We start from the raw sequence: 144,179 nt of genomic DNA, 5'->3' as shown, positions 1-144,179 counted from the left end.
AATAGTTATAATAATGTAAACACTAAATATTAATTAAACTAAAATTTGTGATATTACCATAGGTTAACAATGAAGAAGGGAATGTCTTTATAATCACTGGAAGAGAGATAAGTGGTCATCTTCTATAGTACAGAGTTTACAGATAATACCCACTATTTAGAAACTCAAGAGCCAGCCCTGATGGCCTAGCTGTTTAAGTTCAGCGAGCTCTGCTTCAGCGGGCAGGGTTCGGTCCCCAGGCACAAAACCACACCACTTGTCTGTTAGTAGCTATGCTGAGGTGGCAGCTCAAATAGGAGAACTTACAACTATACAGAACCATGTACTGGGGCTTTGGTGCAGGGAAAGGAAGAAAAAGGGAGGAAGATTGGTGACAGATGTTATCTTAGGGTGAATCTTCCCCTGCAAAAAAAAAAAACACAAACTCAAGAAACAGCTATATAAACATATATATGAACTGACTCAACTGTGCTTGACACAGAATTCTCTGTTTTCAAGGTCAAGCTAATTTTAAATCTAAACAGACCTTGACCATGTTTATCCCTGATATGAGTCTCCACTGTCTAGATTATTCTACATTGACACAAAAAATGTAATTTTCTCCTAATTATAAAAATCATAATTATAATTTATTTCGTATTTACTAAGTGCCATTTCCTGTACTATGTGTCTAAGCTCATCATCTCAGGTCATCCTTAGAACTAGTGACAAAGCCATTATTGCTACCTTATTTTACAGATGACAAGAATGAGTCTCAGAAAGCGTGCATAACTTCCTTTAATTGGTATTGAGGTGATGCTAGCTAGAAATATGGAAGCAGTTTCCAGAATAAATAGCAAAACAACATTAAAATAGCTGCTCCTAAGAGCAGGAATTAGGAATGGAGAGGGGAGTGTGTCAGTAATCATTTGCTGGGTAATACACAACCCCATAACTTAGAGCCTTAAAAAACAAACATTTTTGTCTCGAATCTTGAGTCTGGGCAGGGCTTGGTGGGAACAGGTCACCTCTGCTCCTTGCAGCATCAGCTGGAGTGGCTTAAATGGAGTTTAGAGGATCCACTGTTGTGGCAAATTTTGGAAAATGTTGGAAAGTGGAAATATCAGAAAATGCGGAAAATTTTGGAAAGTGTGTTTGTGTGTGCTATTTATTTGTATGTTTCTTTGCATTTAAACAGCAATATTTGCTTTTCATCCAATGCCTGATTATTCCAAGTGGGACTGCATGACAAGAATTGACCACCACATTCCAGGGCTAATGTCAGCCTGTCCTAGACAATCCCAGCCTTGAATTCCTGCGATGTTAGAATTCGCAACTATAAAATGTTTGCAACTGTTGTAGATAAATAAAGAACACATGTGAAATTGAATATCAGAGCCAAGTGCAGCGGAGTTACATGTTCACCTTTCAATGATACATCCAAACAGGTGCTAGCGGAGCTGAGACTGAACATCAATCAGCGGGACTCATAGCTGAGCCCCCAGGATCCCTGACACCAGCATAATTTACAGACGAGATTCTGCAGCTGTCAGAATATCTGGTGCTTGAAGCTGCATTCTATGACTTCTCGCTGATTGGCAGATCTCCTTGAGGTGCCTTGGGATTTTCTTACCATCTGACGTTGTTCCATATCCCTTATTTTCTGAGTGTTTTATGATGATTAACTGGTTAAACTTCAGAAAAGCTGCATAGAGTAGACAGGAGCAAGTGGCAATCACTTCATTTCAAGCTCAAGATGGAGAACTACTCAAGCACTGGGAAGTTAGATGCTCACACAAGAGCATAATGTTGCAGATTCTGATACCAGATCATAGGTTCATTTATAAGTTCATATTCTTGAACAATTTTATATGCTGGGAACCAAGCTAAATACTGAGCTTAGAAGAATAAGACAAAAGACTGCTCTTGTGGCGCTCCCAGACTTATAGAGGAGAAACATATACACTCAAAATGCTGGAGGAGAGAGGCATGTAAAAAGCACAGTAAAAACACCTGACAGCTTGCAAGACAGGATTCAAAGAGGCAACATCTGTCTTCAGTTTTCCAACATGAATGTCAATTTGCCATAATGGTGACCATGTTTGTTTGTATGGGATACGAAGGGGAGGAGGAGAAGCAGCTTCTAGTGTCTAGAATGTTTAGGAAGCATTATGCACAAAAGCACAGGGACATAGCACAGCACTTGCTCATGTCTGTACATTCCTTGGACCAAAAAGTGGGCTTTGCAGGTGGGGCTACCAATTATGATTTCATTTTCTGAACCACATGGGCTAGACCAGAATCATCTTAAAGCATTTAGGGAATGAGGTATGTCAATAAATAAATATAACTATTTACTAAGAATTGTTACATCACCTTTAAAAGACATGTTAAACTTTTTGCTGAAAAATTTAACTTGAACAAGAAGAGAAAAATGAATTGAGAAAACTCAATGCTAAGGGGCACGGAACCAGAGCGTCTAGTGGTGGACCACATTAGGCTTCTGCTGTTTAAGCAAAACTGTGGGGAAAGTCCTTTGAACAGCTTAAAGTTAAAAGTAAAATTGGAGATGACCAAGTACTCCTCAATCACTGGCTCCTTTCTGTAAGCACACTCAACTTGCTCTGGCCTAGAAACTATCAAACCTATAAATCAAATCTAGTCCTTGTTCTTAGCAAAGTAACTTCTGTTCTTTCGCTGCTAAATTCCTAATCTCAATGTTCTTTGCCTTCTTCCTCCACTCATTTTGGCCTTAATGCACTGTAATCTAGCCAGCTTCCCACCTCGGTATTTCTGCTCCCTGTCCCCAACACTCATACACATTGTATCAGTTATCCATTGTCCTGTAATAGACAGCCCCAATCTTGCTAAAACAGAATAAAAATATTTATTATTTATCACAATTATGTAGGTCATGCATTGGGACAGGGCTCAGTTAGGTAGTACTTTTGTTCTTTGTGATTCTGACTGGGGTCACTCCAGTGGTTACAATTGGCTAAGAGCTCAGATGGGACTGGCACATCCAAGATGGACTCTCCTCGTTCTGGGTCTCCCTGCAGGTGTTCTCCAATCATTTGGTAGTTTAGTTTGGACTTCCTTAGAGCTGGGCACCAAAAGAGAAGAAGCAGAAGCTGCCTGTCCTGTTAGGGCCTGGGTTTGGAAATCCCAGAATGTCACTTCCGTTGCATTCTATTGGTCAAAGAAAGGCAGAAAATGTAGCCTCTCCCACTTGATATGAGGAGTGGCATTTGCTTACGAGGATGGGAGGAACTGTCTGGAACCTGTGTACCAAACACATGCACTCCAATATAACTACTCTCAGGGATCACAAGTGGCATGCTTCCAAATAAATTATAAACCTCTTTTCTCAAACTGTATCCAAGGTTAATTTTTTCACATTGTATTAGTTTCTTAGGGATACCGTAACAAAGGACCACAAACTGGGTGGCTTAAAACAACATAAATTTGTTCTTTCACAGATCTGAAAGTTAGAAGTCCAAAATCAAGGTGCTGGTAGGATTGGTTCCTTCCAAGAATTCTGAGGGAGAATGTGTTCCATGTCTTTCTCCTAGATTCTGGTAGTTGCCAGCAATCCTTGGCATTGCTTGGCTGGTAGATGCATCACTCCAGTCTCTGCTTCTATCTTCACATGGCATATTTCCTGTGTCTCTGTGTCTAAATTTCTCTCTTCTTATGAAGACATCAGTCATATTGGATTAGGGGGATCCCCCTAATGACCTCATCTTGACTTGATTACATTTGCAAAGACCCTATTTCCAAATAAGCTCGCATTCTGAAGTATTGAGAGTTAGGACCTCAACATATCTTTTGGGGAACATAATTCAACCCATCACATGCATCACCATGAGATGTGGCGCCAGGATGCTACCATCAGCAGCAACGGAAACTGTCTAACACTGCCTGTTGCTACCATGTCCAACATTCTCAAACCTTTTCTTTTTAACTTACTTTTGAGAATCTTGACAGTGGTGTCTCATTTTATGTTTCATAGCTCCTAGCTTGGTGTCAAACAAATTACAAACACTCATTGACTGTAGTTGGTTTTGATTAAATGACCTCTTGATTTCATGTGAAACAAGAAGAATGGGATCATCCCACCACAGCTGCATAAATAAACACATAAATTCCTACACAGTTGAAATTGTCTGACAAAGAGCAGTCACAGAGCTCTAAGTTCAAAAGTGCACTATGGATTCTAAAATTACAGCTATAGTCTTGATGTCCCACATTATTCAAACAGTATCAGTCTTGTCAATATTTTACAGCGATATTTTAATCTCAGGTTAGAGTCTCCTTACTGTTCCGAGGGCTCAAATAACGCATAAGCATTTCCAAATGTTCTTTCTTCCCCTTCATTTTGAAGGTAGTATAAACTCATTTGAGAAATGTTGTAAAATACAAAAATGTATACAAAATAAAACAGTTACACATACTTCACCTACCCACATGCCACCTAATTTAACCTTTGAGACTTTTCCATCTAGTCTTTGATTGTATGCACAGTGTTTTCCTTTTTATTTTCTATCTAGCTGTAATAGATTGGGCCAGGGGCCAGCCTGCAGGCCAAATCTGGCCCATCACCTGCTTTTGTAAATAAAGTTTTATTGGATCACAGCAGCACCCATTTGTTTATGTATTTCCTATATCTGTTTTCATGCTAAAATGGCAGAGTTGAGTAGTTGTGACAAAAATTGTGTATCCCACAGGGCTTAAAATATTTGCTAACTAGTCCTTCTGGGAAAATTTTGCTGACTCTTGAACTAAAATGTAAGTTCCATCAGAAAAGAGTCCAAGTTTGTTTCATTAATCACTGGTTCCTAAAGTCTTTACATAGTAGATGTAAACATATATTTACCAGCTGCTTAATACTGTACCTGTAATACTGACCCTATTTTTCACTTAACCTTGTGTTGCATAAATCTGTGGATTTTAGTCACTAGTTGATATGCATCATTTTATTGTCTGTATAATGTATTGATGAGTGTAGGGGAAGAGAAAGCATGAATGTTAACATTTAAAAGATACTGAGTAAATATTTTGCAGACATTTATATTATAATCTGAACAGCCCTATTAGACAAGAATTATCTTATTGTTAAATTTGGGGAAACTGAGTTTCATTGTGGTTAAATAATTTGCATAAATTTACATTCTCCTATATTTAGACATTTTGTTTTTTTTACGTTACCACTATTTCAAGAAGAAGATAGGAAGCATGACCACAACACACATGGGTTTATCCCATCTGTAAATTCATTTCTGTAAGCTAAATCTCCAAAGAAAAGTTATAATGTCAAATTTCTTAATTCATACTGCCAAATTTTTTTGCAAATGTGCACATAAAGTCATTTTATTCTTAATCTAATATTGTTTTGAGAATTACCTTCATAAGAATCACCTGGTTACTTTGTAAACCACGCACATAATCACACAGAATGCCTGAATTATTAATCTGAATTTCTTGAGCAGAATCTGGGCATCAGCAGTTTAACATATTTTCCAGTTGATGGTGATGACCAATGAACATTAGTGTTTAAGGAATCCTGTTTTTGTCTGAGCAAATTTGACATTTCAATAGCCTGCTATTTAGAAATTCAAACCATTAATCTGGCAGTAACATAGATAAGAAAGAGTCTGCATTTTAAAATATGTGCAGCTTAAAATAAAGTGGCTGTTTCCCAGTGGTCTCCATAAAACCATTTCCCTCCAGCACAACATATTGAAATAAGCCCAAAGCCAGCCTCCTACCTTGGAGAAACAGCTATATTCAGAGCAGACATTTATACCTCAAAAAGCCTCAATAAATTAATAACCGAACACTGTTAATCCCAATGACTTTAGCAAACGTTCCCTTTTATTTCTCATTCTGAAAAAAAAAAACAAAACTATTTTCTACTATCTTTTATCTTGATTTGCATGTAAAATTGGGTATGCTTGTTAAGAGTAGGAAGGGAAAATGACAGCTTCATAATTTCAGGTTTTTAGGATCCAGAGCTAATGTAGTGGTGTTAGACAGACTTCACTGGGGAGGTCAGGGAAAACCATGGTCCAGAGAAACAGTATAGAGTCAGGATGATGTTCTTGGCTCGCTGAAGATGGCTTTCCAAAAGTAACTGAGGTTATTTGTGCAGCAGTCTTTGACTCAATACATGGTGTAGGCTGCCCTCCGTGAAAGGTGGGAAAGTGAGGTGGATGGAAAAAACATGGGTTTTGGTCTGAGTCTTCCTACTAACTTGCATTACTTATCCTCTCTGGATTGAGGCTATTTCCATGTTTTGCACGGTAGTACGTGAGGTAAGTTACAATTTCTCAAACACAGTAAGGTATCAAAAAAATGGAACTTATTCTTTTGAGCAGAAGTGACGTACAAATCAAGATTCCAGTACTGCTTAGCAAAAGTTCCACTCACTACCTTGTGGTAGAGATGATATTTTCAAGATCTTAAGCAGTTACACACCCTTATACCTGGCTCACAGGTACAGTTTTGCCATTGAACCAGAGTGAACCTTCTTTTAACTCCCAATGCCCCAGGCCTATAGAAAGGGGATACTTTACCTGGCACATTTTCTCCAGCCTGGCTTACATGAAATCCACCTGTCTCTTCCATCCTGCTATCTCATCCAGATGTCTTGTCTAGATCTTTCTATGTCTCCCACTGCTGACTGAAACTGTATTTCATGATTAGTAATTAGAACTATAATCAACCCCTGGGATCCCAAAAGTTATCAACAACACCAGTACTGGAACACTAGTATTTGAGGCAGTAAACATAAGTATTGCCTTTATTTTGACTCTCTTTCTGACACTGTCATTTCCTCTACCCACTCAGCCATCCCCTCTGTATTCACTTCTTTATGCCTCAAAGGCTGCTTATTGTTACTACCTGAGATTCTTTACCTGAGGACTATTTCCTGGCTAGCAGAGTACACTCAATTTCTGGGGAGTTAATGCTGGCAAAAGCAACCCTCAACCAATAATGGATGGGGACTATGTGGGAAAATACCCTAGATTCCTTGACTTTAGGTGAAACGCTGAGGCATGTTCTGTGATGTGTCTCAGAGTGCCCCAGCAGGACTGAGATCTAGTTTCCCATAGTAGTCCCCCACTTAGTGACATATCCACTATCGGTTTCCTTCTCTTCCCCACCTTACTTCCCCACTCTCTTACCTGTATTTCCTGGGATCACATCCAACTTTAAATATTTGCCCTTGAATTACTGTCTCAGGGTCTGATTTGCGAGAGGAGTGAAATGAAGACAGAAGCTACTAGCGAAGTCGGACGAGAGAACTGCACTCTCTCAGAAGGCCCACTACCCTCGATTCTAGTCAGCCTTGGTTCTGTTGTCTTTATTCTCTCTTGAGGCCGTGGTTTCCTAGCACTGGACTGGCACCAACTGATATTTATTGAATTAATACCAATGTCATCAACAGAAATAATTTCAGTAGTAGATATCATTTATTGAGAAATTTTCCTGTGCCAGATGATGTGCTCAGTACTTTTTTCATGTTAATTCACTAATAATCCCACAAGCTTTGAATAAAATTCTACTATTATCCTTATTTTGGAGAATGAGAAAACTGTGGTTTGGTTGAGGTAAGCAATGGAATGAGGTGGGTCTGGCTTCAGCAACACTCTTAACCACTGCACTCGACTAGCATTTCAGCCTGCTCAGCACAACTCGGTAATTGGCACTTATTGACTGAGAGGAAGAGACATGTCAAGAACAAGTGCCTCAACTGAATTTTCCTCTCCTACCAGTCAGGGGGTATTTGGGAGTCTTTATAGCCAACAGAGTACGACGTAGTTTGGGAGCACTTTCTCATACGTTGGCATCTGATCATCTTGTCTTCTGAGAGTTGCCCTAAGAGACAGTGAAAAAGGCCCATTGCTCACCACCACCCTGCTTGGAAGGCCACCGGGCTGTGTGATAACTGCTCTGTGGGCAGATACTCAAAGAAGCACCTTGCCATAAGGAACACAGGAACAGTAGCCTAGACACTTGGGGTCTAGGTATGACATCACTAGCAAGCAGCTCTTTGATCTTGAGTAAATTACATGATTTTTGGGGGGTTTTCTATCATTGAATATTGAGAGAGTTGAAGGAATTAGTCCATAGTTTCTTATGACACTGACTCTACAACCATTCCTCACATGAGTCATGAAGAGAATCATTTCTTCCATGCCTATTTCTCAGGTGATTGGAGACTGATGGGGTTCAAGGCAGGCTGCCCCAAGATACGCCACTCTGGTATGCAGATTATTTTGAGCTGAAGACAATAAAAGCTCAGAAGACTCAGGAAGAACATTTGTTCTTCCCCCAAATTACCTAAAAGAATTTTAGAAGGCCTGTTCCAGGAGGGAGCTAATACCATGAGATAACTATAGTATACTGTAAAATAGCTGTGATAAGAAAGGTACCAACAAGCCCATTTTATCAAAGTTCTGTCTCTGGGGCCACATTCTCTATAGGTGGCCCAGCAAACAGGCGTCTAACAAACATTTGCATTTCTCTCTTTGTGTAAACTGCCTTCCTCCGCTTTGAAGTCCCAAGCCACTACCCCCAACATCCTCCTTCTGATAATGAACCTCTTAATCTCAAGTTCCTGCACCTGATGTGCAGCAAGCCAAACACCGAGACATTGGTGCTTGGAGATGGAGAAAGATTTATTTGAATTGGCCAAAATGTGTAGGTGGGAGCCCGGGTTTGCTCAAATCCACCTCCACCAGAGCAAAAAGCAGGGGGGTTTATAGAGCTAAGGGGATCGGCGGGAGGAGCTTTGGAGAAGCAAAGGGGTCACTCCTGATGAGCCCCTGGGCTGCTGGGAGCCAGCCATCTTGTGGTCGCAACCTCCCTGAAGGCATTCTCTTTCTTCTACAAAACAAACTCACAAATCCTTGAGACCCAAGTCACACCTCAAGTTAAACAAGAAAACAGCAAATTGACAAGATTCATCTATGTCTGTGTTGGGAACAAGGTCAAAAGACAATCATGTTCTTATTGAACATCTGCAGTAACCCTCAGGTACCCGGCTTCACTTTGTCTTTAGCTGAAGATGGTGTTTAAGTTGGTGACTTCGGCCATTGTGGCGAGTTGTTCAGTTTTCCTGGGTTTCTTCCATGTATACATGTTATTAAACTTTGTTTTATTTTTCTCCCCCTAACCTGCCTTGTGTCATTTTAATTATTTGACCAGCCGTAAGAACCACAAGGAAAGAGGGGGGGATTTCTCTCTCTTCCTCTCCAAGACACAGGTATGATTTTTCTTCCCTCTGGACCTTGCTATAATCCTTAACATGGTTTCATATAATTGTCAATCTACAACTTTCTGGAACATTACTGTTCAAAATGCAATGTCCCAACTATTGCAAATGGTCTGTAGTTCCCCGATCACCCTATTCACTTTTATGTATCTTTGTTACAGCATTTTTAAACAATCTGACCTTAATTGCTATTTGTATAAGCCTCTTTTCCTAACCCTGCTTGAAGTCAAAGATTGGGTCCAATTTGTCACACTTTGTTTAGTGTTTATCCATACCTTGCATTTAGTAGAAATCAAAATATGCTCATTGAATTCCGTTTAGCAACTTTGTGTCCTTTCCTTATCATATTACAAATCTTCATGTTCCTTTATTCAGTGCAGAAAATGCCATTGCTCTGGTCAACTTCTAAAGCAAGCCCCATTTCCACTATCATATTGCCTGCAAAAAATTATTAATATATTCTAGTCTTAGAGGTAAGAGCTTCTCCTTTTAAAAGTCCTGAGTGGCAATGTGGTAGAGTGATTAAGATGACAATTTCAATAGACCTGGGATTGAATCCAGGCTCTAATACTTATAAGTTGCTTGCCCTATATATTCTCTGAGCCTTAACTCCCTCATTGCCAAAATGGGGACAATGATTGCTATTGCAGAGGATGACTAGAAGGATTAAGTTATAGACTATATAGCGAGTGTTTAGCACCATGGCTGGCACATAATAATTGCCCAATAAATGATACATATTATTATTACTACTACCACTACTACTACTATGAACTACTGGATGCAATTCTAAAGAGAAAATCTCAATCTGCAATTGCTGTCTCAGTAACCTAAAGGAGGTTAAAGGATGGTCTGGCTCGGAAATTAGGGCTGTATGCCCATAGAAACAATAATGACAATGCACATTTCAGATTAGCTCTGACTGAGGCACAGGGGAATAAGAAATCATATTTTTACAATCATAAAGATATAAAGTTAGTTGACTTGCATTCCCAAAGAGCCCTATTGTTATCTTGTTTGGTTCAGGAAATGCAATTAGCAAGGCAGATTTCATGATCACTGTTCATTTTGATTTAGATTGAGAAAGAGGGGAGAAAGGGGAAGGAAAGTGAGTGAGACAGAGAGAGAGAGAACTGCACTGTCCTGTAGCCTGAGCTCTGCAGACACAGAGTTACAAATGCAGCAACAGCTCTATCGCCATGCGTCTTGCTCTGTACCAAATACAGCAGGATCGTTGTAGGCATTTGGTAAACACACACACAAACACACACACACACACACACACACACACACACACGGTACAACTTATTTGACACAAGGGAAAAAGAAAGAAGAATTCTTCAGAGCTTCATAGACATGGACAGCTTCATCTAAGAACTCAGGGATAAAATGGAAATTTCAATTTTTGGTGAGCGACTTGTTTGTTCAGCCTCGCAGAGCCCATTTTTCTCCCTGACTGATCCCATTTTCAGATAGAATCATCACATGTCCAAATGCAATTGCTTAAATTGAATACGTGTGACCCACAGCCGTGTTTACATAGTATTCTTTCAACTCTGGAGACCAAGCTAGTGATTTTGTCATCATCACAGGGACTCAGCCAGCCTCCATCAAGCATCCAGGACTCATTTGTTCTCATTAAGAAATAAAATTACTGACCACCTGTGCCACTGACACATATGACTAGAGAAAAAGTGCAAAACTGCAGCGAGTTGGGGAAAATGGCTCACAGGCTTTCAAAAATAATGGTTTCTGAGTCTCACCAACCTGAACTATTCCACTTTACTTCTTTATCTTGCAGCTACTCTGCACATTGATGTCAGAGTAATTTCCCCCAAAGCACAGCTCAGATCCAGTACCACCCAGGCCAAAAGTCATCTCTAACGCTTTGACTCTCAAGAAGTGATTTGTAGAGAAGATAGCATTTCAACTGGTTCCTATAGAATTGGTAGCATTTCTACAGGGTGGAGTCCTTGTGAGATAATCCAGGGGAGGGGAAACAGCATGAACAAACAGAGACGCGAGAATGAGTTTGGGGAATAGCAATGATTCTAGATTGTTGAAGCAGAAAGTCTCTCTAGGCAACCTAACGTTGCAAAACTAACAGATTTACCTTTGTAGGTCCTTGAATTAGATCAGATTAGATAGATAGATAGATAGATAGATAGATAGATAGATAGATAGATAGATAGATAGAGATAGATAGATAGATAGATATAGATAGATAGATTGATAGATAGATAGGTAGATAGATAGGTAGATCCATAGATCCATGTAGATTTAAAGGGGGATGGGAAGAAGAGACAGAGGACAGAGGGAGAAAGGACAGAGGGAGGAAGAGAGAAAGAGACATATTGTAGGGGAGAGATCTAAAGAATAGTAAGAAATTAAGAAAGAAGACTGTACACACGTAAGTCAAAGATCATGAAGAATGGACAGGTTACATGGACATGCACTGCATTTTAATCTGTCTTCTACAGGTGAGGCAGGTATTCGTGGTTATTAAAACTTTGGTTCATATTGGAAAGTACAAAATTCTCTGAATTATTTCCTTTCATGTTTTCTAGCCTACCTTTATAACTGCTACAAAGCTAAAAAAGAGCAGGAAAATGGGGACCAGCCCGGCAGTGTAGTGGTTAAGTTCACATGCTCTGCTTTGGCGGCCAGGGGTTCGCGGGTTCGGATCCCAGGTATGGACCTACACACCACTCATCAAGCCACACTGTGGTGGTGTCCCACATACAAAATAAAGGAAGATTGGCACAGCTGTTAGCTCAGGGCAAAACTTCCTCACCAAAAAAAAAAAAAAAAAGGGAAAAAATTTAAACACAATGTAAAAAATTATCCGTTGTATGTGAATTTCAATCAAGTATTAGAGTGCCTACCCAGGTTCTGTCAAACACTTGTCCAGGGTTGCTCTGACCCCACTCCTCTCTAAAACTCTGTCTAAAATCATCCACCAGCACCTACATGTTCTAATCCCTACCTAGTGCTCCAACTGCATTCAACTTCATGTCTTACAGCTCTTCCCTGCTTGCTTCGCAGCAACCACACTGGCCTTCTTGGAGTTGCTAAAAGCAAAGCGAACTGAACCTTACTCAGAGCCCTTCACTCCTCAGTCTCTTCGTTGGAGATCTACTTTCTAGAATTTGATAGGACTTTGTCTTTTCATTCATTTGTCTCAAATGATATCTCCTAAGGAGATCTTCCTTAATCACAAAAATTAGCCCCCCAGTCTCTCTTTACCCCATATCACTATCAATTATCTCCACTATTTTAAATTATCTTATTTATTCTTTTGTCTGCATGTTTATTATCTATTTTGTAGATAATGATAACTAACTGTAAAGTTTAATGGAAAGGCAAAAGACCTTGACTAAGCATTAAAACACTGAAGAAGAGCAAAGATGGAAGACTCTCCACTGATATCAACACTTACTATAGGTCTATAGTAGGCAGGACAGCATGGTACTGTTGATAGAATAGATACAGAGATCAATGGGACACAATACTATGCCTGGAAATGGACTCACACAAGTATGGTCAACTGTAGATACTCTGCTGTCAAGGAGGTAGAACATAGCCCCTCACTCCTGAAGTGTGAGCTGAGCAGAGTAACTTCCTTCAAAGAGTGTGGAAACAGGAAAAAGAAAAGAGTAACTTTACTGTGGAGAAACCTGACAAACACCACCTCAGCCAGGTGATCAAGGTTAACATCAACAGTAATAAGTCATCCTGCTAGGATATACGCTTGATATGGTGTGAGGAAAATGGCATTTTACCTTGTGATCTCCTCCCCAAACCCATAACCCCAGTCTAATTATGAGGAAAATATCAGACAAATCTCGTTTGAGGGACACTCTACAAAATGCCTGAGCATCAATCTTCAAAACTGTTAAGGTCGTCAAACGCAGGGAAAATCTGAGAGACTGTCACAACCAAGAGGAGCCTCAGGAGACAGGACTACTAAAGTTAATGCGGTGTCCTTGAGGGGATCCTGGGACAGAAAATGGACAGGTAAAAACTAAGGAAATATGAATAAAGTATGGACTTTAGTTAATAAGAATATACCAATACTACTTCAGTAATTGTGACAAATGTACCATACTAATGTAAGATATTAGCAATGGGGGAAACTGGGTGTGGTATATACAAGAACTCTCTGTATTATTTTTGCAATGATTCTACAAATCTAAAATGGGTCTGAAATCAAATTTTATTAAAAAAATAGAAAACTCCATGGTGTCTTCCTTTTGGGAATCAATGTGAACATAAGAACATTAAGAGTTTCAAAAAGTCCTTCAAAAATAAACAAGCCAACAAATGAAAACACTAGCACCAGCCAAGGGATTAGGACTTTCTCTCTCACTTTTGCAGTCCCTCACTCCACGATGTGTTTCAGAACCACATTTTCCAGCACAACAGTTTTCTAATTTTTCCTAAAAGTTTTCATATATGCCCACTCTTCACTGCCGCCATGTCTTTATGCAAGTAGCTTCTTGTATCTAGAATGACCTTCCCTATTAACAGTAAAAAGTCAAATGTTACCAACATCTTAAGACCCAACAAGAATGCTGCATCCTCTTCCATCAACTTGTCCCTTTTCTCCAATCCAATCTCCCAAGTAGGAATCAAGTCCTTGGAATCATAATAACTATAAGCATTTTTCACAGTATCTTTCACATGGCATGACTTTTTACCTCATTCTTGTCCATGTCTTATCTGTTTCTGAAAAGTACAATCTTGATTGCAGGACCCGAGGCTGATTCATCTTTAAATTCTCTTACGGCCCGCTGCTATGGTGGGTATTCAATAGATTACCTGCTCATTTATAAAGACAAAAGCATGGTTCGATTCTATTAGATTATACAGACATTCTCAATTGTGTCTTAATTTCAAACCATACAGGATAGATGGACCCTGTGAGATTAATTTTACATGAACAAGGCAATTGATGTCAAAGGAGAAAAAAGAATCGACATAGGCTTCACTTCTGATTTTGACACATATATTTTCTTGGGCCTCTGGGCATCAAAGTCTCCCCTGCAAGCTTTGATGCATCACTTCATCACTAATGAAGATCTTCTTCAAACTCTTCTTGTTCACACTTCTAGCTTCCCTTGAAAGATCTGAACAAATGTCAATTGCTTTCTGTCCCAGTTCATCACTCAGGATGCCTGACAGCATCTGATTTTAGTGAACGCCACCAGAGCACTGTCCCAGTAGCTCTCTCCGCTTCTGACTCAGGGCCCACACTAACACCGTTTTGATGATGTGGGTACCACAGAGTCTGTTGAACAGATGTAATCACAAGCTACCCTCCATTTAACAGTCAATCAATTTACTGACATGATGTCCTTTTGGCGAGGTGTTTATGTACTTATAACTGTTTGTGACTGCCTATAAAATTCTTGATCAGATTGATCTGTTTTTCTAAACATGTGCAGTGGTTATGTTCCTTGCTCTATCATCCAGGGTTTAAAAATGCTTCATTATTTATCTAAATCAAATTAAGTTTAATTCAGAGCCTGCACTCCCCTGGGTGACCAGAAATTCAAGCTCAGTCATGTTTGAGGACTCTCCTTCTCTGGGGCGGCAAAAAAATTGTTGAATATTATGTAGCACTCAAATGAGATGGGAGTATGGTGTAGATGGGCTTAGAGATAAGTTCATTATGATTGTCTCTTAATGCTCCTTCTCTGAACTCAGGAGTTAGCTCAAAGATGGGTGGCCTCCCCCTGTTTCTTGCCAAGTGGGCACCTTTTGAGGTAATTCTCACTGCTGTCAGGAACAGCTACATAATTTATGGGGCTCAGTGCAAAATGGAAATTCAGACCTCTTGTCCTAATTTATTAAGACTTTCAAGATGGTGAGAGCAGAGCTTAAAACAAGTGCAGGCTCTTGTAAGCGTGGGGCTGAGACTGCAAAAATCGCATGTCCATAAGCCTGCCCTGCTAGCACTGTTCTCTGTGTCAGAACCCCAGGTCCTTCTGGTCACCTCATCAGAGTCCCTGCGAGACTGTCTCCCTAAGGAATCAGATCCGGGTTAGTTACAGGATTCACAAAACCCAGCAATCTTTTCTAGGCCCAGGAATTTTCCCTTCATTAGGGACAATCCTCCCACCTGACCCCACTCACCAAACAGCTATCCGCCCTCCTCCTGGACAAAGCCTCCTAAACCTCACCCTTTAGGAGGTTGCCATTCTCTAGCATATTGCTGCTCAGTGTGAGGTTTAGCAGCAAAGGCATCACTTGGGAACCTGTTTGGAATGCAGCATCTCAGGCCCCAACCGGATCTACTGAATCATAATCAGTGTTTTTACAAGATCCCCAACTCTAGGACTAATTCTTAGAATTAGCATTGCTAATGCTTCTTGAGATGGGGTGTGGTGGGGGAGATAACCAGTTCTCCTGTTTCATTCTTCTACACTAAGAAAAATATACAAATTAATTATCCTACCAAATACTGGTAGCTAAAATGCCAATTAACAACAGAATTGAGCCCCTGGTATAGAGCAGGAACTTACAAACCCAAATGCTTCTAAAGGTTAGAAAGGTAACTTAAATGAGGGAAGCTGGTTGTGGGTGAGGTGGTGGGGAATGCTGAGGCTGGGGCAGAATGGGGAAAACATTCTCTCATACAGTTGCTGCAGTGAAGCAGCCTGGGCTCAGTGCTGTGGATCCGCTAATGCCCAAGAGAAGCCGGAATTTGGGCTTTGCTTGAAATTGTCAGCAAGCAGTGCAAAACTTTGAAAACACTTTCTTTTTTTTTTTAATGTGAGGAAGACCAGCCCTGAGCTAACATCCAATGCCAATCCTCCTCTTTTTGCTGAGGAAGATTGGCCCTGGGCTAACATCTGTGCCCATCTTCCTCTACTTGATATGGGACGCCGCCACAGCATGGCTTGACAAGCGGTGCGCCTGTGTGTGCCTGGAATCTGGGCCCGCGAATCCCGGGCCAGCGAAGCAGAGTGCGCACACTTAACTGCTGCGCCACCAGACCGGCCCCTGAAAACACTTTTTAATGGCTGGGTAAAGCACACTTTAAGACATGTTTAGCTGGCATGTGATCACTCATGTAGAGCTTTGTAATAGATGGTTTGGGGCAGGCATTTGAAAAGCAACGTATTATAAAAAGGTAAAGTCTCTGCCACTCATTGTAGTCTTAAACAGATTAAATGACATCCATTTTCTTTGGTATTCTCATTCAGAACACTGAACCCAAACTATGATTATGAATTAGAAGAAATGGTATGTGTATGCAAGGCACTCTGGGTTTCCCTGATAAGTGTCGGTAGATTGTTACAAAACTATCTTCAATTACTCCCCTCCCACATCCACACTCCATACAGTGCGATGTTGCTGGTCCCATCAAGAAGTGAAGACTATTTTTCTACCCCTTGAACCTGATCTGGCTTCGTATTTTGCTTTGGCTTATAGAATGTGGTAGAAGTGGCATGAGTCAATTCTGAGCCTTATTTCTTCCTTTCTTGGAACCCTGTCTGGCTGCTGTGAGAATAAGCAGGATAGCCTACTAGAGGATGAGGCCACTGGGAGCAAATATAACCCATCCTAGCTAAGTCCATCCTGAACCACAGCCCCCAGTCGACCCAGTAGCTGATCATGCAGATCCATGAGTTCAGCCCAATTAGCCCAAAATATTGTGAAATTTTCTTTGTATTAATCTTGTTTAGGTTTTGCTAAGCTTCTTGAATCTGTAGGCTGATAATTTTCAGCATGTTAGGAAACATCTTGACCGTTTACTCTTTAATTGTTGCATCTCTCTGTTCGCTTCTTCTAGGATTACATTTCCTATGCTGTTCTGCCCTTTCCATCATTTTTGTGCCTTTATGATTTGGTTTTAACATGTTTTCTTGTTCATCTTTGAGTTCACTAATTCTGCTTCTGCTAAATGTCTCTTTCCACCCAGCCAATAGTTCTCAGTTATAGGTATTCCTTTTTTTTCTGTTCTAGAATGTCCATTTGATTCTTTTTTGTAGATTCCAATTATCAGTTGAAATTCTTCCTCTTTTCAGCCATTAAAAAAATCTATTTTCTCTAACTTATTAATGATGGTCACTTAAAACTTCTCCAATTCCTCGTTTATCTTATTTATCTTGGAGTTTGCTACTATTCTCTGATTATTTTTTTTTTTGGATTCTCCTTGGACGTCTTTTAATTTTTTTTAATTTAAGTTGGGCATTGTGAATAAGAAAAATGTAGAGACTGATGATGATGTGACTTTTTTCCCACAGAGAGAAAAATAATGAAGTAAACTCATTTTACAATGAATAAATACTAAGATGAAAATTGAAACATCTGGATTCTAGTCCTGACACTCTCACTATGAGCTTTCAAAATTCACCCTAAGGGGCCTCGCTAACATCAAATGCTCTCTATGGTCTTGTTAGGTGCAAGAGTTTACAATTCAATGATTTCCTACTGCTAGAGTGATGTACAAAATCTTGTGGGAAGGAGAAGAGTAAACAGTGTTTAAGCTTAATAATACCTTTCTGAGATGAAGAAACTTGAGCCCAAAACAATTATTAACTTGCCTGGAGTTGTAGAAATTACTCAGAGCTTTCAAGTCAGCTTCACTCGTGGACATTTGTCTGTATTAAGAAAAGTCATCAGAACTCTGAAGAAGCATATTTATTTTAAGAATATTATAAATATAGTTAATTCAATTTTTCAGTTAGCCTGTAGTGCTGGTATTCAATGAGTGTCCAGTAAACACTATTTACAGCAGCAATAAAAATAGAGATGAAATGTTATTTGAATTCAACTGAACACGAAAGTACCAATAGTACCCAAATACCCAAAAAGTTCTAAGAGATCCAATTTTACTCACCTTAGCAAGTGATCTATAACCTGAGGTCACACACACAAACACACACACATACTTCTTTTTTTCCATTACCATAGTTTTAGTTCTCCTTTCTTTCCGAAGAAAGTCATATCCTACCCAAATAGACAGCCAGTATCCAGATGACTATGTGAAGCAACATTTCTCCTAAGACAGAAAAAACAATAAAATGCTGGTAGTACTCATAAATGAGCTGACTATCAAACCTCCAAAATCAATCCTTTTATACACTATAATGTTTGTAAGAAGAAATGTAGGATATTTCTCAGTTATGAAGACTCACCAAAGTCAGAGGTAAAGCAATAAAAATAAAAAAACAATAAAAACAAAACACCTTTTCTTAGGTGTCTTAAGATAATCTCTACTTTGAAATGTCAAGCTTTCAGGAAAATATAGAAAATAAATTTTGCAATCAGATATTTAACCATTTATTTTTTGTGAAATCATTTTATATTTATTTCATATTTTGTATTACAGATCTATTTGAAGCTTCTTATGTAAATATACCCTTTCCACTCTTTACCCTCTTCTCCCCAAAATTAGTCACCAGCATGAATTTTCTATTGTTTACATGCATATTTTATGATGTTTTAAATTATATTTTATCCATATTCATTAGCCATACATAGTATTATTTTGAATGTTGTAAAATTTATTTAAGAATCATATTTTAAATATTTCTCTACTATTTGTATGTTTATCAGAAATTTATGTTTTTGAGATTTTTCCATGCTGATATGTGCAGCTCTCTAGTTTATTTGTTATTACCATTGTGTTATATTTCATTGTATGAATGTATTAATTTATCCATTCTCCTACCCGTAGGAATTTAGGTTGATTCTGATTTTTCTCTTTTAAAAACACCGCCGTTAATCATTCTTGTAAGCATGTTCCTGTTTACCTGTGCAAGGGGTACAGTAGGGTATTTTCCTACCAGTGGAATTCTTGGACACTGGATATGCTTATTTTCAACTTTACTAGATAATGTTACTTTCTTTTCCAAAGTGATTGTACCAATTTATAGCCCCTCAATTGTGGATAAGAGCTCCCATTGCTTCACATTCCCGCCTAATGCTTATTATTGCTAGATTTGTTAATTTCTGCTCATTGATTGAGAGTAAAATGATATCTGGAATTTTAAATTATCATTTTCCTGATCACTAGTGATATGGAACCTTTATTTAAATATGTTTCATTCACTTTTACGTTTCTGTGAATTGATTGTTCAATTCTGTTCTCTATTTTTCTATTGGGTTGTATGTCTTTTTCTTATTGATTTATGTATTCTTTATATATGTTGAATATATTTAATATCTTCTAGTCAATAGCTTCTCTTTTCATCTTGCCATGGTGACATATTTTTAGAGGAATTTTAAATTTTATGGTAATCAAAAGTTATTAATAATTTTGCTTTATTGCGATTTTTGCGTTTTCTCTAAAAAAAATCAATACATAACCTGAAGACATGAAGATATTCTTCTATAGTTTCTCCTAATACTTTATGGCTTTGCTTCTCATAGTTAGAATTTTTTTCAGCTTTATGGAGATATAACTGACAAATAAAATTATCAGATATTTGAAGTGTACAATGTGATGATTTGATATATGTATATGTTGTGAAAGGATTCCCCATCTAGTTAATTAAAACATCCATCACCTCACATATTTAGGATTTTAATCCACTTCACTGTTATTTCTGTGTGCTTTGTGAGATAAACAACCTAATTTTATTTTTTCACAAAGTTTATGTATTGTCTCATTCTCATTATTGGATAAAGTATCATTTTCCTACGGTCTGAATTGTTTTATTTTCATATATGGATATGTCTGTTTCTGGGTCCTTTATTTTATTCCTACAGATATATTAATTTATTGGTGTGTAAACACTACGCAACTTTAATTGTGTGCCTTTATAAATGGTATACGTTTATATTTGATAGGGCAATGCCCTTATGTTGTTCCTCAGTATTCATTTGATGTTCTTAGCTGTTTGCTATTCCATATGAATTTTAGAATACACTTTTGAAGTTCCTTAATAATATGCTGAAACTGTGTTTAGAATTGGTTTCAATTTATAGTTTAACACGTAGAGAACTGATGTATTAGTTTACTAGGGCTGCCATAACAAAATACTACATACTGAGTGGCTTAAACAACAGAAATTTATTTTGTCACAGTTCTGGAGACCAGAAGTCTAAGATCAAGATGTCAGTGGGTTTGGTTTCTGAACCAAATGCATAGGCATTGTTGGGTTGTATTTGTTAATATTTTATTTTGAATTTTTGCATCTATTTTCATGAGTGAGTTTGACCTATAATTTGACTGTCTTATTCTTTCCTTGTTTTGATTTCATGGTTTTAGCAGACTCATACACTGTTCTGGGGATGGCCTTTAAAAAAAAATCTCTGAAAGAACGTATATAAGGTTACTTAGTGGGACTCACCTGTAAACATTTCTGGGACTGGTGTATGGGGATTGGAATATCTTTAACTATAAATTATTTTTAAACTGTTATCATATTATTAAGGTTTTACATTTATTTTTCAACATTTTTGGTAAGCAATATTTTATCAATTTTTCAAATTTATTGGCATATAGATCAGAGTATTGACATTTATTTTTGATTTATACTGTATTTGTAGTTATACCCCATTTTTCCTTTCTAATATTGTTTATTTTTTCTTTCCCTTCTTTTATCATCAATCCCATCAGAATAATTACATTTTTATTAGTCTTTCACTCACTTTTATTTATTCTAAGTGGCAGGAAGGACCCACTATCCATCAAAGGCTTGTGTTTCTTTCTCCGTATTATATCTTCTTGCTGCTAAGTGGTCCCCTAACCAGGAACACATTTCTCAGACTCTTCTTACAATGAAGTTCATCTGTGTGATTGATTCTCACCAACGTGGGCAGAGGGATGTCACTTCTCGCCCTTCTCATCCACTGATTGAATGCAGAGAACTTTCAGACCATACAGAAGATTGAATCCTCAAGATGAAGTGGCAGCAACGGGAATGTGTCTCTCAGATCTCTGACTATGGGGAGTGAGGTTGACTGAGCACCCCAGCTGCTGGGCTCTGAAAACCATCACTGTCTTCACACCAAGGCCAACTATCAAACAAGCTGTCTAAATACAGTGACTGAGTTCAGCAAAGATGCTAAGGTAGGCTTGTTCCTAAGGGATGTGGGTCTCCTCTGCTAATGACTTTGACTTGAAGATTCCCTATAGATCTTGATGAAACTTTCTTGAATTGCACCTGAATTCTAAGACTTTTTCTACTCAGCTTTTTTCTCCTTCCCCCTCTCCTGTATGGAGGTCAGAACTGCATCTTGGTCAAATGACTCTGAGGGCTTCCTCCAGCTCCCTACACTTTTTTCTTTACCGAATTTTCCTCCTAAATCTCTAAAAAGTCGAATCCCATCTCGGCATCTGCTTTTCAGAGGACCTGAATTAACACAAATGGTGCCAAGAATGGTATAAGATAATGTGCAGTAAGATGGGGTTCAGGGACTGGCAAAGGAGATATCATCCTGAGTCCCTGGCACATAGCTCAGTTGCTCAATATTGCACTGGTGGTGATGGGGAAAAGCATCTTTGTGGAAGAAAATGCCCTGTAGGTATGATGATTCAAATATACGAAAGGTATGAGGAGAACAATGCCCCCAAAGGCAGTGGAGTGATGGTTAGGGTTATTGCTAAGTCATACTGACACTCCGCAGAGGGCTAATAAAGAACTGAAGACCATTAACAAACAGGTGATGTCTTAAGGGTGAGAGCCAGAGGGTCTCTTTGGGAGCTTACAAAGAGGCTTCTAACTTCTGCAATGGAAGAGGGAACACAGCTGAGCAGCAAGCAGTAAACATAAGATCTAATAGAATTTCACAGCTCCAGAGACTTTAAATGGTCAGCTGGAAAGGTCTGCAATGCTAAAGTCAGGGCCCTGGTTGAGAAAACTAGAGACCCTGAAACATGGAATGGGGGCATCTTCATAGATGTCTTAGGGGATGTTGGTTCTCCAGGTCCCTCTGAATCCTCAGAGTTCATGGAGGTGGCACTGCCCCACTGTTGTGTTGGAAGACACTGTGGAAGCCCTTCTCCCCCTCAGCAGACGCGCTCTCTTCCTCTCCTGGCTGGTAGGCTAGTAACTAGTGTTAAATCCCTGCATAAAATGACTGGAATATTGCTAGGCCTGATAAGGGAGGAAAGAGATTAATCAAGGAAGGAACAGCAATAATTAGAGAACGTGTACCAGCAGGAGTTGGAGGAATATTCCAGAGGTTAGATTTTGAGGGTGCTTGATCATGGGAGCTCGAATATAACACTTTCTTAGGACATGGGATTTAACATTATGGCAAGGACCCCAGGGGTATGGGGCAAGCTCTGTTAGAGTGGCCGTCAGAGTCCTGAGGAAAGCGATGGCCAGCACTGAGAGAAGTAGAAAAGCCCAAGCTTGTCCAATGTCATCCACGTATCACATACAAGGACTTGAAATTTGATCATCTTTATCCAAAGCCTGATTGTGTTTTACAAACACAACCAACCGTTGCAGGAATGGTGACAGACTTCAGCAGACAGCATAGCCTGAGGTTTGGCTATAGTTTCAGATCTGTAGGCTTTGAGTGTGTTATGGGTTGAATTGTATCCTCTCAAAATGATATGCTGAAGTCCTAATCCCCAGTACCTGTGAATGTCACCTTATTTGGAAATAGGATCTTTGTAGATGTAATCAAGTTGAAATGAGGTTATTAGAGTGAACCCTAACCCGCTATGACAGATGTCCTTATAAGAGGAAGAGAAAAGACGCAAACACAGAGACAGAGACATATATAACAGACGGCCATGTGAAGACAGAGGCAGAGATTGGAGTTACGCTGCCACAAGTCAAGGGGCACCTGGGGCTACCAGAAGCTGAAAGAAGTGAGGAAGGATTCCCTCCAAGAAGTTCTGGAGGGAACATGATCCTACCAACACCTTGATTTTGGACTTCTAGGCTCCAAAACCGTGAAAGAATATATTTTTGTTGTTTTAGGCTGCCCACTTTGTGGTATTTTGTTATGGCAGCCATAGGAAACTAGAACAGAATTTCAGGACAAAGAACAACAAAAAAAGAGAAATGTGAATGTTCTGAATGCCTGGAGGCACTTCTGGGTCCTCGGCCTTTATGACTTGATCATTCTGTATGAAGGGGAACCCACACTCAGGCAGCTGGAGCCACAGTGTGTGTCCATGCCTACTGTTAGTGCAGGGCTTGCACATACATGTTAAATAAGGCTGGATACAAACACTGTATTTTCGAATCATCCCAAGGTGGAACACCCGATATAAACAAGGACTAGGCATTGTGTAGGTGTAGTGAAGGCTGATGGAGGCTAAGTGAGGGTGTGACATGTCCCTTTTCCGGAATGAGTTAGGGGACATTAAGGTGGGAAAAGAAGAGTCCAATGATGGATTCCTCCAGGAAAGCACTCTTAGATAGCATAAGAGAAAATTTAAAATATCCACTAAAATGCATAGGTTTCCAGAAAGTACCTTAATAGTGAGAATTTCAGGGAATTTTTCAGGGCAATGTGGCAGGCTTTTGTTCATTTAGAATCGTATATAAGGGTGCACTAAAAAATTGACTTCACCTCTATAAGTGAACATTGTTCAGCCAACGTGGCATTTTACATTTCAATTTACGAATGAAAATGTTACACTGTGACAGGTTAAGGGACTGGCACAAATCCTTGTGTGTGTGTGTGTGTGTGTAGGGGGCAGTTGGTGGGATTCACACTCAAGACTTCTGACATCAGGTAAAGGATTCTTTTTATATCGCACACTGCAGGTATAGCAATATGTTGGTGTAATGGAATAATCATGTCATGTGTCCTCATGCCCAGTAATACCAACTGATTAACAGCCACCAATTGGAACAAATCAAGCAATTAGTTGCTTGTAGGTTTAAATAAGATTAGACGGATGTATAGACAGACATATGGATAGTTAGATATAGATAGATAATAGATATGATATGTATGTGTAAACACACATATCATGTGTGACACATGTGACATACATGTGTATGTCAAAAAATATCCTAGGACACTGACTGACACAGAGTAGGTTTCGAACCAGAGCCACCTGTGTTTTCCTTGCCTCGTTCACCAGTATTCCATTTAGAGCTTTGCATTTTTGCATAAATAAAAATAGAATACAGGCAACCCAGTCCTCTGGAACCATGCGGATTCTCCTCTGATGTAAAGTAAGCTAACTGAGCATGGTAAATCTTCAGTGAGGATGACACACAGGCATAGCAAAGCAATAAATCATAAAATGATCTTCCAGCAGATTCGGCTGCAAGTGTTTTTATCCACTCTCTTTTAAGCAACACTTTTAATGGCATCTCACTCTTTCTCCCTTAGGAAATTATTTCATTGTATAATTGCTTTTGCTTCGAGTGAAATTTTCTTAATGTCCAATTTAAATTGCTTCTTTTTTCAGTCTCAGGCCATTGCTCTCTATTACATTACTATTAAGCACCTTAAGTAACTCCTCTCTCTTTTGAAAAGGATGAAATTGGCTGGCGCATTTCATTTGAAAATGCGGCCTCATTCTTGCAGACCAAAAATTTAAAACACTTGAAAAAGACAGGTAATCATCTGTTTCTTGAAAAAACAGGTGATTTTCCGGCTTCTAAGTTTTTCATCAGCTTAGAAACAATTTGTGGGACTGATACAAATGACCCAGACTGAACTACGTATGTGGCATTTTTTCCAATGTCCCTGTAATGGAAAGGTAAGCATACTCATATTTCTTCAAGGAAATGTGAACCCTGTATTAGCTGAGGTATTTTACACAAAAGGGGAGAACATATTTGCACAGACAGAGGTGCCTACTGACTGACTTGCTCAAGAACCCAGGAGAATCAGCTGCAAACTCCAAATGCAAAAGAAATAGAACTGTAAGAAGATGGGGAGTCTTATGATAGACATGATGGCCACGCAAACATTGATGGTTTCAAAGCCATTAACACTGTAAAAACTTTTGGGGTACACAGGAAGAAATATAGCTCTAAGTTGCCCCCACATTTAACCAGATCTATGTTCTTGGGCCATTCTTATGGGGGTGCTGGATCTTTTAGCAAGAAACATGATTCAAAACTTCACAGTAAGCTGCCCTATTTTGAATTCCAGGACCTCTATATTTCTATGCCTCACTTTCTCCCTCCCCACCCCTGCACGTCCCCCACGTTCCCTGTATATACCAAACACTGAAGGAGTAAGGCCTTGAGCATTCACAAAATGACTCTTCCAATGGGATGCCACCCAGCCGAATCCCTCTGGGCCTCTGCATCATCTGCAGATGCATCATCATGAATGCCTGTTGGGTTTGTTTCTTGACGGTCCATCAAATCCAGTTTGAGGATTCACCACTATTCAAATTTATGGCTTCTCTTGTTCGCTCAATATCTGACCTCTTCCTTCTCTGTCTTATGCCCACACTGAGAGTAAAATGGAATAAAGCAGTAAAACGAAACAAATCAAATAACGAACACCAACATCAAAGCATTCCCTGAGCTTCTGTAGTCAGGGAGTTGGTTAATATTGTCTTAGAGAATGCAGCCCCATGCCCAGTAGAAAAATCAGATCTCTGTTAGGACATCAATCAGGAAATGATTTTCCTCTACAAAAGAAGAGTATTGGATGCCTCTCACTCCCGCTGTGCACACAGTGCTGGGAGCAGCAGAAAACCCAGCTCAGAGAGTGAGAAGCTCTTGCCACTGATGACACATAATCGCGGCAAATCTTTTTGGAGAGAAGCTTGGAGGTTGCAAAACCCCACAGAAAGCAGGTGATAAAGATTTGAACTTGAAACAAACACAGCCCTAAAGAGAACAACTTTCTTCGTAAAGAGAGTTTTGGGCAAAATAACATGGGAAGAAGCAAAGATTTCTGGTCTTGTGTAGAAGTGGCATCCATAAAGGTACAGAAAATAAAAATCTTTTTCTGAGCCATAGTGGATAAGTGTTCTCACCATGTTTTAAACAAGGGGGAATAGGAAGTTGATAATCAGGTTTCGCTGCATATTGTGTATCAATACTGAATATGTCATGATGGAGACTTGGCAGCTCTCCCATGCTGTCTCCAATTTCAGCTCAGTCTCCATTTGCTTTACTCTGACAGGTTATAGTAACTGTGCCTTCTGATGCAGCTTAAGACAGGGCACTTTCATGCAGAAGTTTCTGTCCAGGAGCGAAAAATAAGATATATACCACTAAAGCTTTGCTGTGCATGCAATGGAATTGCTCAGTGTTAAGAGTGAAGAGCTAGAACTCATTTCTATCTTATCCCAACAATGCTAGTGGTAGCCGTAGCTCAGTGCCAAAGCTTAACTATTGTGTTCATCTCCAGTTTCTCAATGAAGAGCCTTTTCAAGTCTAATCCATCCTTACTTTTTGAGGCCCACGCTTCTTTATGAACCATGGCTGAGATCATATTACCTTTCATTCAAAAATTGTCAAAAGCCCCTGGTTACCTATTAACTCTTTGCCTGGCTTTCAAAGTCATGCCATGAATTTCTAAATACTCCTCCTATCCCTTTCTTCTATCTAATTACCTCCTACTCCAACCAACTTGAATTATAATGTTCCTGTTTGCTTGTGTTTCTTTCTTTTTCTTTCAGGCATGTCTCTTGGCTGGAGTTGTGAGTCACCCACCCTCATGTCTGCATGCCCAAATTCCATCTATCCAACATGGCCCAGGTCAAAAGCCACAGCCAGAAGCCATCTGCTCCTTCTCTAAAATTCTATTTTTACATGTATTTTTCACATGACTAATTTCCTATATTGTTAACTATTTATATACTGGTATAATTTATTCTGAAAACTCATAAGCTTCCTAAAGGCAGGGGATCCGCAGACTACGGCACAAAGTCTTGAAATTAGTACATATGCAATAAAAGCTTGTTGAATAAACGAATGAATAAATTACTCATGTTCTTTTACACTCATATAGAGGTGTAAAGGATCTATATGACTGTTACTATATTTACATATATCTATATGACTGTTACTATAATTTCAGATATAAATATCACATCCTTCATGATTAAGAATTCAAAAAAAACAATTGGTCCAGATATATTGGCACTATGGCATTACCTTCCAGGCTCATACATTCATGGAGGAAATACTAGGGCAGTTACCAGATGTCATGGTTAGCAGTAGTATTGTGATGTTACATTTTGATATACAACGTGGTTTCTATAGAAATAGAACTATATTTGTATTCTTGATTTAGTATTTTCTAATATAATTTTTTAAAAATTACGTTCCTCATGATATTAGTCTTTTTGATATAGCATTCTGTGACAAAAGGATATTGTGTTCAAATAAGTTTGAGAAGCTATGCAAATATTGCCTCCCTCTTGGAAATTCGTAATATAAAGTGATATATTAAAGCTTTCCAGAAATCAGATAGCTTTTAAAAAGATTGCTTAACCTTCATTAACTTTGTCTCCCAATTATAGTTGTCCTTGGAATGGTCTTTTTGATACAACAGCTATAAGTATCCCAAGGAAAGAGTCTTCCATGGAAAATATTTTAGAAACTACTACTCTAATAAATTACTTGGATATAAAATCCAAACGATTTGTTTTAACTCTGCCCTTAGGGGGAGGTATTTACAATACTTTTGATCTGTAAGTGATTAAGTTGCCTGTGACGGCAAGTGCCAGGGCACAGGTGAGGGGTGGGCCTGCGTCTCTGTTCACAGTATGTACCTGTCCCTACAGAATACGGGTAACAGGAGGACAGGAGTATGAAAGCATCCCATCATACTCTAGCTGTTGGCAAAAGTGGAAGCAGAGGCTAAATATGTATTTATTATATCTCAAAAGCCATTTCTGCTGCAGCATTCTTTCTTCCTGATTGTATTTGCTTTGTCCTTCAAATCTCTCTTGTAAAGCTGCTCTGGCTCATATGTACCCGCTTATTTTGTTATGATGATTTGTAACTTTATTCTAAATCCTCCAACCATACTTGTAATTAATTACATAATTCAATTTCCATAATGTTATATAACACACCAATCCCACCCCACATCCTGTGGAACTAAATTAAAACAATAAAATAATTGTGGCTGAAATTCATTGGTACCTAGTTATCACATTTAGTTCCAACTATCACAGAACAACCAAATGTATGATAAAACTTATAAGAATAAACCTAAGTGGTTTAAATTTATTTGTACTCATTTTGAATAGTGCCACATAATTAGGAAATAATCAAGGATGCAATAAAAGTTTGCTGAATAAATGAATGCATAAGTCACTCTTGTTCTCTTTTACACTCACATAGAGGTATAGAGGATTATTAGGGATGACTATATCTATATATCTCTATATTTACATATATATGTATCCATATATTTCTCTATAAACTTATAAATTGAATAATACATAACTACAAAATGTGATTGTGATAAAATTATTAACCAATGTGAAAAAATGGAATGTTCGGACAATGAATTAATTCTGGAAATGCTTCACTACTATAACTATCTCTCTATACCACTATCTCAAATATTCTAATGTAAAACACGGTAAGCATATCGTAAGATTTGGAATAACGTAATGCTGGATATCATTATTTAATGAAAGTAGAGAAGAAGGCTCAGCCTGAAACAGTACCCAAAGGGATTTATGCAATAAAAGTCAAATGTCTAAATATGAAAGAGTGTGACACATTTGGAGAAGTGGCCAAAGAGAAAGAAGTTCTGTCTTTACAATTAGCATGATGTATGTTTCAAATCCATGGGAAAGAAGACTCAGTAATTCTAGGAATCATTAAAGAAAAGATCAAAATTTCCCAGAATTCCATGAAAAGAAGATTTGGACTCATATTTGGATCCTTGAGTTTGGGATCACTGCCAAGATCGGAAGGCTAAATGGAGAATATATTTCAAAAATGAATCTATGTTGGTCAGCCCACTCCTTTCATTAGGGGAAGGTATTAATTAGGCAAACACATTGCTCCTTCTCAGAGCAGCTATTGGTCTAATAGCTACTCAGCCTATTGGTTTAATGGCTCAATAAAAAAAATGCAACTCCTCTTTTTATAATATTTTTCATGGTTAGGGCTTATTTACAATAAAGAAATCTGTAGACTGAGATTTGTGGAAATGGGACAGACTTCCCAAGGAAGGAAGCTAATGAGAGTGTCAAAGTTCCTTTTTAAAGGAAAAAGAAAACAATGGTATAAAATTAAGAAACGGTGCTCTGTTAGGTAGAGTTTTTAACTAGTTGCTTAATTCTTTCTCCAGCTAAAGAATGTGAAAATGGAAAAATCTAACACAGATAATGTGATAATATGAAAAACAATGGGAATTATCCACATATACTTTTCATATTCCTCTCATTTGGGATATGAAAAAAAATAGAAAAAATAATAAAAATAATAGTTTTTAGGGAGAGATAAAATACAAAACTATTAGTCATTGTACTGTGGTAACAGTGAAAGCTGTGGGGTTTTATTCTCCCTTTGAATAGCTCCCAGAAGGGCTAAATCTATTATTCAAAGTTCTGTTATTATTTTTCAAAGGTTGTCATAAATCAATCTTACCTTCAGAATCCGCAAGAGATTAAATACTTTGGGATTAGACAGGAACAGTCTTCTTCTGAATGTTTTTGCCCATGTTCTAAATCCTTGTGTCTACATTATTGCCATATTTTACCTTCTTTTAAGTTACTAGGACAAACAGCATCTTTGAGTTATTGACTCACTGTCAATACCAGTGGCACTTTTCATTGTATGACCCAATATAATCTGTGGAATTGGATCATGGCTCTTCTAATTTCTCTCTAAACAAAGAAATCTTGTTTCCAGGTAGATGGTGGAACTTGAATGACGGTGGAACAGGGTTTGGTATAGGGCTGCTTTTACCAAGACACTCAAGTTTTCCTAATTGGGTAAGTATAGCTACATGCATTCAGTAGCCCTAAAACTAGAACCAAAGTGTGCATTTCAAAAAATGTGATGCCAATGAATGGGTGAAATGGATGCCATCTTATTTCCAGGACACCTATAGTATTAGGACAAGAAACTATAGTTGGTTAAGTGTTTGACTACCACATCTCCCAGTGTGATGCCAGTTTACTTGCAAATACCTGGAACATCTTTTCCACACATTATTCATGAAATAGGCTCCAAGAGGATAACAGTGACACATAAGCAAACACATATTGAAGAGAGAGCGAACCAAACTGGTAGTAAAAACATGACCTTCCTCCGTAAGGTCAAATAGTTTTATTTTGATTAAACACTACAATACAGTATATATCCATTAAAAAAAGAAAACTCTATAGTGTATATAAATTATTCCTTCCATTCATCAATTCTTTTCTTTTCCATTACAGCTTTGGTACAATGTGATTTCAGTATATAATTTTTAAATACTTTAGCATCACAAACTCAACACAAAGTACAAAACTAATAATCCAAATTAGGGATATTATAATCTACACAGTGGTATTCAGTGGTAGGAGAAAATCTTACCTTGATGAATTCATGTCACTAGCTAAGCTATAAAGGCATACCTAGCAGACATGACAGAAATATGCACCATTAACCAGCTAATGTGTGTATTAGTCTTTGTTTTTTTTACAGAATACCAGCAGCAATCATTTGAGTGTTGAGTGAATACTTAAGTCCTCAGCCAGTTTTCCCACCTTGCTCCTCTTCCCTTAAAGGCCGTGAGTAACATCTGAAGAAATGTACCACAGCCAGAGTGCTCAGAATTTGACCTGCCACCCGACGTTGCTCATACTCGCACAGTTTGTCCTGCAGCTAGCTGACATCACGGGGACAGTGCTGGAGGGGCAGTGTGGGCCAATCAGCCTAAGGTTGTTCTGAGGGGTCGGCGGTGTGACATTACAGTAAACAGGCATTCCGGTGGCTGGGAGTGACCCTTGACCTGCCTGGTTAGGTAGCATGATTGGCTGTTGGTATGACTGCTGGGGCAGCCCTTGAGAACCCTGGGTCATTGGCACCTGTAGGAAGACACAAGAGAGAACCCTGCATGAAAAGATTATTTTGGGGTGTCCAATGAGCTACTGTGGTGTCATGAAAAATAGTCAAGCTTTCGGGAGAGACCTAACAGGCCACCAAGCCCGGCTCTACCTTTTATCAGCAGTTTCACATTGGGCAAGTCGCTTAACCTCTCTGATTCCCTAGACCATTTGCATAACGATACCTACTTCAAAGTGCCACTGAAAGGATTGCAGGGATGACGTGCAGTGCTTGGTATATGTCTGGGCTGCAGTAAATGCTCTGAAGGTGTTAGTTCTGAGCTTCCTTCCTTCCTCTCTCATGTTACCCTCCAGGAACTGCAGTCTAGATCTCCCACTCTGGATTTCACTCAGTTTGCAAACCCATGCTCGTATTCTGGTTTTATGCAAAGTGGCCTGGAGCCATCTGTAGCAAAAGGGGCGTTGGTCCCAGGCACCCACTTCACTCTCAACCTGCAGCTTTAGAAAACATCTGATATGGAGCTGGGGGTAGAAACTGATGCAATGTGAATAAGGATTGTCAGGGTAGGAGGGCTGAGGATGGGTTCTTTAGGGCCAGAAGTACCTGGTACAGCTAAACTGAATGATTAAAGCATTTCACCAACCCTTTGCTTCCACTTCCACTTCTAGCGTATTTCAGGATATAAATCACAAAAGAGTGTATAACACTTCTTAAATATCCAATACGTGTTTAGTCTAAAAATGCAATTGTTAGGCCCATAAATCCCCTTTGAATGAATCAGAGATGCCATTCTAGAATCTCTTATAACTTAAAATTATGGTAAAATAAAGTTTTTTTGGGTGTGTACAAAAATAAATGGGAATTTATCAAGAAAGCTTTCTCCCAATAAGCAAAATTTCAATAGAATGCCCAAAGGTCATCATGAATAGAACTTGAAGGAATTTTCTTCCATGAACAGAAAGTTTATACAGGACCACACTTAGCAGGACATTCAAAAGCCATAGTAGTTATAGAAGCATACATTTCCTATTTTCTGCTTGTCTATTATAATCTTGATTCAAAGTCAAGCATCAACAGCGGCTGTGCCTAGCACCCACCACCCAGCCAATCACCAAACACGGGGACCTAGTCATAGCCTCTACTTTGGCAAGTGCTACTTTATGACCCGTAATTTTTCAAGCTGCTGATGTGCACCTGATAAGAAGACATTGTTGGGTAGGAGACCATCACGCTTTGCACCGGAGTTCCTGGTTGGTTGTTCAACACGCTCTGACTCTGAGGCGGCTGCTGCACTCCCAGTAGGCCTTGGAACCCCTGTTGACCAGACAAGACTGGCTGGTAACCTGCAAAGAAAAGCCACTTTTTGAACTGGTTGTGCCAGGAAGAACACAAGTGATATTTCATGGAGTCAGAGCACTTGTTCACAAGGCAACGTTCAGACATTTCAATCTCCATATCACGAATGTTATCCAGATGCTTATTTCCTAAGTATGCATTTTTTGCTTCTAAGGGTGGACACGAGTATGGCTCCAAAAAATTCACTGATATTTCCATCCTTGTGCAGAATGATCTAATGAACAGGTTTTGACAATAGTAAATTCATGACACAAAAATAGGAACCTCTATTGACAAAGGTTGATAGCTATAAATTATACCTTTCATATTTGTCTTTTGCTTTGGTTTTGATGATATTTGGAAAATTCACAGATCATCAAGTTTATTTTTTAATTAAATTGACTCATTCTCTTACTATCTCACCTTTCTGCACAACCTCATTTCACCCAGAGACCACCAAACAGTCCATTAACTTTGGATGTATTCTATCTTCCATGTCCTAGTGAACAAAACGATTCACTACCCTGACTAAACTCAACGTCCATTGCCTTAGACGAAAGGCAACAGCAAGTGAAGAATATGGCATGCTTTTATTCTAATTCATCACTAGCTCCCAAGAGAATGTTCTGGCAAAACACTCCCATAAGTGATCATGTACATATAACAGATAATACAGAATACAATATTTAAAACATTTATCTGCTTGTGTCCTTCTGGGTGGGTCAGTTGGTTGGGTTTCTTTTCCTTCTTTTTTAAGGGGACCAGAATTTATTGGTTCTAATTATTTTAATTCCCATCACAACAAGTGGTTTAAAATGCATTCTTAAAGGAAGGCTGTGAATTGTTCTTATAAATGTTGGGAAGAAAGTTATGATTTAGGTGAAATGCCACGGTGGTAGAGAAATGAAAGATTCACTTCACGCTGTAAAACAAGGTCCTTTCAGAGCTCCTGTTACTCACCATAGTGAGTGCCTGAGAATAAGTGGAACTGCTGTCTTGATACAATTCTCTGAGAGAAAATCTTTAAAATCCCAGATTTTCTTAACCCAAACACCAAACTATGTTTTACAATCAGATTTTAAAAATTGAAACAAAGGGTCAAATTTCCTAATCAATATGCATTGTTAATAATCTATATTTTGAGTGCATGTGAGAGTTTTAACTTTATATTGAGGAAGAGTAAAATTATAGTCTTGACAGAGGACAATACTTTGCTCTCCTCTGCCATACAAAAAAGTATCTTCACTCATCTTAGAAATATTGGGGAAACGGCTTGCAAATAGTCCCTGAGTTAGGAGATCAGCTCAATTTATCAAACGATATGGAAACAAGGTGTAGTCAGCCTGGACCACATGAAAGAGCAAACTGGGGGAAAAGCCAAGTTGGGAGGCCTGACCTGTGTCTGCGATTGGTGGGTGGATCAAGGGTATAATTTAGAAAGTCACCCTTTGACCTTTACGTGTCCCGTTGTTATACATTCACATTACTCACCCTACTTCATTTTCGTAGTGGTTTCAACTTATTGAGTTATTTTAAATTCTTGTAGAGACACCACATGTTAAGAATATAATTAAGAGTACTGACCACCATCCTTCTAGCTACATTGTGCCCACTAATCACAGTCACAGCCTTCCTTTAATATGTTCTACAGGTCTATCTAAAACTAATAACATCAGCTCGGAGGGCTGCATACCTAAAGTGTTTACAGTTTATACAATATGGAAAAACCATCAGACTCGGGACTTGGGGTGATTTCTACAAGTGTGACTAAGGCCATGTCACCATCCTCACTACCTCCCCAATGCCTCATATGCAGAGGCACTTGGGAAAAATTTCTTTTAACATTAATTGCAAAAAGTTATTTTCTATTATGTCCCATTGTCTAGACCTTCCACTCTAATTCACACACACATTTGCCCTGAAAAATTCTGTTGCTATTTTACTATTTTATGACGACATTATTCCTAGCCACATCAAATGCATTGTAGCAAGAATTATTATATATGTGAGAAAATAACTTGGTATGATTGTAGAAAACTTATGAGCAAGTCTTCCTTACCATTTAGTTCTATAGCAAAGAGCAGGCAATGTGAACACATTCTCAAGTCCAGGTAATGGTGAATATAATAGAGTCTTATTTCTGGCTGAAGATTCAAAGCACAGGTTGAAAATAAGAGGAATGTCTTTTAAAATTTTGACTTATATTTGGTCCTATGGTGAAAGCCCAGTTGGCCCCAATGGACCTTTTGCAGATTACACACAGCTACTATGTAAACAAAAAGAAGAGACGAAAGGAGGGGAGAGAGGAGGGCAGGAGAGGTGCAGTAGCCTTGTGTCTGAAGATTATTTATGTATTTGCTTATTGAATCCTTCCATCATTTCACAGAGTCATCTTCAAAATGACTCTGTTTCAGAGTCTGTTAAAAAATAAATTGAGGTCGCCTACGAGAGGTTTATTTATTACACCAGCTCTAAACCAAGATTGAGGTGAAGGGAATATAAGTCTTATGATAACAGAGATGTTAAGACATACAGAAAACAAAATATCTTGGAAGGAAGAGGAAGCACACATTAAATAATATTCAAGGAGAGAAAGAGTGAAGAAGTTGGGTGTTCTCATCCCAATAAAGGCGCAGAGCCTGTGAGAGCACAATTCATCTCTGCTGAGAGCACAGAGGCAGTCACACTGCAGCATCTCCCTCCCCAGGCCTCCTCTGCGGGATGATTTGTGAACTTTAATATTCAGTTATGCATAGCAATGGGCTCCCAGCTCTGCACTGGGGTTCCCACGGTAAACACACTTAAGGCAAATAAAGATTTATGTGGGGAGCGAATAATGGTCTACAATTTCAAAATGAAAACTTAAATACAAGGAAAGCCCAATTTATATTCATGAATCCCATTCATTTCTCAATTCGCTCTCCAGGCAAGAAATTTACACCTGGAATGGTTTAATTGGAGGTACCCATTTCTTTAAATTATGACACTGAAGTTGGGAAGCAGAATGGTCCTTAAGACTGGAGGCTGTTTGGAATGTGAATCTGAGCTCTGGTCTAGGAATAGACAAATAGAAATGTGATAGCAGTGACCTAGGAATGAACTAACAGTGTCTGCCTGGGATACAACACACCCAGAGGCAGAGATGGCAGCGCTGGTGGCAACCTGCTTATCTCGTCTATTCAAATGCGAAATGTGTTCCGGTTTGTCAATTCTCAGCTGTGAAATGATCAATTTTTCATATTTATGAGGATTAGCAAGATATAATGCATCTTACAAAACAGAAACAGCAACAGTATCTGCCCTGTAGGCTTGCCATAGAGATCATAAAGACATTAGCTATTTTTATTATTCCTTTTTCAGTCAAGATTAATTTGATTTTCAAGTCACGTGTCATTTATTTTCTGAAGATAAAAAGGTTAGGAATGGACAAATGCCTCCTAGCAAATAAAAAAATGCACTCTGCTAAGATTGAGGAGTTGTAAGATTTAAAATGTCTGGATCTTATAAATCTATGAGAAAATTTAATAGTGTTTCTACCAAAATACAACAGTTTTGAACACTGTTTGCAGTCTGAGGATAATTCATTAATATTCTGTCAAGGAAACATTTCTCTTGATGTAGCACAATTATGAAAAATCAGAATGTAAATTGATTACAGATTATAAATTGGTGTGATTGTGGCTGACATTATTTAAATCTTATTTGAACACTTTGTTACAGATCCAATATTTTGGAAATGAATGAAATGACAAAGTAGAAACCTGTATTTGCAGGTTTTTGTTGCCCTAGATCTTCTTGTTGGTTATGGAAGTTGAAGATGAGGAAGTGAGTAGTTGAGAGGGCAAACATCTATAGAGAAAATTAATCAACAAGCTAACTGATTCTCATTGCCTCCCCCAACCCACACAAGCAGTGTAATTTTCATGTTGTGTTTATTAAGTGAAGTATTCTTAAGACAGTAGAATGTCTTTTCAAATGATGAAAGTTAATAATCTGCTTAATGTAAGAATCACCTATCTTGGATGAACCAAGATAAAATATTTCTCCAAGTTCCTAAAGAACCAGCTAGCTGTTTGATTATGAATCCAAACTCTGCTCTCTGTACAAAGTTTTGAGATGGGAATTGCAGCAGCTCAGCTGTGCCTGGTGAAGAATATGAAGAAGAAAAATGCTTATCCAGGACTGGCCTCTCCGTTTGCTGAATTTTTACAGTTCATGCATTGTGCCACTTTCCAACGTCTTCTTGTTTCTATTTCTTGGCTTCCTATCAATTCTTCTACACTTTCATCTTCTTTGAAGATTTTCAATTATAAACTAGCTAACTAGCTATATACTAGCTAACTAGTTATATTTGTCGATCACTTAACTCTAATCCAAATAGTGAATTAAGTGATTTTATCTTATTGTCAAAACAATCCTGGGAGGCAGTTACTGTTATTAAACTCTTTTTACAAAAAAGACAACTCTGACTTCGAGAGATGTAGGAAATTGTCAAGGCCACACAGCTGGTAGGAAGGAAAGTTGGAATTTAAGTTGTGGGTTTCTGACTTTGGCATCCTTGCTTCTACTCACTAGATTGTAGTACTATTTATCATACATTCTTCCAACTCTCATACCTTAACACAATCCCTTTAGTGTGGTGGGTAGTTAATGTCCATTTATTACATTAATTGTTTCCTCAATAGTTAAAGCAATTGAGTAAAGAGGACAAGAGTTTTGATCCAGTTTGTTGAACAAGACCTTGCTAGTGTCAAAGAAAGAAAGAAAATCAAGAGCAAAGCATAATTGCCCTGTCAAAATCAACTCATACCACTCAAAAACTGTTTTAAAGGTTTATTACTCAGATAATTGAACACCAGACAGTCAGGTTAGAGTGGGGCGGGGGTTAGTCAAATGGATTCTAGTCCCTTCATTTATGTCATTAGTTTCTAATCAGCTGATACTATAGTTTTCAATTACTAGGACCATTTCAAATAATGGCTCTACTCACAAACTTTGAAGACTCTGTATATCTACTTTGGATTGTTTTCTCAAAATGATCTTAAAAAATAAGGTAAAAATAACTTATTTCTACATTAAATGTAACATCAGTTCAGTTATTTGACTTCTGGGCAACTGGTTACCCCTAGGAAAATCACTTGGCCTTTGGAAACAAAAATAGTATTCATAGTATTTGGAAGACAAAAATAGGCAGGAGAAAGAAGATACACAGGGATTCTGCAAAATGACCTGGGACATCAGACGAAGGCCTGGAGAACAAGCTCCTCAGGCCACTTGGAGAGGGTTGTACTTCCGGAGTTTATAGATAGCTATCATTACGCTTTCTAATTCTGTAAACAGTATGGATTGGTTCCCAAGCTTTACTTTGTTACTAGAGCACTGTCTCTAAGACACGGGGTCCTTTCTAGCTTCATCTACCTACAGCACGTTGGTGCTCAAGGTAGCCTTGGATGGGGAGAACAGATATGCAGCATGATATCATAATATCTCTATGGTTTCCTGAAAGAGTAACCGCCACCTTATGCTTCAGAGAGGTGGATTTGGGTAACAGATGCCCTTTACCTACCACCCTACCCTCATGTAAAGTGGAAGATGGCACCAATCTTCCAGAACCAGGAGTTCTTGGGCACTAAGGAAGGCATCTGGTTTCACTGACCTTTACAGACGGTGTTCTACTCATATATCTTCCAGGTGCTAAGTCCCAAGTGGACAATGTAGGCCAAGTGGAGTCAACCTTGAAAGCAAGGTGTGAATCTTTTGGAGCATTCTGCCTCTACGCCAACCTCTCAATTTATGTGAGCTAAAACCTTAAGTAAGACTTTTAAAATGAGAAAGTAGTATAGATTGAATTGGAAGACATTTTTTTTTAATCTTCAAACATGTCAAAAAATTAAGATATAGGATAAAAATACCTAACCTGGAAATCATAATCAGATACTGTCCTCTTCTTGTATATGAAGTAAAATAGCATAAAATGATCCTAAAAATTCAAAAAGGGGAGTACAAGAAATTGCTTTTCTTTTTTTCTTTTTTTGCTGTTGAAGCCAATTATGACTTTTTTCATCTTTGTGTAAATGTCTGCCTTCACCTTCTTTATTGGCAGTCTTTGCATCTATCCTCTTTCTTTTCTTTACCATTTATTATTCAGTGGTTTTAATTCCTTAGGAACCTGATTCAGAATGAGCCGCGGGGAGTCTGCACGGGAATGGAGGTAACGCAGTACATGTCCCCGTGAAGACCAGTCCATCCTAATGAATTTGAGGAAAGGTATGTCAGGCCCTAAGTGGAACCATGCTTCCTGAAGCAGTAGTTTTTCTTCGTACTTGCTCTTTTGCTCATTAGCTTTCATACCGCACAAGAGTGTAATTCTTAAAAGCCTCTTTACTGTCCCCTGAGAACATCCACGCATGGGTCATTTTCTAATGGCAGTACACATCAGATGAACCATCCTATTACTGCAAGCTCGGGGGCCTCTTCAGTGCAATTATACCATCCTGATCCATGTTATCGCAACTACAAAGCTGGTTTTCTTTCTCTCTTTCTTTTTTTTCTAAATCAGGGCAAACATAAGATACATTGTTAAATGACTAGAGGAATGGATCATGCACGGAATTTCAATGAATGCCTCTGAGGGAAGCCGGCATTGAATTCCATTTTAAATGGAAGAGGCTGTCATATTATTGAAGTAATTCTCTGAACTTTCCTGGCTCAGAGTGCTGTGCTGACAGCCAGAGAGCTTCAACAACCCAGAGGGAGAAAAGCTGCGTGAAAGACTCACAAATGTTTTACTTTCTTAATGAGGCTGTGTGGCTTAGAAGAAAATGTGGCATTCTTGCATTCTTGCACCTCTACCAGTGTTAATTATGAACATACTTAAAACCAGGCTTGGTGGCAGCAAACTGCTGCTGAAGCAACATCAGGAGCTCTTGCCCCAGACTAAGCTTGGGGCAAAGTCAAGACGGAGACGGTTCTAATAACTGTCTCCACAATAACATTCCCCCGATGCATGTTTTCATTGATGAATTGCTGTTGATCAGCTGGCAAGCACAGGATAATCATGAGGTCAAAAGTCACGAGGTCAACACTATTGTGATCAAATTACTGTCACTGTCACATAGCTACAGGGCGTAACCCGGACCTGACCAACTATTTTGAAAATAAGTGCCACGGTCGCAGATTCGAACTGTAGAAATCTACCTATCACAAGAAGAACAGGTACTTCATAGGCAACTGATGGTGAGTCAAAAGTGCTCTACGTAAGAAAGCATTATATGTTATTTTTCCAAGTAGTCAAAGATAACTATCTTCTTTTCTTCAATTCCAGACTGGCAGGGTTCTTATCCAAACAATATTGTAGTGGTAGATTTAACAATAATACTGCTTGATTGGTAGAGTATACTGGGAGGCAATGGCACTAATTTAGGGCAGAGACAATGAAGACATGAACTAAGGCAGGGGTAGTAGGACTGGAGAGAAAGCCACACTGGAGAGATATTCAGGATGTGAACTGTCAGAAACTGGCTTCTAGGAGTTTTAGTGGTATCATGTGTTTGGTGGACATGAGTATGGATTAATTGACCATACCACAATCATGAATATCAGTCATCCACTGGAAAACTGACTCTCTGAAAAACAAAAGCCCTAATTTGTAGTTCTTGCTGATTTCCCTGGTGTAAATATTCCCACCATGGCCAATTTCAAGCTACAAACAGCTGAACAACTAGCTGGCAAAATTCCTGATTTTTTTAACTGTTGTTCTTGAGAGCCCAGAATGAGACAGCTCACCACAGTGGCACACCACTGACCTAAATTCAATGTCAAGCAAACAAATTTTCAGTTCACTTAAATTTTGTTCCTTTTATCCCTCCTTTTCAAACTTATTTACTATTTGTACTTCGACATTTGGTGTAAGAATGACTCTAAGAGCCATTCACAGGGATTATGCAAGTGGTAGAGACAGGCCACAACAGAAACTTGTAGTACACTGAGATGGCACTAGGATAGAAGCATGTCTCAGACTCTAGGATCACTGAGGAGAGAGATTTACTTCTGATGTGAGTGGAAAAATGAGAAGCATGTAATAGAGGGCTTCCAGGAGATCATTTCAAACCTAGTATTTGAAGATGAGCAGGTGTTTGCTAATGGGGTGAGGTGAAGTGGGAATAATCAAGATAAAGGAGGTACAAACATAAGCACCAGTATGTGAAAAGTCCAGAGAATATGTTCAAGGATTCTAAGTATTTAGAGGTGGCAACAGGTTAGAAATGGAGAGAGGCAGTAGAGGAGGATAGTAAGGGAGCTGGGCACAAATCCTAGGGCCTTAAAAGCCATTTATGAAATTGGATCTTAATGTTGAAAGATTTAGAGTGCCATGCAAGGTTTATAAGCAGAACAATAAAATGGTGGACCCCCATTTCATTGAGATTCTTCAGAAGTCTCTTGGGGGTTGCATAACTGAAGGTGAGGAATCTACTGGGAGGCCATGGCAATAATCTAGGGCACAGACAATAAAGACATGAACTAAGGTAGAAGTAGTAAGGATGGAGAGAAGTGACACATCAGAGAGATACTTAGGATGTGAACTGTCAGAAACTGGCATCTATAAGCTGCAGGGAGGGGACGACAGAAAAGAAAAACCCAGGAATAAATCCCAAGTTCTGGTTAGGGTAAGGGAGTTGGCTGTAGTGCTTTAGCTATAATACAAGAAGAACAAGTACAGTCATGCATTGCTTAAAGATGGGGATACATTCTGAGAAATGTGTTCTTAGATATTTTTGTCATTGTGCGAACATCATAGAGTGTACTTATACAAACCTAGATGGTATAACCTACTACCCCTACTGCTAGGGTATATGGCACTAATCTTATGGGACCACCATCATATATGTGGTCCGTTGTTGGCCGAAACGTCGTTATGCGGTGCATGAGTGTAAAGGGAGATGATTAGTAAACACACGAGCAAAAGAGTTCTGGAGCTAGGCAACCTGTCTAAGCAAACAGCCTATCTTGGAAGTACAGATTTAGAAGTCATCAGGACATAGTGCTCTTGGGGAAAATATATTTATGAGTGGGTACAGATTGAGAAGACAATTAAGATGGAGCCCTAAGGCACACCATTATTCAAATATTGGTCTGAGAAAATGAAACTTAAATAGGAGAAGGAGGAATGGTAGGAAAATTAAGAGAAGAATCAGAAGAGAATGGTTTAAGGAAGAAAAGGGAGAGGAGTGTTTCAAGAAAGAAACATGACAATGACTAGAGCTGCACAACTACTCAAAAAGAGGAGAAAGTAGACCCTAAGTTCAAAAATATACTGTTGATCTTGACAAAAGCAAGACAGGGATGAGTAAAGCAGCCAGGTAGGAAGGAAAAGGAAAGGGATTCCTTTGAGAAGCCTGATAGTGAAACCACGTGCTGGGCAGAGAACTGAGCAGAGAGCTAGAGTGGGCTGGAGGGTAGAGGGGATTTTGTGCTTTTGTTTTTGTTGCTGTTTTAATATGAGATAAATGTAAAGGTTTTTATATTTTGGAAAAGGAAATGAAGAGGAAAAGATTAAAAATCTGGGAAAGGGTAAGAAAATCTATGAACCTGTCATGATTCACAGCACATTAAACATTAAGGGATGCCGACAACCAAGAAGGTTGGCACCGGAGTGACAGAGTCTGCATTTTCTCTCTGGACCATTTGATAGCTTTCAATGTCACCACCTCACTATTATATACCTCATTCCATCCAGCAGTAAAGTGTCCTGGGTCCTTCCTCTCTGCCAACTTGGTTGAAGACACAAGACAGCTCAGAGAGCTTATGAGGAGACACAACAAAAAGCTATAACATAATTTTGGGGAGGCAACAGAAGCTACCCAATATAATTTCTGACAAGAATCTGAAAGAAAAAGGCTCTTATTTATTTTATAAATATGAGTGGTGTTTTTCAATCCACATGGAATTGCAATCACTGAAGGAAGTCTTGATTAGAGATGAGTGAGAAGCTCATGGTCCCACAAACTCTCCATTCAAAATTAATTGACAGGATCCAATGATACGACGGCATGCTCTATATTACCTACTGAAGTAGACAATCAAATAAAATTTCCACGAAGAAACTGAAATAAGCATCAGTAAGATGTTTTCTATTACATCGTGGACATATATTCTTTGAACATATACATGCAACATACCAAGTGTTAATGTTTTCAGGTTTTAATTTATTCTGATTTTTCCTTAAAGTGCAGGTAGATATAATCAGTTTTGAATTTCAGGATGCCAAAAAAGTTAAAAGGTCAACTTGTTTACATTTCATTACAACTCAGGAGTGATTGAGTGATTCTAGATTGTATAATGTATAGCTCAAAAAAAACCAAAACCAAAACCAAAAAAACAAAAAACCCACAACTGAGCTTGGCATAAATTTATGTATTCTACCTATAACCAATGGTTTTCAAGGAGAACATGGGAATAAACATTTGTAAAGTTCTCCTTATAGTTAGAGTTTGGGAAACATGATTTCTAATTCTCTGTTATTCTGTCTCTTCCTCAATATTCCAACAGATGACCCCAAAGTAAAGCCTCTGGGCAACAGATGATGTCACAACTCCAAGCAGCAATAAAGAGATACTTTCTGTTCATCTACATAATCAACTTATTGATTATCCTTGGTAACAGCAATAAGAAATATCTTTAATCTCACTGTGTGGGGAATTGGTATTTAAAAGTGTTGTTTTCACCTGGATTGAGACTCCAATCAAAAGTCTTGGGGCTTATCTACACAAATATACATGAGCCTATCTTTTCAGCTGGCTGGTATTGGAGGCTATGGTCAACACTCAAATCTGATTTCACAATAATTAAAGTGAAAATGAAATTGAAGGAAATATTGTCTGTCCTGAAGACTCTTTCAATCATCCCTCTACGGCAGGCTGTCTCCACCAAGATAGAGCAGTTTTATTTTTTTAATGGTTTGCTCCAGGGTAGGAAAAGAAACGATTCAGATCATTCACTTGTTAACTCTTCCCTTCAACCCAAGGCTTTCAAGGGTAATACTCACATTTTACCATGGTTAACTCTTTATAAGCACCCAAACGGAGCATGAGCATTTTAAGATAGTCACAACCTTTGTTGCCTGAGGTTTCCTTCAAGGCCTCAGAGGAGCTCCCCCACACGGCACTGCCAGCTCTCTAAACCTTTAGGCAGAGGGGGCCCTCTGGGCCAACTGTCTTCAGTGTAACGAGAGGATGCAAACACACTGGGTCTAAGAGAGCCCTGAAGAGGCCTCAAGTTCTAGCCTTGGCAGGACATCAGGCTACTCTTAGAAGGACCTCTGAGAGAGTGCTTTACTGGGCCATCCTTACCCAGGGAGGTTTGCATGCTGGCATTTCAGAGCTTTGGATTATCACTATTTGCCACTCAATCCTGCCTCATCATCTTGTCTCCAGCTCTCCATCTTGTCTTCCCTACACAGCTGGAACTCTTTTCCCTGGGTCAATGGTTCTCAGCCTTAGCCTGTTTCTGAACAACTAGGAAGGCTAGTTAAAACACAAATTTCTGGGCTCTGGAGGTTCTGATTTAGTAGGTTTGGGTTGGGACCTAAGAATCTGAATTTCCAACAAGTTTCCAAGTGATGCTGATGCTGCTGGTCTGGGGACTACACTTTGAGAATCACTGCTGGGCTTTGGCTCTCAAATAAATACTTTTATCTTGAATTTCTATTGTTTCACCCACTCATTATTTTTCCCCTCATAGAATGGGTGATGAGATCTGGCAAATCATACTCTGTATGAGGCCCTCTCTCTTCTTTGACTTCATTTACCTTATCTGTAAAATGGGGACAATCTTTTTCTCGAGTAGTGTTGGGATGGGCTAAGATCCCTCTTGTAAGATACATCCCAGTGATTGAGCACCTGGCAATGGCCAATATGTGGACTGCCCTTACTTTGTTTTTCGCACTTTCCAGCTTGTATGGACTTGAATTATATTTTATTACTTATTTAGATCCTGCTTTCCAGGTAGATTACAATCCTCTGGAAAAGGAAGTCTATCTTATATATCTCTGCCTAGCCCCTTCTTCTACATTCAGCACCTCAAGAACATTTATTGACGATGTTGATAAAGAAACTGCCTTTATTGCACTCACCCTACAAGAATCCTGCAATATTACGTAACAGAAAATAAGCCAACAAACAAAGACCTGAAGGAAAAGAATGAAGAAGCAATGTACTAAGAACAGAGAGCCCAAAGCCTTGCCAATGCATGAGGGGTGGCAGAAGGGAAAGCATTTATTACCATCATAGCAGAACAAAGAAAACTCTGACCAGATGTCAACTGCTTTCTCTTATCCCCTTTGCCTCTGGAAAAAAGAAGCTCTTGCTAAGAGCCAATCAAGAAAGCACAGCACAGTTTTCTAATTCCACCTCTTGCCGTTGGCATGGGGGCAGGGATAGGTCCAAAGAAGGAAAGGAGGAGGAAATAGAGGAAAGAGATGAAAAAAGGGAATGGGAAAGGGAAGGAAAAATGATCCACTCAAATGATTCATCTGAAGAGATATTAATAAAGAGAGCATTGCCCAAATGAGTAGGCAAGTTAATGGACCCACAAGTGAGGGAGGCACCCAGAGCCTAATAACAGTGGGGAACTGTTTTCTTCCTTCACCTGAAGGTCTTAAGAGAGGAGCCAGTGTTACCAGAAGCCACTAAGAGCTGAAGAGGCCATCTGGAGAACCAACTGTGTCCCAAGGCAGGAAGGAAGGGCTGAAGAGATTCTGATCTCTCTGTCTCTGCCTTCTGATCTCTAGCTGCTGATGCCTTCCACTACCACCTTCCAAAACCCACCTGGAAGCCACAGGGCAAAGGAACCTGAGAAATACAGTCTGCAGGGTCAGAAGAGGAGGACAGAGAATGGCTATGTGATGGGAAGAGAGGCCAGCAGAACACCCAGCACACTCCTTCCCTTCAAAGATTACAAGGAATGCATTCCTGTCAGGCAGCATTTCCCAAGCTACTGAGTCAACCTGCTCAAATGAAGATTTTAAAAGAGTTGGATAATGATTTTAGCAGAGTATTGTCTCTTGGTTTCATAGATCTTTTTTTCCCCTCAGAAATTATCCTTTTTAACACCTGATAATGTGTCAGACTACGCACTTAGCATGACTGCTTTGGCAATTAAGTAAATGTTAACTCTCAAATTTATATGTCATTAGATATTAGGGTAGAATATTTGACTCTTTGCCCTAATGCTTGCCTTTCCATTTTGAGGAAATGGCAACGTTTGTAGGGAATTGATAATAACTTAGGAAGTACTATTAAGTAATGTTACTGTTTAAATATCCTGTAGGGCAAAGAAAAAGAAGTTAAATTATGATTCAACTCAAGCACTACTACTCATTCTGTTGAATTTGACATTTTCCTTCACTGGCTGCAGAACCAGATGGCTGAGATCAAATGGATAACAATGGGCGAAGAATATTTCCGGGGAAATGAAAATGAAAAAAGCAATATCTAGTTTGTTTCTACAATGACCCTAACTGATCCTTGCAATCCTCAAGCATATTTGGTTTAGATGATGCTCTGCTGTAAATTAGTCTGAAGTTTAGTATATTTAGCCATAATGTTTTCAAATATTTAAAACAACTATCAGCAAAATGAAATAGTATGAAGGAATACTTAAAAGAGACTTTAAGTAAGTGTTCTGGTGTTAAATCTAAGGAGTTTCTGCTTCTTAATGGAAAAATCATGGGTTCTGTAATCAGACAGACCAAGGACAAAATACTAGCTATTCCACGCAGTGGCTCTGTGTGTAGGGAAAGTTATCTAAAGTCTTTGAGCTTTGTTTTGCTTGCCTATTAACTGGAGGCTAATAATTCCCAACTTCCCAGGGCTTTTGTGAAGGTCAAGTAGATATTGGGTAACGTGACTAACACGTTCTTCAGCATGTGGCATTTACTGCATGGTAGTCAGCATTTGTTTCCACTAAATGGTGCTCTGTAAATGGGAGTGTTTTCACTCTCTCCAGAATTGTACCTTAAATGAAAAACAAACTGGGTGTTGATAACAGTACCAGGATGGACTCCACCTGCCAAAAAAAAAAAAAACAAAAACATCCTGGAACTGCTCCTTCTAGCTGAGAATGTTCAGGCTTCAGCACCCCAAATTTCCTATGAGCTAAGGCACAGACATTAAGTGCAATCCACATGGATGCAACCACGGGTTATGCAATGATTGTGCTCTTCTGTCCTTGGATTACGTGGAAAGTATAATCTCTAGCAGCAAAAAGCAGCTCAGAACATGAAGCACAAGTATAGCAGGGAGTGGAAAAGGCAAGCTGCTCATAACTGGGGAGCAGATGTCCAGGGAGGAATCATTTGGAAAGGTACGTGAGCCCAGACTCCAAGCACTGGCGGAACACTGATTTCTAGGTTGTAATTTTACGACAGCCAGGGAGCTGTGTTCTTTAGTTAGAGGCTCTACCCCATGTTTTTCACGAAAGACTCAGAGAAATGTGAGGCCTCCGTTTGTTCCCATATAAGACACAAACCCAGTTCCCCCCTGTTTCCTGTCTCCTAATCTATGCTTGTACATAGACTCCTCCTGATCAGAGTACACAGGAAAAGAAGAGCTCCCCTTCGTCTAAAGCTGTCTCAGAGCAAAAGAGTGCTGAGTGCACCCTGGGTTCAAGCAGGCGCCTTTCAATCTTTTTTGGGTGACTTATTCAACAGAGCCCCCTGTCATCACATCAAAGATAAGACAAAGCAGTGGTCCCCTCCTCTGTTTCCCCTGGCTGGCTGCTCTCACTAAGGGCCTGTCTCCTAACTTGTTAAACTATACAACAGTTCCCAGCACTTAGAACCCCTGAGATCCTTGCAGAGAGACAGAGAATCTTCCACTTTATGAATATTTCTGACCTAACCATTTGGTACTATTTTTTGTGCTAGATGATTAAGCAAGTGATTTTTAAGAAAAAAGTATATTTTCTATTAATAGATTGTTGATTATAATATAGTATTTTTTCAAATGTAATATTTAATAATATTCATGACCAATTTGGGCCAATATGGACCAATTTTACCTTTTCCCATTTAACAAGTGACACATGATGTTTCATTTGCTTTCTATTTTAACTGAGAAAAAAAAAATCATGATTTGTCAACAAATATCTTTTGAAATGTTGGGCTTGGGGACCAAATGAATAAGAAAATGGACATTGAAGTTCAAGACATGTTAAAGTACCAAAATAGATTAAAAAAATGCTTTTTAACTTATTTGGACATGTTGCACTTTATGCATTAAAAATCAACTGGCTGGTTTTGATAATTTTTGTGTTTTGTTTCTAGGTGATGAGATAAGACAAAAGGATTCATGCTGTTCACTGCAAGCACTTATCCACAGAAAACACATTGTAGATCATAGATAGCCTTTATTCTTTCTAAACAAAAAGCCAAATTAGATACAATGTCACTATTTTCCCTTTTAAACTTTGTAATGTATTTATTTATTTTTAATCACTAGTTTTTATTTACTATACATTGTCCAAAGAGGCACAAAATGAAGATTAAAATCTACTTCCCTCACTTCCAACTTTTAAAAAAAAAAAATGGAGGCAAATTTTACAGTTATATATAGGGTGACCAATGCATCTATTAATGTCTGTTGCTCTAGTGTAATTATTAACAGCCTTCCTTTTCATTCTCAAATGTGTATGGGTTCAGATGATAAACTGTACAGTTACCATATATATGTACGTACATGGTAACTGGGCACTATACATATATACACACACACACAGATACATACACATACATACACACATTTACACATACAGATATACACACACGTGTGCTTTTGCATGTGTATGCATATGTGTGTATATATATATATACGTAAATATACTTTTTTATGAATATAGTGAAGATCTTATTGGAATTAATTTTGAGAAATGTTACTCTTTTTGTGCTCCTCATAAATTGCATTGCAACATTTGTTGTCCTTTCTCTTCCTATCTTTAACCAATGGTGCATTAGACATATAAGTTAAACAACGTATGCCTTAGAATTTAAACTATTTAAAGCAGGTTGGCAGATAATTGGGTTCAAAACAGTGCCAAAGGAATGAGTGACTAAGTCATGGCATGCTCTCTCTTCCAATCTCTACTAACGGCCTCCCACTTGCATCTTTAGAATTCTTTTTTTTGGGGGGGGGGGAGAGATAGAGCGGTTATGTTAATTTGATGTATTAATCTTCTTTAAATTGACACATTTACTGTTTTTAACAGCAGGAACTCCCAGACCCTCTTAAGTCCATGGTTTGGGAATTGCTGCTTAATTTTCTCACTAATCTTTGAAATGAGGAGAACCGGGCAATAAAACAACAGGAACCACTGAGAAAGTTTATTGGTCAAGGGCACCGACCATTTAACAATTATACTGGAGTATGGATCACACTGAAAATTTGTTGACAGTCTTGAACTCTTTTTCTAGTCAGTTGTACCTGGGCACATACAAAAAACATTTTGCCTAAAATTTCCCTGGTTTCAGGAACTCAAGAAACCCAGTCACAAAATTCAGAATTTAAAATTCCTGATCTAGCAGGAGAGATGGGCAATTCTCATTCTTGATCATTCAAATAGAACTCAATTTCAACGGAGTCCACTTCTCAATATACTCCTCCAGCAAATTATAAGTATTAAAAAGGAGTGGAAGGGAGGGAGAGAGGCTTGAGGAATTCACAAGGAATAAATTTGCATTGATGAAGAGCAATTTAACGTCACTTAGACAAGTTCAGGCATCTCTGACTGATCCAAGAGAGACTACCAACAGAAGTAAGACGCTCCTCTGAGAGGTCTTTGTGAATTGAATATGGAAAGGAAGTTGTCCTGATATGGACATCCCAAAGTATAAAGTATGTCATTTAAAATGCTTCTCATTTAGTAATATTTCCAGCCATGTTCTTTTTAAATTGCTTTTCTTAGGGGGAATCCTTTTTATTCTGTTATTAAATCGGTAAGCATGTGTTTGGGGGACATTCTCATCTCACTTCAGCTACATTCACAAGGTTAGGCTTTTGCACCTCGCCATCACTGTGACTAATGGCAAAGCCAGGATGCAGACACTATCTCACGAAAACGTTTGATTAAAATGGAGTCAGCAGAACCTCTGGATAAAAACATCAATTTAGCTGACGCTGTGCCTTCCTAATGCTGCCGGGGAACACAAAGCTACAAATGCCCATATGTAAATCAATGTAGCCAAAGATGCAGCAGAGCACAATAATTAGTTTCATTATTAACTTACTAAAAAACACATAGAGCTGTTTCCTTTGAGAATAAAATTTTAATGAAGGAAAGTTGGTATTTCAGCAGGTGAGGGCCGTTGGAAAGTTTATATGATGAAACTTCATGACTGGTAACTCCTAAGCGGCCTGGCATTATTAACAAGATCATGATGAAGGACATAGTTGAGCAGTTTAAAAATAGATGATTACAACTGCTTTATCTAGGTATGAAAGAGCTGCTATTTGATATCTAATACCCATGACTGTACTTCTAATGATGTCTCAGTGGATGCAAATATCTCATAAAACACTTCTTTGGGAGGAAGCAAAGATGATTACTGTTTTATTCTGTAGGCACAAATTGTCAAGTCATGAGAGGCAGTATATTATAGTAAAGACTCAGCTTTGGGAGACACACTCCTTGTGCATCCTAGGGCAGTTACTTTCCCTTGCCAAACCTCTGTTTCCATCATCCATAGAATGGGGAAGGTGGTACAATTTTTTTTTCTTTGTGAGGAAGATCAGCCCTGAGCTAACATCTGTCGCCAATCCTCCTCTTTTTGCTGAGGAAGACTGGCCCCGGGCTAACATCCATGCCCATCTTCCTCCACTTTATATGGGACCCCACCACAGCATGGCTTGACAAGCAGTGCATCCATGCGTGCCTGGGATCCGAACCCTGGGACGCCGCAGCGGAGTGCGAGCACTTAACCACTACGCCACTGGGCCGGCCCAAGAAGGTGGTACAATTGATGATAGCAATCGTATTGGATTGGGGTGAGGATTAAGTGGTATAACACCTGTAAGCACAGTGTTTGGCATGCAGCAAGCACTCAAGTTGCTCTTATTTATAACTTTAAAAAATGACTTGAAGTTAGAAATTCACTTGCTAGGAGTACACCACCCCCAGGATTTGCCCCAAAGGCATCACACCCTGATAATATGCTTTATCCTTGAGATGATGTACTTTTTACTCACTTTTCAAGACCCAGTTTTGAGTCCTATGAATAATAGGAAACTCAATGCTTAGGCTGAAGATATGGCTAAGAAAGCCATTTTTTAAAGTACAAAATCCTTTTTATCTCACTTCAGTAAAAAGTAAAATATCTATGAGGAACAGCCCACTGTAGGCAAAAATAATTGCAATCTAATAATGCCAGGCTCTGTTACAGAAGTGCAATTCCAGAAGAGCAGCTGATCCGGGCTCCGGCTTGCACCCTGCACTGGGAGGCTGACATCAATACATCGACCCAGGCAAAGCTGGTGCAGTTGTTCTCAGGCATCCAAGGCCCTTTAATTTATCTGCAGCTAACAAATCTGTGATCACCACACAGATGATTGCCCAAAATAAAGTGGAATAAAAAGAGAGGAGGATTATATCTTGTAGAGGGAAATTCACTGGACCGGAAAGAAAACAGGTTGGCTTTGAAAAAGGCATAATGGAAATGTGATAGAGAATCTGAGACTGTGGGGACCACCCAGGAGGATGCTGCCTCACCTCTGAATGCAGAACACATACCCCATCTCTGACACAAGGATTGCTGTACCGATCCCTGACCAACTGTTTGGCAAGCTGAACTTCAGCTCACAACTTTTACTCAGCTGTATGGCTCTGAGAGACTTAACCATCCTTAGCCTTAGTTTCTTCACCATCAATATGACTGCAAAGCCAGAATCCTGAGTTAAATTGAATCTAAGATCTCTTCGAACACTCTAAAATTTAAACAAGATTGCTTTATTAATTAATTTACAATTAATTTACTTAATGCACAATTAAGTAAATAATTATTCTGACACAAACTTTTTAAGGTCTGGAAGATGTTTCCCATTTAAATATCCTTTTTGCCCCACTCCCAAGAATAGCTGATACTGATACTGGGCACTTCGACAGATGCCCCCAAATACTTCAAATTAAACTTGTCAAATTCATCAAAGGTTACAGTTCTGACTGGGTGCAATAACCAGCTGCAACCAAAATTAGAACTTCAATAGCTTCAAAGAACAGCTACATTTGCTACTTAAAAAGGTTCTATTGAGCCTGAACCAAATCTGATATTAAGTTTGTTAAAAAAAAAAAGAAGATGAATCCTGCCTGATATGAATTGAACTTGAATGGAGTCTGTTCAAGTCAGTCTGTATCAATATCTTTTGGGAGAAAACAAACAAACCAAAAATACCCTCTTGGTCTGAACAGAGTATAGTCCAAAAGGCCTTTAAAAATATTTTGTTAACTTATATGACTATGCAATACTTTTAAAAGTCACTTTTCTTCTTCTTAACTACAATCCCCTTAAGAGAATGCTGTGTTATCTTTCTCCTTGTTCCCACTTTGCTTACTTCATACCCTACACACAGTTACAATGCCTGCACACAGTAGATGCTTAATAAATGTATCATTATTATTGAGTGAATGTTGATAGATAAAACAGCATTACTGCCTGATGTTAGGTAACATTTCATCTAGACATCTTGTTTCTAAACAGTAGAACCCAGAGGCCAACAAGTAAAACAGGCAACAGACACCAGTGTGCACATGGACCAGGGAAACCTATCGAAAGTCCAGCTGGGAAGAACTGTGATCCCCAACTCTTCTGACTTGCTATCTGGCCAACTGTGACTAGCTCCAAGCAAGAGGCAGTTTCCAACAAAAGTAAGAGAAAGGAAATTCTCTCCCAATGGAGCCTCGAGTCACACAGAGATAAACACTGTGGATTTGGGCAAAGTGCATGACTCACTATACCTCAGTTTCTTAGGTGAAAAACGAGAGTACTTGATGATTACTCCAGCTCCAACAATTCATCACCTTAATGTGCCAATATCGACAGGCATTCTCCTGCTTTACTTTAAAAATCCTGGTTCTTTATTAATGATTAATTAGTTCTGTTTGTCACACCAAACAGCCTTTCACTGACCAAAATAATGTACAGTCAGCCCTCCGTATCCATGGTTTTCGCATCTGCTGATTCAACAACCGAGGATCATGTATGTACTATGTTTATGGTCTGCAGTTGGTTGAATCCGAGGATGCGGAACCTGAGGATATGGAGGGCCAAGACTAAGGGATTTGAGCATCTGAGGGGTATCCTCGGGGGTCCTGGAACCAATTCCCCACCCCCTCCACCAACTCCCCACCCCCCATACCAAGGGATGACTGTGTTGGTCATATCCTCCCCGTTGTTACAGAAAACACATCAAGGACACAAACTCTCTATTAGAGCATAAAGAATTGTGGCATGGGAATCCAGTCAGCTGGCTACTGTTCATGATTTTATTATTTTATGTTTCATTCTTCTGCAGGGTATCTACCATGCTCAAAAATGATGCCCAATAACTGTGGCACCAACGAAAGCCGGCGAAATCACTGCCCACCAGTGAAAACTCATAATCAAGTATGTTTAACTTTTGAAGGCTGGGTGTTGTCCAGGCCATTCTTCAAGAGTCTTCTAAAAATGTGGCAGCAATTCCACCACAAACAGTAAATGCTCTTAGTGGTAAAAAGAACCACATGCTATTTCAGAATGCTCTGTCCCTAAATCATCGAGATAAAAGGCTACAATTCCAAGAGTAGAGGCAGCTTGAGTTATAAAAGAATCAAATTGTTCCCTAGGCTAAGACTGCCGAACCATTTTACTAATCTTACTAACATACAACCTTAAAGAAACTACCGTTGGTAGAACCAAGCTCTTTGCTCTTTCCTAGGCCAAGCTGGTAAAAAGAAATGAGTGAAAGGAATAATTTTAGACATCCCAAAGACTAAAGATGCTCCTTCTTTAAGAGATTTTAGAAGCCCAATCTGGGGCTATGCTGGGAAGAAGAACATCATAAAAAACAAGTTTGTTTTGAATCCCAGAGACAACAAAAAAGAAGCATATTTCAGATGAGTATTTTGCAGTCCATAAATGGTTAAGATGCTTTCTAGTTGCCTTTAGATGTTCACTGATGTAACGGGTTCCATTAACTATGACAACATAGCACGTTTAAGTAGTGAGTCGCTACTTAAGAGATTTCACTGTCTCTTCTTAATGGGCTCACACTCCACACTCCCACAGTTGTACACCTTTTATTTTTGTAGTCAGGGGTAAGCTTTTGTCAATTTCCAAGCCAAACCACCATATGCCCTTCTAAGCAACACCTCTACTCCCACACTACTTTTCCATCAAATCGCCTTTTTTGTTTCTTGTCCAGGTAGTATGGCTTTGGCTACAGAAATATATACTTTTCTAGGCAGGTAACAAAGAACGTTTGCCCCAAATTATCATCAAAGGGGCCTGGATGGATGGATGGATGGATGGATGGATGGATGGATGGAGATCGTCCTAGCACAATCAGCCTAAGACTACCAAGAATAAAACTGGAATCTGACAAATTACAACTTGTTGCAATGAGGGAGGCCACACAACAGAGGAACTATGGGATGTCTCACCAACAAAGGACAGAGGAAAATACAGAGTTTTCATAGGGAGGTTTAGATGGCATTTAAATGACACAGAGTTTTAATAGCTTTAAAGCAAAGCAGTGCTGAGTCAAGGAGTCAATATCCCATCTGAACTCTGTAGTGGACTCAGAGGCCTATCTCCTTTGGAACCTAACTCCTTTGGAAACTCGAGATGTCTAGAAACACCAATCTGAAATGCTACACATGAGATGTAAACTGAGACTGCTTCTCTACCTCACAGTGACTTAGGTCTTCCAGGTAGGAGTGAGAAATTTTATTCTTAACTGATATAACTTCAAACAGCAAAGTCTGATAGTCCATAATTGAAGAAGACAAGACTTCTTAGTGAATAGAGAGCAGTAGTCACTCAAATCAGGGGGTACTGTGACACTGCACAGCTCCAATGTGTGCTTAGGAGACGTGTTTCTTCTTAATATTGCTCCTGCTGTTACCTGTCTCTGTTATTCCAGCCCGACGCATGGCTGCACAGATTTTTACTTTCTCAGTCTGAGTTAATTTTTATTTTCTCAAGATATAGATATATAATCATATAGAAATAAAGATTAGTAAGATAGAGAGAAAGACAGAGTGTGTAATTTCTTCAAGGATTATCGATAATCATTTCCCTTTACCTTCCACCTAGGCTTAACATGGGTTGATACCCCAAAGGAGAAATTCCTTTATTCTAGCCCTTTCTCATTTCCAAAACATTCCTAATTCTTTAGGAAACTATGCCTTTAAAATGAACTTAGGATATTGAAAAATATCACGTCAATATTTAAAAAACACAGTGACAATAAATTGCCAGCATTTAATGATAAAATAATTATGGTAATAATACTGTAATAATTTAGAAAAGAATGCAAGTGGTCTTTCAGTGAAAAAACAAATAAATGAGAGTGAGTCATGCTCAATTAAGCAATCTAAAAAATGTAAAACTCAGCATGCAGAAATGGAATTTTTAGTAAAAAGCAAATTTGTGAATGGAATTTCATATAGAAACATTGACAATTGAGTTTCCAAACAGTCATCCATGAAGCCATGCTATTTTTTATTGTATAGCTCTTTTCTTCAAAGATATACTGCTATTAAAATGAATATTACTATAAACCAACTATCAGTTGTTTTTCTTTTTTAAATGGCTATTTATAAAATAGTGGTAGTCCCATATTTAGTTTTCTAGAAAAGGAATCACTACTATCTCAGCATTTGGCAATGTCCCATATTTTTGAAAATGAGTAAATCTTTCAAAAATGATAGTTCTCCTTCCACTTAAACTGTTTGGAGCAGAATTTGCCAACTGAATCCATTCTGGGGAACAGGACACCAGTTCCCTTTGATGGACTCAAAAAGAGAAGGGAAGGAATGAGGGCTTGGGGAAAAGAGAAAATAGGAAGGAAAGAGGCAAAAATTTTCCTACTTAAAACAGTCGAGAATTTGAGTCCCATCTACCCTCGTCCTCTTCATCCTTTACCACACACACACAGAGGAATGCTTGGGGTATGAGCTTGGAGCTAGGGAGGGTTTGCCCAGGTTAGACATCAGAGAGGCAAGGAGATGGTTGGTGGCACCAGAAATTGTATAAGAGTAATGAGGAGATGAAAATCATGCAGTGCATCCTGATTAAACTGAGGATGATGGGAGAGTTATGATGCTGACTTGAACACTAATGTGTAAGGATTGTTTAAGGGGTAGGATGGGACCACTACTTAGAGATTGGGAAACACTGGTTTAGAGATCCTGTAATCAGGCACAAAGAAGGGGTTTACAAAGTTCTTAATAATAGCCAGGGGATAGTTTGATATAAAAATAAACAGCATTGCAAACTTCAAGAAACGGGTGGACAAATCTAAAATTCCATGACAGGACATATAAGTTCCCTCTTGATAAGACAGGCAGAAAGAATTAAAGCTAATTCAAATATTGTAATGTACATGAGAAAACACTTGGCTTTGGAACAAATAAGTTAGTTTCTAACTATAAAACCTGGCTTCTTTATAGACGTTGTTTTCTCTGCTTGGAGTGAACTATTGAGGCAATTACCAACAAAAGTGTTTTCTTATCGTGTAAGAACTGTTGGCAAATTAGTTTATAAATATTTAGCAGTTTTTCAGTCAAGCCAATTAAAAAAGAACACACTTTATTGTCCATCATACTGAATAGAGTCCTGAAAGAGTATTAAAATTAGATTATGCTTTCCTCATTGGGAAGGTCAGATATAATATTGTTATGTAATACATTTTCTCTCCCAGGAGTTTAAAGAGTTCAGATCAGGTTTGAATTCGGGTTTGGATGCTGTGAAATAAAGGAGAAATTGGAAGTTAGTCCCAGAGATCACACTGGGCAAAAATTTAATTCTGCAGCCTGATTTATTGGAATAGCTGTCTACATAGTCGTCAATAGAGATGGATATTTGTTCAACATCAGGTTTCTCCATCTCGTGCACGGCGGACCCAACAGGAACCTTTTGTGCTTAGGTCTGTTTCTTTGCGGACTGGTTTCACTGAGACACTGGGCCAGTAAAGAGCTAAATAAAGTTTAACCCCAGGTGCAAGCATTTAATGCCCACATCATTGTAGTAATAATGAATAAATAAATTGTTACTATAAAATAAGTAGGATAAAAAGTGCCCCATTTCTTGGTGAGCTTGCACAATTTCCTGGGAATACTTCCTTGTATCTTAAAAAAATATATATGTATATGTGTGTGTGTATATAGAGATATATATATCTATATACACACATAAAATAAGCTTCCTAATTTTATTTTAGGAAATGGGTTGTGATGCATTACAATTTACACAAATAAGAGTCTTGGAGAGCATTGCGTCTATAAAGCATGAAGATAACTTATTCTGCTAATGATAAAACTGCTTACAGTGGCAGCTGTGATTTATTGAAGCAATTCAAATACATTTGGAAAGTATATTAGCTTTGCCTCTGCCCACAAAGGGCGCATTTGAGCAGGGCAGGACACTCCAGTGATAAATTACAGACCAGATTCAAGTGAAGGCAATTGGCACATCAACTGCCTAAAGGCTCCAAATTATAGCAAGGATGTGCTTTCCATGCTAATCCCTCACATGCACTGGCATCTAGGATAGGCGAAGAAACAAATTAGCGCCTGATTGTTTTTTTGTGTGATAGTGCTTAAAAAAAAACAACAGTGCTTCTCTTGTTTTCATCAATAAAGAAACTGGCACCACCATACTGCATTCAACATTACCTTAAGCATGTGTGCCATTAAAATTACAGCTGGTGGAGATTTACAAATTGGTTCCAGAATGGCACTTGGCAGAGCCATGTGCCTACGTTTTACCAAAGAATCCAAAATGTCCAGTTTCTTCTTTAAAGAATAAAAACATGACTCTAGCTGTGTGACAGGTATTTACATCCCAGAAAGTTAAATTTCTAATGGCAGATCACTGAACGGAACATTTAACTGCACTGGCTGTTAGATACTCCCCGTAAGTAGAAAAGAGGTACCTTAGAATAGAAAGTCTTCAGAATCAGTGCACATTGCTTCTGCAGGCTCTGGGAGGTACCCAGAGCTACATTACTCACCAGTCATTGCTGTCTATGTATCAAACCCTTACTAAGTGCCAACAATTTAACTAAGCAAGTTCCTCTCATTACTGCATTTAATCCTTGATGAACAAGTCCTAGGATTATTTTCATTTTACAGATGAGAACACTGAGGCAGAGTGGTTAATTTGTCCAAGGTCACACAGCTAAAAAGGGCAGAGATTTGAAGCCAGGTAGTCTAACTCCTTAGTTCTTATTGGTAACCATTCCATTATATAGGATAAATTATTTATATGTAATAATTATTGAGGCCGATCTATTTAAAAGGATTAATTTTTATCTTTTCCTTCTTTCTCATTTTTGATCTCAGGAGGAGGAAACTACTTACGTTCCATTAATTTAATAAGCTTCTGAAAGCATTCTACTTTCATGTACATTTTCACGTCACCTCTTTGTTTCTCGGAATGGCTGAGCTTTGTTCCTTGGCAAGAAAGCACGCAAAATTGTATCCCAACTCTGCCCAACTGACAAGGAGGATTGCTGATCGATTTCAGCACACTGATGCTTCCCTTATGCAATAAACTGAAGGACCCAGGGCAAAAGAGAGGATCCGTTTGACTGCGTGTTACAGCATTTCTGTACTAAACCCCATGTTTTGGTTCTTAGCTAAGCTTCTTAGCTATCACTCGGAATCAATCTCAGACATGTTTCTAACAAGCTTTGTTATCACTCTCTCAACTCAAATCAGAGTGGAAGAAAAAAAAAATGAGGTCAAGGCAATCCTGCTTAGAATTTGACATTTTGACAGACATAAACCAGGAAAAAGAAGAGTAGACTTGGCATATTTAAGGTAAGAACAAACAACGTGATATTCAGTTTATATACTCTGTTTAGCAAGGTGGGAAAGTGAAATCATTTCTGCAAAATTTAAGTTCAATTACTTAAAAGGATAAGTTTTATTTTTTCAAAAATTTACCTAAATAGAATTTTCCTTGTCTTTCAGCAATGGTACATACATGAAACAATAATGTGTTTCTCATGGTTTTAAATTCTAATGTTGTGACTTTGTTTTTAATCAGTAGAACATAGAGAATTACTTCATATCCTGAGAAGTGAAGAGGTTTTGGAAATAATGACTGTTAAATTCCTTGCGATAACTCAATAGGTAATTAAAAATCCTCTATAGACTCTGTATAGCTATGCATATATATGTGTATATATACATATATAGAGAGAGATTCCTATCCCTCATATGCAAACAACAGAATTGTAATTTTTTAGTAAAAGTGGTAGACTTACATGTCTCTCTCCACAACCGTTTAGAAAAACAAGATGCATATAAGTGCAAATAGAAAACTAAAACCCCCACAAAACATTATCTAGGGTCCTCTTTTTCGTCTGTAATTCTGTTTTCTTACTGACCTCTTTTGTGACCAAAGAAAACTATGCTTGAGAGGGTCTCTTGGAATTAGGGCTGTAGGGGTGCCACTTTCTGAGTTCAATTCCTGACTTCCACCCACTATGCCCTAAGTCACTATCCCCTCACAAGGATGCACAGAGGAAAGCACACAAGGATTCAAATTTAACCTAGAAGGCCGGAGGCATAAATCAGCCCTTGGAGAGAAATAAAAGAATACATGGAGAAAAAAAAAACCCTGCTAAAATCTGTTGCCACACCACTTTATGTTGTTTACAATTGTTATATTGCTAGTGCAAGCTGTCAGCTTTTAAAATCAAAGCTAGGATATTAAAAGTAAACATTGCATAAAAAGCTATTATTTATCGTGCAAAAGTACGCATGTAATACTGCTATAATTTCCCTTGACAAATATATATCTAAGAGTTTTCAAGAGACTAAAACTATTATTTTTCATCATTCTTATTTTTTTTAGCTTACCAATAAAAGTTAAAATCTTTATGAGACTCTTCTATGGGATAAGGACAGACACTAACATTTAATTTCCTAAAACAAGATACATTTTTTATTATTTATTATTTATATATTAAATTTATTTATTATTAAATTTTTAAATTACATTTGTACTTTAGTCATCCTCATCAATTTAACCCCCTTTGAAAGTTATCTTTGGACTTCAAAATAATCATTAGCAAAATTTTACTGTTGGCCAACAATTTCTGAGCATTTCCACAAATATGAGAAGGTGATGAAAAATTTGGAAATGATACCACTTAGCATATGATTTCTGTACTGGAACTGTGGGACATCCCTACCTAGGCCTCTAAATTGCCACTAAAGTCAGTTGTGACTTCAAACTAAAGATTAACGTACTATATTCACTTCTGATCCTTAAAGGACTTGTGATTGCCACAAACAGAACTGCTGGGTTACCATTTTAGTGATTGTCCAAGCTCCATGTGGTCCCATGGGATCAGGTAATAGCTCTTTTCCTTAGTAGATATTCCAGAGTGAAAAGCATTGTGGGGAGGCAGCCATTACCCAACTGCTCACCCTTCATGAGGCACGTCAGTGAGAGATAGGTGGGTGTTACAAACACATCAACACTTTTAAACAACTTTAACAGATGCACAAACAGCAGTTCTAGGCAGTGCTCCACAGAATTTCAAGTCATAATATGGTGTTGAATCACTTATGAGTTATCCTAGGCTATGTAAGAATCCCACCTTCCACCAAGAATGTGGTTAGAAGAGAAATACCCAAGAGCCCAAGAGAGGCAGAAATGAGGCAAGTGGGAGAAATACTAATCAGAACCATTGGGGTCTTAATGCACCTAAAGTACGTCATTTAATAATATTAGAGAACTTCTGAGAGGTTTCCTCAATCCCAGCTGTATAATCATATTCTTAAAAAGACACACAGAACCACTCATCTTAGACCTATGTCCGGGGGGTTTGCCTCAACTATGTCTAATTGTGCTATATTTGTGTCTCCTACTGAGGCCTCTGATTCAGTTCTCCAGTGGTTATTTCAAAAGTCTGAAGCATCTCAGAGAACCTGTTCTGTCTGAGCATTAGAATCAGTAATATTTCATAAAAGAAGTCATTGAGGGACAGAGCAGAATTGACTCCTCCCCATTAGAATTGAGTAATCCTGGGAATGACAATGCTTTAGAGTTACTGTATAACTGTATCATGTTATTGTATAAAGAAGAAACGTCCATGAAGGCATGGAGGTCAAATGAGTAATTTATAAGTAACTTTGCCTTATAAGTCATCAAAAACGCTGGCCAGATGTCACTTTTTTCATGTCCCTTGCCTATATCTAACCACTCAGCAACCTCCTACTCTTAATCATCTCTGAACAACACATCCTTAAATACAGAGAAAGCAAACATTTGCTGTATCAGAGAGTATTCCTGACAACGTAGACACCTTTGAAAATGCAGAAGGAGATGTGCACCCAATTTAAACCTGATGGTATCCTGCCCACAAGGATTCTCTAGAACACAGGGAAGGAAATAAAAATCAGAAGAATTCTCAAAGTAGATTAGCTTTAGGCCAGTGGTTCTTAAATATTAATGGTATATTAATTGCTTGAGAATGCATTTTGGAAAAGCTGATCTGTCTGAGCATTAGAATCAGTTACAGCCAGTTAAAAAAAAAAAAAAAGCTTTTAAAGAGACTTGAGAAATGTACCCTCCCCACAAAAACTGAGTAATCCCTGGAGAGAAACGGTGCTTAGCCCTCAGCAATTCAGGAAAATCCAGTTATCTGCATTTTTTATAAGCTCCCTTTTTCATCCTAATGCCGGTGGAACATCTCTTGAGAAACAATGATTTAGGAACTATGAAAGTGCATTTTTCCCAGGGCTGATTTATATCACATCACCACCTTTCCTGAAGAAGAGTCTAATATCCACAGTTCAGTGACGGGATCTTTAAAGTCTTTAAAGTTTCAATTTGCTTTCACCATGCCTCCAAATTCTTCCAGGTACATAACATAATTCTAATAAATCAATGAAATTCATCTCAAGTCCCTTGAAGACCAGCAGACATCAAACTCCCAGCTGATTTATTTTTCTACTTCCTACTTCTGCTTCCACGGCTATTAGCTCCCCAAATAAAGCCATCTGTGGTGATTTCACAGAGGTTCTGGCTTCCCTGGAGACTCACACATCTCCCAAACCCAAAAGCGGCTGCTACAAATCTAGCAGAAAGAGCCAGATGGCAGTTGTTGCCGTACAAGTGCTGGCTGTCACCACCAGGCAAATGCACAGAATTCAAGTAGCCAGTCTTTGAGACAATAGCACAGACCCCGAGGGCCACCAGTGTAAACTGTAGCAGAAAGAGAGCTCCGGGGATGCTGAGAGCTGGCATTACTTATTCACATAATTTATAGTCAGTTACTGTCACCACAAACCAACAACAAACACAACAACAACAAAGGGGGAAAAAAGAAAAAGAAAAAACCTTTTGGTGTCTTTTTACTCTGTTTTTCACAATCTCTTGAATAAACCCTGGCATATCACTTTCAGGTTTTTAATCTCCATTGATAAACACACACACAGATACAATGTAATGTTTAATATACGCCTTCTAGTTTGGAAGTTATAATGTAATTCCTGCAACATCAGGGTGGCTCAAAATGGAAGAAACACAAGATTGCTGTTTCTGTTCTGGTTAATTCTAGCTGGCAGTGAAAAAATCCAACGTGTTAATGTTTGTTGACAACATTTTAAAAATGCTTTGGCAAAGCACGTTGGTTTTCTGCACTTAATATCTTTCTTCAGTTCTTCAGTTTAAAAAGAACAGGCAGATTTCTGCAAGCCAATGAGAGAGCCCTCAGAAGAAACCAAACCTGCCAACACCTTGATCTTGGACTTCTTGCCTCCAGAAGTGTGAGAAATAAATTTCAGTTGATTGTGCTACCAAAAAAAAAAAAAATGCAGGTACTAATTCTCTTATCTTTGCTGCTTGTGCTAAAGACTTGTTCTTGAATAAGAGACTATAAATTTATTGGCCAACACTTAAATTCCTAAAGTTCCAAGCCGAACAGGTGGTTCAATTACCCGGAGAAAGAAGAGAAAGCCTACAGCGCACTGAATATGCCTCAATAACTGACAAGCTCCACAGCAGAATCATTTAGAAATCAACAACTATGAGTGCATATTCTCTGTCATTGTTCTGAGAAAAGAAAAAATACAGATTAAGAGGGATAAAGTGGACCAGGAAGAGGTTGAGTTTTGGATCCCGGCTGATATGGGTTTATTGGTTTCCTGGGGCATAGTGAGAGCTTAGGACCTAATATCACATTGGCTCATGCCTATAGTTGCTGAAGGACGTCCCTGAAATCAGACTGCATAGATTCATCTACCTATAAACTCACATATCTACATTGGTCTATAGTTGTCTCACCATATTTAATGTGGGGAGAAAAGCATTTTGAGCTCATGGGGGTTTATTTAGAAGCATACTTAATAAGTGTGTCATAAGTTCTGCCAAATTAATATATTAATTTTCTTAGCAGTCACTAAACATGCCACTATGTCCTGCCAGAGTTTAAAAAAAAAACCTTTTATGCAAATTTCAGAGATTGAACATAAATGTGAAAATAAGTGCTACCATTAATCTAAATTCAGTTCATCTGGACAATTGCATTCATACACATACACACACACACACACACACACACACACTCACACACAGACTTCTTAAAACCCAATTTCCCTTTCTCTATTTAAATGTCTAGAAAAGACTGGCTAAAATCACTAATGAGAAAATGCCCATTTCACAACTGAACTGTTTTTATTAATGGGGACCTAGAGCAAGCGGTTGGTAGTAAGGTCTTGTAGTCAATGGCTAAACTGACCAAGAGCATCAACTCTGGTCTCAAGTGTAGTTTCCATACCCAGCAAATAGCAGTGCTGAGGGGAACTGGGGAAGGAGGTAGGGAGCCAACGTTTTCATGGTGTTTTTTTTTTTTGTTTGTTTTTTTTTTGCTACATTCCTGTTGCCAAGGAAACTGTCTCCTTTGTGTGGCCTATTCAAAGAGGCACTTGAGGTAGACTCCAACTCAAAGAGTGAGAGCTCCTTGAATTGTGTCATTTTTAACAATGGGAAATTAAAAGACAAAAGCACTTGACAGAAGGTGGAAAAATATCCTGAAACTTCTGTGGAGTTGGCCCTGTTTGGGGAGAGAAGCAGCAAAGCCAATAACAGTTTATTGTGAAATATTTGTTGGATGTGGAAGTTAAAGAAGATAGATAAATGAAAGATTTGAAGGCTTTAGTTCCACTGCAATATATGCTTTTTATTGGAGAGGAAACCAGGAAAGCAAGGGCTGCACTGGGAAACATTTCATGTTGGAATTGCTGTTCCTCTACAAGCCATTGCTGAGTGTTTGGGGCTCACCTCAAGTGGTCCTGGATGACTTGAGGCAATGCCCTAGGTCTCCTGGACCCACAAGGTTGGGAGCAGGGTGATTAATTATTGCTAATAAAATTGTGTCACACCCTATGACAAATTGAATTTTTTAATTTTCCATTTGTTTGCTGCCAGCTTATAAAAATGCTGTATATTGTATATTGATTCCTGTAGATTGTCCTTATATTCTGCAATATCGTTAAATTCACTTATTAGTTCTAACAGTTGTTTTGTAGGCTGTTTGAAATTTTTATGTAAATATGCATGTCAACTGCAAATACAGTTTTATTTGTTAAAAAAATAATGTCACAGAAATATTGGAAGAACCTGAGTACATGCAAGTGTAAAATAATGAGGGGTTTTGAATAAATAAAAATGCCATCTTAGTTAGAAAGTGGCATGACCTATGGTTACAATACATGTGTGTGTCTATAACATGCATATACATAAGCTAAAATTCAGAAAAAGAAGAGGCAAAATAAAAACTCGTTGTGCTGGCATAGAGTTTATGTGTCTTTTTTTAAAAAAATTCTTCTTTACTATAAGTACCATGTTATTTACATAATTTATAAAAAGTTACATACACAAAATAAAACAAAAATTTCTATTAGGATCGTCTTCTCTTTCTCCTAATTCTTGCCACAATTTTTGGCAAGGCAGGATCTTTCCTCTCTAATTTATCTTTTATCCTTGGATTGTTCTCTTTGACTCACCTCCCCAGTAAAAGCTGAGCCTTTCCTACCAGGTAGATATACTCGGTCTCAACTGTGGAAATCACAGTCCCCATCAAGATTCACTGAAGAGCTCCTCAAGCCCCCTGACTTCCGTGATGTAATACCACACACTCTGGTTAACACCGTCTGTGCATCAATGAGTAATTAGAGTGACATTTGTTTATCAAGTGTTTTCCTTCATCAAAAATGCATGCAAACCCATTTGGAACTAAGCTTGACAGACTCTTCTGCATATTCTTATAATACCGTGAAATGTGTACTCCACCGCAGTATCCTGCATTCTGTAAAGTGTGTGTTGGGCTCTATTCTGGCCCCTCATTCTGCCATTTAGTTTTATTCTCGAAACAGTTATGACCCACAATGGCTCATAAAAAGTGCAACGGTGCTGGACCTACTCCAAAAATAAAAACAAAAAACAACCGAGTAAGAGCATCTGGGAGAACGTTAAAAATGCAACTTTAATGAGTCTCAAGGTGCCTTCAAGGAAATGGTGTGGGACTCAGGGAGAAGATGTCAGCAGGCAATTAGAGATTGGTGGGAGTCCTTGAAGGGCATCACAATCATCACTGCAGCCAGGAAGGCTCAGCTGACAACTGTGACTAGCACCTGGATGAAATCACGGAGGGAGGCTTGTCGTGGCTTCAGGGACTTGAAGAAGACCCTAAGTGTGAAGGCTATTGCACATTGCTAACATGCTCTTCCAATGAACAGATGTGCAAAAATGCCTGTGCCATGGAATCCTTCAGTAACAACTGAATCAATTAGTGACCCTACTTGTAAGCACGCTACCCCCATCGGCTCTAAAGAGGGTATGTGAGTCAATGTGTGTCTTTTAGAATTATACTAACTCCATGAGGCACACACAACCCTGTAGCCTTCCTGGGTTATAGTCATTGTTGTTTGGCTCCAGAACTATAACGTTCATGTGCCACTCATTTGGACAGAAGGGCCAGTGGCATTTCAGAGCTGGAGGGGGTGATTAAAACTTTGTTGTTATGCTGATGGTCTGGGGAAGGGGTAAACTAGGCTGTTGTGAGTAAAGTGAATCCATGCTGATTGGTTTTGCTGAATTTATATTTGTGTGCCTGCAGAAAGCAGCTACATCTGAACACGGTGGAAAGAAGAAAGAATTTTAAAGAGCAGCATATTTCAGGGCTACTTCCTTCTGAGGTAGTGTCTTTTAAATTTAGTGATTTGCACATTGTTTTCTATTCAAAGTTGTAACAACATTGAAATTTATAAACAATAGTGAACCACTTGGAAATGGCAAGTTAAAACACTATCCAAAAGCCTAACAATTTTTTTTGTGGGTACCACTGCATCTTTAAATTTGAGAAGCAAGATAAAAATAACATTATTCAAGATACTCTTCCCTTTTTTTCATTACAAATTTCTAAGTGAAGTCACACACCCTGAGGGCTATCTTTATGCTGGCTCTAGGGATAGCAAGGTGAAGAAAAGATAGTGTAGTCCTTGTCATACTCCAAGTCCAGAAGGTGGGAAAATCCAGCACCTTCTTCTTAATCATTTGAATGTTAGATTGTGAATGTCTCTTGAAGGATGAAGCATCCTATTTCTTCATGGAGAGGAGTGTGCAGAATGGAAAGAAATGAGATGGATAAATGAAAATAAAGGAGAAATTGCAGACAACTAAAATGTGGTATGAAAAGCACCAAGCACCCAGAGTTTGGAGTGAAAATCTTATTTAATATAGGGGGAAAGAAAAACAAAAAACAAAACAAAAGAGAGAGAGAGGGGTCCAGAAAACTTGTGTAGAGTCCAGAATTAAAGATAGAAAATAAATAAAATAAGAAAACAGATCTGAGGATAGGGAGAAAACGGAGACCCCGAGGAATTAAAAAAAAAGTGGTCCTAAAGAAAGGTGGGACTGAAAAATGGGGTAATTCATACATCTAGGTGAGAGCTGACAGCTGACAGCAGAAATTGTTGGCAACAAATTAAAAAAGGGGGAGAAAATAAAAAGGAAGGGTCAAGAATGCATATGGCACAAAACATCTAACTTCTCTTAATTTAGTTCAGTTAAATCATCAGGGAAATCGGACAGTTTGCAACAAGTATTTTGGATTTTTTAGATTTTTTGACTCTACTCAGATTCTCTCCTAGGAAAACTTCACAGAAATGTCAGAGTTTTCAAAACACATAATTTATATGTTTTTTCTTGCCACCTTTCTTTCCTTGCCATCTCTAATCCAACTTTCTTTCTTTTTTTTAATGAGCTATGCTTTCCACTTAAAGATGCACAATATAATGAAAATAGATAATGCTATGATCTGTCTTACTTCCTATCTTTACAGAAACACAGAAATCCTAACCATAGCAGTAGTGCTTAACTGCATAACAAATGAATATGGAAACACCAAAAGATACATAAAATGCAAAGTGCTAAAGGAACTATTACACACATGTTGATTAAACCCCTCTTCCTATAACCTCCTAGGGGACAGAGGGAATCAGGCCATCTATATTGTTTTGGGAACCTGCAAGATTTTCAGTACTAAAAATAGCATGATTTCTATTATTGCTCCTAATAACGCTAACCTTTCTCAAAATCCCAGCTTAATAATTCTCATTCCCATTTCTGTAATGGAATAATTAGATCAATTAATGAAAGAAACACATGAACACTTCCGTAGAAACCTTTTCCAGACTAATATTTTCAGAACAGCATGTTCCATAAGGATTTATCCATGTGACTTCCACTGATGTTAACAGAAATCAGACCATTGAGTCCTCATGTAACTCTTTGAGAATTTACCCCCTCTGCTTTTAGTAACATGATAATGCAGCCACCCAAAGTATGAATCTGCTTCCTTAGAGTTGTCGAGTGTAACAATTTTTGCAAGCTTCTCTGATTATTGGTTATACATTTTTTCTCAAATTAAAAAAAGTATAGATTAATGGGGTTTTAAATATTAAAATGTATGGAAATTATATGTAGGATAATTAGATAAATAAATATTTTAAAAAAATCATCAGATTTGGGAAAGGCAATTTAAGATGAAAAGAGAAAATCCCACTGTCTATAAATTAATGTATCTTACTGGTCACACTGGTATTCCAAATGCTTTCTATAGTTCTGATGTTCCCTCTCCCCACCTCCAGCCAACTCCCAGGAAGAAAAAAGTCAAAGTGAGGAATATCATAAGAACAAAGAAAGAGAAAAGATTTTTTTTTAAGATAAAACCCCTCTCAATTACATTGACGTTGACTGCTTAATCAGTCAAGCTAAAAATACAGGATTTATTGTCAACTTTACTCAACTGCTCTGGTTAAATAAATTTATAGACTCCATTAAGGTACATTTTGCCCCATCGAAAATGTGTTTCAGAACAACATTAGATAGGCAATAATCTTCTTTCCTACTGGGGGCTGTTAATATGAACAATATATTATTACATCAGAAATATTACTCCCATGAGAAAAAAAAATCTAAATACATTGCTGTTTATTAAACATCTATGCAGACCTATCAGAAAAGGAACTGTGGCTTTGGTCTATTTTCAAATATACACATGTCACAGATAATTGTATCTTCTTGCCAGAGATGCCACCAAGTTGATTCCACTGCTGTGCATTCAGAAGGAAATGACAATGATTGAAGGAAAGGGCTGCCACCCACAAAGGGTGATATGAGTAGATGTTCAGGGCCTGATTATTTCCTGCCATCCAAACACTTTCAAAACTGGTCACTTGAAATGAGTTTCAACGGGAGCATTATTACTTTAAATTTATAGAAATTCTCCAATTGCTAAGCACATGACAATCCAAACATACTGTACCCCTGAAAGTGGCCCAAAGGGTCTATGACATATCCCTTGGGTGTTCGAACTTTGAAAAATATTTATATTCCTTTGTTGATGTGAATTAGTTTGTTAGGCTGTCTTTCTACTTGATTTCATAATGTTTAACTACAGTTTTGCTCTTATTGATATTTGAGTTGGATGGCTGAGAGATTTCCATTTAGCCTTTTAAATCTTCACACATTCTCTCTTTTCTTCTCTCTCGCTCTCACGCACACACATACATACTTCCTGTACACACTAACATGAAAATAGGTACATATATTATTCATTCTTTCAACACTTATGGGTACCTGCTGTGTAGTAGAATCATGCTATATTTATTTTCTATCTCAAAATTTGGGTTTGTAAACATTAATGCATTAATTATAAATACTTTCTAGCTATAATTCATAAGATTATATATGCTGACTATGAAGTGTTAGATTTGTGCCTAAAATGCAAATAATGTCAAATCAAAGAGTGAATTTGGGGAGGCTCTTTCTCTTTGCAATAGCTTATGTACATGCCAGCAATGATTAAAAATGTACCATCTATTACATTGCTCTCGAGATGGTACACCAGCACCATCAGCATCACCAGGGAACGTGCTGGAAATGTAGACTCTCAGGACTCACCCCAGAACCACTGCATCAAAATATGCATTTGAAAAAGGTCCTGGGTGGTATATATACACATTAAAGTTTGATGCACTGGCTACAATAACCCTCCCCCAAATACCACAACATGTGATGGTAGGCACGGCATTTACAAGCTCTTGCTAGGAATCTTCAGAGGCCTAGAGTTGATGTGTGTGTTGAAGGGGCTGGAGGAAGCTGAATTGCTCTACCTAAAGAGATAGGAGGTATTTTGGATTTTTGTTCCAGAGAGGAACAGAAAAATCTAATGGCCTATTATACAGTTTATATTTCTGACAGGCTGACACCCTCCAACTCTACACTTCTTCATTGAAGAACTCCCTGCACACAAAAGGTTTTCTGTATGTGTAGAATATGGAGGTTTGAATCAATGCAACCTATATCCTAGAGGTCAGCATGTCCCTGACAGATTCCTGGGTTATACTGTTATCCTATCATCAGTTAGCAAAATTGAAAAAACAGGGTCTACATTCCCTAACCTGGTTTCCTCTCTCTCACCATTCTTCTGTATGCTTTTATTAACATATATTTTAAACAAATTGTAACCTTCTTTATCTGCATCATTATTTTCTCTGATTTAACTGGACAAGAGGAGGCCTGTTGAATGGCTTATTTCCATCCTCTGTATCAGGTCAGGGAAAGAGGATACTCTGAGAGGTGGGGAAGCTCCAACTGCTCTCTTATGAATGGGGAGGGGTGATAACATATCTCCACGTTATCTGGATGTTATTTTCACTCTTGTTTGTGCGCTCTCTTGACAACCTGCACGTGTTAGGTGGTACTGAGTTCATATAGTCAAGGGCAAAATCTCACAAGTCAGACTTTGTTAGCATGAGTCAGCCTGCTGAGTGCCTGAAACCTGCATTCATTACTAAATCTGTAAATACTGAAGCACTAGAAGCCCCCTTTCTGGCTCTGATGAGAGAGACTCCACATTGGACAGAAGGTTGACCTTATACAGTTTCCTTATTTAGCAAAACTGAGTGTTTAAACTCCTTTTCTATTTCTACTAATTGTACCTCATGACGGCAGTTGAGCAGAGTGTAAGAGAAAGTCCAAGTGAGATTTATCTTAAATATAAGTGAAAAGAGTGAATAAAGAAGCTCAAAAACTTCTGAAGACCTCTACCACTGTCTCCTGCAAGAAATTCCAACTCTACTGTTGCAAGGCAGGTCAGAGCATCATTTACTCAACACAGAGACTGAAAGGAACAGAGCAGAAGTCAATTAAATAGGCTTAGAGAAGCCCCAGAGAAGCTGCCTGGGGTTTCACAATCTGATGCATTTTTAAGATTTCCTTTTCATGGATTCCTTCTGAACTATAATTTGAAAAGTAAAACATTTGCATGGAAAATGCTCTATGAAACTGGTTTTTACCCAAAATGAATCATTTAGCAGATGGATGGGAGTGAGGGAGGGTGGGAGACGAAAGAGATTTTAAAAGGCAGAGGTGAAGCATCTCCACAGTTTTCAGAATCTACACCAAATGATTTACTGCAGTTATAACCTAATCTAATTTGAGGTTCAGTCATTTTGTTTTTCTCCATTCGTGCTCTGCTCTGCATCCATTTTATCTTTCTATTGTTCTATTTTCATGACATTCAGGAATACAGAATCTTCTGGTCTATTAGGATAGAACGAGTAGAACTGTTGGACTGTCTATTGTAAACAGTTATCTACAACATTTTTCCACCTAAACTTAAAGTAATATTACTGGCACTGACCAACAGTGTCGAAAGCCTGGCAAGTGAGAGACGTAGGCAGCAGCTTATAGGAACAGCTTAGCCAAACCCCACTGGTCAGAGAGCTTTTACTTTCCAGACTATTTCTATGGAATGCTTTTAACTTTTTTGGGAAATGAAATATTTCTTATTTATTTGGGAAAGAAACCAAATGATAACATGCTCTGAATAACTTCAAAGTCTCCCTTCCACTCTTGGATTTCAGGGATACTGGGGGCAACTTTGCCTTGAGGACTTTAGGAAGTCTTATATTCGGAGTCGTGAATATCTGCCTCTCAGTTGCTGAGAAGTAGAAAATCAGCAAAAATCTAGAAGATCTGAACAACAAAATAAACTATCAGGGTTTAATGAACATATATAGGACATCCCACCCAACAACAGCAGAAGACTCAGTTTTTTCAAGTGCTTATGGAACATTCACCAAGGTAGATCATATCCCGGGCCATAAAACTGACCTCGAGAATATTACGAGAATTGAATTCATACAGAGTATGTTTGCTGACAATAATGGAATTAGCCTAGAATCAATAACAGAAATACAACAGGAAAATCTCCAAAGACTTGGGCATTAAACGACACACCTCTAAATAATCCATAGATCAAAAAGGAAATCTCAAAGAAAATAAAAAATATATTCAAATGAACAAAAATGAAAATACAGCAGAAAATAAAAATATGTGGGACGCAAAGCTGAGAAGGAAACTTAGAGCACTAAATGCTTACATTAGAAAAGAGAAAAAGTCTCAAATCAATACTCTAACTTCCTTCCTCAAGAAACTACAAAGAGTAGAGCAAAATAAACCTAAATTGAGCAGAAGGAAGAAAATAATAAAGGTAAGAGCAGAAATCAATGAAATTGAGACAGTAAAACAATAGAGAAAATCAATGAAACAAAGAGATAGTTCTTGGAAAATATCAATAAAATTGATAAATCTAGGAAGACTGGCAAAACTAAAAAGAGGGAATTTTAAAATCACCAATATCAAGAATGAAACAGGGTATCACAACATATCCTGCAGCCATTAAAAGACTAATGAAGGAATACAACTAACTTTATACTCATAAATTCAACAACTTAGAAGAAATGGGCCAATTCCTCAATGACTACAAACTACCAAAACTCAGCAAGGATAAAATATGTAATCTGAATAGATCTACAACCATTATGATTTGAATTCATAATTTAAAAGCTCCAGAATGATCTTCAAATAAGAAGTAATCCTTCTGAAAATCTCCAGGCCTAGATGGTTTCACTGGAGAACGCTATCAAACATTTGAAGAAGATATAGCACCAATTTTACACAATTTCTTCCAAAAAATAGAAAAGGGAGGAACACTTCCTAATTCATTTTATGAAGCCAAAATTATTCTGATACCAAAACCAGGATTTATTCAATTCCAAATGCCCATTTATAAAAGTGTATAGGACTTTACAAGCTCATTTTTGTTGCTTTTAGGACATGTCCAAAATTTTGGAAAGCCAAGACTGAAGCTTTTTAAGTCAAACTGAAAAGGGAATTTGGAGTTGGAGACATGATCTAAAAGGAATTCTTTTTTTTTTTTTTTTCCCTTTCGAACATGTGATCTGTGCATAAATGTCTCATCTGCTCTCTGCTATTTATTAACCAGTTCTGCCGCGTGATCTGGGACACCATGGTGAGTTGAGAAGCGTAAGCCCAGGGCTCCTGATGTGCTCTGCTATTAAGCTGACCTGTGTACTTGAATAATTAATGAAATGTTTTCTGCCTCTGTAACGTGGGCATGCTGGTTTAGTTCCAACACGCTATTTTCTATGAGATCCTCCAAACCAGTAAATAAAGACAAAACTAGTTAACTGTGTTTATGTTGTTACGATAAAGTAGTTAACACACAGGCTTAAAACCACTCCAGCCTCAGTGCTCCTCCCCACTAGATCAACCTTGGGACCCAGAGTAACTTATTTCACCTCTCTGAGCAACATCCTCCCCGTCTGTAAAACGGGGGTGCTAATAGCTATTATTTCCCTTGTAAATATGTGGTGGGGATTAAACAATGCAATGTTTGTAAATACTTAGTATAGTCACTAGCCCATAGGAGATCCTGAACTGATGGTGGATATAAATAGTCAGGTGTCCCATAATGACGTTTTGGTCAACGATGGACCGCATATACGACAGTGGCCCCATAAGATTATTACCGTATAGCCTAGGTGTGTGGTAGGCTATACCACCTAGGCTTGTTTAAGTATACTCTATGATGTTCACACAATGATGAAATTGTCTAATGACGCGTTTCTCAGAACATATCCACATCATTAAGTGACACATGACTGTACTGCTAACATTTTTGTGGCCTCAAAGATGTTATTAATCAAGTAAAACAATAGTGACATGAGTATTAAATAAAAGTGATACGATAATTGACTACTAAAATAAACCTAAACATTAAGGCATGAAAGGTTTATTTATCAGCACTTCATTTCAATATTTGACCACTGAGAAAAATCTGTTCTCAAGTAAGACACTCTCACTTACAAGTCTTTCAAAGCCAGAATGATTTGAAAACTATAGTCTTTTTAGTTATAACCTGATAACTGCCTTTCTATGCAGTCTTGGGTTATCAGCAATTGCATCACATGGAAAATTGTCCCCTCCACTGTTGGGGATACCTGATAACGTCAAATTGACAGTAAACAATATTTCTCACTAGAGACATTTCTATATTAAATGTTTTTATTTTCCTTGCATAGGTAGCTACAAAATCCAAATATCACTGTGCAAATATACCATTTAATTTCTCAAAATTTCTTAACATTAATGGACTTTATTTATGATCACCACCAGCAAGCCTTCTTCTTCCACAGGCTTAGCACGTTTATCATCCGCTAGTGGAGTAAAGACTACAAAATCACCAAGAAGAAGACCTTATGTCCCCCTACTGGGCCTCGGTGTAACTCAAATGTCCTATTTAATCAATTGCCGAATATTGAATTCACTTTATAAAAATTCACTGTGTATAGTTTTAGGGCCTAGGAAAAATGTAGTAACTTACAGAGATTTCAATTCTGCCAAGAATGCAGGAGAAGGAAGAGATAATTTCATTGCAATTAAATAAAGATTAAGAACAGTGCTAAGAAGCAAATTGGGATTAAAATCTCATTTGGCTATAACTGACATAATTTTTTCCCACTCTAATGCTCAATCGTGTGATAGCTGAGTTTACTATGATACAATCTGGTGTCAGTACCAGATGAAGATGGGAGAGGGTCAGATCCAGGATGCCAGACTGCTGGAGAGAGGAGGAAGAGTGAGTCAGGGCTTCCCTGTGGGATGGCACCATGCCAACAGTGGCCCAGAGGTCAACTTAAAGATAGAGAAGATCTATCTTCATACTCCTCTAGAAAACACAACTTGTATAGTTATCCAAAGAGACTCTTTCCTCTATGAGATAGTCCACTGACATAGGGTTGCTTCCCCAAATAACTCCGCCATGTCCCTTTGGGAAGTCTCTGATAGTGTCACTAAGCTCAGCAAAAGGTCTCCCAGCTGTAGGGCCTGGAGCCTCCACACATTGTCACAGAGCCCTTGCATGAGATGGGTTCCCTAGATTTTATTAGCAGAGGTGATTCTCAGTGAGGTCAGGGGACACCATCTGCCTTCCCAAACAGTCAGTCAAGTCAGCACTGCAGTGGAAACTGCATGGGACTTTAGGCTCGACCTCAAATGTGGTGGGCACAAAAACTTGGAGCTCAAAGGTCTCAGTCTGCATGTGTATACTGATGTTGTCACTTCTGGGGAGGATACTCTTCATATATCATTTCCCTTTTCTCATCTCCCCACTCCCCACAGACCCCATTAGCTGCCACTCACTTCCTTGACACCTGAAGCACTTGCTTCTATTTTGAGCATGATACTGACTTAGAATGCATTCTTTAATTACAGTGTCATGATCTCAGCTTGGGGGTGTCATTTCCATGGTGATACAGGAGCATGGGACAAGTCAAAGCCACCAGGTTGCTATGAAATGTAGTTGGGCCCAGTTAGGTCCCTCTGAGATTGGGAGGGTGGTTTCTGCATCCCTAAATTCTGCCACAATGTTTTTAAAAAGAGTTAAAAAATGTCACACGTATTCTCCCTTGTGTTGCCACTCATCAGTGAAGTTAGTGGAGAGGAGTCAGTGGGAAGCCCCGAGGCTTGTTCTAAATCTAATTCTGTTGCCCAGTTAACATGTTTATCCAACTTTCTCAGCCCCTCACACAGACTCAGAGTTTACAGGTTCAGTGGATTCCAGCACGTTAGTAAGTACATTCCTGTATATGAACTACATGCTTTAACACAAGACTGAAATATCTCTTTACAAAACTGTCAAACAATGGCACTAAGCTAAATTTTTATAAAATCATAATTAGATATCTGCATCTTTCTTCTTCTAAAGGCATTGGTAACCAAAAGGAAAACTTTGCTATAGCCTCTGGACCAATAGTTAGGTGATTAAAAAATAACTCTTTGGTAAACGTTAGCATAAGAAAATAATACAGTTCAGAATGTGAAAAACACACTCCTATAGTATATATCTAAATTGGTAGCACTGTTACCACCAAAAGATAAAGACAATAATATTTTCCAACAATCAGAGAAAATACGGCCAAATGCTTTTCTTAAAATAACCAATAACATGAAACTCTTTTGTGTTCTTATTACTGTAAAAGCGTAAAGTCAATTCAGAGGTCAAAATATATTCTTCCCCAAACTAATAGAGTGTTGAAACAAGACAAAGTCTGGTTGGCTGCTATACATTTCTCTAACACCTCTCCCACAGACTTTATATAGGTCATGAGATGAACTAAAGAACGTATATATATCCGCAATACAGAGAAATTTAATTATTTCTCCAAACTGACAAAATGATAGCAGTGCTGTGTCAGTATTCTTAGGGTGTCTGTTATTAATATTAATACTTGGCAAGGATTGTGCTCTTTGCCATAGCTTATAAAAGTGATACATCTCCTACATATAACATACATATATCTGTACCTACTATATATGCATGTACATCTATTCAGTGCAGAAATCAGATGACAGGTGACAGAGCAGGCAGTTAGGAGCAGCACATGCTTTAACACGACCTACTTACGGAAGGCAGAGTCCCCAGTCAGGTGGTCTTCGGCATGACAGTTAGCAGTTTTCCCTGCAGTGTGGTCTGCAGGAAGAACGCAAACCTCTCTCTAGCGCAAGTCACTCAGCCCTGCTGGCTTCCTGCTGCTCTCTGGGTCACGGCATCCCATTAGGAGTGTGACACAGTAGGGAAAGAGACCGGTTCACTGTGAGACCTGCTACTCACTCTCGTACAGTGCATCGGCCCCCCTTCCCACTGCACAGTGGCTGCCGAGCTCTGGCCGGGAGGCGTGTGGCCCTCGAGAAAGGGAGCCATGGAGTCAGAGTTCCACCGGGATACCGGCTGCAATGTCAGTGGCCTTCATCTGAAGACAGTGCTTTTTAGGATGGTGTAGAAACAACCAATTTGGTTCCCTAGCCTTAGGAACGGGGGAGGAATTCTCTTTAAGTTGAAAAGGAAGAAAAAGTATAATCTAGGAAGATAGGGATGTGGTTAGCTCTCTGCTTTAAAAGAAACTAAGAAGATCCAAAAATAATTTATAGAGACTGCGTTTAGCATGCCTGGGATGCTGGAGTGGCGTGGGCTTCACCTTCTTGTACCTGTTACTTTTCCGCAGACAGTAAATCAAATGCTCTGTATCTTCTCCGGGTAAGGGAAATGAGCCAATTTAAATTGCCAAGCTCGGATACTCATCCAAAGAGGACAGCTGAGAGATTTACGTGCAAAAATAACTGGGTTAGAGGAGAAAATGGGAAACGGATTCTAAATACCTGCTTGTTGTGCTGCCTGCGGCATCTGCTGACCCCTCTGAGCACTGTACTGAACTGAGGCCACGGGCCGGTACTGCTGCGTGGTTGAGGTAGGGTACTGACCAGATGGATAATAATATACGGGCATCTGTGGAAGAAAGGGAAAAACAGCAAGGAACGAGAACTGTGCATTAAATAACATTTTTTAAACACAAAATATATGGTCATTTTATGATGTAATGTGATTGTAGTAGATTGGTGGCTATATTAAAAATAGCCACCAAAACTTCTCCCATTCCTGTGTATGTGTGTGTGTATGCTACTCCACTTATGAAGTGGTGAAATCTGTTCCCCAAGCCCTTGGATCTGAGCTGGCTCTGTGACCTGCTTTGACCAATGCCATGAAGCAGAAATGATGATTTCTGAGACTTGCAAGCCTGATCCTTAAGAAGACTTGCAGCTTCCACATTTGCAGGAGGGGAGCCCAGCCACCAGGAAAAGAAGTCCAGGCTATTTTGCTGGAGAAAGAGGCCAGGTGGAGAATAGAGGCACCCCAGTCGACAGGCTACACCAACGTTCTGGCATGTGAGTGAGGCCATCTTGGATCTTCCAAGTTAAGCCCTTGAGCCCCAGCTAAGCCCTGAGCCAATACAATATGGAGCAGAGATGAGCCATCCCTACTGAGTCCTGCTCAAATTGCTGACTTAGTTGTGAACAATACAGTGCTTGTTGTTTTAAAACACTGAATTTTGTGTTTTTTAAATGAAACAAGAGTGAATAAAACAGTCATCTAGAACAAGAAAAAATTTATGGTAGTTTTAAACATTATATCTAACTTGAATTGTTTTTTTAATGGAAACACAGGTGAAATATGAAAACTGCTGATCTCTAGCCTAAAAGAAGAAGAGAATGAGACTATAAAATATGGTAAAGTCTATCAAAGCAGTTTGCAGAGTGATTGGCACATAGCCAGGATCCAAAAAATTTATGTTCAATCTAAAAAGGGAAATATGTTAAAAATATTGTTTATGTCACCTTCTGCCACTTTCTAATGACTGAGAATGGTTGCAAATATTCTAATAACTTCCAATAAGATTCAAATCAAACGTCTCCCGATCTGGAAAGACTTCCTTGCTTACTTCAGCTCATTTATATTAAGGCTATTTTCTTACTAATCTTCATTATTTTTAATCTCCAGGCCTCTGACTTTTCTTCTATCATATTCTTTAAAGTACAAACAGAGGCACACCAGTACACAGCCTACAAGTATTATATATACAGAATAAATTTACAAGCCACGTGTTTGAGAGCTGTAATTTTTACGGCTATTTTATTTTCTGATTTGTTCATGTCGAATACAAGAAACACTTTTCTGGTTCAATTTTGCTATAGAAACACATGTAGCACGTTTTCCTGCCTTAGGACAAAGTAGGAACTAAGATAACTTTGTGTGGATCTGTGGCTCTGCAATCCCATGGAATCATTATGAGTTATAACTCGGACTAACAATGTGGATATCCAAGGGGAAGAGGCTGAATGAGTCCAAAGCAAACATAGTCAGTATCTGGCAACTAACTGATTTATTGTACGCATTGTTTATAGTGATTTGATCTTACTATTTCCCCATGTCTTTGTAAGGCAACTTAAAAAAATAAAAACTTAAATAATTCTGGAGTAATAGTAGGTTTTCATTATGTTCTGTACATGGTGGTGCTATTAAAGATTACTACCAGCACACATCAGATGCTTCCTAATATTAAGAATAAGAACAACGATTATCTAATTTATTCATCAGCATTATATTTATATGTCTTTTAGGAAGAGTAGCATTTTGTTCCTTTAGGAACAACTGTGTCTTGATTCAGTGTAAGCTCACAAATGTGTTATCTAATCCTTGCTCTCTCTTCTCTTCTTCATTCAATATGAAACATGAAAATACCCTTAGGGATGAGGGACAGAGTTCAAACACTTGAAAATTTCCTAATGAGCACTAATGGTTTAGATAAAGGTATAATTTCTTGTTAGGAAAAAAAAAAAAAGAAAGAGAGAGAGAGCGCGCCTCATTTTTAGTAGTTAGTTATTTTGTTCTGATCTTGTTTTTTCTCCCAGTCCTACCTTCTTTGATGCCCTGACCAGCTGTGCCAGAGGTTTGGTCACTTCTGGCCATCACCTCCCCAAGGTGGAGCATGGGCCAATTCTCCGGAATTACAGCCCCAATCATATGGAGCAAGTGGGAAATGGACACTTAGCTCATCCTCATGCTCCCTCATAGAGAAAGGGAGCTGAGCTGGGCTAAGACCAGTATGAAAGGTTGGATGAGAGAAAGGGGAAGGGAGAAAGGAGGAAGGACAGCCCAAAAAGGAGGAAATGTGTATTTTCAAACAGCTATGTTAAAATATGGAGAATCAAAATATGAGAGGATTAAAAGAAGAAAGAAATGAATGAGAGAAAGAAGAAAAACTATAAAAAATATGCACTTCTCCCACTTCCCTTCTTCAAATCTCTTTGCCTTGTTCCTGTTGCCAGCTTCACCCCTCCAGTGGGCATTCAGAAAGCACACGAGACAAGGTAGACAAAATTGACCTTCAAGGTCATTAAGGAGGCTCATTCTCTGCATAAATTTAACATATATGTCCATGAACTGTGTCTCAAGAGTTCTTTTCATTGTTCTATAGTTGAGTAATCAGGTTTTAAAATGTTTACTAAGTTGGAAATCACTATCGGTTATATCCTACAGTCTTGTCTGTGGTTCTTTTAAAAAGAAGTTCATGGATATCCAGATTGATCACGAGCCATGAATGTCTGTTTTGTCTTTTTTTCTTCCCGCCCTCTTTCTATTTTTAAATCTATTGAAGAGAGAATGAAAGCATTTCTGTTGCAGACACACCAGGAGTTCCGAGTTGTCTTTGCTCTTGCCATGCACTAATACCGAAATGCCTTCATTAAGGAATGACGCTTTTTTAAAAATCTTCCATTAAATATTCTGCCAGCTCTTCTCTTTGACAGCAGAAATGAATAAAAACACTTAGATGCTATTTAGGCTAAAAGAACTAAACTGTTTTTTTCCCAATAATTAAACTTAACATTTAATTTATTAGTAAAATAATTAATATATTAATGAGGCCCTTTCTCCAGTAACTTAAAATTATTTTTCACATCTCCCTGAATCCTCCTAGGCAAGAGACATTACAGAGAAGGGAACTGAAGCTGAACTATTAATTAATCACTCAAGATAAAATGAACAACTGGGTGAAAATCATTTCATGGTAGAGGGTTCTTGCATGGCTTGAAAAGAAAATAATTTATTCAAGATGTTAAGGCAGTGAAACAAATGATGCAAAGGTGACTCTGTACTTTAAACAGCTCAACCAATGCAATATTTCATAATTAGGATGGAATTTACTTGGGATGTGTGTGCCTTGAGAATGGACCAGAAAATGACTCTGTGCATTTTATATCTTGACAGTAATCACTTGCAATATTCTGCAAGAGATACCCAGGAGAGCACCAGAGATGTTTGGTGGTGAAGAGTTAACACATACTCAGTCTTTGAGAAGACAGTAAAAATCAGTGATCTGTGGTGTCTTACATGCTCAAGTCAATTAAATATGATTAATGGCTACCTGTGAGAGCACACAGGAGCTTTGCTTCCCTCTAGGGAATGGAAAGGACAGTGGATGCTGGCTTATTTTTCCTTTATATTCATAGAGGAGCTCCTGCCTGGAGCACCAGATTAGCTCCAGAAAATGCTTATGAATGGATAAGAAAGGAAAGGACACATTTCCAGAACAGCAGCAAGAGAGAGCTGAAAGTCCCCCAGGAGCAAGGGCCTCCTCTTCCCTAAGGCTTTCCCCTCCTAGGCAATCAATCCAGTGAGCAGGACATCACACTGGAGGGAATGCTTTCCTATGGCCTCTGTACCAGCTGCCTGGAAAATGGGATATTCCTCCACTGGACCAGGGCATTGGGTCCATTTCATTAAACTTACTTTCTGAGCCTCAAGACTTTGCATAATTGATGAATAGGACAGACCAGGTCCTGTAGGTGAGGAATATCAGTATGGACTAGAAGGCAAGACAGGTTGACCTGGTGATATTCTACCTGGAATACAGAGGTCAAAATGCACCACGAATCAGCTATAGGTCACAGGTGTGAGAAAAAGCACATTTACCTGTGTAGGTGGAGGCTGTTGCACAAATCCTTGTGGTGAGGGAGGGGGTTGGAGGACTTGTTGGGAGATGGGAGGTCCAGAGCCTGAGAACCCTCCTGTAGCGAGCTGCTGGCTGGTGGAGGCGATGACATAGCTTGGCTGTTGGGTTGGCTGTGGTATGAGGGACGGCGGGTAGACAGGACCAGATGGGGGCTCAGGAGTCTCTCCTGAGGATTGCCGGCTCAGGTTCATCTGGCTGAACTGTGTCGCCACATCATCTCTCTGCAAGCCACAGAAATAAACGAGGAAATCAGCAAGATCAGCTTAGTAATGGGAGAGGCACACAGAGGCAGACACAGGCCACATGCTTGTTGTGGGCGAGGGAGGGAGTACAATTTGGAAAAAAAATAAAACGAAGGAATTCTCCAGGCAGAACAACAAGGGAACATAACAAGAAAAAACAGATTTAATCATCCCGAGGATCAGAGATGGTAAACAATTTGACCCAAATCTCCCTCTTTCAATGGAAACAAATTATTATTTTTTCACTAAGGGCTCGGGCTCCTCAGGATGGTGCTGAGGCAAGAAGGGCTTGGTGTTCTGTCCTGAAAGGTCAGCTGGTCTTCCCAGCAGCAGCCACAGGATCTGCCTTCTGGAGAGAGAGGCAGAACCGCTTGTTCTCATCATCACTCATTGCTGCTGCAAAGATGGAGCCAGGACTGGGGCATCAAGATGCTGGGTGGGATTTCATTCGTATAATAGGGAGTATTTCTTCACTGGCCTGGCCTGAAATTTAGGGGCAGTGCTCACTCTTGTTGTCCAAAAGGACCTAGTACATTGAGGGGAAATGAAAGGGAATTGTGGGATTGGGGTGTTAGGGGAGCACCTATATCAGGAGCATGGGGTAATGATGGTTACCATCTCAACACTGACTTGAAGAGATTTCCCAAACCCTCATGCCAGGTTCATGTGACTTTCTGTTTCTGACTTCTAATTCTGAGGGCATTCAATTCCTACTTAGCTGGTAAACTGTTAAAAGAGTATCAGAATGCAGAAGTACTAAACATGGGACAGAAGAGAGAAAGGAAACCATTACTATGGAGATGGGTTGCAATGTTCTGGAATGAGAGCTTCCCACACACACCTCACAGTCAGCCCCGGGCACCCACCCCACGCCAGCCAGCCCTGCACAGGAAAGTAGTAAAACCAGCGAATGTGCTCTCCCAAGGCAAAAGTCATCCAGATATAATACAGTACCAGGGGGAATTGCTGCGTTGGAGACACAGGCAGGAGATGCTGGGGAGGAAAAGAGACTGCTGGATATTGCACTGACTGGGAGGAAGCCTGCAGCCCCTGGACAGACTGGAGGAAAGAAAAAGCCGATCAGGTAACGGGGAAGCACTAGGGGTTGAAATCCCAGAGGCAAGCGTCATATCTGAAGCATACCACTGTCCCATACAGGTCCTCTTGGCTCCATGCACTCCAGAGAGGAGAACCAGCCACCAATGGAAAGTCAAAGCCACGCAGCCCAGAGCAAGCCAGGCTTGGGGGAGGGCAGAGGCTTGTGTGCCCAGAGTGAACACTCCTTTAAGAAGTTACTGCGGTACGTTTCATGTTGTTGCTGTTGGTTAGATCGTCTGGGTCTAAAAATATTGTCCAAGGACTAAGAAGTAAGGACAAAAATATTTAAAACGAGATTCTCTCCGGCAACCTACCTGGAACACTTCAGGTTTCCGTGGACATTTCCATGTGTTGCCCTAGGAAAGTAGGGCAGCTCTACATCTTTCTAAGGGGTGTGAACAGCCCGGCCACCTTGGAATTAACTGACTTCTGTTCTTCCCGTGGATAAAGACTATAATACTGACTGTTTGCAGACATGAGCACTTGGTCTGTGTTGGGAATGGGTGAGCCAGACGGTACAAAGTCCTGGATGGGATTATGAATTCAATCCCCAAGGCAGGCTCCTTGGTACATAAAAATAGCATCTAGACCTACGAAAAATCTAGTCATTCCTTTTCCCTGGTACCATGCCCTCACCATGAAAGTTAATCGGATGGGGCACTTAGCTATACTATAGCTAAACTTAAGGACCCACATGAAATCCCATCAACCTGCAATCAAGGACTTTAGGCTGCCAGGTTTTATTTATGGGGCTGAGTGGATGGGGCGGCACTGATGGAAAATATCCTGTCTTCCTGATGCACTGCTGCTCTAAGGACTGTGCAGCCTTTGTCTCAGAGCACTTCTCCTCCCTGCCTTCCAACCAGCTCCTTACCTGAGTGACCAGGGTGCCTGCCATTTGCGGCTGTGGTGGCTGGACCTGCTGCTGTGGCTGAGGAGAGGGCTGCTGCTGGGACTGCCCCACCATCGCGCTGCGCAGGGGCTGCTGACTTGCTGGGGGGTTGTATATTGCAGGGGTTCCATCGGGATTCACAAAGGGCTGGCCTGCAATGGAATCATAGCTTGGTCCAGGTGAGCTTCTCCATCTCTCCTTTGGCAGAAAGAACCACTCTGATAGATACTTAAAAAGCAACCTAATGTAAAGGGGCAGGGCAGTGGAAATCCAGGACATCTGAACCGTCGCCAATGTGAAGACTTGACTGTTTATGACCCATCCGGTTAAGCTAGATAACAATGTAAGCCCAGAGCAATTTAAGAAGCAGCAAATAAATCCATCACCTTCAGGGAGATTTGCCAAAGCTAGGTGCATCCGTGTACAGCGGCACCCGGAGGAGAAGGCCCGCAGAGAAGCAATATTCACAAAGTGATGTGTTTTGCTGCCTCGCACCTCACGCTGTCAGTGAGATAATGCACACTAAGAGAGGGCAGCTTTCTATTTACACAACTCTGGCTCCATTCGGTTGCACATTATTTACCAATACATTTGTTTTGCTTCCCCTAGCCTCGTTACCCATTCAGAATCATTATCGGTTCCACAAATATATAAACAGAACATAACACATCCATTCAATCACTCCTCTAAATAGACACAACCAGGAATACACAGAGGTTTTGATTTTAAAGATGATGCATAATAAACTCATCACAGAATCCTCTTATAATGGTGAAGCAAATATACATTATTTTGCCTTTTGAGATAATGGCATGATTCACTACTATTATTACTACTTTTTCAAGAGTATGTTATAGTTTATAAAATAATATCATTGGAGCCTCATCATGATTCAGTGAAGAAGGAAGGTGTCATCTCCTTATGTCTCAGAAGAGGAAATGAAGACGCACCAGAAAGGGTATAGCAATAAGGAGTGAAGGGAGGAGAGGAAAGGGCAGCAAACAAAAGAGAGAGAGGAAAGGAGAGAACAAATGGGTTTCCAATGTGGTGGGCACCTCATATGCATGATTTCAGCTGTCCCAACACCACCACAGATATGCAATCTCATTCCATTTTGGAGGTGAGAAAATTAGGGCTTAGAGGGCCAAGCAACTTATTCAGAAATACAAAAAACATTATGAGAAAACCAGGAAATGACTCTGGTCAGTATGACTCCAAAGTCCACTCACTTCCCATTACACCAAATAACTTAAGTGAATTATTCAAGTTTACATGACGAGTACATGGTACAGTGAGGGGCCATGAAAAAATCCAATCGTAATTGAAAAGTATTAATCAATGCATAAGAATTCAGGAGAGGGGCGGCCATGTTTCAAGGTGGAATCGCACTCAGGATTGGTAGATAAAGAATGAGAAGAATCAGAATATGGGGGAATGGATTGGCAAAGAGTTTGTGGAACTGTTTGTGAGTCCTTTCTTTCCTTTTCCACAATCCCCACAACTCTATTGGAAAAGGAGCAGTAGGAATGTTTGCCCCAGGCTGAAGCCATGGAAATATTCTCTAGGAAGCTGAGCAAATTGCCTGGAAGGAGTAGAACTCCCAGAATGGGGTGGTGTCTTGGAGGACAGTCTTCCTCCTCTTGGCTTTAAGGAGGTGGCAGAGGCAGCTTGGTGAGTTCTTCCCAAGCACATATTCTAAAGCCTCTCCTTACACTGTTCGGTATGCAGGGCATGCATGAGCACTCTTATCCAGGGTAAGCAGCATGCAACATCCAAGAAAATCAGCCTTGTGCTTTAATAATATATATGAAGAACAACAAAATTTGTGAGGAAAATTAGCAACAAAAAGGAATAGGACAGACAGGGAAAACATAAAAACTGCCCCAAAGGAAACAATATTCTAGTGAAAAAAAAAGTATGATATTGAACAACAAGAACAGACTGTTATAAAATGAGAGTTAAGCTAATTAGCTAATATATGCTAAGTGAAAGAAATCAGTCCCAAAAGGGCTGCTACAGTATAATTCCATTTCTATTACATTCAAGATCAGGTAAAACTTAGCAATGGTAATAGAAGTAAGAATAGCGCCCTATGAGGGGGCACAAGGGAATCTACTGGGAGACTAAACATGTTCGATGTCTCTTTCTGGGTGGTGTTTACAGAGGTGTTCACATATGTAAATATTTACCAAAGCTATACATAGAATGTGTGCAGATCATGCATGTCATGTGTGTACTTTATAAATTACATTAAGAAAGTAAATTGGAATAGGTTGGGGAGGCAAACGCTGAGGTTGTAGTGAAGCCAAACAAAAGGCTCACAGGTCAACAACAATGGACTGACTTCAGCTCAACTAGGAACTGTAATGGGTGCTTAGCATTCCCATTACCCAAATCTTCAGATCAAATATATTCATGTGTATTCAGCAAGAAATCTCAAATGTTGCATATTTATGAACATACCTGCCAGACCTAAGGAAGTTCTGACAACAGTTTCATAAGCAATCACAATGTGCTGTGATGGAAAAGCAAATGTGCTAGAATTATATTAACAGAATGACTAAATTTAGAGGTGTTTGTTTTTTTTAATCTGCTTCATAGAGACTTGCTTTCCTATCACTGTCCTTTAACTTTACCTACATTTTATTGTTTTATATTCTTTTTCTTTTTTAAAAAAAAAAATTTTCTTCTGGATTTAAAGTCTGCAACACGTTTTTCCTCCAAAAATTAGCAATTTTGCAAAAGATGAAAAAATAGTTCAATTTTCAAAAATTGATCATCCTATTTAGTGTTCTAATCCTTAGTTCCCTCCCCCCTTTTTTTTGGTACCTTAAAAGATAAGAGGAAAATTTTAGGTAACATTTAAAAAAAAATCTTCACAGCAACTTCATATGAAACCATTTCAAAATCAGTCTCACTCTGTGCTTACACACATGCACACACACACACACACGCATACAAAGATGGAAAATAAAAAGAAAAGGATCTTTACTATATTCTATATTCTATGCAAGTTTTGATTTACAGTGAGAACTAAGGAAGTGTGAAAAACTGACCATAATTAGGGTGAAAAACATAAGTGCAAAATATTCGGATGGCCTTTTTGATCAATTTTAAGATCCTCTGTTTCAAATATTATTGATATGCTATTGTGGGAGATCAAAATTGGCCACCCTGAAATATCTCTTTACGTTGATTATTTTCTCTGACGGATATTTGACCTCCCACTAACTGCCTAAAGAATTTAACATAGAAGACCTGTTCCAGGAAAGAGTTATGGTCATATGATGGCTGTAATATAATGTAAAATAGATGTTACAATAGGAAAGGCACCAACAAGCCCCTCTTATCAAAAATTCTGTCTCTTCCTGGCCACAGTCTCTAGGTGGCCCTGCTAGGAGTTGCCAGACAAACATTTACATTTATAAGGGAAATCTCCATTTGTAAAGGTATCTCCCTCTCTGGGGGAAGGAGGGATGGTCTCTTTAGAAACTTATCAGTGTGGAGGATAAGGCCTTAAATCTACATACTCTTGATTACTATAATTCCTGTCTCTCTGGCCACATTCTCTATAGGTGGCCCTGCAAAGCATTGTCTGACAAACATTTACATTTCCCTCGTCATGTAAATTGTCTTCTTCCCCTCTGAAATCCCAAAACACCACCCACCCCCTTCATCCTCCTTTGTCTTTAGCTGAAGATGGTATTTAAGATGAGAATCCCTGGATTGTCTTGAGAAACTCAGTTTCCCTGGTTTCTCCCATGTATACATGCTATCAAACTTGTTATTATTTTATCCTGCTAAACTGTCTTTTTAATTATTTGGCCAGCCATAAGAACCTTAAGGGAAAGGCGGAGGGGGATTCTCCCTCTTCGCCAACATTATGGACCAGAAGAAAGAAGTGTTTCTAAATAACTGCATATGAGAAGTACTAAGAATTCACTTCAGTAGTGAGCGATGGCACATTTTTCTGGAAAGAGAAAAGAGTATAAAAGATTGATTTTATGCGCACCAAGGAGAGGTGGAAAGAACTGAGGAAAATGAAAGAAGTAAGATGGATGCCAGGGTGGAGAAGAAAACCAATTTCCTAAGAGAGCTAGGATAAGGGACTTGGTTTTCAAGTCAGGCAATGATCGCCTCTCTAGATTTTACCATTTCTACCAATCCAGATGCAGTTACAACTGAATACAGGCAATTAGCTTGAATGACAGCTGCTGAAGACCAAAGCGGACAGAAAGACTAGCTGGCCCCGGGACTGTTCAGTTTAAAAGAGGTTTTCATGTCAGAAACTGTGCGAGCATGCCCAGTAAAGTGGCATGTGTGTTGGCACAGGTAAAGAGAGTGCAACGACAAAGGTATGCCAGAGTGTCCTGAGCTGAGCCAGGGCAGAGGATTAATTGCAGAGTGCTCATGCCTCTCAAATACATGACATTAGGTGAAAAAGGTCTCCACTATCCACATCGAAATGTATAATGTGTAGTAGATATTATTTTTCTAATATATAATTATTGAGCACCTGCACAGTGACTAAGACTTTGTTATCCGTTCCAGGGATGCAAAACAAAAACAAAAACAAAACAAAACTAAGTATGACCTCTCCCTACAAAGAGCTTCTCAATGTGCTGGTAACAAGGAAATGAACCCAAGGGCAATTCACACTAGAAGCAAAGTAACCATATGTTCTTGGTTTCTAACATCAAAGCATTTCTGCCATGTAATTGGCAGAAGGGTATTTATTACTTTTAAAAAAAGACAGGGAATGAGAAAAAGAGATTTTCCTTTCCTAGTCCTTAGAAAGCGATCAATCAAATTACAAGGGAGCTACTGATTATGGATAGGCAAAGATTAATGCAGATCTTGCAAAGATATGTTTATAGACAGCACACAAAAATTTCATGATGCATTTAAGAAAAAGGTGAAAGCAGGTTGGATAAATAGATGCTAGAAGTCCTGTGCAAAACAAAAAGTACACTGTTAGGGAAGCCCATCAGGAGCATTTGAAAGTGACCAGCCCTAAAAGGCTGTTCAAAGTGATGTCCTTGCAGATGGCATGCCCTTATACCACGCTTGTGAATTTGTGCTAGATGAAGGCAAAGCAAAATGGCAAAGCAACATATACAGGCATTAACGAGTACTTGAGGGATGCCAATGGCTGTTGGTATCTCTGGATAGCACTGAGTTGAAAGAAAATAGCCAAACAAAGATGAGCTTTCTGTTAAAAATTTCCAAAAGGGAGCTGAGTCCAAGACAGCTGGAAGAAGATCAAACTCAAGAATCAAACCCAGGCTTGCCTTGCAAGGATGGAGATATACAGGGATAATTTTGAAAAAGAGACTCTGCAGCAACTCACTCATCCAGATGCCTGAAAAGCAAAGAAAGAATAGGCCAGAGGTCCTGAGGTAGAAATGGATCAGATGAGAGCTGACTCTAAGGCCAGACAAAACAAAAAGTTGTGGTTGCATTTGAGGAACTGCAAGAATATATGAGGGCTGGTCTGGTTTCAGTGTGCCAAATATTTCATACCTAGTAAGAGCCAAGTCGATCGTGCTGACAAAGGAAGTTTCATTTTTGTTTTATTTAGTAGACATACAACTGGCAGGCACCTTAGTACTCTCAAATCATTGCTTGTCCTCTTCCTGCTTAAGCCAGATATTTTATCAATTATAGTTTTATACATCAGCCGTGTTCTCAAATATAAGACGTTAGATGAAAAACCACTCCATTATCCACACCAACATATATAGTGGGTAGTAGATATTATTTCAATAATATGTAATTATTGAGCACCTGTGCCTAAGCATAGTCCCTAAGACTACTTTGTTATCCACCAGAGGGAAGTGAAAAAAATAGTCAAGTATGGCTCCTTCCCACAAGGACCCTATAAATGTGCTGGTAACAGGAAATGAACCCAAGGGCAAGTCACACAAGAGGCAAAGTAGTCATATGTTCTTGGTTTCTAACACCAAAGCATTTCTGTCATGTAATTTGGCAGAAGCGTATTTAGGAAAGACTGAGAGGTGTGAATTTAGGAGTTCACAGCAATGACAGAGAAAGACCAGTTCCAGCCCAAAGGAGGTAAATTTTCAGTTTCCATAGTAGAGTCATATAAGAGATTTGACAGGTAGATAGATAGATAGATAGGTAGACATGCATGGATACACATCATAGATATACATATATACACAGAGATGTATGTATGATACATGATATATATATAAACATACACACATGCACGTGCATATTTTCAATTTAAAAAATAAACACACTCTAGAAAAGAAGAAACATCATAATTCATCTTATATCCCACCATTCAACCATGGTATACAATCTATTAATACATTTTCCTTCTGGTGTAGGGATATTTTAATGTCTAGCATTTGTCAGATCCAAGAAGTATGTATGGAGAAGCTGTTCAAGTGTTGTTACACCATTTCTTTAGTTAGGATCCTTTTTCAAAGGAGATATTTTGATAACAGCTCTAAATGACTCCATCCAATGAATAAGAATTGGGACTTCGCACCAGAAAGCACATTATTTTTTTTCTTTAAACTAGATTATAGATGATAATATACACATACAGATGCATAACCATGTTATCATTACAAATAATATCCCTGCATTATACCCTAAAAAATACTCTGTTGAGCTTTTCTGAAACACTGTAATTTTGCTTAGAACAAACCACTCAAAATCAATGTTTAGTGTGTGCTCCTGTCTGCAAGCCCTCCAACTAAATTAAAAGTGAAAAAATTTAAGCCAAAAGAGTCAGATCATACTTCGGTCAGTGTCCAGAGTAATGAATATGATCCTGGTTTTCTTTCAGTTTCCTTTATGGTGCTTATAATGATGCAAATAAAATAAAAGCAATCTAATATTCTCTTTAGAAGTTTCTAATCTGCAGGCTTTCAAATGATTTTCAATAAAATGATTATGCCTTCTTTTTCCTCAAGCTTATGGCATTTTCAAAATGTCTCAATCAAACACCATGCCTTGAGAATGGACCATATGTTTTCATGAAAATGTAGCAATTATTCAAGTAACTATTTTACTATTGTTCTTATTTTTCTCTGAATTTCCAATTACTAGTAGCACTATCTATGTGAGAAGATTGAGTCAGATCATTTTTATGAGATTTGCATCCAGTTTTGCATTTTTAAGTTTAGCTAATCAAGGAAATACTCTGGATATGGTATACTGGAAATATCTAACTCTATATCTAACTATAACTATTTAATATCTAACTATAAAATACTGGAATAATATAAACCAAACCTCAGATATATTTTGAGATAATTCAACTTCTTTTTCAATCATTTATAAAGGCTTCTAAGGAATTGGGGGCCGGCCCCATGGCTTAGTGCTTAAGTGTGCGCGCTCCGCTACTGGCGGCCCCGGTTCGGATCCCGGGCGTGCACCGATGCACCACTTGTCCGGCCATGCTGAGGCGGCGTCCCACATACAGCAACTAAGAAGAATGTGCAAGTATGACATACAACTATCTACTGGGGCTTTGGGGAGAAAAAGGGAAAAAAAGGAGGAGGATTGGCAATAGATGTTAGCTCAGGGCTGGTCTTCCTCAGCAAAAAGAGAAGGATTAGCATGGATGTTAGCTCAGGGCTGATCTTCCTCACAAAAAAAAAAAAAAAAAGAATTGACTAGTCAACATCATGTCTTCTAACCCAGGGTTTCACAACCCTGACACTGACATTTTGGGTTGGATAATACTCCGTTGTAGGGGGCTGTCTTGTGCATTGTAGGATATTTAGTAGCATCTCTGGCCTCTACCTTCTTAGATGTTAGTAGCAGCCCCCTCATCCCTAGGTCATGACGATCAAAATGTCTGCAGATATTGGCAAATGGTCTTGGAAGCAGGAGCCAAATTGCCCCTGGTTGAGAAGTTTCCCCCATGAAGCAGATATTCATCAGTCTATTTGCTCAATGCTCTGGGTCCTTTGGAATCAGTATAGAAATTAACTGATCACTAGAGAAATTCAAAAATAAAGTACTAATGGTTATTTTTTATAAAAAAAACATAATCATAAAGTTACCAATTTTCCAAACCCCACCAAAACCAATCTAGTCCTAAAATACATAAAAACGTGCTCTCTGTTTCCTCTTTGCTGCTGTTATTCCTTATTCCCCAGTAGAAGTTGGGTGAAGTTCAAAGGTAAGAAAGCAACTTCTATAGTTAAGAATCAGCTATGTAGCCCAGTTGATATTTCGAATTTCTGAAATATCTTGGATGCAAAAACACTTTTGACATAACAACAGGCTAACAGGGATTTAGTTTGAGAAACAGAAAGTTTTAATTAGTATATCCCAATTCATCACTCTACGGTCTCTGATCTTAGCTCCTGGGAATACATGAGAGACACCATGGTCAGGGAAGAGAGGACAGGGAGGTAAATTGACATTTCTGGGAAGTATCTATATTTGTATCTATATATCAATATTGATATCAATATAAAGATACAGATTACTGCTATAGATCTGCTCTTCCTAAATCAAGACCCTACAGAGCAGTTCATGCACCAAGCTCTCCTTCCCCAGGAATTTTCCGAAAACTTGCTGGCAAATTTATAAGCTCAAACACAAAAACAAACATCTGAGCTTGTGTTCCTGCCAAAGCAGAGGTAATAAACGAACCTGTATGTGGATTAAGAAGGATGCTTCCAGGCGGGATGCCTGCTGCAGCTTCCAGTGGAAGGAGGATGTAGCTGGTGCTGCTGGGAGCAACCTGGCCCCCCATTCCATTCTCCGGATAGGGCACACAGCCGGGAGAACTTGCTGCCACACTCGAGACCAGGGGTGCACTCTGGAGAGGTGCATGGGTACGGGACAGCGATCCTGAGGAGCCTGCACTGCTGGAAGACTCAGAACCTGCCACAGAGATAGAAAACAAAAATCACTCAACACAGAGAGGAGGAGAGAAACCATAGCTCTGGCTCTAAATGCTTAGTTTGACATAATCTATCATTAAAGAATTTAAGGTGAGTGCTGCAGGATGAGATTAACTAATGCCCCTCCCACATTTTGGGCTCACATTTTATTGAAATATTTGCTACATATTTTTCAGATGCGTCAATTTCCTAGAAAAAGAGAGATTAAGAATGAGTACTCCCTTTCAGCCTTCTCACATGTCACCAGGGGGATAAATTGCTAAATGGTGCCCTAAAGCTCTGAACTCAGTGTCTGAGAACTCCCATCACCCAGAGTAATTAATGCCATGGAGATGTCTTACTGAGCCGGAGTTATGAGACTAGAATGACTGGGATAGATGTTAAAAGACTTCAGTTTAAGGAGGAGACCTATGATGTGCTGATCATGCAGATCGTTCTAAAGTACTGGCTCTCCAATATCCATAAGGCTGAATCTTCAAAATAATCTTTTGCCTCCAGATGTGAGTAGACTAGATCACCCCATTGGGAGTGCTTAAGATCTGTACTGTATTTCACATATTCACAGAAGTCTTATTAATATAGCCAAGAAGTCGACCAAGGAGGGCTTGGCCTTCATGATAATGATTGAGCATCCTTTAGATGACATAGAAGAGTGAAATCATAGAGATGTATGTGGACTGTGGATTTCTCAAACATGTCGCTAACTGGATCAGTGTGCAGAAGCCCTCGAGGTGGAATCTAGCCCTAATCATCTCCCTCTCCCTCCACTGTGGACAAAGAAATACCTACTACATCAGATGTCCATTAGGTACTAGCTGCCCTTCACTGCAACCAGAGCCAAGCAGCTCTGGCACCCTTGATCAATGAATATTAACCAGAGCATCAGAGAGAAAACGTGCCAAGCAAAATTTCTATATCTGTGAATTCACACTAATAGATGATTTGGGTGATATCACAGGTTGCTAGAATGTGGTATAAGAAGTTTTTTAAACTATTAGCCCACACATTATTGACTTATGTCATTTAAAATACATTTTTCTGTGTCATTAAATGTTAATACCTATAAGGAATAGTTAACATGGTTTTCAAGATTCTAAAATGTGCCCTTAAATTAAACTGGAGACCTTTTAAAATAAGTAATAGGAATACAGCATGCAGTTGCAGAGATGAGGGGCCATTGGAGAGCATAGTAATTTTTGAGAAGGAGGACAATGATACTTATTGAGCACTTAGTATGTGCTCAATACTGGATAAACACTTTGATAATAAGTACTATTACTGCCTATATAGATAAGGAAATTGAAGCACAGAGAAGTTAGATAACTCAAGCTGACTCATATAGCTAGATAATGTCAGAGCTGGAATTTGATCCAGGCAGACTGATCTAGATTTAACCATGACCCAATGCTGCCTCTTGCAAGCTTGTATATGCATATACGATGGACTGCCCCAAGTGTTCGCAGCTGGGTATCTTCTCTGCTTTTCCCAAGACTTGATTATTAATAATGATTAAATTCTAGGTTAATTCAGGATGCTCCATCTAACTGGTTTAGAAGGTTGATGGGGTCCTCAAAAATGTATGGGGAGAAAAATAAAGGATGGAAAAGGAAATTCGAAAATGCTAAGAATAGTTTTGTCCATATTGCTGACATTATGACCCTGAAGTTACAGCCCGAATGAAAACTGTAGAATTGGTTTGTAGACTTGACCATATGATTTGATGCTACAGTCCAAGTTTGACACTAGTGCAGAGTCAACAACAAGAAGAGCAACAACACTAATAATAAAGCAACAAAACCTCCTGCCCCCAGATATTTAAGGTCCTACAAAATTGATTCTGTGCAACTCTAGGCTAAGAGGTTAGACAGTGAGAAAGAGTTGGGGCCAACGAGGCATGTCCTAACTCTGATTTGAAGTGTGAGCTAGTGCTGGCATGGGTGTGTGTTGAGGGCAGGGCTGATGCACTTAATTGAAGTGCCGCAGTCAAATGACTTAATTTTGGCTTTCAGAAGATGGCCGTTAATTCTCTCTTTTTTTTTAATTTTATTTATTTATTTATTTTTTCCCCCAAAGCCCCAGTAGATAGTTGTATGTCATAGCTGCACGTTCTTCTAGTTGCTGTATGTGGGACGCGGCCTCAGCATGGCCGGAAAAGCAGTGTGTCAGTGCACGTCCGGGACCCGGACCCGGGCCGCCAGCAGCAGAGCGCATACACTTAACCGCTAAGCCACGGGGCCGGCCCCAGATAGCCGTTAATTCTTGACTTGCAATATCTTTTCCTTCTATCAGCTGGGGAAAAGCAGCAGCTTCAATAGGAACAATAAGGAGACAACGTAAATGATTTGATTCCACAAGTTAATAGAAGGAAAGAAGGAAAACTAAATTTGGCTTAAACTCTCAACACTTGCAAAGATGAAGACAAAGTCGAACCTCCTTGGAGGAGTGGCTCAGCAATGACCATGCAGCCAGGTATAGTAACTGGCCTTTCTGGCTGACTTAAGCCAGCTCGTAAACATCAACCACCCAGAATCAGGTAGAGCAATGTTGTGCACATAGTATTCCTGAAATCATTGATCAAAAATGAATGCTAGAAATGGTGATAAAAGGCACAGGATTAGAAGTATTCAAAACTTTTTTAAAAAATGAAATTCATATCTGAGAACTTTACTATTTTGGGTGCTGAGAGTTAAGATGTTTCCAGTTTCCTTTTTAACAGGGACTTAATGATAGCAATGGCAAATGTTTAAACAGTATGTCTATGTGACAAACACTGTGCTAATCACTCTACATAAACTATCTAATTTTCACAGTGACCTCATTTTGAAGATGAGAACTGATCCCCAGAGACATTAAGTAAATTTCCCAAGCAACTTAGTGTGTGGTGGAGTCTGAGTTCAAACCCAGGCAATGTGTCTCCATGGATCAGGCTCTAAGCCTACAGGTCAGGTTGTACATTTACCCTGGGGTCATCCAAGCAAGAACCAGGTGAGGCCAGGGCCCTGACCAGGCCTGTCCCACGTTCCAGGAGATCCTGCAGAGAAATTCAATGCTACTCACAATGGGATGCTAAAAGCTGAAGCTGGACTCTAGGGGCAGCTAGTGGGAGGTGTCGGGAGAAGATATCAGGGTGGCTGGGTGAGAAGCTCAGGTAAACACTCAACAGAGAGACAGGAAAAGGAAAGGGGAAAAATGGAAAAAGACTGGGAAAGAGATCCTAAGCCGGAGCAAAATGGACAACTGGGAAGGGGCTGGGGCAGAAAGAAAGGGCGTGGGCAGATTCCCTTGGAGTAGGAGGAGCTTTTACTCCCCAGGAGGAAGCATCCTGAGTTTGGGTTCTAGTTCTGCCCCTTGCTCGCTGTGTTTTCTTCAGGAAGCGACTACTTCTTTAGACCTCAAATCCTCTTTTGTAAAGTAGAAGCCACCAGACTAAATGGGGAATAGCCATGAGGACCACGGTCTTACAGTTCCCCTCAGCTTGACTAAACTTTAGACTGGTTCCTTCCAGACTGTTGGCCCTTTACCTCCCTTTTCTTGTAGCATTTCTGCCCCTTTAAGATGTAAATCTCCTCCCAGCCTCTTACCAGTTTTACAATCCAGGACCTTCTTTCTTAAGGACTTGGGAGCCATCCCTTTGAAATTTAACCATCAAGAAAAGTAGTGCCCTTATCTGCCGGTTTCTGTGTGAGGCTAGGTGAGTTTGATAGGCGCCAATTAGCAAATACAGATGGCTTAATCAACTTGACCAATCACCTTTCTAACATCCTCCAGTACTTTTCCACTAACTCACTCTAGCACTTAAAAACCCTCCTGCCTTTTGTTTCAGCAGGGTTGAGTTCAATCTTTCTCCCCTATTGCAATAGTCTTGACCCCTATTGCAATAATTATGAATAAAGTCTTCCTTGCCTGTTCAACTCATCCAATGCAATTTTTCTTTTATAAGGACCCTGAGCCATATGTATTTTCTCCTTGAATTAATAATTCAAGAAAATGCTTCCAGATTCAGAGGTCAGAGTTCAGTACAATAACCTAAAGCTTCTGAAATTACAAGGAGGAAGAGAATATCCAGGATGCATTAGTGTGGTGATGACAATACAGAGGAAGAAGACGAAGTGGCGGAAAGATGAGGGGTGTTGCATCGGCTCCAAAAATAGTCTAGGATGTAGACAAGGAAAGCGACACCAATAAGAACACCCTTGCATCCAGAAAACAAAATACCAGGCCACGAAACATTATTAAAACAAAACTGAAGTGTCATCTACTAATTGCCCTGAGGACCTCAAGGGAGGTTTCAGAAGCATTTGACTGTTTCTCCATATTGTTTTATTTTCTTTTTTGTTATGCTAAGAGATGCAGTCACCAACCACCCTGAACCAGTCTAAACCTCACCACAAGAGTGACATCTGCGCAGATGGGCCAAAAAGTGCCCAAGAGATGACTTTTGCCTCATTTTTAATGCTAAGATCTCTGCTTCGGGAGGAGCTTAGGCCTCATCACCATAACATGCAATTTACATGGAAGCATGTTTTCCAACTGAGCCTGTGTAAACAAATACCCACCTCCCCCTTTTGAATATTCATTCCCCATCTGAAGTAAAAGTGATACCGGCTCAACACAAGGTTGACATGAGGGAAGCCATATTGTAGAAAAGAAGCCCTATTGTAACTTTGAATGACCTCTGACAAACTAACCTAGCAGGATATGCACCCTCCAGGAGATCAAACTGCTCTGTAGATTTTACGACCTCTGCTTGTGCCTCTACCTCCCAGCTGTGATAAGATGATAACTTTCTTCTTTTGAGTTCCTTAGGAATGTGATGACCCCCAGACAGAGAGTCTATGCTGATAGCCATCCTCAATGAAAACTGAAAGATCTGGTGTGGCTCTCCCAGTGTGTAACACCAGAAGGTGAACATTCCTCTCCCTCTCCCCTATAACCCAATGGCCTATATAACTGCTGTAAGATTTTGTGCCCCCTTATGATGGTTCTTTGAGACATTAGTCAGCCATCTTCCCCCTTGCTAGCAAGCTGTAATAAATTGCCCTTTCTTTTCCACCATCTTGCCTCTTGACGACTGGCTTTTGTCTTGCAGCGATCGGATCGTGCCCTTTGTGCGGTAACAAAAGGTCCTATGCTCGGGGACAGCCAGGACTTTGGAAATGACTCCACGTGGTCTCCTATTTGCTGCAAATAAGCTCTACTTTGTGTGACAACTACTTCTGGTGGAGAGTCTGATTTTAACTCGCCAGGAAGTGAACCCACTTTGGTTCAGTAACAGAAGGACGTCTGAATTCTCCAGAGCAGTTGTTCTCCAAGTGTGGTTTGAGAACAAGCGATCTGTGCTTTAACAAGTCCCTCAGGTGATTCTGATGCAGCTACAGTTGAGAAGCCCTGCTCTGGAGATCAAGAGGGAGAGATGATAGTATAACAATGCAGTCTGGGCAGTGTGGAAAGAAATAGGTGTCGTACTCTTATTTTTCAACCACATTGCCACTACCCTGAAACAGCTGAGGTTGCAGTGTAAGCACCATTCAAGTCTTCTTCCCAAGGAGGATGGAATGACGTCATCTATCTCCACAGGCGTGTGTCAGGGGACATCTGTTAGGTGACCATTACTGTGCCCAATGTGGAGGATACAATAAGAGAAAGCACAGGCCTCAAGAGAACGTGCTTGTACAGTCAGACTTCAGTAATATGCTTTTTCCAAAATGTAGGAAAACATGTTTCTCACCTGGAAAAAGGTCTCATTGTTATCTATTTAAAGCTAGAACCTATGTAATTAGAGGAGGAGAAGAGTAACTTAAATGTCACAACTACAGACTTGGTTTTTGAAAGGTCAAAAAAAAGTTTGCAATTCCACTGGGAACATGAAATAAAAAATTGGAAACTTGTGCAGTTCTGAAGCTCCACGACAGCAAAACTGACAGCTTTGCTTCATAAAACCATCTTGGGAAATTGTAAGTTTGTTTTGACATCTTATCTTGATCTCCTTTAAATTTTTTTTCTTTTTTTTGCTTTCCATTCCTGCACCTTGACAAGCCTTCAACTGGAGACGCTTAGATTAAAAGAAAAAAAAAGTCTGAAGCACTTACAATTTCTAATCATTCTTCAAAAAACACGGCATTTTAGCATTCTGAAAGTGTTTTAAATGTTTCCAAAGAGCTTTGATTTGGAAGCGATTGGGGGTTGGTGTATGGAGAATGAGGATTAATTTAAAAATCTTAAGAGCTCTTTTGGTGTGTTGGAATTTTTAAGTGCACCATTTAAGGTACTTGGTTGCTGCATTTTAAGATTTAAAACTATTTAACCTTTCTTAGTTTACAAGAGCTCAAGTGCACCTCAGTGGATTTTCTTGACTTCATTTGCTGCAATAGTGGGATATAAGAGCAATTAATTAGAGTTAGAAATCAAGAATTCACCAATTGGTGAATAAAAATGACAGAAGGCAGTGTGAGCCTGAATCTTTCCAAGAAGCAAGATATATATGTATATATAAAGTGGTGGCTGTGACTAAATGCTATTAATTTTCTGCCTATGTAGGAAAACATGAGATAATTTCTTAGGAGGCATTTTGTCAACACATAATTATGTTAAACCATTAGCATAATGAGCCCAGATTTCACAAAGACTTCCCCTTAGCACGAGTGTGAAGCTTGGTTGGGAAAGTATTCACAGTCTAAGACAGCCCATGTCTAACCTCTGGTTGGTGTTGTCCATTCACCATCCTTGGCCCTGGCCTCCTACTCACCTGCAACACCAGGCCATGAAGGCACCACCAGTATACGCTGACACCCAGGCCATGTCATGGAGTCACAACTCGCAACCCCCACCCTAGCTGAAAGTCAGGGCCTCTGAACTTCTGAAGCAAAATCAAAACCAAACAAAAATAATTCCATACGAAAACCACAAAAATAAGTTCATGGAATGCTACTGAATGGTCAGCTGTCACCTTCCTGGGATTTTATGAGGTATTTTAATTTTGAACATTTGAAAACAATGGTGAGGGATTCTTGGGAGACAGAAGAGTCAGTAATGGCAGACCACGAGGGATATTTTGCAGACTCATATGAACCCCATGGTGTTGATGCTTCCATCAGTATAAAGTTGTTTCAAGTTACTGGTTCTCTTGGATCTCTCATCATCATGCACCTCCCAAAGACTGTCCATGCAAACTTGAACTACCTACCTCAGAAGATCACTATTCACTAAGAAGAAAAAACAGGAAAAGAGTAATGCATGAACCTGGCTACTTGGAAACTGTACACCTTACTGAGGCTCACTTTCCTTATCTGCAAAGCAGGGACGAAAACATTAAATGGTGATAATAAAAATAAACCAGAACTAGTGCTTATTGAGGGCTAATAACTTGCCAGGCATTATTTGAATTGCTTTGTGTATATTAACTCTTAGTCTTAACAATAACCTTGCAATATAGGTACTATTGTTACTTCCATTTCTCAGATGAGGTAACTGAGACACAAATAGGTTAAATAACTTGCCCAGGATCATACAAACAGTATGCCAAAACAAGAACTGAAACTATTAATTTTATAATTATATTATAATACGGTTATAAGGAATAAATCATAGTATTAAATTAAAAAAAGTAGTTAACCTTTGTTAGACAGTTGCCATGTGCAGGTGCCTTGGTAGCCGTTTTTATATAAATGATCAAAATTAAACTTACAGTGGTCTGCTGAGGGGGTTAGAGTAATATTCTATTATAACCTACATTTTATAGATAAGGAAACTGAAGATTAGAGAGGGTTAATAATTGGACTTAGGCACACAGCTAGCAAGAGGCAGCATTGGTATTTAAATTGCACCGTCTGACTTCCCCTCTATCTCAGTAATTAATATCATCATCATTAGTTAACTCGAAGTCAGATGGAATGGTGATTGGACAGCTTGGGTGGAATCCAGAAAATATCACAGGACATAAACGCATTCAGTACTAACTACCTGCTTTGGACAGCTTCCCGGTACTCCTGGTACTGGACGTGCTGTCACCCCTGGTCAGCACCGTGATGCCCCCAAAACTCGCCGTCTTGGTCATGGCAGGCTTGAGATTGCGGTTGGAGCTATCAGAGTCTGTGCTGCTCCAGGCCCTTTGGTGGTCGGACCACTTGAGTTCATTCTCTGAGCTGCTCTGCCGACTCCCAGATGTTCTCCCTGAGCCATCTCTGTTGCCCCTGGAGCACCGCCATCAGAAAGATGCACAGGTACAATGTTACACTCCATAAGCAGTACGGACATAGAATGGGACCTTTCTTGGAAGAGTTGTCTACACAAGATCCTCTAGTCAACCCTTTCCATTAAACCTGTTCTGCACAAACAATGCCACAAATATCTCGGTGATGTACAGACAGATAACACATCACACGTAAAACTCATGTTATAAACAGAAAAACCAAACCTAGAAATGTCACACAATTCCTCTGCCAGTGAAGGAGAAACAACTAGAAAAACATGGTATAAAACATAATTGTTAACTTCTTTTGTGGAGAGGAGAGGGGGATAAATTCTCCTGACCCAAATCAACAATAAATCAATGTTTGGAAACAATTATGATCTTGAATGATCCTGAAAGCAACTCCCACTGAAGAAGAGTTTTGTCTCTTCCTTTAGCATTAAATAATCGGACCATGGAAAAATGTACACAGTTCCAGAGAAGCTGTTTATTCAATTATCTTCTAAATTTATGAGATATAGATCAGAATTCATTAAAGCTTTGACAGATAACACAGAAATCACAGAAATGACTTTGTTAACCTATGGTGAGAATTTTGCCCGGTGAGTTTAACCTTCACGGGCAGAGGAAAGAACCCTTTAATCTTTTTCACATAGAAAAGCTTGTGATAATAACAACAGTGTAAACACTACACTGACATGAAACTTTCCAAAGGGATCAATGGAAATAACAATAAAAGCTCCATAGGTGAAAGACCACATTTGTTCAAAATTCAAATAGAAAAAAAGAGTGAATGTATTGGAAGTGATCCAACAGCCAGAAGTGAATTTTGAAGATTCCAAAGTCTCTCTAAGCAGTGTGCAAAATTGCATGTTTGATACAGAAAGTTGATGAAATTTGCATTTTCATTGGTTTCCAATCTGCTTAAAGAGTAACTTGGTTAATATTTTCAAAGCTTTTTCTGCAGTTGGAAACGGTGCATCATTAAAATACTCTAAGATTCTCATGGATTATAAATAAGTAAAGAGGACAGAGATCATGGGCAATAGGTATAACTCCTAATTCCAAATCGTTATGCAACGTGACACACTCAAGTCTTGATCCAATCTCACAGATGTGAACAGTAGCTTTGTCAATAAATATTCTTCTCAAGACAATAATGGACTATTGAGATGCCAGGAGTATGCATTTCTGATTGAAATGCCCAACAACCAAACTGTACAGAAGGTACACAGAAAATTTTAGGTTTTGCTTCAACTTTACTTAACTAAACTTTTTCTTTTATTTCATGAGAACTTAAGAAGGTAAATGGACCAAAGAGATAAAAAAAATGAAATAATCTGTGAGGGGAACTTTGTAAAGTAAGGGGCAGAAGTGGAACAGAAAACGCACAAAACAAAATGCACTCAGTGCCCTGCTGTCCTCCGTCAATGTTTCCTTACAATCATTCTCTCTGTTCTCAGTACCTCAGCAATGGCTGGTTTTAGAAATAAGGAGCGTCTAAAAAAAGACCAGGTTGCAAGGAAGACGTATCACTCACCAATGGCCAGGTGACTTTAGTTCTTAAACACCTTTGAAATTCAAGAAAGCCAGAGGAGGTAGGGTGAGAAAAATTAGCCTTTTCAAGAGTGTGGTGATCCATCCTTGGATGTTTCCCTTTCAATCTCCAAATTCAACTTCATTCTTTTCCCATATAATTCTGATTAATTTGACCCATCTTTGACAATGTCTGGCTAAATCATTATTTAGCAACTGTGAACGCACCAGGGATGTCACAATAATCTCATTTGTAGCTAATTTGGAATATTTATTATAGGAAAAGGTTTGGAGTGGTCCTTAGTCTCAGCATGCAGGATGCATTACAAGGCAGCTCTCCATATGGGGGTGATCATCACTAATTCTGCTTCAATTATCCCTCTCCCCATGAACTCCGTACCTCCATGGGAGGAATCAAGACTTCCTCTAAATGACAGTGCAGCTGGGCCTCTGTAAAGGAGGTGTCCGCCACTATTCCTGGGTGCAAACTGGTGTACTGTATTTTGCACCCTTCACTCTGGCAGAGCTATTCCTAGAGCAACTGGCTAGTTCCTCTAGACTTGTGCCACATCCCTGGCCAATAAGGCAACCTAAGATTTTCTTAACTTCTACCTCTACTCCACCAGCTCCAATCATCATCCCACGTCAAGATCTGTGCATTTTAAAAGAGGGAATTTAAGTTACTGCTTTAGAGAACTGGCATTAATAAGATTCAAAATAATGCCACTAATTCTAATTTATGATCTCTAGATATTTACACATCGAAACAATATTTTATAATGCTCTATCTATTGATTATTCACCTTAACACTGGCCAGGTGAGGTCCAGAATTGAATTTCAGATCTATTTGGGTGTGGAATCACGGGCATCATAGAAAACATATGCACAAGTGCCTTCCCATCCCTCCTGATTTCAGTCCTGGTCCCCTCCTACTGGAAACCAGAAAGATAATGGTAATGAGATGTCTGGCCACCAAGAGGAGTTGGCCCTCTTGTAATATAGAATTTGATCCCAGAGTAGTCATAAAACATATACTCTAACTTCCGTTTCTGTGCTGAATAACATGACTTTTATTTTATGCAATAACATACATTTATTTTCTTTCATATCTGAACATGGCATTTTTTTGCCCAAGTTAGGTATAATGTACACTTTGAATTGCTTTTACCATTGTGTGGATGGCTTTGTGCTAAATCATTTTCCCGAGTTTCTATGCTTGGTGATTGGGGTGGGTGATGGCATCCGTAGTTAGAATGGCTGACCTGAGCAGATGAGAACTCTGGTTAGGAACCAGATTTGGGACTATGTAAAACTAATTAGCCTATAGGGGGCAAGAACCCATATTTTACCTAACTTGCCTAAACAAACCAGGTCACGGTGTGTGAGTGCAGGAGTACTGGTAAATTCTAGTTCTTTTCAGGGCATTCTCCAGAATAAAGCAAGTTTATTTTCTTAATCTTCAAGTGTGAAAATTGTCTAATGATACAAGAGCAAGGCAATAGACCATGTAGTTCAACCCAGAAAAGTGAAGGAAGTTAAAAAAAAAAAAAAAGCTGTTGATTTTTGTTTCTGCCAAAGTGTAAAGGGAACAAATTACTCTAACTTTTCTAATGATGAGGTCCTAAGTTCAGATTTACTGCAAAAAGACCCTTTCTAAGCATACAATCCATTTACTTCTCTTGGTATTTTCTTTCTTCTAAGTGGGCAAGAGTTTTTGTTTGTTTGTTTTGCCTTTTCTACAAAAGAAGTGAATCCCAATATTCATAAAAGCACTAACATATTAATATATGTATTAGGTATTGAGTATATATATAGAGCACTATGTATCCTTTGCCCTAGAATGGATGCTAGAGATACATTTAATACAGTGGTAAGAAAATGGGTGTGGTCCCTCAGCTTTCAGGAAGCTTCTAGCCTAGTTTACAACTTTATATATATATCATATACGTATATATACACACGCACTTATCCAGTACCCTTATCCCACACAGATGTTGATTTAATCAGTTTATTACAATTGGAAGAATTCCCATATCTTCCTTTAGAAATAAAATCTGTACTTGAAAAAAAAAATGTTTGAAATATTATGATGGATAGTAGTAGCTAAAAATCAACAACTCAAATAGAGTTATCATTGATTTGTTTTCCAGTGTTGGGAAGGTATATACAATTGCAACCTGTCAGAGAAATTTTAACTCAGTGTAATTCACAAAAGTTGATTTGGGAATGTTAAATCAGTGTGCTGTCAAAGTTAGCCTTTGAGGAAAAAACAGAAAATCAGAGGAAGATTACTAAAGGATTGTATACAAAACAATGATTTCCCAGTCCTGTCTCTCACATTATCCAACATGGCTTCAACACTAGCTCTGTGACAAGCTTTATAAAGATATAAGTGAACATATTTTATTTCATGAACAGAGATATTTTACACTAATACACTTATATTTAACATTGATTCTGCCACATAATCTGAAAACACAGTTTAAAAAAGTAAACCATACCAACCGAAAGAGCTGTCTTTTCTTATAGGTCTCATTGCATATGTTATTGTCTTCCAAGAGCCTACTGGAAATGAAAAACATGATTTTTATGATACAAACCTAAAGGTACTAAATGCCCTATGTTAAATGGATGTGTACTCCACTACAGCACACCTGTCTTCCAAATCAACCCCATACACCATGTTTAATTTGCATGATGTTGAATTTCACCATAATAAATTAATGGCAGCATAATTTTTCCCTACCCTAGAATTCAGGCACTGATGCTAGATAAGGGAGAAGGAAGGGAAGAGGAAATAGAGGGAATGGAAGAGGAGAAGAGATTAAAAGAAATTGACATAGATATAATAGATATTTAATTAAATACTCGCTGTGATTTTTTTTCTTTGAGTAATATTAAAGTTATTCCCTGTTTCTTGGGGATAGTGAAATATTGGCATTCCAAAGGCAGGTATCCAAGAAATATATTTATTTTTGTAGAGAATCCACTCCAATTAGATTTTTCCTTTTTGGGAACATCAAGACTTGTTCATATATGCAATGCATGGATGTGACCAACTACTGTATTGATGAATGTAATCCAATGTGCATACAAGGAATGCTTAAGTGTATTAGCAGTCTTTTTTACAAAACCTGAGTAAATGAATAAAATTAGGGAGTAAAATAGGGAAAAATAATTGGCTAGATGATTAGGGAATAAGGTTTCCCACTAAACTGAATTATAAACGTTCACTTGATCTTTTCGGTAAGGACATAGAAATTTGGAATGCTTCAGAATCAGCCGGAAGATGTTGATGCTCATGAATTCTTAATTTTACTGTAAATAAGGAATATTTGTCTAAATCTGTATGGATTTTTGAGGTTGTTTTTGAATGCCTTATATGGACTTGTTTTCTACTTTCATCCCTTCTTCTAAAAGAGGTTATTCAATTGAGGGGTTTAGTTACTTGAAGATTTCTAACTGCTAATATGAATAATGGCATTTTTTTTAACCAGTCATCTCTAATGCCTAGTTTAAATTTTCTCTAAGTACTGGAATTTAATCAAACAGCCTCCATTTTAATCAATTTTATAGGGGCACCCATTAAGCCGACACCTGAAATAAAATTAACTACCGCTTTTTTAAGAGATACCATATTTCCATTCCAAGTGGCCCATTTTGATGCATCTTAAATGCGATTAGTACAGCTAATATGGAATTCCTTAATTCCCCCTTGAAAATCTGCAATTAAATCAATGGAGCATTTGAATATCTATGCCAGTTTAGAACCATTTCAAAAAGGTGTATATTAAATTTAAAAAATTTCTGCTCTTATGCTCAAGACTTTGTATAAATTTTATAACCCATTTATTTCACAACCGCCACCTCCCCCTACTAACACCAGAGTTAGTAAATCTAGACTATTTTAGATAGGATTTCCCAATTAGGCCTTTTATGAAGACTAATAGATTGTTTAGAATGAGAAACTTAAAATAATATTCAAATTATTATTTGTATAGCTATATATAATTATGAGGCACAGAAAGTGGTTGATAATACCAAATAATACAAGTCCTTTTCGCAGCTATTCAATAATCCAATGAAACTGCAAGTTCCTGTGTGGTCTCAACATTTACACTTTTTAATGCCTGGTGACGGTAACACGGATTACACCTTTGGAAGGACCAGAAGTTGAGACTTTAAATAAGGAAAATGTTTAAACTTATGTTTGGAAGTAACTGAGAGAAGTTTTTCCCCAAATTAAATAGTTTTTAGACATGCTAAATAACATATATGTATGTGCATATAAGTGTGTACACATAGATATATGTATTTATTTATACATATATTCAAGCACACACTTATATATGGGATATATATCTATGAATATACAGGACACACATGACAGACTTCGTTTCTCTAAAGACATGAAAAAGCAAATTTCATTTTTACCTGTTTTCCACAAAAAGGCTTTCCTGGGAGCAAACTGACTGAAAAATAAAAAAAAGGCATTGTATCAGACGTTCTGGATATGCTGAGGGATCCCAAATCCTTGTCTGATTTTAAAACTGCTTTTCCCCTCCAAGAGGAAAAGAATTAAGAAAACTATGTGCTGTTTTTAGAAAAAATGGAAATTAAAAAGGAAAAAATAGGTTAGAGTTAGAAGCGTCAACCATTCTCATGCAGCACACAGTACTTTTCCATCAGGGCATCTCCAGGTTTCAAATAGATTTAGCCCGTTCAGCATCAAGGTCAGAAAAAGCGAGACATTGTGAATGTAACTGCTGGAGAAACGTGTGACCGCTGGATTCTGAGCCAGCAGTTTCCTCTGGGGCTGCAGAGATGCAGACACCAAGAGGCAAAAGGATGGGTTCAAAGCAAGGCAGAGCATGCAATCCTGGCACCATCCACCCGAGGCTGGGACAGCCGTAGAGCCACAATCCCGCGATTATTATCTGGCAATGATAAACTCTCACAAATAAACAGATTGACTGCAAGACTCTCAAAATTGAAGAGATGCCATCAATCAATCTTAAGAAGGGAGTATGGGCAGAAGACAAGTGAGAACAAAATGAAGCTAATTAGAAAAGAAGATGTCAAGCTTCATCTAACATTTCTTAGTTTTTCACACAGAAAACGAATGACTTGCTTCTTTGTTTCCTTTTCCCTCGCATTCATTTCTCCTCTATCTTGTGTTTAATACACAACGTAGGGAAGATAAAAATTCCATTATCATTTCATGCTGGGGAAAGGCAGATCAAATTAAATTTTAACAAATGGAAAAAGAGAAGTCTAAACAAAATATGGTGCAATGGTCCTGTAATATGGTGACTATGTTTAGGAATTAATGTAAAACCATTTCCTACTTACTAAATTTCTAAACATAAATATATACACCTTATGTGTGTAGATTTTCTAAATGATGAATAAGTGACCTGTTAAAGGGATAAATAAAGGGATAAATAGAGATTTAACAGGTCCATTTTAAGATAAAATAAAGCTAAAGAAATAATAATGACCTTTCAATACTGAATCCTTGAATTAAGAGATGCTGCTAACATAACCACTGCTCAGAGAGGCAAATAGGATATTGGTTTCTCTTTCCATTTTACTAGAGAAATCATTTCCTTCCACTCAGCCAAAGGGCTGAATTTGGGCATACTGTCTTCCTCAGGGGTCTGAACATTTCAGTAAGGGCATCTCTAGAACCATTCCTTTTAACCTCTGTGCATTTAACATGCATTCTGAGGATCAAATGTGCCAAAACCTTATTTAACAGAAAGCAAAAACAGCCCATTAAGAAAAAAGCTTTTCGGAAAATATCTTTTTCTTTTTGACATTTAATTTTATAAAGGGAAACAAATAGAAATGATGTGCCACTGACATTATTCCTATGAAATTCTGTTTACAGTAAACAAAATATCCTACTGTCTTTATTTCCATCGGTTTGCTTTTTCTACCAGCTTTCAACGTCATGGTTTGTGAAAGAAAGAGAGATTGTCTCAGATACATTATGAATTCAATACTTTGTTACTTCTCAGCTCTCATGGTTGGAAAGAGGTCAATTACACTTATAATGTCCTGGCCGGGGATTGAAATGACCGAGACTCTACTACTTTGAAGGAGTTGGTCCAGGACCTACTGACCTCTTCAGACTTGCTAATCTAATAGTATTTTGGGGAAAGTATTTTGGGGAAAGTTAAGCAGCCCAAACTCTTTGAATTAAAAAATAAGGCACCTTCAAGTCAAGGATAACTTTCCCCAAAATAAATCTCAACAGTATTTTTCTGATTTTTATGGAAAGTTTCTAAAAAATCATCTCATCATCCTTCCACCACATTTTCATAAATAAGACAGAGAAGGTTATAGGCTGTGATTCAGTAGCTGATGAAAATAAACTTTTTAAAAAAGTAGTATTAATAACTTGCAAATTTTAATAGCAGAGAAAGATAAAATTGTCGTGGTAATTAAGTGCAGCATTCAAGGCTGTCACTTATATGCATTCTCAGATATAAAGGGCTCATGTTTTTCTTTTAAAGGAGAAAAATGATTTTGCCTAACAGAATACAGAATTCTCTTCCACATCCCACCCCCAGTCAGGTGGCATCGCATGCCCTTGTGGTCGGTTCTCACTGAAGAGGCATCCCAGTTCATGCAAAGGAGACCACAGACCAGCTCCTCCCCGAGTCTCTATTCATACACAAATATCCTTCAGAAATTACCCTCCAGGCAAAACATGTCTTTCTTAAATATATTGCTTTATCAACTTAACCTCCCTAATGCTAGCAACATTGCATAGGATTGATTACAAAATAAGTTGAAATTCTTGCCAAAGGAAACAAAAGTTATATTTTAAATATTTCTAACTACAACAATGCAATTATTTATTACTTGAGAACTAAATTGTCTGCACTGACTTACAATAATTTAGTTCTCAAATAATAAAAAAATTTTTCTTGTCTCAAGATACCGAAATGCTCAAACTATATTTGAAATTTTTTTCTAGAAAATCCCAAATAATCTGAATATTTTGATTGTGCACCTACATGCAAAAGCACACCCAAACACGCACACATACCCCTTAGACACCAAGAAATATTTGTAATATATTCAAGAACACTTCAAATTTCAAAATAAATTTGGATTTTGCTGAAGTGTAAATACCAGGAAGTATTTCTCTATAACTCTTCATTGTAACTTCAAACAGAAAAAAAATTCTACTTAAGTATATCAATATTTGAACCTGTTTGAATGACTCCACTACTTAATAATTGGCAAGGAAAGCTGATTTTATTATCTCAGATTTTAAATTATGAAGACACTAAATTGAAGACCAGCTAAGAAAAAGATTAGAAGTCTGTAATTTACTTTCCTTATGCTGGATTCTTTGTATTTGTTTTATAATTGACTTAATATACCGTAATTATTTTCTTATGTACCTCAACAATTTGGGAATCTAAAATTGCATAGATGAAATTTCCCTAAAGTGTCCTGTCTTTATGTAAGTGGTAAGGAAGATTTGTTACTGTAAGTATTCAAGAAAGTTCATATTACTGTTACTTGCTTAAGTTTGTGTTAATAGAGGATATAGTAATATCCTGTTACTATGAGGTGGCCTCCAATGATCCCCACCTCTTGTCATTCACAACGTTGTGTGATACCTCCCACACTGTATCCGGGCTGGTCTCTGTGTCCGACAGAATACAGCAGAAGGGAAGGTACCTCACTCTCAAGATTAGCTTATAAAAGACTCTGGCTTCTATCTTGGGTCCTCTCTCTTTCTCTCTTGAATCACTTGCTCTGGGGGAAGCTAACTTCCATGTCTGAAGACACTCAACATCCTACGGATAGGCTCATATATTGGGAACTGAGATCTCTAGCCTATAGCCAACAAGGAACCGAGACCTGCCAAGACCTGTGAGTGAATTTGGAAGCAGATAATCACGTCGCCAAGCCTTCAAGGTAACTGCAGCCCCAATTGACAGCTTGACTGTAACATGAAAGACCTTGAGCCAGAATCACTCAGCTCAGCCCCTCCCAGATTCCTGACCCCTGGAAACCATGAGATAAGAAGTATTTTTGCTATTCTTTTAAGCTACCAAATTTTGGGATAATTTGTTATGCAGCAATAAATAGATAAAGCAGGGGACACCAGTGGTACGACTGCATTATCTCTACAGAGCTATCAGACTGGGCATTTTTTTCTCCCTCTAGGAAACTGGCTCTTAGCCTATTAAGGGTCATGAAAACTTACACCAATATGATAAACACTAGAGATCTTTTCTTTAGAAAAATGCACATATGCTCGCAAACATAATATTTTGCAGATGATATCAGGAATTTTATTTAATCTCTGAAGCCCTTCTATGAGTGTATGCTGGGTACAGATGCCAATTAAAAAAATCCTGCCCTAGGAGATCAGATAAAAAGTAGTGTCAGGAACAGGCCAGTGCCCCACTTGAGTTCGTAAAGCCGGAAGTGTTGGCCACCACAGAGCCTATCAAAAGAGCTCACACCTCTCCTCCTGCAGAGAGAAGAAGTCACAGCATTTTAAGGAAGGCTGCCAACTGATTTCATGGAATAGAAAGGCTATGACAATAGCTTAGCATTTAAGCTTTCTCACATTTGTCTTTTTAAAAAATGTTAATACAGCATGTAGCCATAGAGGCTTTAAACAGCAACACTTGCTTTCAATCTTTAACGTGGGACCCAGGTCCCTTACTATGAATCTCCTTAATAGGGATGTAGGAAACGCAACGTGTAAAGGAAGTCTTGCTGACCCCTTCTTCCATTGATGACCTCTCTAGGGACATGAGAATCCACAAATGAAGTTCAGCGGCACGAGTGTCATCCTCATCACAGGCGGGCATCAGTGATGTTACTTTCTGTCACCTAGCTCTTGAGTGTCTGGCAACGTGGCATAACTTTGGAATAAAAACGATAATGTTATTTGTATATTATCTGAGTGGTTAGTATTTGCTTTTCAACATAACTCATTCATAAATTATATGACTTTCCAGAAACATAGTAAGAGGGAAAATGTGTGTATATGTGTAAGAGAGACAGAGAGAGAATAAAAAAACTTAGCTTTCAGAAAAATTTCTCTCCGTGAAGGTCATCAGACAGGATCACACTACCTCCAGTCCACAGTAGGCACCCTTACACTACCACGACTAGGATAGATCTTCTTATCACTCCACTCCTGTGTCCAGCAAACACAATTCAAGACCTACCATGTGTCAGGCTGTGCTATGTTCTGTCAATAATTCTGATCACAATAAAAATCTAAGTAGCCCACACACACAGAATCTTCCAGAATTGTACCTGGACATCATCCAACTATGGCTACCTCCCTCTTCCTCTCTCACACTCTCCTAACTCCAGAGCTCTGGGTCAGATTATTCAATCATCAAAATTCTATTTTAACGTATCCAAGAAAGGCAGAGAAGATCTAGAAGATACAAGAGAAACCCGTATAAATGTGAAAGAAGTTCAGAGTGTCGTTTCCTCTGCAGCTTCAGATTAAGGGATCCAGCACGAACCGGAGGATCAGGAAAACTGGCTTATGCTTGAAACCTCTAAGGACAGCGGTCCTCCTCCATGCTAAGCACTGAAGCCTAGGTCTCTAGGCTGGCTTTGTAATAGTCTCCAGGAGCAAATCACAACAGGACGTCAGACGCCCCACCTGACTTATTCAAGCCAGAAGCATTGGCCACCGAGCATGTACACAAAGGAGCTCACACCCCTCCTCTGCAGAGGGAAGAATCCACAACATTCTAGACGGCTGTGAAATGATTTCATGGAAAGGAAAAGCTATGACAATAGCTTGGTCTTTTCATTTTCTTGCATTTAAATCCAACTTTCTTTTTTCCACCTTTTAATTTTTATTTAATTTAATTGCATTTTATTTTGGCCACAGTGGGTAAAAGGATAAAAAAATCCCAACCACATCTTCTTTGTTGGGATTTGAAGAAAAGAAATTGTTTTATGATTATTCCCTTACAAATTGTTCATAGAACTAATTTGATCTGGAATTGAGGGGGGAAATGAGTATTACTATTTAACTGTGGTATAATAAAATGCTCATACTTGCTAAGAATGCAGAAAATTCTGTGTGTGTGTGTGTCTGTGTGAGTGAGATCGACAGATTTTTCTTTCTTTTTTGTAATTCTTTCCTCTGCAAAATGTTGGTATTAAAAGACTTACAATGTGGTATCCACTGGCTAATATGGACATGAAGGTATTTCTTCAAATCTGGCAACCTTCTTCTGTACTTAAGGTCTATTTCACTGACCAAAATTATATCTCTATTCGCCCACAGCTTATACCCTAGGAACATACGCAAACACTTGGCTACTTTTCCATCACTTCCCCGAAGCAGGTCCTCTTCCAGAAACACCTCTAGTTTGCTGCAGTTCAATTTGTTCCCTGGCTCCAGCTTCCTTAGTCCCTGCCAGCTCACTGTCTGGGAAATGAGGCAGCCTTACTGCTGATGGAAAGACCGCACTAAAGAGGCAATTAAAACAACTACTCACATCGTGTGCAAATATTCTCTCCCTCACTCTCTGATATTCCTCTTCTCTCTCTTCAATTGATTTACTTCGTCTGTCATCTCTAAATGGATGCATTCTGTTTTGCTGAACAGAAAAAAGAAATCAGGAGGGTTATCCAAATCGAGCTGTTAGAAATCTGCAGTTAAGCAAGTGTCAGCTGAGAATAATAAATGTTCACTTAAACAAATGGAGCAGGAAATGTCTCACTCCCTCTGGTCACTAAGGCGGCCTTGGTGGGGCACATGTGTGGTGCGTGTGCATGACATGCAATGGCAGATGTTTGCCACTCCTGGTTGCTTCCTCACTGGATGCAAGTAGCACAGATGTTTCCAGAATGAAAGCACCTGGATGTGCTTCAGGTGTTCAGCCGTTCAGCTATGTGTGGGTCACTAGTGGCTCTGGATCCTTTGTTAACCTGTGTGATTTTGACTTCTCAGAAGGAGGCAGAATGCTGGTGAAAAAAAGAGGATGTAACTAGTTCAAGGTGCCTAAGAGAAGCAATGGCTTCGAAAACTTGGGTAGTGGAGAAACAGAGCAAGGGAATATAGCAATGGGCAGAAAGGAAGATGTGGACTCTATTTCTCTACATTCTAATTTGTGTTTTGTGTTTTTATTCACTCAATGACTGATCCTGTGACCTGTATCTGGCATAGAAAGTAGAAACTAAATTTGAAACCCCTGTTTGTCGATTAGAGTCAATATCGGGAAATCTAAAGGAACAATTCAAAGAACCCAGCATGAGGACTGCTCTTCTTCAGCCTTTCTTCTCAACCACTTCCCGCATCTCAACGACCCTCCCATCTTATTCTTGCCATTCCTCACAAAATGCTCTGCACTAACCACGTTCATCCATCCATTCAACAAACACCCACTAAGTACACGACACAGGCACATGTTTCAGAGTCAACGGGAGCCATGGTGTAGCTTGGTGGTGGTGGTGGTGGGAGGAAATGAGATACAAATGACGAACAGGTTTAAAAAAAAAGTGCGTCAGAGATGCACATACTGGCTTACAGCGACTCACTAAAAGTAATTAAAATGATAACTTGAGTGAGATGCATATTGTCTTACCTTTAAGAATTCTAAAGCAAAGTCATTTTCAAAAAATCTATTTTGATTGTCAGAAACACAAAGTGTAATTGTAATGGCATTTACGTAACTTTCTACTGTTCTTATCATCATTTAAAATTTGTTTTCTTTTGTCATTTACTCAATTTTCTTCCTCATCACCCTGGATCCCACACCCCCACCTGGAGAAGAGATTTAGAAAAGTCTCTCCATCCTCATCAAAGTACCGTGAATAAGGCTACTCTAGAAAACATTGTTTTGTCACAAGCAAAATACACATAATGAGAAAGTTCTGCCACAGTTCATGCAAAACAAGCAGACAATTTACATGGACAATAAAACACAGGAAGGAGAAGGGGTGGGAGACTAAAACATGAACTCGATTCTTTCCTGTGAAGACTTATTTTAGGATAGTTGCAAAATCCACCTGTCCTCACCATAACAAGGTTTGTTCTTTACAGTACACCAGTTGATCATCGGTCCGTATTGACAGTCCAGCTCAATTTGTGCACAACTGAAGGACAAAGCTGTAGGGAGTGGAACGACTGCCATAGTTACACAGACATCTGGAAATGCGACTGACAAAGCTTTTCCCAACAGCTCGGAGCCTGCGGCATCCCAATCCCCCACATGCAGCAAGAACTGCGCCAAGCACCACCCATGCAGCCCAACACAGAGCCATGGCTGAAGCAATCAGGACATGGTTTCTTTTTGCTACCCATCGAATGCCAAAGGGGAGGCAAGGGGGCAGGGAGGTTGGAGCAAGGACAGTAGTATATTGGAGGCAGGGAAGAGTTGGGAGAGGGAGAAGGGACAACAGAAGAACGACAAGAACATCAGTCAGCCCACCTTCAAAAACAACAATGTCAGCCACTCTCAAACTTGAGAACCAACCTGATTGTCTTCTTTATCAATACTAGAGTTATCTCGCTTCAAGATAAACCGCTTCTGGGATTCTTCACCTTTTTCATCTTTTAAATGTTCACAAAACCTTTGCTCTGGTCTGCCAGCAAAGTAAAACATATCAATAAAAAAAGATTTTTCCCCGTTTCAAGTTATTTCTTAGTGTTGTTTCTCCCCCACAGTGGCATTCAACTTAAAAAAAAAAGTTTACACGTGGTTTTGATACTAGAATTGCTGGCAATATACAGGTAGTAATAACATGTCACTTCACAGGTATGAGAATACCTTTTGTTATTTTGAATTTGAAGTCCTATCTGCTGCATGCTTCTCACCACGGATGAAGTCAAAAAATTTTTAAAGGCCTGAACATATATAGTGTATAGATGTTTTTAGTTTTTTTGACCTCCATCACTCCTGAATTCAGTCAAGTTCCCACCCATGTTAGCAAACAAATATACATGTTTAGAATTTGGGAGTACCACATTCATTCACTAGTGTCTGGAAAGTAGGAGAACACCTCCCTTTCAAGAACCTTCTGAATCCATAGTGAGAGGATCATCTATAAATTATTTCCATCTTTCTCCAATGACAAATGCTCTGGAATCTCGCTTCAGGAGACTCTGACACCTTTGACCACGTCTTGTAAATCAGTTCAGTAATTGGGGAAACTGGAGATATTTAGTTTAAACAACTTAATGACTGATTAGCATGGAGAAAATGCTCCAAGCTTACACACTATTGATTAGTCCATTGATTTTTTTTAGGTCCTCTTAATCATTTTGTATTATTACAGGAAAGGGCTCCACTTCCTTGTTAATTTCCCACAATCGTCACTGCACGCCACAGAACTCAGTGAATGACGGGCTTGGGTTCTTCCCCAGAGGAAGAGCTAAAATGTTTGTCCTGGGTTTAGAAGCAGTTGTAATTTAAGACTCTTATTAAAGTGTCTCTGTCACGTCTGATGTATTACTTCTGAAGCCCAGTGGGTTTTCTATCTTTACTGGCTTCATTATGCATTCAGCCATGGGGAAGCCACTTCACAGGGTCTGTTGTTTAATATGGGTGACCAGTAATTGGGAATCTCATCGTTTCCATATAGCTCCAAAATAAGCAAATAGCACTTTGAAAACAAAGGGGTAGTTTAAGTGTATAATTCACATCTTGATGAGATGCATCCTTCCCTTAAATACATATACGTAAATTATAATAATGTTGGTGAGCAGACACAGAAAACGGAAATAATACCAGTTATAGCTTCTAGAACTGCATATAATTTTTGCAAAGTGATATTATTATCTTGTTGAATCCTTACAATAAAACCTTGATGTAGGAGGCCAAATACTTTTCACCTCTTTTACAGATAAAGAAACCATCTCTTAGTGATCCTTTTGACTCCAAGTTTGTACATTTGCCCACTAACCCACAGGTATCGAATAGCCTATTCACATCTTTGCAGAGATGTGATTCAGACTGTCTCTGCTTACGTAGTGCACAGTGGGCTAGAAGCCCTCAAACCTCATCATGAAGAATAAAAAACCAGCATCGCATCATATCTAAGATCAATGTAAATATTTTCCACCAAAATTAAAATGTAATAAAACATAACAAACAATCCGGAAGTGCAAATATGACATTTTAAAATCAGAACACTAAGGGAAAAAAGTAAACTTGTACTTTACAGAGAAGAGGCCATTTACAGTAGAGAAATTAAACATTTCAGTGTATCACAGTCACAGTACACTTCAATTACTTATTATACTGTAAAGTGTTATAATATTACCGTGAATAGTTGCCGATCACTGTAAACGACAACAGTTCTCCAGGAATTTTTAAGCATCCTGACATTTTTAACCAGTACTTAGATGTTATATCATTTTTTATGTAGCAAGTGAAATTAGGATATTAACTTAAATACAAATGCTGACTGTATCAATGCTAATTAACTCTCTCCTAATATCCCTAAGCTCTGTAATCTGATAAACTCTAGCAAATGAAGTGATTTGCTTACTGCTAAAGTTTACAGATATATTTCTTGTATTTGTTGCTAATAGTCTATAACTGTTCATTTGGAAATAAAATGATCTGAGAATGTGAAATTTTTGACTCACAAGCATAAGGTGAATTTGCTTTAGACTAAATTTTTCTTTAAGAAGGAAACCATTTAGAGTAAGATTTGAGGATACTAACCAGAGCAAGAATGTAAGCTCCACGTTGGTAGGGACTTGGTTTTTTGTGTTTTGTTTTGGTGAGGAAGAGTGGCTCTGAGCTAACACCTGTTGCCAATCTTCAATTTTCCTCTTTTTGCTTGACAAAGATTGTTGCTGAGCTAACATATGTGCCAATCCTCCTCTCTTTTGTATTTGGGACACCACCACAGCACAGCTTGATGAGCTGTGTGTAGGTCCGTGTCCAAGATCTGAACCCAAGGACACTAGGCCACCAAAGAAGAGCACACGAACTTAACCACTACGCCAACAGGCCAGACCCAGGACTTTGTTATTTATTTATTTGTTTTTTTATTTATTTATTTTTTGTGAGGAGGACCAGCCCTGAGCTAACATCTGCCAATTCTCCTCTTTTTTGCTGAGGAAGACTGGCCCTGGGCTAACATCTGTACCCATCTTCCTCTACTTTATATGGGATGCCACTACAGCATGGCTTAACAAGTGGTGCGTCGGTGCGTGCCCAGGATCCGAACCAGCGAACCCTGGGCCGCCACTGCAGATGGCGAACACTTAACCGCTTGTGCCACCGGGCCAGCCCCCAGGACTTTGTTTTTTAAATACTTAATCCTTAGTGCTTAGAACTGTGCCTGGCTTATGGGAGGCATTTGATTGAATGAATAAATGAATCAATGTGTTAGAGAATGAATATGTAGTACAGCTCTACATAAATCACTGTAATTCAGGGACAGATCAAAGGGTCACTGAATAAAATATGCAGTCATAAATTTTTAAATTATAAAACAGAACCGGAGAGAGTTTGGTTAGTAGAAGCATAAATTCAAATTTAGAACATTAGGAAGACCTTCTTTAAAAATCAAATTTATGTTTCAGTTCAAGTTGACCAAAAATAATCATGTTATTAAAGAAAAGTTTTTAAAATTTGCAGGTATCTTAGGAAGAGAGGTGGAAATGAGAATCTTAGCTTTTCTAGTTTTGGAACTTCTAAGTTTAAAGTGTCATTATAGCTATGAGAGAGCTATTCAAACATTATTTTTGAAATTTAATTTACATTTCTTCAGAATGCTGGCTTATTTGTTTTTTAAAGCAGGACATATTTAGGAAAAACACATCCATCACATAAGCAAAGAGTGGTCAAAGGAGCTTGTTCTAATCAATAATGTAAATATTATTCAGAGCAAGAATATTTCTTACTCTGATATAAATTATGCATAGTGTATTCTCCATGACAGCTTTTCAAATATCTTGTTTAAATTTTTTTCAAACATTAGAACATAAAAGTCCAAATTATTAATCCCTTCATGATTTTCCAAAAATATTTTGAGTGATTATAACGTAACCATTTGAAGTTTGCATAAAAGGAATAAAGTAAACCTAATAAGATTTTTCCAGGTTAATTTTATAGAGAATTATCTACTACTGTAGAGCTAAAGAGCAATTTGCAGTTTAAACTCATGCAAACTAAAGTATACAACTGAAGTACCACATAGGATTAAACTCAAAATTACCGGTAACGCGCCATTATATTAGAGCTTTTAAAAATCCTTTTTACCACTAATTTAACATCATAGCAATATTGTTTCTTAGCCATAAAATGAATGGAACTAAAGTAATATATTATGGACCTTCATTTAAAATGGGAACGAATTGCTTTTAATGTATCAATAGGAGGATGTAACTCTAAGAAAAACTCAAAGCTGCAAAATGTCATTGTATTTGTGAAATTAATGATAACTAGAGTTTACTACACATCTCATGACCATGTCTCACACATGCGTAAATTTTTTTTCTTGGCAGATTTTAGTCCATGAGGTAATATTTCTGTCTGTCTCTATATCGTCATCAAAAAGCAGAGAAAATGAATTTAATGTTGGTTTTTGATGAAAAAATAGTTCCTCTTCTTTTTTTTTTGAAAAAAAACCTCACACGTAAGTCAGATGTTATCAAATATGTCACTAGTGGGCTATCTGGCATGTGGAATGCATTTTCTTTTCTTTTTTTTTGAGGAAGCTTGGCCCTGAGCTAACATCTGTTGCTAATCTTCCTCTTTTTCTTTTTTCTCCCCAAAGCCACAGTACGTAGTTGTATATCCTAGTTGTAGATCCTTCTAGCTCTTCTATGTGGGTTGCCGCCTCAGCAGGGCTTGATGAGTGGTGAGTAAGTCCACGCCCAGGATCCGAACCATCGAACCCCAGGCCGCCGAAGTGGAACACGTGAACTTAACTGCTATGCCACTGGCCCGCCTCTAGTTCCTCTTCTTAAGGTAAAAAAAAATTTCCCACAATTTATAGCCGGTAGCTACGGTGAAACTCATTGTTCATGTGTGGTGAACAGCACTGGCGTTTCCGATCGGTGTCTTGGCATCCCCAATTAAACCTTTCAAAAGTTAGAATTAACTCCTCATTGTTCCTAGACATAGCTTATGAGTTGACAGGCAGCAGCGTGGCTGAGTGAAATACCGGGTTAAGACCAACTCTGCCTTCTAGTCAATCGATTCCAATTTTAGTTAGATGTTTTGTCTCTTGAAGCTTAAAATAGATGAGCACTCATTATTATTATTTCATAAATCTTTTTGATTTAGAAGTATTTTCAATGGTTTATTCTCACTGCCAGTTGCTTGAGACCAAATTTATTACTTTTCTTCCAATTAGTTAAGCTTAATGCCTCCCTGTCCCTTCCCCCTACATACACACAAATAAAGAATTCAATTTTACTCAATATGGAGGGGCACAAAGGGAAGTCTTTTAATTTCATACTGAATAGCTGAAAGATGGTCATCCATATGCATAACTATCTTAACAAAGAAAGGTAGCTGTGCCAACAGGATAAAATATTTTGATGGTGTAAGACATCTATCAAAAATATTTCAACAGTCAAACATATTTGAGAAGTCTAAGTGTCACTGTTCCCTTAATACTTCGAAATTTTCAAGTAAAATATTTATAACTGATGTCTTTTATTAAGAAAAAAGAAAGTCCTATGTTCTTTAAATACGTCACAATTTCCACTATCACTTTGTCATTTTATACCATTTTATTCTCTTTTAAATGAGACTATACTTTACAAATCCAGTATATGTAGTGTTAAGTATCTGGCTTCCTTTATTAACGTGTTTCAAACTCATGTTCTCAATTCTCCACACCTTTGAAAAACTCATTTTGTTCTTCTCTGTTTCTATTGTGTAGTGTATATATAAGCAGAGACATGCAAACTAACACAGGAAACATCTTGACTCTCCTTTAACAGGAGGCTATTCATGAACAACAACAAAATTAAGCAGAATACTCAAAGGCAAGTGTCTGTAAGATAGCTTCTCTCAAATTGGCACCGCCCTGGCAAACTGGCTATGTGCATTAAGAGCCTTAAAAATGTCAATCTTCCCTGATAAAGTGATTCCATTTATAAGAATGAATCCAAAGAAAATAGTAATACATAAAAAAATACACAGTCTCATTGTTCAAGGCAGCAAAACAGTGGAAATCCATGGTGTACTGGATAAGTAACTTAAAATATCTCCATAGGTAATGCACAGCTTTATAAAATTATATCCAATGCTATTGACTAACCTAGAAAAGCAATTTATAAAAGAATAGATATACTATGATCATTTTTATGTTGAAACTATAATATATAATAAGAATAATGACAGCAGTAGTTGTTTCTGGATGGTGGCATAATGGGCAAATTTTACTTCTAATCTTTTATACATCTGTGATTATTATGACAAACATGTATTTTATAACAAAATAATAAAATCTATTAGTTTAGAAAGTTAGGAAACCAATTCAACAACTTAAAAGTGGTTTGTATCTAATCATGGGATTATGGACAATTAAAATATTCTATATTTTGAATATTTTCTAGATTTTCTTTCATGGTTTATCTTATTTTAAAATCAGCTAAAATGAACATTTAGCTGTTATAAATTGTCAAACCAATTCTTAATCTTTCTACTGTACTGCTACTTTTGAAAACACCAGGATTGATTATGCTCCATGCTTCAGGTCTTGGCTTATCACATTAAGACCTTCCAATATATGTAAATAATAAAAAATCACCCTTTTTATTGCTATGTCCTTCTTTTAGCAAAACATGCATTTGCTAATGATAAATAATGATATTAGCTAAGTGATAGTGTCAAATCTCAAGACCTTTTGTCTTCCTGTTTAAAGGGGATATCCAAATAATAATGACATAGAAAAAGATAAGAGGGATAAGGGAAAAAGAAAAAAAAGTAATTTGAAAAAGAGAAAGAAATCACATGCAATTAAGACCTGGAATATTATACTCTCTGTTTGTGAGTTTGGCTATTTTTGAACTGTATTAAGCATGGTATTGGCAATGATACCAAAGAGGCATACACATCAGAAGGGTCTACTTAGCTTAACAAAATAGGCATATTTCTGCAAATCTGCCTATGAATTGAGAATTTTCACAAATGAAATATAAAAAACGGGGGGCTAGTCTATCAGTACACTTTCCTTTCTTTAAGTTCTCCACCCTTCCATTGCAATATTACATGAACATTATAAAGTAGTAGCATTAATATATTCAATGACTCAAAGCTCCACATCCCCTAAAACACAATGCATTCTAGCACATAACCCAATAACTTTATGTAAAATGGACATGAACTACTATACTAAATTTAACACAGCAATCATTTTAATAATTAAACTAAGTTTTAAACAATGCACACATAAATGCTGATAAGCAAGCCTAACAAAAGTTTTTTTCAAAACACTCCTTACTGTGCTTTTTTCAGCTCTGTAGCCTACTGTGTGATTTTTTGCAATTTATTTAACATCCCTAAGAAAGAAATGTTGGTTTTTTTGTTGTAAAAAATGGAAAGTAATAATACTTACCTTAAAGTGCTTGGGAGGATTAAATGAGATATGAGATAATACAAATAAAATATCAGGCCTGATGCCAGGCCCTAGTAAAATACTGAATAAATGTTATAAGCTAATATTGCCACTGTTCATATTTTTCTGAGAAGCCCAAATCTAAAGGTACACCAATGAATGTTGAACCAACATTTACATTAGTGTTAACCTATATTAGGGTAGAGCCAATCTGTACTACAATATTCAAATAATGGTTTGATTCATGAGTTCCAAATGAGGCAGTAACAATTTTCTTAAAGTAATGTTTTCTTTGGAAACTGCTGACTATGATTGTTGTTTCTTGGCATGAAAGACTTTTTGCTTATATGTTATAATATTGTGTATAAAAGTATTCCTTTTAAGTTTATAGGCAAATATAGTATTTTACTTGCTGAGAAGGTCCAGAGTGATCAGTGCATTTTGATTGATATAGAATTAACAAATATTTTTCGTATGTCTAAAGAAATGCTATTTATTCATTTTCCTGGTTTGAAGCCCTGGAGGGTGGGAAGTAGAGACTGGGAAGTTGGGGGCTGTGCTCCCCTGGGAATGCTGTGAAATAGAAGGGCTGAGAGGTTAGAAGGAGTCTGATTGTGAGATAAAACATATTAGGTGAGTATCCACTTCTCTTGGTAGATTCCAATTTATTGTTTGAAGATTTGTACCAATAATTATAACCTAGCACTTACGTATATAATTCAGTGGAAACCAAACACCTTCAACCAATCAACTACAACTTCTCATTCTACTCTATGCCCCAATTCTATCTTTCCTAAAGCAATGATAATAGACTAACGGCCTCTCCACTTGCAGAAATCTTAAGATTAACGAGTGACAAAAACTACACCAAGAAGACCAGGCTCTTGCCTTCACGTATGCCCTGAAACTTTTCCCAAAGTACAAGGGCTAAAATGACTGCCAACTCTAAAGGTGGATCTAGAATCAACAAAGGAAGCACTCAGGACCTGGGCCTAATTCTGCTGTCTACAGCAAGCAAAGCTACAGACGGAAGGAACCAAGCCACAGTAATTTCTCTCCCTCCAAAACTACTATACATTTAGGACAATACTATATGTAGTATATATGTGTATAGTGAACCTATCTCTAAACTGTCCCAAAATCTATAACATAGATAATATATCTACACACACACACTGTCTTGTACTTACACACTATGTACTTACACATACAAGCACACACATACAGAGTTCTGACCAAAATTATCTTGGCTCCTCAAGTAAACTATAATCAGAAGATGGATATGTTCTATGGCCTATGCTTCTTTTGCTCAAAGCATGGTACTGAACACCTGAGAAATATTTTTGTTTGACACAGTTTAAGAACATGGGTTTTGTCTCACTTCTGAGTATGTCAGGACAATTTTTAATCCAGCGTGTTCTGTGGGTCTGGAGTTTTGTGGGCATCATGGTTTTAACATCCATATTCCTATTAACATGGTTTAACTGAATTCCCTGTTTAATTTTAAAAATAATTAAATGCAAATTAAGATTTTGTAAGGAAATCAATGGGTACTGGTGAAAGAATAGTATTTCGTTTTCTTCTTGTTTTTATCATCATTTCACAGTATTGATTCTATTAACGTTAGTTCTTGTTTCCCGAACCTTAGAAAAGTTGTGGCTGAGTGTCAGGAGCAGTGGATTTCAGTCTCGGTCGGCTGTGAATTGACTAGGTAAGATCAAGACATGAATCTCAGTTTTCACTCCTGTAAAATGGCCCAGCTTTATTACCTAGAATGTTGTGAGCTGAATAAATAAATAAGTAAATTTTTTAAAAGTATCATTACACTATGGAAAAGCTCTTTTCAAAAAAGTTATATTAAGAATACTAATGTTATAGAAGGTACAGGAATGTTTCATTTCCAAAATTAAGTAGTAAATTATACATTCAACACTCAAAGCCCGTAAATAACTTCTAGTGGGGAAAGGAACACAACAAACTTATTTTCTCTACCCACAATATATTTCTGTGATTTACCTATTTCGTCTACAGAATCTTATGTTCTCTGAGGTATTTGAGAATAATAAGATGAGAAAATATAACATTTGAGAGAAATGATATGGAGTTTGACAATGTTAATAAGCAAGTCTTACTTTGAGCCTGAGTATTGATTCAAAAACTGGGTTGTCTGCTCAGCGAATAAAACTTCATGATTTTCCTGAGAGCCATGTGATTCTTAGTTAGGTTTCTGATCTTTGGCTTCAAGTCAGATGATTTTCAACACTACTGCTATAAAAAGTGCAGAGTAAATTTACCATATTTAGAAATGACAGGATGCCAACCGACCACTCCTGGATTTCCAAGAGGCACTTAAACAAATTGATGCTTGTTTTTCTTCAGAGGACTATTAAGCAAGCATTCACATCAGGATGCTGCTCCGTTTATTCACGGTGCCACTCACATTACCAGCCAAAGGAAAAGGAAAGCATGTTTTGTTTGTTTTATTTTGTTTGGGTATAAATGCACTTAATCGCCTGCAGGGAGTAAAATGCCTAAAGGTCAGAAACTAATGATTCCCACGTTAAGCTTTAGCCTGTGCAGTAAACTAAGCAGAACAGATGTTCATTGACTCTACGTACTGCTGTCCACTCATCTCTGGGTCTGCCCACCGAGAAAGTGGATGGAACCACAATCCTGCTTCTTAGCGCAGTAATTATCCATTTCAGGGATACTTAACAGAGTCAACTGGGCTCAACTGCTTCACCTACAGGGAAGCTGTATCTAGCACTAGAACAAGTTTCAGCGTTCTTGTGATTTACCAAATAGCCAGCTCAGTTAATCCTTCTTTCTGCACCAAAGAAACAGGCAAACTACTGTAGTCACTAGACACACCCATCACTCCGGGCAAACACCCAGGTCCACACTTCTCAGGAATCAGGGCACTGTGTTCTTGAGGGCTAGACCCTTAAGGTGTTGCCCCAAACCTTTGCCTTTGGGCCACTGTTCTTGTTTCATGGTTTCTGGGGCCTGTAACCACTCTCCTGCAGTGGATTTGCTATTTCCTTTCTTTGCTCTGTACTCTTAGGGTAGAGGATTTGAGGCAACGACAGTGGGTGGATATGAAAGACAAAAGAAAAAATATTTAAGAGATGACAACCTTTTAACATGCAAATTATCTGGGATTAGTTCAACAGTTACTCTGACATATGCAAAGAAATTCAGATACATGTGGGACTTGCTTTGCCTGTGACTGACCTTGCCCCTTTGGAAAGCACTAGTGCAAGTAGATGGTTTCTAATCTCCAAATGAAACATCCTGAGCATATATCCTTTCTCTAGGATACAGAAAAGGAGAAACAGGTGAAAAATTTATATAATGAAAGAACAATGAAGTTCTTTGGGTTAAACACATAGAAAAATGAGCAAAAGAGAGAAAGTGGAGATCAGGAAGAAAGACAAAGAGAAGGGCAAAGCTTTTCATATAAAAATAGACTTATGTATTTTTAGCATTTTAAATATTTTTTATAAAATCACTGTTTATAGTTTTAGCCTTAATCCCACATATCAGAAAAGCAACATTATAGAAAGTAAATCCATTATAAATGTCATTTTCAGGACCAAAATAGCACAGACCCTAATATATCTGCCCCATATTACCAAAAGGCTCATTTGGTGTCACCACCTAATCTGACAGTTAACAAAGAATTCCAACAGCAAAAATTAAAAAGTGCTAGAGAGTGAAATGTATTTCTGGCAAAATAAGGGGGAAAGAGAGCTAAACTAAAAGTGAAAAAACACAACGTGGCCAGTCTGAGCTCAAAAACTTCATTCATTATTTCAACACAAAGGCAATAAATTCCAATGAGAGGCATCCCCTGTCATTAAGACCCAATTTGTAGACCAGTAGGTGTGCTGAAAGGCTGCAGGTTACATACATTCACCTGTTCCTACCCTGGCTAGCTCTGAGGACCAACAAGGTTGCAATGCTGAGAGGGTAAGGTGAATTTCTTTGCTGATTCTATAAAGTGCATCAGTCTGCTCAGATGAAGGCACCTTCCTAGAATGTCTCCCATGTGAACATGATTATTATTATTTCCTACTCTCTCTGGACTTCTATATCCTTAACCCCTACCCCATGATCTTGAGGCTCCGGCATGAAACCACGGATTTGGATAATTGGGTTGCTTGTAGCAGTAATTTTGTAATGATGCAATGGATAGGTTCATCTCCTACACTGACATTATTGATAAATGTAGCTTTTTCATTCTTAGAAAAAGAAAGATTGACAACATACAAAAATCAGTTGCATTTCTGTACACTAACAACGAAGTAGCAGAAAGAGAAATTAAGAATATCATCCCATTTACAATTGCAACAAAAAGAATAAAATACCTAGGAATAAACTTAACCAAAGAGGTGAAAGATCTGTACCCCGAAAACTATAAAACATTTCTGAAAGAAATTGAAGAAGACACAAAGAAATGGAAAGATATTCTGTGCTCTTGGATTGGAAGAATTAACATAGTTAAGATGTCCATACTTCCTAAAGCCATCTATAGATTCAATGCAATCCCTATCGAAGTTCCAACAACATTTTTCACAGAAATAGAACAAAGAATCCTAAAATTTATATGGAACAACAAAAGACCCCGAATAGCTAAAGGAATCCTGAGAAAAAAGAACAAAGCTGGAGGTATCACACTCCCTGATTTCAAAATATACTACAAAGCTGTAGTGACCAAAACAGCATGGTACTGGCACAAAAACAGACACACAGATCAATGGAATAGAATCGAAAGCCCAGAAATAAACCCACACATCTATGGACAGCTAATCTTTGACAAAGGAGCCAAGAACATACAATGGGGAAAAGAAAGTCTCTTCAACAAATGGTGTTGGGAAAACTGGATAGCCATATGCAAAAAAATGAAAGTAGACCCTTACCTTACACCATACACAAAAATTAACTCCAAATGGATTAAAGACTTGAACGTAAGACCTGAAACTGTGAAACTTCTAGAAGAAAACATAGGCAGTACGCTCTTCAACATCAGTCTTAGCAACATCTTCTCAAACACCACGTCTGACCGGGCAAGAGAAACAATAGAAAAAATAAACAAATGGGACTACATCAAACTGAAAAGCTTCTGCACAGCAAAGGAAACCATCAGCAAAACGAAAAGACAACCTAACAATTGGGAGAAGATATTTGCAAACCATACTTCTGATAAGGGCTTAATCTCCAAAATATATAAAGAACTCATGCATCTTACCAACAAAAAAACTACCAACCCAATTAAAAAATGGGCAAAGGACCTGAACAGACATTTCTCCAAAGAAGATATACAGATGGCCAACAGACACAACATATACAGATGTTCAAAATCATTAACTATCAGGGAAATGCAAATCAAAACTACAATGAGATATCACCTGATGCCCGTCACAATGGCTATAATTAACAAGACAGGAAACAACATGTGTTGGAGAGGATGTGGAGAGAAGGGAACTCTCATACACTGCTGGTGGGAGTGCAAACTGGTGCAGCCACTATGGAAAACAGTATGGAGATTCCTCAAAAAATCAAGGATAGAACTACCATATGATCCAGCCATCCCACTGCTGGGTATTATCCAAAGAACTTGAAAACACCAATTTGTAAAGGTACATGCACCCATGTGTTCATTGCAGCGTTATTCACAATAGCCAAGACTTGGAAGCAACCTAAGTGCCCATCAAGGGACGAATGGATAAAGAAGCTGTGGTATATATACACAATGGAATACTACTCAGCCATAAGAAATGATGAAATCCAGCCATTTGTGACAATATGGATGGACATTGAGGGTATAATGCAAAGTGAAATAAGTCAGAGGGAGAAGGTCAAATACCGCATGATTTCCTTCATTAAGTAGTAGATAATAACAACAATAAACAAACACATAGGGACAGAGATTGGATTGGTGGTTACCAGAGGGGAAGGGGGGAGGGAGGAGGGTGAAAGGGATAATTTGGTACATGTGTGTGGTGATGAGTTGTAATTAGTATTTTGGTGGTGAACATGAAGTAATCTATGCAGAAATAGAAGTACAATGATGTACACCTGAAATTTTTACAATGTTATAAACCAATGTTACTGCAATAAACAAAAAATTAAAAAAAAAAAAAGAAAAAGAAAGATTGAAATGGAGTAGAGCAAGGTTTAAATTGAATAGATATCACCCCCTCCCAAATATCACATCTTGTAGCAGTGATAAATACAGAAAATCTAGCAATAACTACCAAATTATAGGAAGTATCTGTTATTTACTGATACCACTGAGTTAATCTTCAAAACTATCTTGTCTCTCAATCATTGTTTCTTATCACATAAAAAAAAGACTTAAAACAGTTGGAATTCCCAACAAATCCAGGGAGCCTTTTTCAAGAATTTTGCTCGAGATGTTCTGGATGGTTTTGCTTTAACAGAGTTAGACTATTTAAGAAAATTGTTCTTGGCATTTGACACACTGGTTTATATCCCAGCCGTGCTAATCGCTGCTTCTCTGTAAGCCCAAAATTGACCCTGAGTTTGTGCCTTATTTTCTTATTCTGTAAAATGAGGCTCCAATTACTTTGGTTGCAAATATGTTTTTAAGATTAAATGAAATAATATATATGAAATAAGAGATAAAGTACTCAGTGCAATGCTATTACTCAGTAGTAATGCTAATACTCAGTAAGTAATGCTATTATAAGAAAGAAACATTATAAGTAAGAAATCCCTTAACTTACTGAAAAGTCTGTCCTCAGACAAAATATTTCCATCATGAAAGGACAGATATATTATATCTTGAGCATATTAGAGAAAATATTAGAGCTGAGTATAGTACATATACATGTATATATAATCCTCACAGTGTGGCATAACCTGACTATTTTGAACTTCATGTGAAACTATTTTCTCTCCATGCCAAACTTAATATTCTCAAGTCACATTCTATGATTACTTGAACTGCCTATAATCTAGAAAGACAGGGATTCTGGGAGATAAATCGCAATATGCAGCTGATATGCATTCGTGCTAGAAGATCATCTTATATGCCAATGCAGTGTCATTAAAAAGAAAAATCAAAATTATATTAAAAAATGCTTTCTCTTCCCCAGCCCTTTAGTTCATTTTTGTATCCTCCATCCACATTTTTCTGCATTTATCCCAAGCCACAATGTCATTTAAAATATGCATTTGCATATATTTGCATTGGAGTAGCATAAAACTGTATGCACTGAAAAAGTATTCCCAAAACACAAAACCCACAAGGAGCCATCTGAGGAATTTCCATCTCAGCCTCTCTCCTTTATATAAAAGGAAACGTTTCCATCCAATAGCATATCTAAATTAACGTGGTCCCGAGACCATCACACGCCAATTGCCCTGATAGCACAACTCTTGAAATTTTCAGAGAACCAAAGAAAACCAAGACAGACACCTAGAACTTGGACAGAATGTTCTGAATAGAATTTCCATTTTGAACTTCAACTCCACAAGAACATGGCAACTGACTTTTAAAATCAAATATATAACTTTACACAGAACAACATTTCTCCTTTGCTAAAACTGCCAACATTGATTTAGGTTTTGAAAATGTGACTTGTTACTATTGAAAAAGGACATTTAATTCATTCTCTTCCCTTGTCCTAAAAGATATCAAGCTCCCCTCCTCCCAGCCCTACCCCAAGAACCACTCAAATAGAGACTGCTCAGAAAGGTGACTGGAATAGAACAGTAGGACTTGACAGCTATGGATCGAATATTGTTAAGCTCAACTCTTCAGGAAATATCTTCAAAGACCGTGACATACAGCCATTTGTCCTTTTGTTTAGGCATGATTTGACTCACAGCTGGGGGCTAAAGGGTGGTGTGCAAGAGCAGGAACCAGGCAGATACTGAGCCAGCCCAGGCATTCATTGGTAGTACCCTCACCTGATGGTGTCCTCTACACAAGCTCTTTTCACTCTTCCTGAAGACATAAACAAGTGGGGTCTATTTGAAATTAGTCATTAAAAAAAACAGCTAGTGATCTCCTGGAAGTGTAGAAGTCTAATAACATAATCATATGATACCTATTAGCCAGAAATTTAAAGTTTTCAGGGACAAATTATACCCTCTAGTGGTATTTGGAAACTTGCAAGGATCACGAGGGTTTAGAGAAGAGCTGACCAATAGAACTTTCTGAAATAATGGAAATGTTCTATGTATGCTCTGTCTAATATGAATAGAATACTTGAAATTTGGCTAGACTGTCTGAGGAACTGAAATTTAAAGCTTAAGTTTTGTTTAAATTTAATTAATTTAAATTAAAATGTAAAGAGTCATATGTAGCTAGTGGATACCATATTGGACAGAGCAGGTTTAGAGCCATCTAAACTCAAAGTTTACCAAGAGTCTTTATACAATGCTTAATTTTCTCAAAAACGATCCAACAAGGAAACAGGTTTCAAACATGTGTGTTAATATTCATGACTATGCGATTGCAAAATCAGTGTGAATTAAAAATAAATGCACGATCTCTACTGGTTGAAACTGTATTAAACAATCTACTTGATCTATGGGCTTTTCTGTGGGCCTTATGGAGAAAGAGGAGAAAAACAAATTAAAAGGAGATGATCAATCGTTTGCCTATTTTGCAATCAGCATGTCCCTGCATTGTGGTATCTGAAAGTCAGAGGAAAAACCAGAATGGAGAATGAAAAACAGCAACAACTAGGAGTATTTGATGGAGAGGGAAGAAGATTAAAGGACAGTGACCTTTCGTTCCTACTACTGTTCAAAATAGGAGGCGCATGTGCCAATAATCAGATAAAGTAGAAGCTGATAAATCTTAAAAGGTATTTTGCCAGCACAGGAGAACGCAACTGCAGGACCCAATAATTTGAAGCTTCAAGGGTCCTTAAACTTTATCCACTTCAAACTCTCCTGCAAGTAAATAAGTAATTTGGAGCCCGGGGAAGTGCTCAGTGTCCCTCAGAAAATAGCCATGCTCAGTCCCAGATTGCCCAGTTTGTGTTCTCTGTACTACGACTTTCACTCTAGTTCTGCTGAACACAGACTGAGCCTTGAGGAGAGAAGGAACCACATCTCCATCCCTATGTGTCCCAACCTCTGGTAAGCAGAAAATAAAGAGTGTTTGAACCATGCTGCTCTGCTTGACACATAAGTTCCCTTTGCTAACACAGCATTCCTAAAAATCATGCAATTTACACAATTTACCAAGCACATTGTGAAAAAGAAAATTACAATATACAAATGTTTTAAGAGAATGCTTTACATAGGGACAATTTTTCAGTTTAACATGTATTTTGCTATAAAAATGGCTTGCTCTGTACTCAAAAGATACATGGCTTCAAGAGAGACAGTTTCAAATTTCCAAAGCAAATGACTCCTCATCTTATGCTTTTGACTCAAGGGGACTGTGAAAAGATATTTAGATAGAAACAAACAATCATTTTAAGGAGCAAAAACAACCAACCACCCTCCTTTTAGAGCTAGGACTTAGATATCATCTAGCTCAAAACTCTCATTTTACAGGAGAAAAAACTGAGATGGCAGATTTTAAATGACTTGTTTCAAGTCACACAGCTAGTAAGTAAAAAAATTGGGTCTTAGAGGTAGGATTTCTGTCTCCATGTTCAGAGTTTTTTGTTACTCTAGAAACCACAAGATAGATGTCTATAAATCAGAAAAAGAAAGAAAAGAACAATTATCCCGCATATGTCATTGTTGTTTTAAAATGTCTGTCATTTTTAATTTGAGTTATATTTTGACATAAAATCTTCCATGGTTTTGTATGTAATCACATGGAGAACTGATGAAAGAAAGAAAAGGATGTTTTAGGAGCTGTGTAAATGATCAGGGAATAAATCCACTTTAGTTCCTGAATTTTATAAACTTTCTTGGTCCTCAGATAATCTTCTACAGATAAATGCCACACTAATGCTGATAAGAGCAAGAGATAAATAACATTGTGCATTTTAAATGTCATGTACTTTGAATTTTATACTGTGCTCTTATAAATGAATCCGTAAGAGAAAAAGAAAATGCTAAATAAAGACAATGATGGGGCTTACATTCTCGTGCTGCTGGTCTTGTTAATGATAACAGATTTCCCTGTTTGATCCACATTGTGATCTAACCCAAAGTAAGCTGCCACTCGATGGACAAGCATCCTCTGATAGGATGACATCTGAGGGAACTTTTTATAATGATTACTGGAAGAGAATATAAGAAAAAGTGGAATCAGCATTTTTGTTTCTGGCTTGTAGTACATTTTATAGGTACACACAGAAAATCATTTCTTTTTCATCCAAACCACTAAGCTTATTTCATCTCTGCCATCACTTAATGTCCTCATTTCCAGACAAATTTTCCACTTATGAGAGATTTATTGATTAAGCTGCAATAAGTATCTTTGTTTCATAGTTATACATTTCTCTCATCAGACAGAACTTAATGTCTGTTGGAAAGTATTCTGTTTTATTCCGTGATACCTTATCAACGGAGCCAGGCACAGGACAAATGATATGACATAATATGTGACTACAAATGCCTATCTCGAGATGCGTCATTACACGGTTTACACTGAAAGCAGCATAATTATTTCCAGGCATAACTGACTGCAGCCAGCTGAAGCCCATTAAAAAACTATAATAAAAATGAAAAGGGTTGCTTCTTGTTACGATTACTCTACACTAATCAGTGGCCCCCTGTTTATAGCCATTTTGTCGGGAATTTAACAAGCAGGAGCACGCATGGTCCAAGCAAATATTCCCATCAGCATATAGCTCCTAATGCCAATAGCATCTCCATTTAACAAATCAGCAAACATATTAAACAATGTTTTATCTATCCCTAAATCCTTCCAGAATGAATAATTAAACCCAAGTAGCAAACTAAGACACATCATATAAATTAACTAGCATTGCAATTTAACATACTTGTCGTCACCAATGAAATCAATAATTTCCTGCTCCATTTTCAAGAGTATCATCCTGTCCCTGCAAAATAAATATTAAAATGAAAAGGTTTGATGTACTTTTAATTCCCAAAGATGTAAAAAGTTCATTTGGATGTATGGAAAAGATTGTTTAAATGTATGTGGCTATACATCTGTATCTAACTCTTCTCTGGGATATGCTATCCATCTACATATGATTTCATTCTACTTAAGATTATTTCTCATCTCATTTGTTAACTATTTTGTAATACTGAAACTTTTGTAGTTTTAACGTTAATTAGGACATGCAAGGTATTAAGCCCAATAAATTGTATATTTCAAATTAATAGGAAATTGGAACAAAAAAAGCCCAAGAAGATGGTTATGTAACTACATTGAAGCATAATTGATTTATTTGACATTGATTCTCATTCTCTATTTTTTCCCCTTAATCAATATCTCTTTGTAACCAGGAAAGCAGAACTCTTAAACTATAATTTATTCATTGGGTAACTACCCAGGAATTAACACTATTTATAAACAGTAAACATGCAAACTATTAACAGAAAAGAGAAAATACAAGAGACAGTTTAAGACATCAGAAAATGTGTCTGCATTTTAAAACTCGCTTCTTAGAAGTGTTTGGATTAACGACTTTGATCGTAATATTCCGCTTGATCCTTCTAAAAATAAGAGGCATATTTAATAATTTACCTGGAATTATTCTTTAACGTGTTAATCAGAAACTCGTGTAAGTCTATGCCTGTAGAATCCGTATATTCTTGGCTGCAATCTGAAACAAATAGCAGGATGGAGTTGTCAGGAATGATGGTGGGAGGTGAGGTGGAAAAGGTTTTCCCAACCTTTCCCCTTTCCCTCCTGCTCAGGTAAATTTTAGGTGAAGCTATTGATATGAAAGATACATGTTTCAAAACTAGCAACCTTGCAATATAACATCAGAATGAAAATTAGATTTGGGGATTGAATACCACCAGTGGATCCTGAGTGTGGAAAGACCCAACTGTTATAGGAGGGGAAGTGGGCACAGTTGGGGGGGGCGGAGTCAAATATCACGTGTTCATTCTGTTTTGTAAATCAGCAAGGACACGACCTCCACGTGACAGGTATTCCCAACCCACAGAGAGACCTCTCAAGAGTTTGAGATCCTATGGAACCCTCTTTCTCTTAAAACAGAGAAGGCAAAAAATGAAAGTTCTCTTACAAGGCTATCTAAATATTAATCAGTACAAAACACAGGAGAGCACTAAATATTTCCAAGTCTCTCAAGTCCTCTGATGCTGGCTAAAGCTTAATTTTTAAAACCATTTTAGGAACCTGTACTTTTTTACTCTTGTATACACCTTGGGTTTTAGATATTCAGCAGCAGAGACATGGTTACAGAGCATAATGTTAGAAGTAGTTGTCATTCCTTAGGTGATCAGATGCCTTATTCTTTCTCAGTTATTAAAAAAAGTCTGCTGCAAAGCTATTTATTCATGGCATTCTTCATTCCAACTTAGTTTTGCTTTTACTTTTTTTGTTTGTTTTAGTTTTGTACAATTATATGTATGGCAACAACTTGAAAAGTATGGATTGTAGGTTTGAGGTTTTAGAAGGAATAACTTTTTTTGGAAAAAATTTTATGAAATGTGTATATTTTAAATGAGACATTATATGGCAGTATATGGGTTGCAGAGACCAAATTCGTCTGTGCCAGATAAAATGTTAATCATGTATTCTTTTGACATTGATGTATACATCTGTGCTTTGGGGACAACGTCACTTATCGACTGAGATTTGCTAATCCACTATCAGTCTTTTAAGATACACATGAAAGTTAAGATATAAAACCGGGTATCATTACTGTTCATCAATCCAAATTAATTGGACTAATAAACCTGAATGAAGAGAAGATTTATATTCAGTCCTTTGTACAAACTTATCATTGAAAATAGGAGATCCACATGAAAATCCAAAGAAATATGTGATCCTAAAAGTAACCTTTCTGGATACAAAAATAGTGACACCGTGAATGGAAAGAAAATCAAGTTCACATCTTTTACACACACATACATACACATATAAAATTATATGCAGAGCTTGGTGGGAGGTGAATACACGTGTAAAATCTAGAATGTATTCTATGACTATTTATGTGTCCAAACTGAGTAAGTTAAGGAAACATTTTCACATTCACCTTTTGATAACATTCTGATCTTGGGTTTTTCAGAGGTTTTATCTTTGTTTTTATCCTTTTCTTTTTCTCTTTCAGAGTCATCTTTCCTAGATTTATCATCCTCTTGCAGGCTGGGGAAACTGGAAAGCTGTAAATGAATTGATTCCTGTTGGGGAAAAAATATAATAATTTAGGGCCAGATTTAAGAATCTCTGTCTGGTTTCCATTTTGCATCGATGTTACTAAGTACAGGAAAATGAAAGCCAGGTGCAGATTTTTTTTCTTAAATGGTGAAAAATTAAAGCTGTCAGAAAAATAATTGCCCTTTAAGGTGACTTAAACTTCAGAAGTCAGTGGGAGGTCATGAGAAACATCTGATACTAAAACTTGCCTCATGAATATTAACCTTAAGCATGTTACTTTTCCGTAGATCACAACTCTTATTTTCTCTACAGGTTTATTTTTAAACACTTAGGAAAAATTTTCTTTATCAATAAGCTTGCATCACAGCCACTGTCTCAAAAAAATAAAAAGAAAAGGCTTCTTCACTTCTTTTCTATAATTCCTTATAATGAGAAATTGCCACGAACACAGACAGACAGATATTATGAATGATAATTACAGATAGAACAGACGTAAATAAAGACCCTAATAGCCAATTTACAATAAAAAGTCTGTTTTAGAACCAACATCAACAATGCTTCCTACTAGTATGAGAAACCAAGACATATAATCCTAGGTATAGATTATTATCACCCGTTGTTTACAAATGCCATTAATAGATCATCATAATATATGATTACAATAAGCATTGCCTTTTCAAAAAGGTAGAAAGTAGAACAATATTTTCCATAAATTGCATATAATTATTTAATATTATTTTAATTTTAGGATTGGTTAATCCTTTCCAAAATGTAAGATTCTCTTGAACTGATGCTGGGCATAAGACTGACCATTTACAGTCTTGGGGTGGGATCCACTTTTATATTTACTTATTTTACACTGAAAACAGATCATTTTGTATTAAACCACATATTAGCCATTTGGCTAATAGCATGTTCACTGTTTTGAAGAAGAATGAACCAATTATGTTTTTTAGTTTTATGAAAAACCTATGCTATGATTAAAACTATGACAAACTATTCAACATTAAGCCCACTTGTTCTTATGTAAGAGATCAGCTGATGGGAAAGCTTTCTTCTACTAGTGACATTAAAATTTATGATGTAGGGGAAAAATATTTCCAATGACTAATAGTGTTTCTCACTGAAACTAAACTAGTGCTCCTTTACATGTGACTAAATTGATGCCTGTACATCCTCAAATTACCGCCAACTGGGAATTTTAATGATTCTTGGTAAACCTGGCTAATCTAATAAGCATAAAACGAAAGTCCTCCAAAACCAAGTTTCTTTTTTGGGAGGGGCTTCATTGTAAATTCCAGCTGGAATAAAAAATCACCATGGTTGGAAAGACACATGATATAGTGGATGAAATAAAGCATGTTGTCATGATAAAGATCTTAGTTGGGTTTCCTGACATCCACATGTTTATCCTGGGGATGGACATACACAAAATATGTAAAGCTGAGTGTAATTTGAATATAGAGTCTTTTATCACATGATTTGAGACAGAAATGTCTTAGTCTGCAAAGGTTCGGTAGATTTTAGGGTTATGATTTGCTTCTACTTGCTAAAGAAACAGCTGGAAGATTTCTGGCTCAGAAGACACCGCAGGGCATGGGGAAGAATCAATTTGACAGTTGATCAGGAGGGGAAACTGAGGGTACCAAGCCAAGAGAGTGGTCTCATTGCTTCTTCAAAAGCAGTTGAACCATCCAGCCTCTGTAAGTCTGAATCTAAAATCAAAGAGGCTTGGAAATATAAATGCGAGAGCAGAGGCTAAAGGACATCATTTACAAAAAAAATGTACAAACTTGTGGCATGTGTTGACAAATACTATACTCAGAAAAATATCTATCTTTTCTATACATAAATATACATTATGGTGTTGAAAGAACACACAAAAATGCTATAGAGTTGGTAAAAAACAATCTGTTATTTTTTAATATTTTTATTGATATGCTCAATAATAAAATACAAGTGTTAATAAATACATTGTTACAGGATAAGTTTATATCCAACAACAGTGAAAGAATGATTCAAGTTGCAGTAATACACTGATAGGTAAATAGTATAACATGAGAAAAGCAAAACTCCTTTAACTTAAGGACAGACTAAACCATCAGCTATGGGTCTGAGATCAAGTAATACAGGTAGCAAGAGTTTTTCCCACACAGGAAAATGAAGGCAGTTTTCCAAATACTGTGAATATACAAACATTGGGGAAGCAATACAGTCCATATATTGTATATTTCTGTCAGTGTTCTCTGGGATACAGCTCCCATATTTTGTAAGTGCCAGTGGTACCTAATGAAGGCATTGCATATAAGCTCAGAGGTCTGCTTTTTTATTCTCTAAAAAAAGTAACATGGCCACTTGCTTATATGTATCTCTGGGTATTTTCTATCAGCCCCAGCTCCCACCACCCCTCAACCAGTCTAAAGAAAAGCTTGCAAACTCTATGTATCTCCTACAAAGCTAGTCGGTTACTGAGCTTGGAACCAGCAGGAACAAAGCACCGTTTGCATCTTATTTCTCTACACCAATTGTGTGGAGAAACTAGACTTAGATCCAGGACGGGCACTATGATACAGATGATCTCTTAAAAATTTCCTCCTGGTATCTTGTCAAATGGGATAAAAAGCAGATTAAGTCTATAAAGGCTGTGCTCCTCTGCCTGGCATTAGGCGTGGGGGACAGTGGGGCATTACTTCTCCCAGAGTCTGTCATTGTGCAGAGTTGACATATATCATATGCAGTACATTACAAGCCATCAATCAACATTTAATAATACAGGCCATGGTATTCACATTATTCCCCCTTTTCAATCTCCATTAAAAATAGAAGCACAAATAAAATGCCAAAGAAAAGCCACACATTTCTCAGAGCCCAAGTAAAATAAAGCTTGTGTATGAAACATAGTGATGACTACTGAAAGATAGCCTGTCCATGTCGTAAAGCATGCCTTACAACATGAGTGGCGTGTTAAGAAAATGAGGTGAGGAAAAAAAATACTTTTAGGACAAAATCTATAAGGAATTTATTTTTGGTCCTTTTAAAGAAAGTGCTCTCAATGCTCTCTGTATCCATGAGGAGAATTTAGAGTATTTCAATTAAACTAAAAGGAGAAAAGCAAAACAAGACCAAACAAAAATAATGATATCTTAATCAATTTTCCCTCCCCTGGGTTCAGATAAATCATTTTACTTTTGTCTTGACTGCTCTCAGCCTCTGATAAAATAAGGGAAATTTCAGCAGCAAGACTATTTTTATAAAAGCTAATAAGATGCCCAAAAGGCAAACATAAATAAATATAATGTGAAGTTTCCCATTTTGTCAGGGAAGGGTTTTGTTAGAATTTGAATTTTCAGAGCCTAATAGTCTTGCTGTAAGGAGCAAAAATAAGTGTAAGGATATGCAGCAATATATTAATAATATTAACTTAAATTCACCATCGGATCAGATTCATTTCCGAACAATTTTTCCAGTATTGAGAAATCTCCATCAAAGGCCATAAAAGTATGTCTCCAAAGCTCAATGCACCTTATACACTATTTCTACAGATTCATAAGAGCCAAGAGGTGTGTTTCTTATAGGCAAGTGCATTTTGGGGAAGTGAGAGGTAACAATCTCCAATAAGGAAGGAGACGGGATACTTAGGACTATATTTGGTTCAGTCTTATCAAGAGAGAGCCTTTGAGGAAATTCAGCACTACCAGGCTTACTTTTTAAGTTTTAATCTAAATTCTTTTGAATTCCTTTCCATTTGCAGTTTTCAGAGGGTCTGGAAAAAAACAAACGTAATACTCTGTGACAAACTGTTAAACTAGTTTAGAATGTCTCATAAACAGGGGATGAAGCCAGAAAACTATTTCTTTCTTCAATTATTTTTTTCTCCCCCAAAACACTGTTTAATGCCAAATTAATACTCATGCACGCATACGCAGATCCCATTCATGCTATTAACGAGAATGACAGGGGGTATACCTGATCCTGGAGACTTTCCCCTCCTGGTCTGGCTGAGGATTCTTCACAGACAGCAAGACTGCGGGTCAATTTACCTTTTCCTGCTCCTGACTGGGAAGGGGAAAGAAAAGAGAAGCAAAGGAAAATAAAGAAAACAAACAGAAAACATTCTCAGGCAGTCAAACCATCTCCACTTTCACAGGACATTTCCAAATCAGATTTTTAAAACCAAGCTTCAAGTCGGCCACTCAGTGCTGTCTACCTTGGCTCAAAGCATCAGATCCCTCTGTTGATGGGGGATGGAGGTGGAAGAAAATGTGAATGGATGAATTTAAGGAACACTTTTAGCAAATTGTGCCCATCACATTGGAAACACATGAAGAATGACTTGCTGCCATTTCATAAAAACATAAGGAGAAAAAGATGACAAAAATTAATTTCTACTAAAACTGAGTTTGGAGGGGGTTTGACAGAAGATACTTTAAAGATGAAGAATGTGTTCTAAACACCAGAACCTATTGACTTCAAGGGAGAAATCAACTGGAGAGGTTAAAACATTCACCCCAAATTTAATTTAAGATAAAAACAAAACAAGTGGCTATTTATTTTATAAAGCACTGTCAAACTGCAAATGTGAAAACAGGATCAAATATATATGTTTGCAGCTAGATGAACCCCAAAAACTCTAATTAAAAAGCACACAGAGCGAGAAAGAAAGATAGGCATCTACACGACCCCATTAAAAGCAGACAGCACCAGTACAGCCAAGATCCACACACCACCATCTGCATTGTTGGCAAATCTGTTAACCCTGATGTGAAACATGCAGTTGATATCCATGATAGCAGATCAGTGTAGAATCTCCAGGACCCTACCTTGGATTTTCTTCTCTCTTGGTTCTGAGCTGCCAGCTGCCTCTGTGTGTTAGAAACAAAATAAAACAAACAAACAAACAGTAAACCAACAACCAGGAAACAGAGAGAGAGGGAGAGAAGGCATCACTACAGTGGAGAAATCAATAGTAATGGCAACAAGATATTATAATCATTTGGGAGGACTCCCCTTCTCTCACTCCTCCAAACTTTTGACTATTTAACTTTTGGCTCTCTCTCCTTACAGCAGCTATTGGAGGCGGGAAAATTCAACCCTGAAGGCTTTTGGCCATTATGTGGTTATTTGGCTTTGCTCACTTGTATATTAAAAAAGTTAACACTTGTGTAGTTTGGGTCAAAGAACATTGATACAGGCTATTTGAAAGCACAGTTTTTTCCCCCCACTACCAAATCTCTCATAAATCATAGTGTTTCTAATCATATCATTTTTTCAATCATATCACTTTTTCAGTACTGTCACTCACTCCCAGTCCCCACCTTCCCACCCCTTCTCATGGTTTCTCTCTCTCTCTCTCTGGCTGGGAATTCTAGGGCTTATCTATTTGCTAGCAAGAATTGAACCTTAGCCTGCCCATGAAGGTCAACAGAGCTCACATCTTTAATTTTTCTTAGACTATCATGAGCTGGGTCTTCATCTTTCCATGGAACAATAAATCCACTTTTAAAACTCAACCAGCCCAAAGTGGCCTAAAGAAGCCCTCCACAGACTCCTTGTGGTGGTCTGGACATTAGTGTGGAGGTGCTTTGCGTGAATTCAGTCATTAAGTATATTCTTTGGATATTGTTTTCATTTCAAAGGGCATGTTAGAGCGTGGTTTGGTCAGGAAAAAAAAGTGACTAGTAATTGGGTTAGGAGAGGATTAGCTTTATGGATTTCCTATTCATTTTACTAGTCAAACTCAAAAAAAAGGGGAAAAAAACTTTCAAAGTATTTTAAAAATGAAAGAAAGGAACTGCACACAGTGGTATGAGAAGCGGGTTCTTCCAGGCTCACCTGCAGTTCCAGCTTCTCCTCTTCATCCAGACTCTCCGATTTAACGATGCCATTCTCTGGAGTGGCCGTCTCCTGCTCAGGCCCGCCTTGCTCCACTATCGCCTGACTCAGGTCTCCTTGCTCAGACATTCTCCCAGATGCAAAATTAAAATAATGAGGTTTGATGCCCTACAAGGTCAAGATGTCAGAAAATAAAATCAGTACAAGGTGAATTATTTACTATTATTCTTGAGATATTTCATTTCAAATGAGCAACTCAAGCATCCATGCCAAATGTATACCAAAGGAGAATAAAACAAGATCAAATCAAGTATCCAAGGCAAACACAAGAGGCAGATTCGGTTGCCCTATTCACCCATCCTCTACACACACACACACACTTGCGAATACACCTTGCCATCAAAATGGATTAACAAATCTTAAATGAAGACACACAACTCCTACACAACTACCGATCCCTATGCCCCACTACAAAGCAGAAGGAAAAGAAAAAGAGTATTTCTCCAACTCTTAAACAGATGACCCTCAACTTCCAAGTCAAGAAGTAGTATTGGTGTTCTGTAGCACCTCTAAGATGACTCAAAAATTATTTGCAAGTTTCAATCATAGACATACTTTCTTAGGTGTAAGGAATACAGTACAGTCTACAAGGGGCAAAATCAATTCACGAGGTAATAATTCAATGTAAATATAGTATCTAAATTTGGCAATAAACCTTTCAGGGCCAATGTTTTCAGGCTTCAAACTGACAGCTACATTGTTAAAAGCATAAGCCCTCTCCCAAGCTCCTGTCAGTGCTGGTGCTGCACAGATCCTGTGGAAGGAAGTCTCGGGCAGGCAGCTCTAATGAAGCTATTGCAACTGAACTCTGCTCTTCCAGATTCACAGTAGTCTGCCACACACACACTGGAAATGGCTTTTCAAAGTTAAAGCCTGTTATTATTTTTTTTCTCTCTACCTCCATAAAACCCCTGACACTTCTCCTTCTGATGTGCTGTCAAATGAGGCTCATGAATAATTTAGCATTTACTTCCTCCTCAGTTTTTTTTTAAATGTGGGGGGAAAAAAAGGAGAGGAAGGAAGGAAGGAAGCAAGGAAGGAAGGAAAAAAGAAGAACGAAAGGAAGGAAGGAAGGAGGAGAAAGAAAGAAAGATGGGAAGAAGGAAGGGAAAAGAGAGAGAGAGAGAGGATGTTGTTGCCTAGAAAGTCAGTTCTTTCACAAAAATTTCGGAGCAGTGGCTGTCCTGTTCCCAGCCATTACAATGGTAATTATTATTGGACAAATCAGTGTCTTGATATGTTTCTCTGGGAGTGTTTAATTACCATTTACCCATTCAGTATCTTTATTTCCAACTGGATATAGGAAGCATGACAAAAATCTAAAGCACAGCAATTTCTGTTGAAAATTTGCTAAGATCTACCATGACAGAACAGATGGTATCTAATGATATCTTCAAAAATACACGGGTTCATTTGGCAAAGGATTGTGGGAATGAAAAGGAAAAGTTTTCCTTTAGGATGGTGGTTTGAGTCTGTGAGTGACTAGTGAGCCACGCTTTTAGGTCTGGGGAGGTTTTAGGACATTCCATCCAGTGTGTTGTGACAGATTTCTCATAGTTCAGTGACACGGAGTATGTGTGTAGTTAACAAAATAGAAAGTTCTGTTTCCCAATGGCAAACAGATTGTTTCTCAATGTATTGGGTAGGGGGAGGAGATGGGACTTCTGTTGCCTTCTCTTTTCAGAGCATTTCAATAAAAAAATAGATCGTGACCACACTTAAAATGGAATGAGCAAATTGAGCTCTAATTTTACAAACTATAAGCCAATTGAGTCTCTGATACAGATCCTGTCTGTTTTGGTTACACTTAATGAACTGTTCTATGCAAACAAGCACATTTATGTAATAATAAAAAAATGCAGATGAGATGAGAGCCAGACAATAAGACTTTTACCTTTCGCGCAGAATCCCTGCTGTAGGTCTTGGTGACTTACTAGCGGCTTCTGTCGTTCTGCACCGGGAAAATCCACACAAGTGATCAGAGAAGACTGGAGTCCCATGTCCCCATCAACAGTTCGGAACGCCCATCTCCATGCGATTCCCTTACACAGTTTGACACATCGTCAACCTGAAAAAAGATGAAAAGTCAATAACAATAATTGCAATAATCATGGTAGGGTGAAGGACGAAATAAAAAAGACTGGGTTTCTAACACTAATGACCAGCTTCCAGCAAATCACGTTCACAGCTTGATCCAGCTCCACCTGTCTCAAGCTGCCTGCTTCTTCTCTAATGAAGGCTACAGCCGGCTGTTCAAGTCAGAGCAGCACCCACGCAAGGAGCTAAAATTAACAATTGCATTATGCACCGAAGATTACTCACTTCAATTTTAACCTTTTTTAGTGAAATCTCGCACATCATGTTAAAAAAAAAAAAGCTTGTGTGTTTGCCTCAATGAGAATCGAGATCACCTATGAGCAAAAATCTTACCTCCTTTTTTAACCAAAGTCTTTGTCTTAATTATAGATTAAGATAATATACTTTAATGCTGTTGCTGTGATTCCTTTCTTTATGAAAGTTATCCTAATGAAGTGTATTTAAAGATTTTGATTTAATGAGGCGTTATCTATAAAAGCAAAAAAGGAGAAAAGAAAAAAGAAAACTTTCACCATGGCTTGGCTGAGAGAGCTCTTTCCTCTTAAATTACAGTTTGGGAAAAAGAATTCCTAATATTCTTGTTGCAAGGTGAGCGCAGTCTATCTACACCCCTCCTTCTCCATCAGGATTGCCACCACCAGCTGGGCATTGTGCTTGACAGCAAAGAGACACTGTCAGAAGGATTCAACAGATTTGCAAACTTTGAGCCTGTTGAAAACAATCCACGCTATAATGTGCTCTTTCTTTTTCTCACAACTCCTACAGGAGCAGCGGCAAAGACAGCTTGAATGCAAACAGAGATGGATTCTTAATAACATTTGCCAAAACCAAGCTGTATCTCTTTCCTTTCGCCGCCACTCTACTCTGGTGCACACCTGCTAAATCCAACAGCACACACACCTCTTCTATCATATACCCATCTTTGAAAACACTAAATGCATCTCAGTTATGTAGTCTGAAGTTTAGAAACTCCCTCTGCCTCCCCTCTCACTGCCTCCCTCCCAAGTTTGAATGAGCACAGCTGGTTCCTCACCAGATTTTACTGCGGCTATATTAACAACATATTGGGTTACAATGCCATTTGTTGTGCAAGAGGAAAACAACTGTTGAAAATGCAATCACTTATACAGTCAATAATTTCTAGCTTTATTCATGTTTTCTTAAAATGGATAATTTGGCTTTAAAATATGTTTCTTTTGTTGTTAGAAATTATACAGCTATTGAGAGATAAGCAAACGTGCCTTTAGGACAAAAATGGAAGGCTAATCAACAGTAATTTTAATTTTTCAATTTTGATCAGTTTCACCATGGCTACAATGACTAACACTCAATATTAAATAGAAGTCAACGTCGTAAAATTAGATCTATTTAAGTAACCAGCCCATTATCTAAAATGTCTTAGAATTGGCACTAGGGATGGATGGAATTACCAAATGCTTTTTGGATTCTGTTTTCTTTTCCCCAAGGAAAATGAAGTTATCAGTGACCACCGCA

At 38.3% G+C, this 144,179-nt stretch overlaps 1 protein-coding gene across 14 annotated transcripts; it reads right to left on the bottom strand.

Moving 5' to 3' along the window:
- Positions 1-30,492: 30,492 nt before the first annotated feature.
- ARPP21 (cAMP regulated phosphoprotein 21) lies at positions 30,493-140,688 on the bottom strand. 14 transcript variants are annotated; one of them, XM_058549255.1, is made up of 19 exons: positions 140,529-140,688; positions 139,517-139,558; positions 138,663-138,752; positions 134,575-134,719; positions 133,092-133,170; positions 132,379-132,438; positions 131,512-131,652; positions 114,370-114,478; positions 112,390-112,491; positions 106,307-106,344; positions 104,378-104,437; positions 100,107-100,336; positions 91,894-92,127; positions 83,230-83,399; positions 82,212-82,316; positions 80,976-81,236; positions 76,826-76,952; positions 32,329-32,477; positions 30,493-31,154 (listed from the first exon to the last, which is right to left on the bottom strand). In XM_058549255.1, exons 1-19 carry the CDS (start codon positions 140,655-140,657, stop codon positions 30,897-30,899), a joined length of 2,529 nt encoding a protein of 842 aa, XP_058405238.1. In that variant the 5' UTR covers positions 140,658-140,688; the 3' UTR covers positions 30,493-30,896. The 14 variants fall into 14 exon arrangements, with proteins under 14 accessions (XP_058405238.1, XP_058405248.1, XP_058405258.1 ...); XM_058549265.1 differs by having other exon boundaries at positions 100,104-100,336; positions 104,378-104,434; XM_058549275.1 differs by having other exon boundaries at positions 104,378-104,434.
- Between the last annotated feature and the right edge of the window lie 3,491 nt (positions 140,689-144,179).

Source organism: Diceros bicornis, chromosome 2 (genome assembly GCF_020826845.1).
Source record: "Diceros bicornis minor isolate mBicDic1 chromosome 2, mDicBic1.mat.cur, whole genome shotgun sequence".
Taxonomy (NCBI): Eukaryota; Metazoa; Chordata; class Mammalia; order Perissodactyla; family Rhinocerotidae; genus Diceros; species Diceros bicornis.
The sequence above is the reverse complement of the archived record's forward strand: the minus strand, read 5'-3'. Positions and strand labels throughout refer to the sequence as shown.

Bases quoted from the DNA above. Each gene is read 5' to 3' on its own strand.
- ARPP21 (XM_058549255.1), bottom strand. From the start codon at position 140,657: ATGTCTGAGCAAGGAGACCTGAGTCAGGCGATAGTGGAGCAAGGCGGG. The intron at 138,753-139,516 runs GTAGGGTCCTGG...TCCCCTTCCCAG, and splicing joins AAGAGAGAAGAAAATCCAAG to TCAGGAGCAGGAAAAGGTAA. The intron at 82,317-83,229 runs GTAAGGAGCTGG...TCTTTCCTCCAG, and splicing joins CAGGCACCCTGGTCACTCAG to TCTGTCCAGGGGCTGCAGGC.